The 144179-nt window shown below is 37.7% G+C and overlaps 3 protein-coding genes across 3 annotated transcripts; all 3 read right to left on the bottom strand.

Annotated features, from left to right (window-relative positions):
* Positions 1-46800: 46800 nt before the first annotated feature.
* On the bottom strand, positions 46801-48403 carry LOC139728545 (cytochrome P450 2D15-like). Its single transcript, XM_071639485.1, has 2 exons — positions 48142-48403; positions 46801-46973 (listed from the first exon to the last, which is right to left on the bottom strand). Exons 1-2 carry the CDS (start codon positions 48401-48403, stop codon positions 46801-46803), a joined length of 435 nt encoding a protein of 144 aa, XP_071495586.1.
* Positions 48404-50587: 2184 nt separating this feature from the next.
* On the bottom strand, positions 50588-61024 carry LOC139728536 (cytochrome P450 2H2-like). The gene is made up of 4 exons (XM_071639473.1): positions 60810-61024; positions 59982-60136; positions 52570-53061; positions 50588-50601 (listed from the first exon to the last, which is right to left on the bottom strand). The coding sequence occupies exons 1-4, from the start codon at positions 61022-61024 to the stop codon at positions 50588-50590; spliced, it is 876 nt and encodes a 291-aa protein (XP_071495574.1).
* Positions 61025-74388: 13364 nt separating this feature from the next.
* LOC139728524 (cytochrome P450 2J6-like) lies at positions 74389-142652 on the bottom strand. Its single transcript, XM_071639464.1, has 4 exons — positions 142442-142652; positions 80845-81455; positions 75206-75530; positions 74389-74444 (listed from the first exon to the last, which is right to left on the bottom strand). Exons 1-4 carry the CDS (start codon positions 142650-142652, stop codon positions 74389-74391), a joined length of 1203 nt encoding a protein of 400 aa, XP_071495565.1.
* Between the last annotated feature and the right edge of the window lie 1527 nt (positions 142653-144179).

Raw genomic sequence — 144179 nt, 5'->3', positions numbered from 1 at the left:
CGTATGATGAGGATTCAACAAACAGAATTTTTTATGCGTGGTTTCCTTCTTTTCGTTATACATTGCATATTATATTTGTTCGGTTACAACGAAATTTCGTTAAAACAAAAAAAAAACTGCCGGTCCTGAGCATTTCGTTTTCACGGGAGTGCACTGCACATGAACACACACGAGATAAATCCCTTGTAATGAGAGAAAGAGGAAAGGTGAGTTATGAATGACAGGAATAGACTACCTTCACGGTGGACAGAGAAAAGCGAGAGGGAAGAGGAAGATGATGGGTCAAAACCAGGGCACGTGAAGCATGAGATATAAGCTCCTCAAAATAAAGAAGTGTTACATGGAGTTGTGGTAAACGATAGACAATTGTGGTTAAAAAAATATTGCAAAAAGTTTAACTCATTCTGAAGAGTAACATTTCTTCAAAATGTCTTTAGTTCAATGGTAAAGGCATTCAAACTTAAAACTTCTTTTATACTATACTATCAAGAGAAATCCGAAATTTTGGAACAGTAAAAGAAAATACAGATTTAGCGAAAATAGTTTGGTTAAAGGCATTGACATTTACTGGATTACCGGGTAAGATATGAAGGGACAGCTTCGTTTTTTTATGAACATAGAGTCAAAATACAGAGGGAGAAATTAAGCTTTTACATAACTTGTCCTAAGTGCAAACGATACAAATCGTAAATCTTTAAGATGTTGTTTTCATAAAATGATGTCCTGGGGGTAATTTTCGTCTTGATAGTTATAGGGGAGGGGGAGTTGTAGGCTTGCTTATCCGGGGTAATCATCCATGGGAAGTTATCGGAGGGTGTAGTTATCGGGTGGAAGTTCTCTGCGGTCTAGTTATCGGAGGAGGGGGTAATTAACCTGGGGATAATTATCCTAGTGGTAATTATCGGGGGGGGGTAGTTATCCGGAGGGTAATTATCCGGGGGGGGGGGGGTGATTATCCGGGGGGTAATTATCCGGGGGGTAATTATCCGAGGGGTAATTATCCGGGGGGTAGTTATCCGGGGGGTAGTTATCCTGGGGGTAGTTACCCAGGGGGTAGTTCTCCGGGGGGTAGTTACCCAGGGGGTAGTTCTCCGGGGGGTAGTTATCCAGGGGGTAGTTCTCCGGGGGGTAGTTACCCAGGGGGTAGTTTTCCGGGGGGTAGTTATCCAGGGGGTAGTTATCCGAGGGGGTAGTTATCCAGGGGTAGTTATCCGAGGGGTAGTTATCCAGGGGGTAATTTTCCTAAGGGGGAATTGCCCTGGGGGGTGATTGCCCTAGGAGGGTAGTTGTCCGGGGGGTAGTTGTCCTAGGGGGTAATTACCCTGGAGGGTAATTGCCCTTGGAGGGTAGTTGTCCGGGGGGGTAGTTGCCCTAGGGGGGAATTGTCCTGGGGGGTAATTATCCGGGTGGTAGTTATCCGGAGGGTGGTTTTCCAGGGGGTACTGTTCCTAGAACCGCCGTCATAAAATGCCTTGTATAATCTGCATACCGTGTAAAATTTCGAATATTCATTAATATCAGATTAACTTCGACGCTTTATATTTTCATGTCTGGGTTTTGTGTGTAGTGCCGGTAGATAGCAATTAAGGCCATGAGATCTACGCAAACGTTATCTACTCCATGTCTGAAGTTTGTGCCTACGTGTTCCTAGAACCATCTGTGGGTGTAGTATTGATTGCATAAATGATTGATGAGTGAGACATATTAAACTCCAGAAGATTCATTACAAAACATTTCGCGATTATTGTCATTTTGAAATGCCTTGCCCAACTACTTTGTTACGTTTCAAATCAATCAATGTCTCGTTTACGTCGACGCTTTATACTTTCTTGTCTGGGTTTTGTGCTTGTGTTCCGGTAAGATTAATTTGTGAGTGTAATATTTGTGTACTGAGTAATGCTGCAGATATTCCACTCATCAAGCATGTGCCTAGTAAATTACATAAGGGCTTTTTACACTTGTAAAATTTTGCTTAGCCCCGGACCAACGGTGGGGCTAAGGGGGGGGGGGGGCCTTAGCCCCACCGTTGGTACGGGACTATCCTTAGCCCACTTTCTGTTTACACTCGTTTTTGCCAAAGTGGGCTAGCCCCACCGATAGTACGGTACTATCTGGCCCTGCAAAATAGCAGGGGTTAGCACCGCAATTGCGGTGCCAAGCAAGTGAGTGTAAACAGAACGAAAAAATAATCCTGGGCTAAGCGACGGAGACGAAGTCCGACCCTCACTGACCAATCAGAAACGAGGTAATCAAGTGCTGCCGGTGCGTGCGTGTACGTGTACAGTACACAGCGTAATTATGAATATTCATGTGGTTTGGAAAGTCCGGGGCTAAGAAATACGAGTGTAAAAAGGTCAGTTTTCTCCTTAGCCCCGGACAAGAGATAGTACGGGACTAATTGGCGAGTGTAAAAAGCTGAAAAAAATTGGTACGGGACTAACGATAGTCCTGGGTCAGAGAAAGTCCGGGGTTAAGAAACACAAGTGTAAAAAGCCCTATAGGTATTTCGCATTTATTGTCATCAAATGCTTTGCCTACCAGGTAAAAGTTCAATTTAGATGATTGTCATATTTACGTCGATGCTTTCTACTTTCGTGCCTGCTCTTTGTGCTTGTGCATCGGTAGATACATTTGTTTTTGGTATTAGTATCTATGTAGTGTGTGATGCTTTAGACGCATCAGGCTGATTCCAGCCCAGTAACATCCTATCTACAGGTTTTGTCCATACAAGATATAATAATTGAAAACAAATCTCCCTATGTAGCCATAGTTTCCGTTTCAGCCAAAGTTTAGATTTGGTTCCGACATCAAATCACATCAAGACAGTGTAAAGTATCAGCAGCAAATTATCAAAATATGAGACAATCGCTAAACAAAATTTGCACAAAAAGAAAGAAATTAAGAAATAGATAAATAATTTCCACAGAAACAGAAGGGATAGGTATTTCACACGTGTCACCTAATCATGACTTACTGCAGTCACAAAGCTATATACAGGCCTGTTTAAAACACAGTCAAACATATTTATAGCGGTCATCCAAGGGAAATGAAAAGAGAGATCGTTATAGACAGGTGGTCGCCACAGACAGGAGGTCCCTAAGGCAGGTTTGACTGTACATTCCTGCGCTATTACAAGTCCGTAACTTTTCTGCAATATAGAAATGTCCCTTCTCCACCCTATCCATGCTACCCCTCCGTCATAAGCAGCCCCTTCCTGTACTATTGCGTATATGTAATATTACTGGTGTGAAATGCATTTCTGTAAAGGCAAACTCCGACGTTATATCGATATACCAAGGGTATAGATAAACATACATTAGCTGAAAGTTAATGTGAATAGTTAACGGATAAGAGAAATGTACATTTATTCATAGATTCATAGATGATTGTACTACTTATAAAAGCATTCATGTATGTAAAACCCGTTGAGTGGAAACAAAACATTTCTTGAGGGTGATAGCTAGCTGCATTTCACCTGTAAAATTCCTTTTACAAAATTAATAGTCAATTGAAATGAAATGTAAAAACTGTCCCATGCCTGCCTTAAGACCCATGGATAGATGATGTGTCAAATGAAATAATTGCAGAATATAGTAAAAGATTGATTGATAGCCACGTATGCACAGATAGAGCGATTGAGTTATCTCCTATAGTACCTTTGGTATGGTCCATGATGTTTTTGAAGATCGGAAGCTTTGGGCGACCGGAAGTCAGGTTTGCTTGCTTGACCAGTACTTCGTCGACTAGAGATGGGCTTGAGACGAACACGAGTCTCTGACCTCCTTCATGCAGGAAAGCGATGTCTCCGTACCTTGTAAATTGGATTGATAAGAAGCAGCCACATCATGGTCAGTGAAGCGTCCCGCATGTCGAATAACTCGGTTTATCGGCAAATTTAATAATCTTTGCTTTCGGCGATAAACTAAGTTTATAGGTCGATAAATCGAGTTTGTCGATAAATCGAGTTTTTCGATTTATGGGACACTTGGCCTGTCATAGACATATTAAACCTTATAGGATCGAGTTCTATTCGCATTCAATGTAATGCGTCATAGAAATAAAAGAAAGAAAATGATCTATGCCAACTTTTACGCTAATTTAATACCCTGTACTTACTTTTTTTGACTTTTCATTTGGGCACGAGTGTTATTTGTCTCATGCTGTGACCGAAGACACAGTCGCCATGATTTCGCTCATGGCTGCTTAAAGCAATAATGTGTTCGTATATCCATCTTCTATAGCACTGTACGTCTGCTCGTTCCTGAATATTAAAAAAATTACTCAAAGGCTTGTGTATTCATATGAGTGTGCGTTGTGTGCGTACATGTGTATGTATAAAGCAACGTCGTGTATGTGTCTTTTTTTAAAAGTTCTAGATTATGTTAATGTACTCAATCTACTTTACATAATTGCCATTTCTTTTATGAAGGAATAAAGGTTTGGGATTTAAGAAAAAAAAAGATATCAGTGAAGCGTAAAAACTTACTCTTTGTTAATACTCATGATCCGTTGCAGGAAATTTTGAAAGGAGAAAAGTCGGCCGATAAAGTGGAAAGGGGACGGCTTTCTGCAGGGCCCTGGCGGGAGTTTGTCGGTAACATGGACCCAGAATGTTCGTATGTACCACGTGATTGCTAGAGCAGCAACCGCTGCCAGGAGGGCGCCCTCCTTGAAAGATGATAAGATATCGGGAAGCGCCATTTTCCGTTGATGACGATGTGCCGTGTGCTGACCTGGATTTCAGCAGGGCAGAGATAATGTCGTGTTGTTTTATTGGACATTTTCTTTTCTTCATTAATACAACCAAATCATCTATGCTGAGCAGTGAAACGAAATGAAATTCATGCTGTTGAAAACATTTCAAGTAGTGATTGAAAATAGATGAAACGTGAAATGGGTCAATATCTGCTGAAGAAAAAGAAAATTAGAGAAAGAATAAAATATAAGCCTACAAAAAGCTGAACCCTTTCATTTGTTTGAGAGTAACAACTCTACAAACCATTATCCCAACCTATTCAGAATGGTGTTTGCTGACAATGCCATGGATACGCATGGCGGTCAGTGCATTATCTACTAATTTAGTCTGGCGGGCATTCTAAAACCTTCAGCTATCATCACCAATTATACGACAAATGAAACTTATAATTGCGTGTTATTGAATATGAACAATGTCCGTACAGTGATACGTTATATTTACTTGTACTTAAAAACAACTTCTGTTTACGATATGCTTAAGATCAAAGTATCATATGCATACATATGCATATATACATTGTATATGTATGTATACATATAATTATGTATGTATATTATAGATAATAGATATATATTTGATTATATACATGTATATATATATAAAATATGTATATATATATTCAATAATATATAATTATATATAATATATGCATATATATAATTTTCAAATACTGTAAGGGTACGTGTTGTATCACCCCTAAATGTAATATCAACGCTTAATGTAATATCGACCCTAAATGTAATAACAACCCTAAATGTAATACATGTCAACCCTAAATGTAATATCGACCCTAAATGTAATACATGTCAACCCTAAATGTAATATCGACCCTAAATGTAATACTTTTTAACCCTAAATGTAATATCGACCCTAAATGTAATACATGTCAACCCTAAATGTAATATCGACCCTAAATGTAATACTTTTTAACCCTAAATGTAATATCGACCCTAAATGTAATACACCTTAACCCTAAATGTAATAACAACCCTAAATGTAACACATTTTAACGCTAAATGTAATAATCGAGTCAACCCTAAATGTAATACATTTCAACCCTAAATGTAATAACCGGAGACAACCCTAAATGTAATATCGACCCTAAATGTAATACATGTCAACCCTAAATGTAATATCGACCCTAAATGTAATACTTTTTAACACTAAATGTAATATCGACCCTAAATGTAATACACCTTAACCCTAAATGTAATAACAGAGAGTGTAACCAACGCAGAATATCGGGCAAAAGGTCAGGGGTATATGAAGGGGATATGACGCAACTTTTTACAGCACTCTTGAAAGAACAGCAATAGTTGCTTAGATTTGTTTTTGTTGTTTACCCAGGTAAAGATCACATAGTCTTATTAATTCCTTTGTTTGCTGCAAAGTTAATTAGGTACATTTGACATAGTTTTTCTTTTTAATCTATACCTTTATCATACAATCACATAAACATTTTGTATTCCAATCTTCATTCAGTGTTCATGTTAGTTTAAAGTTTTGATGAAAAAGAAAAACAAATGGGCAAAATTCTCTGCAAGGAAATTCTGAATATAAATAATATTGCAAGAAAAAGAAATATACCTACTCATGAAACGGGATGATAGAGCGAGTAGATTGAGAAAATTAGAAATTAGAAAGATTTAGAAAGATTTCGCAAATTCTTTACGAACCATCATTATCTGATATGTAATGTTTCAATGACGAAATAGCTGTCACACATTGACATGGCAGCAAATCACTGTCCGAAATATTAGCCTCATGACATTGTTCACCGGTACTCCTGGTAATCAGTACTATACTTAGTGACACGAAACTGGGACAATTGGTCGTGGGGAGGGTACACGAAATGAATTTTAAAATGCCAGTAAAGCAAAAAGAAATAGATGGTTTTTTTTTATCATCTTTGAGTCACCATTTGTATATTGACTTTTCTATGATATGTAAATGTATGAGTAAGGCAAACTGACTTAACTTTTGCCCATTTTTTTCTTTTTCAACAAAACCCTAAGCAATAATGAACACTGAATAAAGATTGGAATACAAAATGTTTATGTGATAGTATGATATTTAAGAACTATGTCACATGGACCTAATTAACTTTGCAGCAAACAATAGATTTAATATGACTGTGTGATTTTTACCTGGGTAAACAACAAAAACAAGTCTAAGCAACTATTGCCCTTCTTTCAAGAGTGCGAGAGAAAATTGCGTCATAATTATCTCCTTCGTATACCCCCTGACATTTCGCCCGATATTCTGTGTTGCTTACCCTCTCTATAATCAGGTGTATTGCATTTAAGGTCGTAATTACATTAAGCGTTGAATGTATTATATTTAATAGGGTTGATATGAATTACATTAAGTATTTTTATTACATTTAGCGTTAAAACGTATTACATTTAGGGTTGTTATTACATTTAGCGTTAAGATGTATTACATTTAGGGTCGATGTTACATTTAGCGTTGACATGTATTACATTTAGGGTCGATATTACATTTAGGGTTGAAATGTATTACATTTAGGGTTGTTATTACATTTAGGGTTAAGGTGTATTACATTTAGGGTCGATATTACATTTAGGGTTAAGATGTATTACATTTAGGGTCGATATTACATTTAGGGTTAAAAAGTATTACATTTAGGGTTAAAAAGTATTACATTTAGGGTCGATATTACATTTAGGGTTAAAGAATATTACATTTAGAGTCGATATTACATTTAGGGTTAAAAAGTATTACATTTAGGGTCGATATTACATTTAGGGTTGACATGTATTACATTTAGAGTCGATATTACATTTAGGGTTGACATGTATTACATTTAGGGTTGTCTCCGGTTATTACATTTAGGGTTAAAATGTATTACATTTAGGGTTGACTCGATTATTACATTTAGCGTTAAAATGTATTACATTTAGGGTTGTTATTACATTTAGGGTTAAGGTGTATTACATTTAGGGTCGATATTACATTTAGCGTTGATATTACATTTAGGGGTGATACACGTGTTTAGATTAATTTTGGGTGTATATGTTCTTAGCATATTGTGGGGTTGTTTGTTTTTTTTCTATTCGAGTATCAACGTTTTACTTAGCTTCGCTTCCCATTATATCACTCCTTTCCATCGTTTTATTTATTCATCGTTTCAATTGCAAAGTGCTTATTGCTTTCCCGTTTTATCCTTACATATATTATCCATACATGTATCATATCTTAAGACTTTCTTTTTTTCAAATTGCTCAACAATATTTGAATTAACAAATGCGTACTTCGTATCATGCATTACTTTTTTTGTTTGACGGGAAAAAAATATTGAATTGAATGTACTGTTACTGATTCAAAACAACTCGCAAGCACACTGGAATGTCTTTTATGAGTTAACAATAAAATGTGACCATGCTCATTACAATAAATAAAGAAGTCTCCGTGCAGGTATTTCAGTGGCGAAGGAGAGCAACAGTTTCAATATAATGTTATGCATCTACTCAAAATTGGATATTTGAAATACATGATTGAATATGAGGCATGTGTGGATGACAATAATCTAGTTGTACTAAGTCACTCTTAACTGTGTGCTTATAGTGCAAATGAAAACTTATTGGTAATCATTGCCAAGGAAATTTCTAACTTTATAAAATCTATTGAAAACCAAAGGATTCTAAAGTAGGAGCTTTGTAGTTCAACCAAACAAAAACAAACAAAACGGCCCCCACACACACACAAACAATAACAAAAACCCTCCGATCATTTTTTTTCACTATAGAGATATGAGGAGACAAGGTGGTCCGTTTTACACCACCACTTTCCCCTTATACCTGCCAAGTTTGGTAAAAATCTTTCATGGGGTTTAAGGAAAAGGCTGAAAATGTAAAACGGATGACGCACGATGCACGACGGACGCCGACCGATAGCAATGGCTAACTTGAGCCTTCGGCTTAGGTGAGCTAAAAAGCGAGAAAAGTTATGGCACCTTACCGTGGGATGTTATTTCTCTGTAGACAGAGCATGTGTGTGATACAGCTTTTGGTAGTGCTTTAAATTAGATGGTATAAACATTCGAATAGTTTACAGCGTGACGGTGGTAAATTCGATAACATTTTTTTTTAATACAAGTATGACATCAAGGTGAAGTGCGAGGAGGAGGAAAAGAGAAAGAAAATATCTAGTTGCAAGACACTGTTTAATTTATACGCACATAATTATCCAATTTGGAAATGTCAACAAATAAACACGGCAAATACAGGCTTGTTGCCCAAGGAAAACTAAGAAAAATATCTGAAATACTTACAAATTGTTCTCCAAGGACTACGGAGCTGCCACCTGCTAAACTGCGGCTACCTTTCAGCAGTTCTGACTTTAATAGCAAATGATGCACAAATCTACTGGGTAGAGGCGTACGTTCAAACCCCCAGTGCACCCTGTCCAGTGGTATTGCATACTGTGAGAAAATTAATCAGCTATGATTTTGCTGCGGTTGATTTGTTCACATCATTTAATGATAGGGATAGTGTCAGGGTCACCGTATGGTACCTTGGCAGATCATCATTGTTCACCCACTTAAATATAGGACTCAAAGAGAGTGACTGTGGCTCACAAGGTACACGGCAATTGAAGTTTACTCATAAGAATCAACATACACACACACACACACACACACACACACACACTTTTGTTTTTGTTTTTCAACAATGTTTATTCTGTTCCATTCAAAGTAATAGAAAAAAATAACAATTTTCATTTGCTACAATTGAAATGACGAAAATATACATTTGTGATCATAATAGCAAATTTGCTATTGCTGTACATAATGACATAACAAAAATTACATTTTCATGAACAATTATCAATTTACATACAGTCACTTCCCCTATGCTCTCAAAAAAAAAATGCTTAAATTTAACAGTGATAATTCAATTCTTCTAGCATCAATCTTAATAATCATCCAAATGAATTATGCAGCAAAATTATACAGTAATGAATAATGGAACCATATTATTTATCAACCAATACCCGCCCACCTACTAACTCATATCCCTTCCTGAGTCCCTATGACCACCCCCACCAGTTCCCTCCCTTCCTGTTTCCTCCCCCACCCCTATCTGTACACATGCAACACACAAACACACACAAACACACCCATACACACACACACACATACACATGCACCTAATTTGGTTAACTGCTCTTGCCTCAGTACACATCACAATATAGTAAATATAGTTATATAATCAGCCCGCCAACAGGCTGACAGGAACGCATGGGAAACATGCACACACACACACACACACACACACACAAACACGCATGCGCAAGTACACACACATGTGCACGATTTTGATACGAGGGTGTCTAAAAGTGTTGGTGTGAAAAGGTCAATACAAGTATTGCATTGTGGGTCTCTTTTAAAGGGTGTTACGAAATGCTTTATACGGTCCGGTATTCTGAAGGTTCGTTAATCCGAAAATGAAATAAAGGTCTGTTATTCCGAAGGCTCGTTTATTGGAAAATTATAAAAGATTCGTCATTCCGACAGTTCGTTAATCAGAAACTGAAATAAGGTTCGTAAGTCCGAAGACTCGGTAGTACGCAACTTCTTTTCATTTTCGGATAAACGAACCTTATTTCATATTTCGGATTAACGATCATTTTAGGTACACCACGTAGGAAATTATTGTTTTCAGATTAACGCACCTTCGGAATAACGAAATTTATTTTATTTTCAGATTAACTCACCTTCGGAATAACGAAACTTATTTCATTTTCAGATTAACGAACCTTCGGAATAGCGAATCTCACCCTACGAGGTTCTCGGGTTGCCCTATATTGAATAGGTATCACAGGAATCCCGCCTCTGTCATGTCTGTTTAGTGAAGGTATGTCAGCCAGGGAAACTCTCGATTCCCCGGAAGAGGCCGTTATCTTGAAAGTATATGGAGATAGAGCGTGGCTTTACGTAATCGCCGAGAATTCCCATGCTGGGCGAGACTGTACAAAGTGAATAATGATAATGATAATGAATAACATCTAAATAGCGCTTAATACTGATGTTTCTAAGCGCATCAATCCGGGAAAAAATTATGTCATAAAAGTAAAATACAGTATTATGTACATATTATAATATAACGACAGTAACAACAACAACAACAGAATTAAGGTTGAGTAAACAGATAAGTTTTCAACAGTAATTTGAACCTATCAACATTTTTAGCATTACGATAATAAAGAGGGAGTTTATTCCAAAGAAATTGGGAAATAAGAGAAACAACAGAATGGCGATGACTTTCCCATCTCTGACATATAAATGGAAAAGAAATTCTATAAAGAAGTCAACATGGAGGCGCATTTTTATACGCACATACATGAAAGAAAATAAAATTTCTCGTCTATACTCGACGAAAGAAAATGCGCTGCCATGTTGGCTTCGTGCTATTCATGAAAGAAGATACATTAGTTTTCAAATGTGACCCTGCACCACAAAACAGACAAAAAGTCGCCAGACATGAATTTTTAGTTAAGACCATATTCTAAAAGAGGAGACTTTAAGCTTTAAAATGATATCTAACTCAAATCAAATGGACTCTCCTAACTTATCTAAATATTGGAAAGAAAGCACAAACTTAGGAAAAGTGTGATCTGAGAAAAGAGGCTCTGAAGTACAGTGTCTATTCATGCGCTTAATCTTCACCAAACCGTGCTGGCTGTGCGATGAATTGGACAAAAAACAGGAAATAAACCACCAGAGTAACAACAATAAAGGGATTATCAGATTAAACTGAAATTAGGCATGCCTCATTAACACATTCTCTCCATAATCAAAGCCAACTTTCAAAGCAGTAGCACAATCATTTCAAAAGTTATTAGAGTTGAAATTGAAGAGTGTATACAAGGTTTTTCAGAAATGAAAAAGGGACTCTAAAGACACACCTAATCACACTATTCTACCAAAAATGTTCGAGATAAACTAAAAAAAAAACACACACTTATCCGCCCTTTTTATGACCTCAAATTTTAGCATAATGTAAAAGAAGACTTGCTCTTTCAGAAAATATGAAAAAGTCAAGATCGGCTCGGTTGACCCATTTCACTTATTTTCAGTCCTCACGCAAAATCAGTGTGTGCGACCTTTTTGTTCGTTTTGTGATGCACGGTCACAAATAATAGCAAGGTTAGCCTTCCTCTCGGAAAGTCGAGTTTCCCTAACGGCATATTGCAAACTTTTTCATACATTTTGAAATCAAGCATTACGCTCAGACATCATATCTCTTTCTATCTATTAAAACACTACGTTCTAAATGAGTATCTTTTACAGGAGAGCAAATATACAAAAGACGACGTATAAATTATGTGTAAGACCTGTTTTCCCAGGTATGACGATCGAACAACCGAGGTCTTATTTGGAAAAGAAATTATTCTCTTTCTGTCCACGTTTATTAGTACTTAGTAAGTAATATAATATAGTGTACTGTGGTATTGATTACCTGACATCTTTTTCAAACTCATACACTGCCATTCAGAAACATTGGTCATCATTACTTAACTCTCTACATACCACAGTAATTCCTTGTCCTTACGTATGTGTTAATTTGAAATTTGTGCACATTAGACTCGTTGGCAGAGAAAGGGTTAAAGGAAAAGTACAGTATTCCAATAATTATACCTATTTTGTGTGGCGTGTTCAAATCCAAGGTGTATAAGCCCGGGAAAACTCATGGTTGTATAGCATCCGAGGTTGGAATTAAAATGTCCATATCATTATAGAAGGATGTGAAAATGGCAATAGGAAGGTAACAGTATCCTGGTATAGGAAAATTCTGCGGGCAACTGTCACATCTGGGAGTCATTTCATGAAGCGTTTTGGTCGGATATTTTTCTGACAAACTGTTATAAGATAGCGAAATATAAGTGCATTTGATTGGCTGAATTCAAATTAAGTATTTTGTCCGACAAGCTTGTCGGATAAAACGCTTCATGAAATGCCCCGTGGTGTAGTGTAGTTGTCACCCCATCTTCCCTCCCCATTGTAGACATGCGACATGAGACATGTTATTCGGAGGCAAAGCTTTAGGAAGAATAGTCAAGCCAGGATTCTTTGCTCTTGCGTCTCAGTATGAGGAAGAGTACCTTCTTTACGGTCTCAGGCAAATTGGAATACTTTTGAATCATTTTTTTTAGTGGAAAAATGAGCAAAGAAAATGGGACTACAACGGGATTCGAACCCCAGATATTGAGATGCTTGCCCGGTGCTCTACCTGCTGAGCTATTGAAAGCCCTAGCACAGAGCCCGTCCCAGAAACCCTTAATTCTCAACGCGCGTGTGGTCAGAAGCTATAGCAGTGTGTGGTACGCACATACTTAAAGGCATAATTTACCATTTGCAGATGAAACAAAAATCCAACTTTAGTGCTTCAAAATAGTTCTGAAATGTGCGTTAGGGATAGAAACAACCAATGTTAAGATTTGAATCAGTATAATTAGTGTTAAGTATTGTTAAATATACAAAATGTGAACAATAGTTATAATAAAATTGTTTCTAGACTAAACCGTCTACAGTTATGGTTTAAAGTGATAGTACAGTATTGGTAGAGATGAGAATTGGGCTTTTAACTTTTTGCGAGATACCAAGAAAACACTTATGATATAGTACAGAGCATACCATTTTAAGAGGAATTCAAAGTTTATTTGATGAAAATCGGGTTTGGAATGACTGAAACATCCAAAAACAAAGTAAAACAAAGCGATCGCAATGAAGTGTGGGTCCCACACTTTATTTGAATCGCTCTTTTTTTGATATCTCAGCCATTTCAAAACCAATTTTCATCAAATAAACTTTGAATTCCTTATAGAATTACATGCTCTTTCATATTTCATATGAGGTTTATCATTATCTCACCAAAAAAAGTTAGAAACCTGAAATTAGGTCTCATCCAAAACTGTACGATCCCTTTAATAAGAAACACAGTGGTATCTCCCTATCTTTCAGGTTTTATCTGACCTACATATATGCATCAAATGTAATAACTCAGAAACTTTTAAAATCACTGTTCCCAAAGGTAAACTGTGCCTTTAAACCTGACATAAACCCGAAGGATAATTCAACTTGGGGATAACTGTGAGCGATCACCAAAGTGATGCAGCTTTTTGAGTATGTAACAAACGCAAACAGAGGGAAACTGACCAGAAATGAATATAGTTCATTAGTGGAAAAATGAGCAAAGAAAATGGTATTCTTTGTGTGTGTGTGTGTGTGTGTGTGTGCGGACTTGGTAGCATATTTGGTGTAGATGATGTCCCCTCAAGTTTTTTAGACACGAGTTTAATGTTGGTTCACGCAAAATCATTACCAAAGGTGGACGGATTATGGTGATTGGTACACTTCGCCCCCCCCCCCCACATACATTCATTTTCTGCATATGGATTTCATTCACCACTGAAAATAATGCCAATTTCTTATGTGCGAATCTGATGGCTGCTATATTGTTCCTTTATTGCAGATCACATAAGCGTTGTTATTTATAGCATCAATACACAATTTGAAAAAAAAAAGTTTCTTTGTGTTATAAAATTTCTTATAATGACATGAACAACTGACCCACCCCCCCCCCATGAAAAACGCAGTATCTGTGATGTAACTACATTGCAGATACTGCGTTTTTCCGGAGGGGGGGGGGGGCTGTTTGCCTGCAGTATCAATGATACACACATACACACAAACACTATACACAAACATTGAATAACATACAGTTGTTGCATGTTTATGTGTGTGAGTTATTAACAAATATGCATACTGTTACAGTATACATTTTTACAGTTATATGCGTGTAAGTGTGTGTGAGTGTGAGTGTGTTTACGCACGTGTGTAAATTTGCACCCATTGTGCTTACATGTCAAAATAGAAAAGCAATGCAACACAATACGATGCGTCTCGACAACAGAACACCGTTGTTGGTAGACAGCGCCCTTAAACTCAATATGCTCGGTTACATTGTGTGAAATTACAGCGCGAGACTGCAGGATAGTGCACCCATTATTTATTTTTTCTGCTTCTCCTTTTTCTTCTTCCTCTACTTCTTCTTTTTCTTGTTCTCCTCCTCCTCCTTCATTTTTTTTTCATGAAAGTAGCACGCAGACGGAGAAATCTTCCCTTCAATGAATTTTATCAAATTAAAGCGTAAATCCATAGCATAAATTAAAGCGTAAATCCTCCCACAAGCGTCTGCTTCTATGTAGGTTCCCTCCACACACAATTTTATTTATCCGTCATGAATGTACCCTTGAGAATTATTTCAATTGATTTTGTGCTATGTAAATGCTTTTTGTATATACTGAACTTAAAACTAATAATTCATGTGCTACTTCACATTGTCATGGATGGATGTTGTGAACACAACACTATGATTTGTGTGGAAATGAATTGAAACTTAGAGAAGAGAATCTATATCTGCCCCCTCATGTCAGGGCAGTCAGTATCAGAGGAAACTCACACATACACACGTGCTTTTTTTTCAGCAACATTTATTTTTGATTCCATATCATATGAATGGAATTTACCAAATCACTTTGTGATGTGTTAACAAATTTAACAAAACAATATATTTCTTTTTTAATACGAATAAACTAGTGTCGATTCAAAAAAGAAACCCAAAATCCTGAAAATATTTCACATCATTTTGATACTAAGTTATCGTGATCAAATGATAACGTATAATCAAACAGAGTAAACATATAACATTACTTTCATTGATAAAAGAGCCTTTCTCTGCTAACCTGTACCAAAAGTATCACACCTATATAATTATAGGCGTACCTTTTCCCACTAGTCCCACAAATGTTCCTGTATATAATAATCATTATTACTTGCCTGAATATTATCATTGACAAAATACTCACCAATACTGCCAATTCTTCTCCTTACCTACATCATAAATCTCATATACTTCAAACATCCTCTATATGGAGTCGATACCGTCATCATTTGTCACTACAACCCTCCTCCTGTTTCTACTGGTTCCGTCCTCCTGCGTTTAACCAATGTCACAATATATATATATATATATATATATATATATATATATATATATTATATTTTATATATATATATAAAGATACTCAAATATGTATGTATGTACACTCACATACATATTGTAACGGTATTTGATCGTGACCATGTACCAATGTGGGGTGGCGATCTTAAAAGATTTGTCCTATCTGCCACCAAACAGTAACAAGGCTAGATCTCCGTAACGGTAGCTCAATCAATCAAATCTCAGCAACTATCACTCATTCGAAGGTAATGCTGCCTCCAGGTTTGTTCAGGTAAACCACGCCTTGCCAACAACATAACTTTCTTATTGTCAGCAGAACTACAGAGAGAGAGAGAGAGAGAATACTAGTAACTAGATTATATTCATAACAAACACTGACCAATCGGAAAGCTCCTTTTATAAGTGCCTAATCGACTCTGAATGCCACTATCACACCGTATGTGCTATTGGTTGAAAGTGCGTACATGCAAATGAGATAACTGACTTGACTGCCAAACAGTCCTACGAAGCCATTGCTACAGGCACTTCAATACAGTGAGTCTCGTGATTTTGCACTAAAATCTCCTGTTTCAACAAGACTTCTTTGCCAAGTTTCTAACGATCTCATCATTCAGGCATTCAGCATAATATAGGTGAGTTGATAATTCGATATTTAGTGTCTCTGTGCGTAATCGTGACTGTTAGAGTAGCTAGTGTGGATATTTAAATACCCCGAGTCAGCTGTGCTCGTTTCAGTCATTGCACCACAACACATACACTACTCCATATCCACACGTGTTTCCAGCACACACACAGAGTCAGACTGGCATGCCAAACATTCTCAACCACTCTCGAGCATAAGTTCAGCAGGCCTAACTGTCGTGTAGATTTCACTTGTAAATTGCGGCACACACATTCTGGCATTTCTACAGTACATTCTAACTACTAGTAATCCCTTCTCTCTCAGTAACAAAGTTCTCATCAAACTGATTACTTAAACTGGCTCGAGCGTCGATGACGGCTTCGTTTGTCCACAGTATATGGACGCGGTCGTGGGATGATGGTCTTGTTCTACACTGCTAAACTACTCTTACTTAGATTATTTCTCACATCACAACTGCATCCATAGATCACTAAGCAGACTTTCAGTCAATCATCACACAACGCTTGACTTTCTTCTAAACTTAGTCTGTACAAGCAGGAATTGAATTCACAACAACACAGAACATTTAATTCCAAACTTCTATGTACATTGTTGCAAGCGTGGTTACATGTGTACACTCTGAATGGTCTGTACACTTTACAATATTGTGCAGTTCAAACATTTACACACAGATGGTTTCCATTTTAAAATCTGACATTGATACTTATACTCTGTGCCCCAATTCTTATGTTTAATATTACCCATTGGAGAAGTATGAGTGCGTTCTTACTTACATACTAACTTATTAAACCACCTTAAGTATTACTAATGCTACACTCAGTGTGAACTTAAATTTTATCAACTTTTAATTAAAGTGTCTTTTACTTAAATTGAATTACCGGTCCTCCATTCTAGATGTTACTAAGCTCGGTTCCTGGCATTTGTCTCCAAAGCTAGACTGCAAGCAGTCTTCCTTGGTTTTCTCCTTTATAAAGCACGGCTCAATAAATTACGCAAACAACAAGAATAAATAACACGCGTCTTTCTGCTAGTCTCATGACACTATCCGGATCTCACCCCGCCGGGATTTTAACCAGCACACACTCCACAGATACATATCTAGGCCCTGTCAACAGTTCCTTGCAAGTTCTGCACTCACTCTGTCGGTGTCAGACCCTGCAACCTAGGTATCTCACTGCCCGGTACTCGGTGATAGCATAGACATCAAGTGGGTCACACTCCTACCTATCACTGGTGGGACACAAACACCGCTGTCAAATAACCACCTTCTGACACTAAATTCAGCACCTCGACCGTTACTGTGCACTAGTCAGGCCTGCCCTAGGCACACTCGATTTTGACACTTGTTAAATTTACTGCAAGTAATGAGTGAAAGGACAGAAACACAGGAGGGAAAGGGGGGTGGGGGAAAGAGGAAAGAACAGCAGTTTGCCATGACCACATCATACTAGGACATCAATCGCCAGATTGCAGCAAAGCCTTTGTAGTTTCAGCATCAGTGAGACTCAACCTTCAGCTAAGCATCAAACTTGTCTTTCATCTCAAACCCAGTCTCTGATACTGCAAACATCACAACTTCTGGTTTGGCACGGTAACACGTCACTCATCAAGCTGTTGAATCTGCCGTCAGTCTTTCACCTCATCAGGGAATAAAAGGGAAGGGGGGGGGGGAGGGGAGAAAGGGGAAGGGGAAGGGAATCTGCCCAACACTCGTCACAACCTACACTTATATCTATAACCTATTCGGTCTTCAAATGCAAAAAAAAAAAAAAGCACTACTATGGTGCCACCTCATGTCTTCATAAGATGTTGAACTACAATCCACTGCACATCACATTATGATCATAAAATATTCTAAGTTCACACTGCTGCAAAAATGTCTAAGTGCTATCACCATAGAATATTCTAAGTTGCCACACTTCTAAAAATGCCTAAGTGCCATTGTCATAGAATAGTCTAAGTTCACACTTCCCCAAAAATGTCAAAGTGCTATCACCTCAAAATATTCTGAGTAAACATAAGATTGTTTCCAATTTGCCTAACTAGGAAGACCATCACAAATATTTTTTAAGTATTTGTTTATATCCTCATATCTCAGTTTATAAGTTCTAACAATACTGACAACAATTTAGGAACTTAGAGAATTTCAGACTTACAATTGCTCTAACTTTGCCTCAAGACTGTATCAGATCACTATTGTAGCATCAACAAAACATCAAGGATGTACAGAGTCAAGATCTTCATCAAATTTCTCAGCCAGGGAAAAATTTCAAGCTTCCCGGGCCCCTTTTATACCCCTTGACCCTGAGCCCTAAAGTGCAGACAATACGCCTCTGAACGCTGATTGGCTAAAAGTTTTTACGTCACGCACATCGGTAAATTCGATTGGGAAGTACACTGCAGCGACCATTGCTCGCCGGGGAATTAACCTGGATACAACAAAAATTACACTTTCATCTTTGGACATTACACTTCCAGATCAAATTCTGGCTATTCACCAACTTATTTCTCTTCAGTATAAAAGGTAAGCAATGAGATTACACATTTCTTAATGCCATTTCTCGTACGTGAATACACTCGATCTTACCTCAGTCCCACATGTGCTATTCTATGTTTTCTGACTGAGCTATAATTAGCACGCAGAATTCGCCGTTGCCGATTAATTTTAGACATGCCAGTAAAACCACATAGTCTCATTTTATACTTGTGAAAACATTCAAATGACTTAAGTTTCTTCAAAAATTCGATCTTGTATACCAAAAAGATCTACAAGAGCCAAAATCTATGTCATAAATTCTGAATACGTCTGTTAACATTCTATGATACGGTAACTACAACATACGCTGTGCAATTGTCTATGTAGCCTAGCTAGCGTCTACACATTGTCATTTACGTGTGCATCCTGCTAGTCTTCTATCATCACTGTTCATTGTTTATTACACATATTCTTCAATAAAATCTTCTTTACTATAATATTCAATTTGTGTAAAATGCCTCAATTTTGTTGTTTTGTATTTCTCAGAATTTTATTCACATTCCAATGTTCAACGTTAGCAATTTAAAAATAATTACCAACACATTGCCTGTATCCAAAGACAGTATCAACATTGCTGCTCTCATTATGTACTACATGTATTGTATTGTATTGTTGTTGTTGTTGTTGTTTTTTTTTATTTTTTTTGGGGGGGGAATAACAGCATTTTCCTCACAATATGTATATATGAACATGTTGAGAATTCACGTATTGGCTGCACGAGGAAATGAAGAAATAAACTGGTAATGCATATTTTGGGCAATAAAGAATGAGTTCATTCGACTCGAATTTTCAGCGGCCTCCGCCTTCTTTTGTCAAGACTCCTGAAGAAGGCGGAAGCCGCTGAAAATTTGAGTCGAATGAGCTCATTCTTTATTGGCCAAATATGCATTACCAGTTTATTTCTTCATTTATATACATTATATAATATATATGACCCTGCATCACAAAACGCACAGAAAGTCGCCAGACACGAAATTTTAGTTAAGAGCATATTCTAAAAGAGCAGACTTTAAGCTTTAAAATAATGTATAACTCAATTCAAACGGACTCTCCTAACCTATCTAAATATTGGAAAGAAAACACACATAGCACTCAGGAAAAGTGTGAACTGAGAAAAGAGGCTCTGAAGTGCAGTGTCTATTCAAGCGCTAAATCTGTACCAAGCCGTGCTGGCTGTGCAACGAATGGGACAAAAAAAACAGGATGTAAACCACCGGATTAACAACAATGAAGGGATTATCAAATTAAACTGAAATTAAGAGTGCCGTATCAACAAATTCTGTTCATAATTGATGCCAACTTTCATAGCAGTAACATCATTCTTTTAAAAGTAATTTGAGTTTAAAGTGAAGAGTATGTTCAAGGTTTCTAAGAAATGAAAAGGTGACTCTAGAAAGACGCCTAATCACACTATTTTACCAAAAAAGTTCAAGATAAACTGCTCAAAAACACACTTTCCTGCCCATTTTATGATCCCAAATTTTAACATAATGTAGAAGAAGATTTGCTCCTTCAGAAAATATAAAAAAGTCAAGATCGGTTAGGTTGACCCATTTCACCTATTTTCAGTCTCCACACAAAATCAGTGTGTGCGACTTTTTGTTCGTTTTGTGGTGCACGGTCACATATATATATATATATATATATAAGACAGAGAGATGACGAAGATCTGAGGTCAAAAGCTTCTACCAACAGCCGGCATCGTGCGACATCTATACTGTCTTCTTTGTCTCAATTTTATATATAATGGCCTTATCATAGCAATAACTTGATATAGTATCGTTAATTATAAACAATAGAGCAACTAAAACTCAACTGCTATATATCAACAGCATCTCACTTATCGGGTAAGGGGACCGTAATGCAGCAACAGACAATCTTGAGATTCATTTCAAACGGACTCGCATCATATATTCAAGAAAAGATCAAAACTCAATAGGAACATTTTTCCAAATTCTGACATATGATTTCAGCTGTGAGCGTGTTCCTTAATATCCACACTTTTTCAGCGAACCACAAAGAAATAACTGATACTGGAGGGAAATGGCATACATGTCTATAAGGGTACAAGCTATTAGCGACTGAACAGTAATACTGTGTACTGGAATTTGTTTTTTTTTTTTTTTTGTCTAAATATAAGTTGTGGCAAAGAAATGGTAATAATTTTCGTACATTGGACGTTAACTTTGTTTTTACTTATACAAATGAGATGTTGAATATAACTGGATTAGCAAGGTGTATTTACAAATTTTGATGCAACTCTTGAGTAAGCGAGCGCCACTGTTTATGAACTGAAGTAAGAGAATGGATTGTCTTATGTGGGTTTTGAAATTACATACACTACGGAAAATGAATTATTTGGCTTTAGTGTTATCAGCCATTCGGCATTGAATGAATTGTATTCCACGGTTGTAAGAAAGGAAATTAATGACTGTAAATTAAGAAGAAGAAGAAGAATACCTAGTTGTTATTTTTTCATGTAAAGATAACATAACATACAAAATTGTTATAAGGCATGTTATGTTCAGAGGCCGTTATCCAAGTCAAGCGTTTTGCTTATTGATAACGGTCTCCTCCACCTGTACACTTAAAGATCTGAAATGATATCTATGTACAAATTCACATGATTATATGTTTGTAATGCGACATTTTGTTTATATTTTCATGACTTGTGAATAATATGTTCGATATTGTTACACTTATCTTTTGTTACGTACAGGTTGAGAAACAGAGCTCACTGAAACTGAAAGTGAAACACTCGGGAATATCGTAATAATGGACGTTTTTGCAAGAAATAGTCAAAAGCTATAAGTGTTTCAGAAAAATTGTGTCTGTTTGGACACCTGCTTTCTTATGTAATGTTCTGAAGTTTTGAGTCACGACAGTCCATTGCCTGTTTTACGAAGTGTTTTAATAGAAGAATTACGATGTATTATGTACTTTAATGAATATTGTACGTAGGTATGAAATAGAATAGTAAATATCCCTGGGTGGGGGGAGGGACTTTAAAAATGGGTTTGTTTTGTTTCTTTCTTTGTTTGTTCATCTGTAAAAATGGCTTGAAAGCCCTAGGTGCAAACGTGTGTACAAGCGTTCTTGTCTCCACGTTGCGTGGTAGTCAGATGAGGACTTAGCGAGGTTTTGCAATGATTTCGTACGGTTTCGGCAAAAGAGTCGTGACGCGATGTCCGTAATCGTAGTTTGGTTCGATTCCGTCGGGCATGCAGAAGGAAAAATGTTTCACTAAAGGGTCACCACGAAGATGAAGAACTCCATCTTGGCCAGTTGTTCGCCTACACACACTCGACGGCCTTCAATGAGAAAAGTCCACTATAAAATTACGAAAAAAATAATAATAACAAATTATGATCTATACCAAATAGGCCTATATATGCACGAGGAGTGCATGGCTGCATCAATATTAGTAGAACACACAAGTGAGGTTTGAGGAAAGTTTGACAATCCATTCAAAAGTAACTAATAAGGATTTATAAAGGTTTGGTGCCACCAGTCTTGCATGAGAAGTCTACAACAGTTCGCGACAAATCTGCAGGACAACGATGAAAAAAAGAAATGTAAAGAAATTATATAAAAAAGATAAACATTTCATTTCTTTCAAATGAAAAGTAAGCATTCCCTCGACTTATTACTGACACATTCTGAGAGTAACATTATTCCCCCTGCTTTTGAAAGGGGTAAGTGCTCTTTCATTATGCTTAAAAAGAGAAAGTATGTTGAATTCTCTGTATGGAGAGGAGGGTGGGTTAGTGAAACGCTGACGCTCTGAGCAAGAGGGATCAGTTCAACTTGGGATGTTGTGTAGTAACCCACTGTCTTGTGAAAACACGGGAACCTTTGAAAATTCTTCAACTTTCCTGTCTTCAGTCCACTTCGTAAATAAATCTTGGACCCTTTTTCTTGTTTCCTCTTCATTATCTTACATGTGAGTTTGACAAAACAGACAGATTGCACATCAAATGTTGCACACATCTTGGTGAAAGATATAGCGTTCAGTCGTTACCTCTCACGTAAGTTTCTATCACAAAGATGTAAATTCAAGCAATTCTGTGATTACAACTTATTCAATTTATCAGGTGTTACCTTTTAATTGACACCAGATGTGAAGGCATCAGACTACCTACGGCCAACATTACGAATAGACAAACGCGCGCATCAAGGCCGTGTCACACCGCTCCGGGCAAGCTACGCGGGCTTGTGGCGAGGAGGTAGTTTCCAGCACGTAGAAGATTTTCAGCGGGCGAAGAAGAATGTTTACAATTTTCATTCATGCCTTGTCAAACCGTATCTGGGGGAGTTTTGCGGCTTGACTTACGGGGAAACAAATTTACTCCCCGGAGCTCTCCGCAGTTTGTCCGCACCTGACAGTATCTTGCACGTATCTCGCCTGTAGTTGCCCGGAGGTGCTCACGCAAGTCCGATTCAACCGCAGCCAAGTTTTGAGCATGACCAAAACTTTTTCCGGGTGAGTCGCGGGAATGCCCGGAGAGGTCCACGCAGAACGCCAGTAGGAGGCCCTTAGCGGCAGCACTTCCCAGGCAACTCCCACGCAGGTACTTCGCAGTCCCGTATGCAGCCAAGATAATGAAATTCTGTGGGATTTCAGCCATTCCATCAGAGGAATTCCTTCACTGAGTTGTCAGCCCTCATGCCACTGGTACAAAAGTCACACAGTATACTCGCAAGTATAATTTAAGTAGAACGCGTCCAGCAAGTAAGACACATGCGCTGACTCGCTCAAATCCTTTTCCGCCCTCAGGAATGTCCGGTATGCTAGAAAATCCCTACACGTAACAAGCCCGAGTAGCTTGCCCGGAAAGGTGTGACAGGGCCTAAACACGGTTGCGGGTTAAAAAAAAAAAAATATGCGTGCGCACCTCCGGGTGACTACGGTTGAGATACGTGCAAAAGATGGCGCTCAGAATCGTTTTTAACCTTCATATCCGAGCACATACTGACAAGCTTTTCCTTGAGCACAAAATTCTGAAAATAAAAGAGTTGTATTTGTTTCAACTTGGTCAATTTATGTTTAATTACAACTGCAATCATCTACCCAAAATATTTTATTCTTTATTTCACCGTAACAGCCACGTACATAATTATCCCACTAGACAATCTAAAGAATTTCATCTTCCCTTAGTTAGAACTGTACACACTCAAAATACATTTGTTTATACCGGACCCAGATTTTGGAATAGCTTAGATAATGATCTAAAAGAATCTGTGAAGTTAATTACATTTAAGTATAAACTCAAAAAATATTTGTTTTCTAAATATACCAGTTAATTCTGTTCAATGAAAAAACCCGTCATGTTTCACTTTTCCTTGAGATTTTGTAGCGTGTCCACAGACCTTTTCCATCCCTCTCCTTTTCCTTCTCTATTCTTCCCTGCTCCTTTTTCCTCGTTCTTCGTTGTCCAGTATCTGTCTGAGTGCATTTCCTCAAATTCTGTTATTTCTGTGTATTGTGTTATTGTTGTTGTTGTCGTCGTTATGTTTTTTGTGGCCGATTGCATATCTTCCTTTCCGTTCAATTTTCCTGGCACACCTGGCCCCATAGTGTCTGTGCCACAAAATATATGTGATATGTTATATAGTTTATACGTTTGCATCCTAAAATCCTAGTAAGTATTGTTCATAGTATCAACATCATTATATCAATGAGTAAAATGTACAATAGTATATAGAAGAATTTAAAATGAATATGTGTTATTGGTATAACAAATTGGTGCTGTTGTTGTTTTGTTCCAGTGTTCCACGTTTTACAAGCGTGGCTTTTTTAGTGGAACACTGTTTTCCATCATTGTGATTATTTACTCTTTTTGTTGCCATGACAAAGTGCATTGTTTCTTTTTTACGACATCATTCGTGTATAATATACTTTATATTGTATTGAAAAATCCTTTATCGGACGAGTGTAAGAGAAATGAAAAAAAATTGTATCACTTTGGATTATGTCAACTTTTTCTTTTCTTTTCTTTGTGATGATGGAAATAAATAAACTATTGAATTGAATTGAATAGGTACTGTCATGTGCGGATCATCTACGGGGACCTCCGGGTAGTCAAAATTGTTCTTTGCAAGTCGCACGCAAGGCTTGCCCGGAAAGGTGTGACACGGCCTTAAGCAATAAAGGTGATTTCACGGAGCACGCGAACGATTTGCGAAGGACGCGAATGGCAATATCCAGCATTCGTATTTTAGTCTGCAAAAGATCGTCAAACGAACGTGGGGGTTCGGAAACGTCGTCAATTGGTCGCGAATGTCGTTTTTACTTCGGCGAGAATTTCAAAAAATGTTGAGATTTTTTGCGAACCTTTTCCGCACACTTGGTCGTGATTTGCTCGTGATTTGTTCTCGAAAGTGTTTTTAAAGCCTCGTCATATGCGCAAGACCTTCGCAAGACACGCGCGATGTTCGCAAAATGATCGTGAAACCCCAGACAGACCCCGAAACTTTTAATGTCTCGTGTATGTTTCGTGAAATCTGCGAAGTTTTTCCGATCATTTTACGACGCAACTGCAAACTGTTCGCGTACCTTTCGAGACATTCTCACGAACGTCTAGCGCATATTTCGGGGATGTATGACATACGTTTTCTACAAATCAAAATGGTAGCATACATCTAAGTATCAAACAATTATTAACAACTATAATATAGTAAGAAAAAAGAAATTAAAGACTGACAAAGAGAAAGAAATGTTTGATGTACAAAAAAAAAAATCGCAGAATACACTTAAAATTAATCCAAAGTATGCCAAAATTACATTTGAAACTAGAGATTATGTGTTGGAGAAACTGCAAAAAAAAAGTGCTTTACTAGTGGACATAGGTCCTAAGAAAAAACTCTAGGCACGCACACAATAGAGAAATGAGAGAAAAAGAAATGAAAAATACAGGAAAGAAAAAAAAAACTTCAACTCAAGACAGCTCCCACCCCTCCTTGAGTACATTTTCTCCCATGATTATTGAAACATTTGCGTTGTTCGCATTTCCGTCGCGTGTTCTTCGTGTACGTAACATGCTATACTTTAGCAATGATACACATGACATTCGCACATACGTCGTGGGAACTTTGCACAAACTGCGCAAGAATGGTTTTCGGCTTCATTGTCGGTACACAATTTGGAGAAAAACTTTTCCGAATGTTGGAGCTTGTCATTCGCGTCCTTCGCAAATCGTTCGCGTGCTCCGTGAAATCACACCTTTAAGCGTATTTTTGTCGACAGAGCCCCTTAGCTGCGTTGCTACAATATTGCGCCGTGAAAAACTAAAGTGCCGTCATTCGATATTTACTTAACTCGTCTCTTTATATCTCGTGAGGCATTTTTATTTTGTCTGAGCCCCGTTTGTATGTATATTATGTATATAATATAATATATATACACACACATACATATAAATATTTACAAGCATCGATTTTGGCTATGAGACAATGCAATAGTAGTTTCCTCCTTCTAAAACCACATTCCATAATGATTATCAGAAATCAGCAATATCATTTCGTTATATGTTTATAAATATAACTTCTAATTAAATACTGTCTAAGAACTATTATGCAGATTAATTAAAGTGATTGCTTTGTATTCTGCTTTCTTTTCCTTTTTTGTGTCTAGCATGTCCAGTGAGTTACATATATTGATTAGCAAAATATCCTGTCACTCCAGAATATATCATGCTTACCCGCCCCAAAAGGCATATATGCTTTGTTCTTCACGAACTCAGTCCCGTCGGCATTCAGAAACCTCTCAGGTCGAAACACTTCCGGATCACCCCAGATTTGGGGGTCACTGTGTATGGCGAGAATGTTCATCATGATTGTAGTTCCCCGCGGGATGACGTAGTCCCGTACACTGACATCTTCTGTGGTTACGTGAGGCACCCCAAGTGGTCCGACTGGACGAAAGCGAAGAATCTCGGTGACAAAAGCGAGAGTGTACGGCATCTTTTGATGATTAGTACCAACTATACCCTCAGAATCTTCTAAGGTCTGAATTTCGAGCAAGATCTGTGAAAATTGTAAGGTGACATCAATCTAAATGCAGTATTTACGTTCTTCTATGATGGAAAGTGGATTTCGGTTTTCCTTAAACGTCTAAAACTAAAAGGACAGAGAACTAAAAGAACTAAACAATCAGAATTTGAAGCAAAATCAATCATTCGGACAACAGGAAGGCAACACTCTGTTGTTATGTTGTGATTGATATGCCAGTTTTGTATTAAATATCATTTCAATCAGAACATGACTATTTGCGTATATCTTATAACGATGCCTTCGGTGGAAAAGTCTTAGATTTTGAGTCCTGGTTTAAAGCTTTTTGATTATCATCATCTCTTCAAAATTGTTTGGGAAATAGCTAAGAAGTTAAAAATAAGATTTAAAAAAAAACACTGGAACTTAAGTTTGATTCTTGCGAGATAATCATATGTGCCGCCAGAGATCTAGAGTATGGCTTTTTGTTTTCTGCCAAATTATTTAAACCTTCTAGGTATCTAACTAAACAATGAAACAGAGGTTATGGATTTCCTTCACACAAAAGGGAATACAAGTAATGAAAATTATCAGTTGTTGCACTGTTGTGTAAATTACGTTTGTTAAGATTAATTTCCAATCAGATTTGGCAATCAGTACTAACCTTTTCTTGACAGCTCGGTAAACCAGCCAAGAAAAGAATTGCCCATGTTATCGACATCGAGGTTGTGTCGGTACCGGCCACAAAAACGTCAAAAAGCGGTTTCCAAATGTGTTCCTTACTGGGAAGGGTCTGCTTCTTGCTGTCCGTTGTTTGTCTTCTCTCGTCGGCAAGAAACATATCGACCAAATCTCGCAACTCATCTCCATCGAATGTCTTTTCATGTTGTTTAATCTCTGCGTTGAGGAAATCTCGGATGTGCGTAACGGCACTGCGCTCTTTCTTCAATAAGAGGAGTGGCGCATCGGGAACCAATACAATGTCACTTCCGAGTATGGTGTTGATGCTGGAGATGACGTCTCCTACTTTATTGTCGGAATCCTCGAATCTACGCCCAACAGTGATTCGGGCGATGACATTGCAGACAGCACGGTTAACCAATCTTGCGGGGTTAAAGGATAGACGATCTTTTGCAGCAAACTCTTGGACGAGCAGCGTCGCCTCTTTTTTGATTTCATGGGAAAAGGTCTCTTTTCCCATCCCGAAGTTACGTAGAGCCTTGAGAACAAAGCGGCGAGAAGCAGACCAGACGTCACCCTCAGAAAATAATACGCCACCTACGACAAAGGAAGGAGACCGCCGTAAGTTCCTTCCGTGTTATCAAAAGTTAAAGGGGCGTAAGTTCCTTCCGTGTTATTAAAAGTTAAAGGGGTGGTATAGTAATGGTGGAGATGAGGATTGGTCTTGGAACTTTTTGTGAGATACCAAGAAATCACTTATAAAATAATACAGAGCATACCATTCAAAGAAGACTTCAAAGTTGATAAGATGAGTATCAGTTTTGGAATGGCTGAGACACTCCAAAAAACAAAAATCCAAGAAACCTGAAGTGACGACGCTGCACGACCTGTTATACAAGCCCGTCAGACCGAAAATGGCTTAAAAACGTGATTTTGTGTTATAAAGTCTATGCAAATGGATTTTCTCACCTTATTTATAAAGATATGATTATTTTCACTTTCATAGGCTGAAATAAACTAATTTTAGCATAATTATGCTTGAAAAAGGTTCTGTTATAAATTTTGAGAAAAAAATATAAAACAAAAGGTCGAAAAACAAAGAAATACATAATAAATTCATAAAACAATGAAATACATAAGAAATTAAGTTTGATACCAGATTGTTTTTCAAGTACATTGTTAGGAATGCTACAAAGAAAGTTATCACCAAAAATTAGGATTCTAGGAGCTTTACTTTCTGATTTAGAGTAATAATTTAGAGCATAATTAATTAATATAATGAAAATTTCCATTTCGTAGTCTTTTTGTATAATGTGGTAGGTAATGCTTGTGCCAATTTCCATGGCGATTGCGCGATCGACTTTTATCCATAAAGTTGCTCATGCTATAGATGATGTCTCCCACACTATTGGAGTTTTTCTTGATTTTTCGAAGGCCTTCGACACAATTGACCACGATATTTTGATTTACAAGCTACGACATTATGGTATACGTGGGAAGGCTTTGGACTGGTTTCGAGATTATTTATCAAACAGAAAACAATTTGTGAGTATAAATGGCCGTGATTCTCAATTAAAGTTAATTTCATGTGGTGTTCCACAGGGCTCCTTACTAGGCCCACTTTTGTTCATTTTGTACATTAACGATCTTCCTAGTTCCTCGCCAATTCTTTCCTTTATATGTTTTGCTGACGACTCCAATCTGTTTTTTACACACAGAGATCCTTATACTCTTGTTAACACAGTGAATAAAGAACTTAAATCTGTGCAATCTTGGATATACGACAACAAATTGTCACTTAATATTGATAAAACTCATTGTATGCTTTTTAGCAATAGTCTTAAAACCCTTCCTTTTCATCTTAAGTTTAATGAAACTGAATTAAATCAAGTCAGTAGTATAAAATTTTTAGGGCTTTTTATTGATAGTGATTTATCTTGGAAATCCCACGTTAGTTATTTAAGTAATATTCTTTCTAAAAATACGGGTGTTTTTAATAAACTTAAGAGTGTTTTTCCAAGTCAAATTCTGCTTAATCTTTATTCTACTTTGATTACTCCGTACCTTAATTATGGTATTCTTGTGTGGGGGAATGCAACTAGAAATCTTCTTGATATACTGTTCCGTATTCAAAAACGTGCCATCAGAAATATCAACCATGTCGGATATTTGTCCCACACGAATGATTTATGTTTGAAAAATAAAATACTGAAAATATCAGATCTGTTCAGTTACAACGTCGGCACATTTATGTACAAATTTTCTGCCAACGAGTTACCGGATGTTTTTACTAGCATGTTCAGAAAAAAACTATTTGATTCATAATTATCCTACCCGCCAAAGTGACGCATTTCACCTTCCACGTACTCGAACAATTTTCGCTAAAAAAACGATAATGTATACGGGCCCTAGATACTGGAATGACCTCTCCCCCGAAATAACAAGCTGCTCGTCTTTATATTCCTTTAAACGTAAATTAAAAGAGTTTTTATTGAGTGCATATTTTGCAGACACTGAACAGTCGTAATGTCTTATGTAATACTGTGGTATGTTATTGTCCAATCAAACATTTTGTCCACACGTTGCAGATTCCATTTAGGGTCTTGCCATCGGGCTCTCTGAATTCATCATTAGCAATTCCACATTCTACTTCGTTTCCCTCTCTTCCTCTTTCCCTCTGCCCCTCTCTAACCTTCTATGCAGAGCTTGACGGCAGGCACCAAATGGCTTAATAGTTGTACATGTTACTTTTTGTGTCTTACTGATCATATCCTGGTGAAAGTTTTAATGCAACAATAGTTTATAGTATATATACCAAAATAGGCTGTATAATAATGATGGCTCGGTCACAGTAAGTTCATATTAATGTATAGTTTGTTTGTTTTTCTTCTTCTTCTTTTTCTTCTTCTTTTTTATTACATAAAATTTGGCAACCTTACATCATCATTCTGGTCTTATCTTCTATCCGTTCTCCGTTTCTTTTTCACAAACACTGATTACTCGGGGCTTACAGCCAAACAAGCTAGCTTTCATGTAGGTCCCGTCATACTTCTCTTTGATCAACCCCATTTCGATTTCGATTTTGACCAGTTATCATTACATGTAATTACTGTGTTATCACCATGTATATTGTTTGTTTTCTGCACATTGTTCACAAGGTAAAAGAACTTGTCTGGTTTCTGTTGTAATGTTCATAAATGAGAAGTATGAAAATAAAATGAATTGAATGAATAGCTGCATTTCACCTGGTAAAATTCCTTTCTTTACAAAATAAATAACCAATTGAAATGAAATGTAAAAACTGTCCCATGCCTGCCTTAAGACCCATGGATAGATGATGTGTCAAATGAAATAATTGCAGAATATAATAAAAGATTTATTGATAGCCACGTACACTGCAAAAAGTCCGGTGTTAAATAGTGAACACCGAGCTGGTGTTAAATTTTCGGTGCTCATTTATGGTGTTAAATTAACACCTCCGGGTGTCATTTCCAAATTTCAAACTTTTTTTTGAAGAGTTTCTTAGTAACTGCACTTCTTGTTGATTTTCAATTTAAACAAGACGATCAAGAATTTTACATTAAAATACTAGATTTTTGAAAAAATGTGAAAATAAATTTACACCAAAGTAACACCAGCTGGTGTGGTCTCTTATTGAAGCTGGACGGGTGTTAAACCATTGATATTAACACCAACAAATATCAAATCAACACCATGTGGTGTCATTTTTGAATTAACACCAGTACAGTGTCAAAATAACACCAGGTACAGTGTCAAATTAACACCACGAAGTGTCAGGTGAACACTTTTCAACACCATCACAGTGCATTTTTAACACCTGTGGGTGTGGTCCTTTATTGAAGTTTGATCGGTGTTAGACTTAACACCCGTGGTGTTAAATCTAACACCGATGTTTTTACAGTGTATGCACAGATAGAGCGGTTGAGTTATCTCCTATAGTACCTTTGGTATGGTCCATGATATTTTTGAAGAGCGGGAGCTTTGGGCGACCGGAAGTCAGGTTTGCTTGCTTGACCATTACTTCGTCGACTAGAGTTGGGCTTGAGATAAACACGAGTCTCTGACCTCCTTCATGCAGGAAAGCAATGTCTCCGTACCTTGTAAATTGGATTGATAAGAAGCAGCCACATTATGGCCAGCCAAGTATCCCGAATGTCGAAAAAGTCAGGTGTTTTTTTCTTGTTGTAAATTTAACAAACGTTGCTTTCGTTTATAGGTCAATATATCGAGTTTTCTATTAATGGGACATTTGGCTTGCCATTGACACATCACACCTTATAGGATTGAGTTCTATTCACATTCTATAAATGCTTCATTCATAGAAAAAAGTGAAGAAAATCATCTATGTCAACCTTTACGGAGCTAATTTGATGCTTATTTTTAAGATTCTTCTCGTGGAAATGAGTGTCATTTGTCTTATGCTGTGACGGAAGACAACATCCCCATGCTTTTTCTTATGGTTTGGCTGCTAAAAACAATAATGTGTTCGTATATCCATCTTCTATGGCACTGTATACGTCTGCTCGTTCCTAAATATTCAAAAATTATTCAAACGTTAGTGCATTCGTAATTATGAGTGTGCGCTGTGTGCGTACATGTGTATGTATAAAACAACGTTGTGTGTGTCTTTTTTTTAAAGTTCTAGATTATGTTAAAGGACAAGTTCACCTTCATATACATGTTGGTTGAGTGAAGGCAACAATATTAGTAGAACACATCAGTGAAAGTTTGGGGAAAGTCCGACGATCAGTTCAAAAGTTATGAATTTTTAACATATCTGTGCAAATACTGCTGGAGGAGAAGACTACTACAGTGTTTGATGTCACATGCGTACAACGACACAAGGAAAATAAAAAGAGAATTTCACAAAACTTGACTTTTTGAATAAAGTGCACATTTCTTCGACTTGATACTGACTTATGTTAGGGGTAATATTATTCCCCCTGACTTCTGAAAGAGAGAAGTCAAGTGTTCTTTTATTATGCGAGAAAAGTGAGAATATCTTGAATTTTCTTTATACTTTCTTTATGTAGTTGTACTCATATGACATCACAAGCTATAGTAGTCTTCTCATCCAGCCGTGACTGAGCAGATACTTCAAAAATCATAACTTTTGAACGGATTGTCCGATTTTCCTCAAACTCTCATTGAAGTGTTCTACTAATATTGCTGCATTCACTCAACCCACATGTCTATGAAGGTGAACTTGTCCTTTAATGTACTCAATCTGCATTACATATTTGCTATTTCTTTTATGAAGGAATAAAGGTTTGGGATTTAAAAAAATATATCAGTGAAGCGTAAATACTTACTCTTTGTTAATACTCATGATCCGTTGCAGGAAATTTTGAAAGAAGAAAAGTCGGCAGATGAAGTGGAAAGGAGACGGCTTTCTGCAGGGCCCTGGCGGCAGCTTGTCGGTAACATGGACCCAGAATGTTCGTATGTACCACGTGATAGCTAGAGCAGCAACCGCTGCCAGGAGGGCGCTCTCCTTGAAAGATGATAAGATATCAGGAAGCTCCATTTCCGTTGAGGAAGATGTGCTGTGTGTTGATCTGGATGTCTGCAGGGCAGAGATAATGTCGTGTTGTTTTATTGGACATTTTCTTTTCTTCATTGATACAACCAAATCATCTATGCTGAGCAGTGAATCGAAATGAAATTCATGCTGTTGAAAATATTTCAAGTAGTGATTGAAAATAGATGAAACGTGAAGTGGGTCATTATCTGCTGAAGAAAAAGAAAATTAGAGAAAGAATAAAATATAAGCCTACAAAAAGCTGAACCCTTTCATTTGTTTGAGAGTAACAACTCTACAAACCATTATCCCAACCTATTCAGAATGGTGTTTGCTGACAATGCCATGGATACGCATGGCGGTCAGTGCATTATCTACTAATTTAGTCTGGCGGGCATTCTAAAACCTTCAGCTATCATCACCAATTATACGACAGATGAAACTTATAATTGCGTGTTATTGAATGTGAACAATGTCCGTACAGTGATACGTTATATTTACTTGTACTTAAAACAACTTCTGTTTACGATATGCTTAAGATCAAAGTATCATATGCATTTATATACATTGCATATGTATGTATATATATAAAATCATGTATGTATATATATATAATATATGTATATATTTGATTATATACATATATAAAATATGTATATATATTCAATTATATACATGTATATATATATGTATATATATACTATATATATATATATATATATATATATATATATATATATATAATTTTCATATACTGTAAGGGTACTTGTTTAGATTAATTTTGGGTGTATATGTTCTTAGCATATTGTGTTTTTTTTTTCGAGTATCAACGTTTTACTTAACTTCGCTTCCCATTATATCACTCCTTTCCATCGCTTTATTCATTCATCGTTTCAATTGCAAAGTGTTTATTGCTTTCCCGTTTTATCCTTACATATATCATCCGTACATGTATCATATCTTAAGACTTTCTTTTTTCAAATTGCTCAACAATATTTCAATTAACAAATGCGTGCTTCGTATCATGCATTACTTTTTTGTTTGACGGGAAAAAAATATTGAATTGAATGTACTGTTACTGATTCAAAACAACTCGCAAGCACACTGGAATCTCTTTTATGAGTTAACTATAAAATGTGACCATGCTCATTACAATAAATAAAGAAGTCTCCGTGCAGGCATTTCAGTGGCGAAGGAGAGCAACAGTTTCAAAATAATGTTATGCATCTACTCAAAATTGGATATTTGAAATACCATGATTGAATATGAGGCATGTGTGAATGACAATAATCTAGTTGTACTAAGTCACTCTTAACTGTGTGCTTATAGTGCAAATGAAAACTTATTGGTAATCATTGCCAAGGAAGTTTCTAACTTTATAAAATCTATTGAAAACCAAAGGATTCTAAAGTAGGAGCTTTGTAGTTCAACCAAACAAAAACAAATAAAACGCCCCCCCCCACACACACACAAACAATAACAAAAACCCTCCGATCATTTTTTTTCATCATATACAATGAGGAGACAAGGTGGTCCGTTTTACACCACCACTTTCCCCTTATACCTGCCAAGTTTGGTAAAAATCTTTCATGGGGTTTAAAGGTCGTGTTTACCTTTGGGAGCAGTGATTTAAGAATGTTCAAGATATCACATTTGATGCATATGCGTAGGTCTGTTGTTACGCAAAACATCCTACCATATAAAATGTATGCAATAAAGCCTAAAATATAGGGAGATATCAGCATTTTTCTCGATAAACCATAACTGTAGACGGTTTAGTCTGTAAGCATTTTTATTATAACTATTGCTCCCAATTTGTATATTTATCAATACTTGGCATCGATTTTATTGATTCAAATTTTTACAGTAGTTGTTTTTATCCCTAACTCATATTTTAGAACTATTTTAAAGCACTAATGCTTGGTTTTTGTTTTATCTGCAAATGGTAAATTATGCCTTTAAGGAAAAGGCTGAAAATGTAAAACGGATGACGCACGATGCACGACGGACGCCGACCGATAGCATTGGCTAACTTGAGCCTTCAGCTTAGGTGAGCTAAAAAGCGAGAAAAGTTAGGGCACCTTACCGTGGGATGTTATTTCTCTGTAGACAGAGCATGTGTGTGATACAGCTTTTGGTAGTGCTTTAAATTAGATGGTATAAACATTCGAATAGTATACAGCGTGACGGTGGTAAATTCGATAACATTTCTTTTTAATACAAGTATATATCAAGGTGAAGTGCGAGGAGGATGAAAAGAGAAGAAAATATCTAGTTGCAAGACATCGTTAGATTTATACGTATATAAAGCCAATTTGGAATTGTCAGCAAATCAACACGGCAAATACAGGCTTGTTGCCAAAGGAAAAATAAGAAAAATATCCGAAATACTTACCAATTGTTCTCCAAGGACTACGGAGCTGCCACCTGCTATACTGCGACTATACCTTTCAGCACTTCTGACTTAAATAACAAATGATGGACAAATCTACTGGGTATAGGCGTACGTTCAAGCCCCCAGTGCACCCTGTCCAGTGGTATTGCATACTGTGAGAAGATTAATCAGCTATGATTTTGCTGCGGTTGATTTGTTCACATCATTGAATGATAGGGATAGTGTCAGGGTCACCGTATGGTACCTTGGCAGATCATCATTGTTCACCCACTTATATAGGACTCAAACAGAGTGACTGTGGCTTACAAGGTACACGGCAATTGAAGTAATATAATAATCAACACACACACACACACACACACACACACACACACGCACACACACACACACACACACAAACACGCATGCGCAAGTACACACACATGTGCACGATTTTGATACGAGGGTGTCTAAAAGTGTTGGTGTGAAAAGGTCAATACAAGTATTGCATCGTGGGTCTCTTTGAAAGGGTGTTACGAAATGCTTTACGGTCCGGTATTCAGAAGGTTCGTTAATCCGAATATGAAATAAAGGTCTGTTATTCCGAAGGCTCGTTTATTGGAAAATGATGAAAGATTCGTCATTCCGACGGTTCGTTAATCAGAAACCGAAATAAGGTTCGTAAGTCCGAAGACTCGTCAGTACGCAACTTCTTTTCATTTTCGGATAAACGAACCTTATTTCATATTTCGGATTAACGAACATTTTAGGTACACTACGTAGGAAATTATTGTTTTCAGATTAACGCACCTTCGGAATAAAGAAATTTATTCTATTTTCAGATTAACTCACCTTCGGAATAACGAAACTTATTTTATTTTTATATTAACGCACCTTCGGAATAACGAAACTTATTTCATTTTCAGATTAACGAACCTTCGGAATAGCGAATCTCACCCTACGAGGTTCTCGGGTTGCCCTATATTGAATAGGTATCCCAGGAATCCCGCCTCTGTCATGTCTGTTTAGTGAAGGTATGTCAGTCAGGGAAACTCTCGATTACCCGGAAGAGGCCGTTATCTTGAAAGTATATAGAGATAGAGCGTGGCTTTACGTAATCGCCGAGAATTCCCATGCTGGGCGAGACTGTACAAAGTGAATAATGACAATGATAATGAATAACATTTAAATAGCGCTTAATACTGATGTTTCTAAGCGCATCAATCCGGGAAAAAAATTATGCCATAAAAATAAAATACAGTATTATGTACATATTATAGTATAACGACAGTAACGACAGCAACAACAGAATTAAGGTTGAGTAAACAGATAAGTTTTCAACAGTAACTTGAACCTATCAACATTTTCAGCATTACGATAATAAAGAGGGAGTTTATTCCAAAGAAATGGGGAAATAACAGAAACAACAAAATGGCGATGACTTTCCCATCTCTGACATATAACTGGAAAAGAAATTCTATAAAGAAGTCAACATGGAGGCGCATTTTTATACGCACATACATGAAAGAAAATAAAATTTCTCGTCTATACTCGACGAAAGAAAATGCGCTGCCATGTTAGCTTCTTGCTATTCAGGAAAGAAGACACATTAGTTTTCAAATGTGACCCTGCACCACAAAACAGACAAAAAGGTCGCCAGACATGAATTTTTAGTTCAGACCATATTCTAAAAGAGGAGACTTTAAGCTTTAAAATAATATCTAACTCAAATCAAATGGACTCTCCTAACTTATCTAAATATTGGAAAGAAAGCACAAACTTAGAAAAGTGTGAACTGAGAAAAGAGGCTCTGAAGTACAGTGTCTATTCAAGCGCTTAATCTTCACCAAACCGTGCTGCTATCATTTCAAAAGTTATTAGAGTTGAAATTGAAGAGTGTATACAAGGTTTTTCAGAAATGAAAAAGGGACTCTAAAGACACACCTAATCACACTATTCTACCGAAAATGTTCGAGATAAACTCCTAAAAAACACACTTATCCGCTCTTTTTATGACCCCAAATTTTAGCATAATGTAAGAGAAGACTTGCTCTTTCAGAAAATATGAAAAAGTCAAGATCGGCTCGGTTGATCCATTTCACTTATTTTCAGTCCTCACGCAAAATCAGTGTGTGCGGCCTTTTTGTTCGTTTTGTGATGCACGGTCACAAATAATAGCAAGGTTAGCCTTCCTCTCGGAAAGTCGACAGTTTCCCTGACGGCATATTGCAAACTTTTTCATACATTTTGAAATCAAGCATTACGCTCAGACATCATATCTCTATCTATTATTCGACACTACGTTCTAAATGAGTATCTTTTACAGTCCTCCCCCTCGAGAGCAAATAGAGAGCTTTAGATTTTAGACGCGCGGACGTTCAAAGGGGAAAAAAAAAAACATGATCTGAGCGTGCGCAGAAGCGCGGGTCAAGTTGACGCACGCTACTGCGCACGCTCAGATCATGTTTTTTTTTTTCCCTCTGAACGTCCGCGCGTCTAAAATCTAAAGCTCCCTAATATACAAAACACGACAGTATGTGAAAGACCTGTTTCCCCAAGTATGACGATCGAACAACCGAGGTCTTTGGAAAAGAATTACTCTCTTTCTGTCCAAGTTTATTAGTATTTGATAAGTAATATAGTGTACTGTGGTATTGATTACCTGGCATCTTTTCAAACTCATCTTTGCTGCCATTCAGAAACATTGGTCATCATTACTTAACGCTCTTTATAAAATGGGTTCAAGAATGTAGCCAATAGGAAGCGCTGACATGAGTCACATGTACTTTGGTTACTCAGTCCCATCGCACTGCGTGTTAAATCCTATTGCCGATCGTTTGTGCTCGCGGCGGCTCCTTTGAATTCTCGCTATCGCCAATGACGTAAAAAGTACCCGGATGTGGCTTTTTCGTCAAGATTTAGTGCCCTTGGTAGCAAGAGCACTTCCGGCGCGGGGCATAATTTGCACAACGCTAGCGTGCGCGTACGTGTACCTTACCTATAGCGCAGCGCCGACCACGGATACCCAGTAGTAGTAGTACAGTAGTACAGTAGGCGCGCCCGAGCCAGCGAGTGGCCAGGGGGGTGTTTCATAAAGCTCTTCGTAAAGTTACGAACGACTTACGAGCGACTGGCGATCAGTTCTTGTGCTGAATTATGGAAATTCTGATAAGTATAGCACATCAGAACTGATCACCAGTCGCTCGTAAGTAATTGTTCGTAACTTTAGGAGCAGCTTTATGAAACAGGGCCCCCAGGCCTGTCATACTCGTACACTGTAGTCCCCGCCGCCGGCGGCCGGCCTTGCATTAGTATGCACCACTGCACGCAGCGCATAAGCTAACACATACCGGTACGGCGTTCTGCTTGATCATGCGATCGATGTGCACATCACAGATCAGTCATCTCTGCATACGCTGAAAATATGCAGGAAAATATTCACCCACCTGGATATACAGTATATCGTCATGGAATGCCCATCTTTTTTTTTAAATTTGTTCTCTGTCGAAATGTCGCGAACACAATCGGGAACGAACAGTGATCTCGAACTTATCCTGTCTCCGAAGCATTTACTTCCAAGTAAGTACGTACAATGTACGTAGGCACTAGGCCTACTACCTAGTGCTACAGTACTATAATACTACCACTACTAGTAAGTCGCGCGTGCACGTACTGCGCTGTGGAGTCACCCGCAAACTTCACCCACGCGGCCACGTCACGTCTCGCATGCCAGTAAGGGTCCTATTTCTGCAGATTTTTTTCATTTATTGTCGTGCGAACAACACATGGCAGCTTCGCAGCAACAACCAATAGTCGTATTAACAGCAATTTCTTAAGAATGGAGAAATTTCAAATCATATTAAAGTTGTAATTCAAGTCGAGAAAACCGGAAGTACACGTAGAATACAGTCGGTTGTGTGTGTAAATAGCATTTGTCACGTATCACGCGCGTACGAACGGACGTGACTTTGCTACCGGACTATCCCATAATGCACCGTAAATGACGCTTAAATCAACATCCGGGTACTTTTTACGTCATTGGCGATAGCGAGAATTGCATGCATACGCGCTGTCAATCCTGTAAACAACTTCTAGTTCGGGCTGCCGGCCGGCCGGCCTTTCTTCCCTTGTGCATAACATGTGTGGCGTTACGTATCATGTACGCACAGTGTACAGTAGACCAAGCGTTGTGGGACCGGACGCGTACATGGAGTCACTTTGAAGGGCAAATCCAACGATTTAGCAGGTTAATTCTCACGCCGTTTTCAGAGTGTGTTGTCTAGTAGGCCTATGGAGGAGTCTATATCAAGTCTTTAAGGTAAAGGGTGCATATTCTATGTAAAATAAGTAAGTTTTCATGCGGGAACTTATGTGTCCGGAAACCCAACCCCCCATCATACTTAATGTGCGGGAGTTCCGAGTGCGACGTGCGTAAATGTTTGGGACGAACATCTTCGGACGTCTTGACCCACAAAGGTACGTGAAAAACGCTGAAAAATGCTGTTATTTTTCGAATTTTCGACCCATTTTATAAAACAAATGATGCACAGGATTATTTCGTGGCGTTAGTGTAGGCGTATAGTGCACTCGAGGGTATTTACAATTGTGAAACATGCACGAGGTCTGTGCATCATTTGTATAACATACCACAGTAATTCCTTGTCCTTAGGTATGTATTTGAAATTTGTGCACATTACACTCGTTGGCAGAGAAAGGGTTAAAGAAAAAGTACAGTATTCCAGTAATTATACCTATTTGTGTGGCGTGTTCAAATCCAAGGTGTATAAGCCCGGGAAAACTCATGGGTGTATAGCATCCGAGGTTGGAATTAAAATGTCCATAGCATTATAGAAGGATGTGAAAATGGCAATAGGAAGGTAACAGTATCCTGGTATAGGAAAATTCTGCTGGCAACTGTCACATCTGGGAGTCATTTCATGAAGCATTTTGGTCGGATATTTTTCTGACAAACTGTTATAAGCTACCGAAATATAAGTGCATTTGATTGGCTGAATTCAAATTAAGTATTTTGTCCGACAAGCTTGTCGGATAAAACGCTTCATGAAATGCCCCTTGGTGTACATAGTGTAGGTGTCACCCCATCCTCCCTCCCCATTGTAGACATGCGACATTAGACATGTTATTCGGAGGCAAAGCTTTAGGAAGAGTAGTCAAGCCAGGATTCTTTGCTCTTGCGTCTCAGTATGAGGAAGAATACCTTCTTTACGGTCTCAGGCAAATTGGAATACTTTTGAATCATTTTTTTTTTTTTAGTGGAAAAATGAGCAAAGAAAATGGGACTACAACGGGATTCGAACCCCAGATATCGAGATGCTTGCCCGGTGCTCTACCTACTGAGCTATTGAAAGCCCTAGCACAGAGCTCGTCCAGAAACCCTTAATTCTCAACGCGCGTGTGGTCAGAAGCTATAGCAGTGTGTGGTACGCACATATACTTAAAGGCATAATTTACCGTTTGCAGATGAAACAAAAATCCAACTTTAGTGCTTCAAAATAGTTCTGAAATGTGCGTTAGGGATAGAAACAACCAATGTTAAAATTTGAATCAGTATAATTAGTGTTAAGTATTGTTAAATGTACAAAATGTGAACAATAGTAAAATAGTTTCCAGACTAAACCGTCTACAGTTATGGTTTAATGAGAAACACAATGGTATCTCCCTATCTTTCAGGTTTTAACTGACCTACATATATGCATCAAATGTAATAACTCAGAAACTTTTAAAATCACTGCTCCAAAAGATAAGCTGTGCCTTTTTAAAAACCTGACATAAACCCGAAGGATAATTCAACTTGGGGATAACTGTGAGCAATATTGTTAAATACCGGTATACAAAATGTGAACAATAATAAAATTGTTTCTAGACTAAACCGTCTACAGTTATGGTTTAATGAGAAACACAATGGTATCTCCCTATCTTTCAGGTTTTAACTGACCTACATATATGCATCAAATGTAATATCTCAGAAACTTTTAAAATCACTGCTCCCAAAGGTAAACTGTGCCTTTAAACCTGACATAAACCCGAAGGATAATTCAACTTGGGGATAACTGTGAGCAATCACCAAATTGATGCAGCTTTTTGAGTATATGTAACAAACGTAAACAGAGGGAAACTGACCAGAAATGAATATAGTTCATTAGTGGAAAAATGAGCAAAGAAAATGGTATTCTTTGTGTGTGTGTGTGTGTGTGTGTGTGTGTGTGTGTGTGTGTGTATGAGTGGACTTGGTAGCATATTTGGTGTAGATGATGTCCCCTCAAATTTTCTAGACACGAGTTTAATGTTGGTTCACGCAAAATCATTACCAAAGGTGGACGGATTATGGTGATTGGTACACTTCGCCCCCCCCCCCCCCATATACATTCATTTTCTGCATATGGATTTCATTCACCACTGAAAATAATGCCAATTTCTTATGTGCGAATTTGATGGCTGATATATTGTTCCTTTATTGCAGATCACATAAGCGTTGTTATTTATAGCATCAATACACAATTTGAAAAAAAAAATTTCTTTGTGTTATAAAATTTCTTATAATGGCATGTACAACTGACACCCCCCCCCCCATGCGCAGTATCTGTAACATAGTTGTTGCATGTTTATTTGTGTGAGTTATTAACAAATATGCATACTGTGTACACATTTTTACAGTTATATGCGTGTACGTGTGTGTGAGTGTGCGTGTGTGTACGCACGTGTGTAAATTTGCACCTACAGTGCTTATCATAAAGGAAATTACAGTGTATGTCAAAATAGAAAAGCATTGCAACACAATGCGATGCGTCTCGACAACAGAACACGGTCGTCGGTAGATGGCGGCCTTACACTCAAAATGCTCAGCTACATTGTGTGTGCGAGACTGTATAGTGCGCCCAGTCGATTTTACAGGGACTTTTTTTCTTTGACTTTTTTTTCTTCTCATTATTCTTCTTCTACTTCTTCTTCTTTTTCTTCTTCTTCTTCTCCTCCTCCTTTTTCATTTTTCTTTTCATGAAAGTACCACTCAGACGGAGATATCTTCACTTCAATGAATTTTATCAAATTAAAGCGTAAATCCTCCCACAAGCATAGGATCTACTTCTATGTGGTATACCTCCACACACAATTTTATTTATCCGTCATGAATGTACCCTTGAGAATGAGTTCAATTGATTTTGTGCTATGTAAATGTTTTTTGTATATACTGAACTTAAAACTAATAATTTATGTGCTAGTTCACATTGTCATGGATGGATGTTGTGAACACAACACTGCATGATTTGTGTGGAAACTTGATAAATGAAATAAAAAGAAACTTAGAAAACAGAATGTATATCTGCTTTCCTGTCAGTCCAGTCAGTATCAGAACACTCACACATACACACGTGCTTTTTTCAGTAACATTTATTTTTGATTTCACATGATATAAATGGAACTTGCCAAATCACTTCGAATGTGTTAAAGGGTGTGTGCAGTTCTGGTCGAGGTGAGGATTTAGCTTTTAACGTTTTGCGAGATATTCAGAAACCACTCTATGAGATGTCAAAGAGCATGCAATTCTAAGTAGTATTAAAAGTTCATTTGATGAAAATCGGTTTTGAAATGGCTGAGATATCAAAAAACAAGGTGAAACAAAGAGATCCTAATAAAAGGCGTGGCCTGTCGCCTTTTATTATCATCACTTTTTTTAATATCTCAGCCACTGAAAACCAATTGAGTATATGAATATAAGAACGACCCAAGTCCAATTTTTGGCCAAATTTAGTTTGACATGGGAAATTGTAGCTTATGCATGGACTCATCTTGTGTGTAAATGATAAATCCTAATTACCCCCGGAAGTGCCTGAAATGAATGAGTTAAATCTTATATTAATGTAAGAATGAAGGACTTGGGTCATTCTTACATTCATATAATAGCGCCCTCTCTCATCCTTCTCCCATCTCTATAGCAGAATATCATGTATATGAATCAAAGAACGACCCAAGTCCACCACACAAAATGGCCTCTCCACAATTAATGTAAATGTTAATTGTCGTATTATAATATATGTTCTAATTTGTATATACAATGTTGCCTTCCCATCACAGTTAAATAAAATATTATTGGACAAATAAAAAAGATATGAAGTTTTTTTTTAGTTTACTCGAAATGATCTTCCATGGACTTGGGTCGTTCTTATATTCATATACTCAATTTTCATCAAATAAACATTGAATCCTTCTTAAAATTACATGCTCTTTCATATTTCAAAAGATGTTTCTCATTATCTCACTTATTAATGTTCAAAACATGAATCCCCACCTTCACCAGTACTGTACAGCCCCTTTAACAAATTTAAAAAAACAATAGATTTCTTTTTTGATACAAATAAATTAATGCCGATTCCAAAAACCAACCCAAAACCCTGTTATCGTGATCAAATGATAACGTATAATCAAACAGAGTAAACATACAACATTACTTTCATTGATAAAAGAGCACCTCTCTGCCAACCTGTACCAAAAGTATCACACCTATATAATTATAGGCGTACCTTTTCCTACTAGTCCCACAAATGTTCCTGTATATAATAATCATAATCACTTGCCTGAATATTATCATTGACAAAATACTCACCAATACTGCCAATTCTTCTCCTTACCTACATCATAAATCTCATATACTTCAAACATCCTCTATATATGGAGTCGATACCGTCATCAAATGTCACTACAACCCTCCTCCTGTTTCTACTGGTTCCGTCCTCCTGCGTTTAACCAATGTCGCAATATATATATATATATATATATATATATATATATATACATATATATATATTATATATGAAGAGCTTGCTTCCAAAAGGCGCTAAATCCATCAATTTTCAATGGATTTAGCGCCTTTTGGAAGCAATCTGTTCATATATAAAGATACACACATAAAATGGTTATGTATATGTATGTACACTCACATACATATCTATATGAACATGTTGAGAATTCACGTATTGGCTGCACGAGGAAATGAAGAAATAAACTGGTAATGCATATTTTGGGCAATAAAGAATGAGTTCATTCGACTCGAATTTTCAGCGGCCTCCGCCTTCTTTTGTCAAGACTCCTGAAGAAGGCGGAAGCCGCTGAAAATTTGAGTCGAATGAGCTCATTCTTTATTGGCCAAATATGCATTACCAGTTTATTTCTTCATTTATATACATTATATATATATGACCCTGCATCACAATACGCACAGAAAGTCGCCAGACACGAAATTTTAGTTAAGACCATATTCTAAAAGAGCAGACTTTAAGCTTTAAAATAATGTATAACTCAATTCAAACGGACTCTCCTAACCTATCTAAATATTGGAAAGAAAACACACACTCAGGAAAAGTGTGAACTGAGAAAAGAGGCTCTGAAGTGCAGTGTCTGTTCAAGCGCTAAATCTGTACCAAGCCGTGCTGGCTGTGCAACGAATGGGACAAAAAAAAAACAGGATGTAAACCACCGGATTAACAACAATGAAGGGATTGTCAAATTAAACTGAAATTAAGAGTGCCGTATCAACAAATTCTGTTCATAATTGATGACAACTTTCAAAGCAGTAACATCATTCTTTTAAAAGTAATTTGAGTTTAAAGTGAAGAGTATGTTCAAGGTTTCTAAGAAATGAAAAGGTGACTCTAGAAAGACGCCTAATCACACTATTTTACCAAAAAAGTTCAAGATAAACTGCTCAAAAACACACTTTCCTGCCCATTTTATGATCCCAAATTTTAACATAATGTAGAAGAAGATTTGCTCCTTCAGAAAATATAAAAAAGTCAAGATCGGTTAGGTTGACCCATTTCACCTATTTTCAGTCTCCACACAAAATTAGTGTGTGCGACTTTTTGTTCGTTTTGTGGTGCACGGTCACAATATATATATATATATACATATATATAAGACAGAGATAGATAGATGACGAAGATCTGAGGTCAAAAGCTTCTACCAACAGCCGGCATCGTGCGACATCTATACTGTCTTCTTTGTCTCAATTCTATATATTATGGGCCTATCATAGCAATAACTTGATATAGTATCGTTAATAATGAACAATAGAGCACCGAAAACTCAACTGCTATATCAACAGCATCTCACGTATCGGGTAAGGGGACCGTAATGCAGCAACAGACAATCTTGAGATTCATTTCAAACGGACTCACATCCTGTATTCAAGAAAAGATCAAAACTCAATGGGAACATTTTTCCAAATTCTGACATATGATTTCAGCTGTGAGCGTGTTCCTTAATATCCACACTTTTTCAGCGAACCACAAAGAAATAACTGATACTGGAGGGAAATGGCATACATGTCTATAAGGGTACAGGCTATTAGCGACTGAACAGTAATACTATGTACTGGAATTTGGTTATTTTTTTTTTTGTCTATATATTAGTTGTGGCAAAGAAATGGTAATAATTTTCGTTTTCCCCTCCGAATAAGAGTACATCGGACGTTAACTTTGTTTTTATATATAATTATACAAATGAGATGTTGAATATAACTGGATTAATTGAAAGAAAATATTGTTCGTCTTTGCAAGGTGTATTTACAAACTTTGATGCAACTCTTGAGTAAGCGAACGTCAATATGCTGTTTATGGACTGAAGAGAATGGATTGTCTTATGTGGGTTCAGAAATTACATACACTACGGAAAATGAATTATTTGGCTTTATTGTTACCAGCAATTCGGTATTGAATTGTATTCCACGGTTGTAAGAAAGGAAATTAATGACTGTAAATTAAGAAGAAGAAGAAGAAGAAGAAGAAGAAGAAGAAGAAGAAGAAGAATACCTAGGTTTTTTTCCATGTAAAGATAAAATTAGGGAATATCGTAATAATTGACTTTTTTTGCAAGAAATAATTAAATGCTATAACTGCTTCAGAAAAATCGTGTCTTTTGGACACCTGTTTTCTTATATGTGATGTTCTGAAGTTCTGAGTCACGACAGTGCATTGCCTCTTTTTCTAAGTGTTAGAAGTATTTCGATGTATTATGTACTTCGATTGATATTGTCGTAGGTATGGAATATAATAGTAAAAATCTCTGTGGGGAAAAAACTTTAAAAGTGAATTTGTTTTGTTTGTTTGCTTGTTTGTTTGTTTGTTTGTTCATCTGTCAAGATGGCTTGATAGCCCTAGGTGCAAGCATGTGTGTACAAGCGTTCTTGTCTCCACGTTGCGTGGTAGTCAGATGAGGATTTAGCGAGGTTTTGCAATGATTTCGTACGGTGTCGGCAAAAGAGTCGTGACGCGATGTCCGTAGTTTGGTTCGATTCCGTCGGGGATACAGAAGGACAAGTGTTTCACTAGGGTCACCACGAAGATGAAGAACTCCATCCTGGCCAGTTGTTCGCCTACACACACTCGACGGCCTTCAATGAGATGAGTAAACAATAAAAGCACCAAAATTAGTAATAACAAATCATGATATATTGTAATAGAAAAAAAGCTAGATATGTTTTAACTGTCAGATTCAAATTATACTGTGCTTAATTATTTCATTTAATCGTCTTTGTGTTTTATTTGTGTAGCAAAATAAATTTAGAAATAAAATAACTTAAATCAATCAATCAATCAATCAATCGATCAATCAATCAATCAAATAGGCCTATATGTATGAGGAGTGAATGACTGCATCTATATTAGTAGAACACACTAGTAAAGTTTGAGGAAAGTTTGACAATCCATTCAAAAGTAACTAATAAGGATTTATAAAGTTTAGGTGCCACCAGTCCTGCGTGAGAAGTCTACGACAGTTCGCGACAAAACTGCAGGACAACGATGAAAAAAAGAAATGTAAAGAAAGTATATAAAAAGATAAACATTTCATTTCTTTCAAATGAAAAAAAACATTTCCTGACTTATTACTGACAGATTCTGAGAGCAACATTATTCCCCTTGCTTTTTGAAAGGGATAAGTGCTCTTTCATTAAGCTTGAAAAGACAAAATATGTTGAATTCTTTGTATGTAATGGAGAGGAGGGTAGGCTTGTGAAATACTGACGCTATGATGCGGGCAGCAAGAGGGATCAGTTAAATTTGGGATGTTGTGTAGTAACCCACTGTCTTGTGAAAACACGAGAACCTTTGAAAATTCTTCAACTTTCTTATCTTCAGACCACTTCGAAAAGAAATCTTGCACCCTTCTTCTTGTTTCCTCTTCATTATCTTACAAGTGAGTTTGGCAAAACAGACAAATTGCACGTTGAATGTTGCACATATCTTGTTGAAAGATTGACAGACCGTTCGGTCGTTACCTCTCACATAAGTTTCTATCATAAAAAGATGTAAATTCAGAGAAAGCTTCATGCAATTCTGCAAATACAACATTATCAGAAATCAGCAACATCATTTCATTTTATGTGTTTGTTTATGTCTATTCTGTCAATTACTGTCTAAGAACTGTTCTGCAGGTTAATTAAACTGATTAATTTGTATTCTGTTCTCTTAATCTCTTCTATTTGTTCTTTTGTCTTTTGTCTAGCGAGTTTACATTTTGATTGGCAATCATCGTGTCGCTCCAGAATATATCATGCTTACCGGCCCCAAAAGGCATATATGCTTTGTTCTTCACGAACTCGGTCCCGTCGGCATTCAGAAACCTCTCGGGTCGGAACACTTCCGGGTCACCCCAGATTTTGGGGTCACTGTGTATGGCGAGTATGTTCATCATGATTGTGGATCCCCGCGGGATGACGTAGTCCCGAACCCTGACATCTTCCGTGGTTACGTGAGGCACCCCAAGCGGTAGGATCGGACGAAAGCGAAGAACCTCGGTGGTAAAAGCGAGAGTGTACGGCATCTTTTGAAGATTAGTACCAATTACTATTCCCTCAGAATCTTCTATCTTCTGAATTTCGAGCAAGATCTGTGAATGTTGAAAGGTGTTAGACTAAATGCAGTGTTTATACGATGTTTATACGATTGCATTATACACTGAAAGGAGCCATCAGAATATGTAGCAATCAAAATCAATCACTCGATGACAGCATTTATACCAATAAAGGCGATAGACTATGATATATGCCAGTGTTAGATATCAGTCAGATCGTGTCTATTTGCCTACAATGATAACGATTGATGATCGGGAAAACTTGTTAATTTTAAGACTTGGTTTGTCTCAACCTGCTAGAACTTGTTTGTCATAATCTCTTCGAATTGTGAATTTTCTTCAGTTTTGTCTCCCTGTACAATTAAAATTTGTAAGATCGCAATTGCTGATCTGTAGTTTAATAAATATGTCGGATCTTACAAATTTCATTTGTAGAGGGAGACAAAACTGAAGAACATTCACACCTAAACCTTTCCCTCTGCGTACAGTGTATTCTCTTTACTTCAAAGTGATTTCAGAAATATGATAGAAAAAAAAAACTTAAACCAAAGATTGATAAATATATGCGAGGAATCATTTATGCCGCCAGAGATAGATTAGTGTATAATTTTCTTATTCTTCCTTTTTGTCTCGCCCATCGGAGGTGAAGGCGAGACTAAGGGATCCGAATGGCGTCCGTCCGTCGTCCGTCCGTCGTCCGTCACAAATGTCAAAGTTGACCTGCAAGACTCTCTTATGATGCATAACTTGGCAACTGTTACAGCAATGGCAGCCACACTTGGGTGATAGAAGCACTAGGGGTATCTTCATGTTATGGTGTTGTCGGAGGTCATTGTGATAATGTCAACGATCATTTGAGGTCATATAAAAAGGGTGTGTACAGTTCTGGTTGAGGTGAGGATTTAGCTCTCAATGTTTTGCAAAAGATTCAGAAGCCACTCTATGAGATGTCAAAGAGCATGCAATTCCATGGGGTATCAAAAGTTTATTTGATGAAAATCGGTTTTGAAATGGCTGAGATATCGAAAAACAAGGTGAAACAAAGAGATCCTAATAAAGTTGTGGCATGTCGCCTTTTGTTATTATCACTTTTTTCGATATCTTAACCATTTGAAATCAATTTTCATCAAATAAACGTTGAACCCTTCATAAAATTACAGGCTCTTTCATATTTCATGAGAGGTTTCTCATTATCTCACTTAGGAATGTGCAAAACATGAATCCCCACCTCAACCAGTACTGTACAGTCCCTTTAAAGAGTATGTGCAAGACTCTCTTTTCTATGTTAAAGTTTACCTGCAAGACTCTCTTTTGACAAAAGTTGCTTGAATTGCAACCTAACTTGGGTCATAGATGCACTGGGGAAACCTTCATGTTATGGTGCCGTTGGAGGTCACGCAGGATAAGGTCCGTAAGAGGTCACATGATAAGGTCAAAGGTAATTTGAGGTCATACGTCAAAGTTTACTTGCAAGACTGTCACAGACAGGGGTCAACGAACTTTTAGGGCCCAAAGTTAAGTTTTTATGGCGCGTTTTGATTATGGCTGATAACTTTTGATCCCTTTGTCCCTTTGTGACCAAACTTGGATGGTAGATGTCCCTTGGGGAGATGAAGGTCGTCACAAGGTCAAAGGTCACAGACAGGGGTCAACAAATTTTTAGGGCCCAATGTTAAGTTTTTTAAGGGCGCGTTTCAATTGTGGTTCAGAACTTTTGCTCCCTATGTCCGTTTGTGACCAAACTTGGACGGTGGATGTCCCTTGAGGAATTAAAGGTCATCGAAAGGTCAAAGGTCACAGAAAGGGGTCAACAAATTTTTAGGGCCCATTGTTAAGTTTTTCTGGCGCAGTATAATTTTCTGCGGGAGGACAAGGATTTGGGCAAGTTTCGCGTGCGTCTTAACTGCTGGACGTGTGCTACTTACGTTCAATTCACATTCTAGTCACGGGCAGGTTGCGTGAGAGTTGCCTGCGAGGTGCTACCGCTACGGCCCTTCTACTCATAACCTCAAGGTCCAGTCACACCTTTTCGGGCAAGCCTTGCTTGTGACATGAGGGAACAATTTTTTGCTACCTGGAGGTCCCCGCAAATATGGCCTGCACAAGGACAGTACCTTACACGTAGTAGCCCGTAGTCGCCCTCCCAAGTCCGATTTACAAGTTATGGCCTGCACAATGACAAGTGACAGGGTTACAGGGTGAGTCATGGAGACTGCCAGCAGAGGTCCACGCAGACGACATTCTACAAGCATAATACGGGTGTGTTACTGGCAAGGAACGGTGTTGATAATTAGAACATCTGTGTACCTGGTCAGTTCTGCAGGCGTGGAGCGAGATGTATGAGCAAATTGCGTGCATGTTGAGGGTCAGTTACTGCCATACTGCTCGTTAGGTGAGAGTTGGCTGCGGCCAGTATAATTCTCTAGGACATTCTATGGGACCCTCTGCCAAATAAATAGTCCTTTAGAGGAATTCCTTGAATTGACTAATTGTCAGCCCCCACGCGCCTTGTACGCCTGTCACACAGAATACCCGCAAGTACAACTTAAGTAGCACGCGTCCAGTAGGTAAAACGCATGCACGACTCGCCCAAATCCTTGTCTGCCCTCAGAAATTGTCCTGTATCCTGGAAAATCCCCACATGCAACAAGCCCGCGTAGCTTGCCCGGAAAGGGTGTGACAGAGCCTTGAAATATGCACAGTACGATCATAGATATCAGTCATCGATCACTGAGCAGATGCCGGGTGGGGAAACGAATGCGCAATAGTTCATAGTGCAAAAATGTAGAAAGTTTGTGTGTAAACTAAGCGTTTCCACAAGAAGTGGATGTGAATTTGATGCTTACTATTGTAAACAGATCTTAAGAGCCTGACAAAAACATTCCAGTAAAACCCAATGCCAACTGTGCGACCTGAGCCTGCTGTATGGAGCGCCAAGTGTCGCATGGCCTATTTCGCTACGAAATCAGTCATTTCGTGTCGACGAAATGACTGATTTCGTAGCGAAATAGGCCATGCGACACTTGGCGCTTCATACAGCTCGCACCAGCTCGCAGGCTCAGGTCGCAAAGCGGGCATTGGGCTTAACATTCCAAGAAGTGACTTCATAAGCGGCACAATACAAGTCACTTGGTTTAGTTCGTCTTTAGGAGAGTTATATGCGAACATCCGCAGGAAAAGTATTCAATAGCAGCCTAGGGCAGAGGAATGCTTTGTTTTGTGTTGCTATGGCTTTTTATGTGGGGGAGGGGGATAGGTGTCAGCTAGGGGTAGTGCTCGTGGTTCGGTCAAGTATCAATTCACCCTTCATCCTCCCTGAAGAATCTCAAGACGAACTTATCCTCGGAAAGTCGGGGTCATCCCATAAGATCGATACCCACGAGTCATAGAACCCACGAGTTCGACATTACAACATGGGGTTTAATTTGTCGATCTCGTGGGCCTTGTTTGCTTAATTGTCGAACTCACGGGCTGTATGACTCGTGGGCTGCATGACTTGTGGGAGTCAAACTTGCGATGTGCACCCGGAAAGTCACTTCTTTTCTCCCCCCCCCCCCATTTTTATCGATTCCTCTCTCTCTCTCTCTATTTTAAAGAGGCAATAGTGTATGTGTGTGTGTGTGTATGTGTGTGTGTGTGTGTGTGTGTATGTGTGAGTGTAGGGGGGGGGCGCAGGTGCAATATTCCCCACACCCAGAAAGTCAGGTTTTCCTCCTTTTCTTTTAAGTGCCGAGTGCGGGTGAGTGTGTGTGTGGGACGTGCCCCCGAACCACCCCCACCGTCCCGTGACCCATGGGCAGGGATAGACTTAACAGACTTACGTACATCATGATGGCAGGATATATCTTGATATTTTTGTGGTTAGACCAGATCAAGTGAGGTAACAATTTTTGAACATTTTCCCCACATTTCTTATTCTCTTTGTGAAATGTGTCTCATCATGTTCAAACTGACATCCAATCAGTAAAAGACAATTTGCACATTATTATCTAATTTCCTTTGACAACCAGTACTAACCTTTTCTTGACAGCTCGGTAAACCAGCCAAGAAAAGAATTGCCCATGTTATCGACATCGATGTTGTGTCGGTACCGGCCAAAAAAACGTCAAAAAGCGGCTTCCAAATGTGTTCCTTACTGGGAAGGGTCTTCTTGCTGTCCGCTGTTTGTTTTTTCTCCTCGGCAAGAAACATATCGACCAAATCTCGCAGGTAATCTCCATCGAATGTTTCTTCATGTTGCTTAATCTCCGTGTTGAGGAAATCTCGGACGTGCGTAACGGCACAGCGCTCTTTCTTCAATAAGAAGAGTGGCGCATCGGGGACCAATGCAATGTCACTTCCGAATATGGTGTTGATGCTGGAAATGACGTTTCCTACTTTTTCGTCGGAATACGCGAATCTACGTCCAACAGTGATTCGGGCGATGACATTGCAGACAGCACGGTTAACTAACCTTGCGGGGTTAAAGGAAAGACGATCTTTTGCTGCAAACTCTTGAACGAGCAGCGTCGCCTCTCCCTTGGTTTCATTGGCAATTACCTTTTTTCCCATCCCGAAGTGACGCAGAGCCGTCAGAACAAAGCGGCGAGTGTCAAACCAGACGTCGCCCTCGCAGAAAACTACGCCACCTACGACAAAGGAAGGAGACCGCCGTAAGTTTCTTCCGACTTGGGTGATTATTCGACATATGCGCGGTCGACTTACTCGGAGTTGACTGTACTTTATTGACAACAGATTCATGTCTATCCTCTCTACCTCATTAAGCCCCTTTCACACAATCATGACAATAGCGACTTGGATGGATGTTTAGTAATCCGCCATATTGCACCGATGATCGTAATTGCCGTCATACGTATCCGGGCACTTACCCCCTGGGCAACTACCCTCCGGATAACTACCACCCGGATAATTACCCCCCAGGTCTATTCCCCCTTAGGGCAACTACCCCCCGGACAACTACCCTCCTAGGGCAATCACCCTCCAGGGCCATTACCCCCTAGGACAACTACCACCCGGTCATCTACCCTCCTAGGGCAACTACCCCCAAGGGCAATTACCCCTAGGACATCTACCCCCCGGATAACTACCCCCTGGGTAACTACCCCCTGGATGACTACCCCCCGGATAACTACCCCCCAGATAACTACCACCCGGATAACTACCCCCTGGATAACTACCCCCCGGATAACTACCCCCTGGATAACTACCCCCCGGAGAACTACCCCCTGGGTAACTACCCCCCGGAGAACTACCCCCTGGGTAACTACCCCCCGGAGATCTACCCCCCGGATAACTACCCCCCGGATAACTACCCCCAGGATAACTACCACCCGGATAATTACTCCCCGGATAACTACCCCCAGGATAACTACCACCCGGATTACTACCCCCCCCCCCCCCTTTAACCATACCCCGAACCCCCCCCCCCCCCGCCCCCTCCTGATACTTACCTACTGGACAACCCTCCCTCCCCGCCCCCCGAAAGTTACCACCCGTCGTATATTTTCCATAAGTTCATAACACCATATCAGAAGATGCACCTTTCTCTTACACTGTCATCACTCTTTTGGCTTGTCGTTTATTTTCTACCGTTATAACACATGATAGACGATAAACATAAGAAAAGGAGAGTTGATTTCACTGCAATTCATATTCCCTTAACATTAGCGAGGGACTCTTCGATATAAAGCCATAATTTTTGATAGGATCCGGGCACGGTTTTATGAAAGTTATCAGTCCTGACAAGCTGTCAGTTCCACACAATTACCAATCGTTGTAGGTCGATCAAAGCAGGTCCATGGTAACAAGTCAGTGACTCGAGCTTATCAATCAAGCAGAACCCATGGTTTTATTGAAATTATTAGAGACTAACAAGATATCATAACTGGCAACTTTTATCAAAAGGTGCCCTAATCTGTCCTGAGAGTAAGATTACAGCTTGTTTTACATACAAGTAGAATTGTGCTAGTTTTCAAATTAAATGTTCTCGACACTTTAAGAGGAAATCCAGTTTAAATATAAGTTAGTCTCATTAGAAAGAGTAAAATATTACGAGTTTAACGGTATTTCTTTTTTTTTTTTTTTTTACAAAACACCCCTAGTTGTTAACGAAGTCTTTTGTCCTGCACCCTCTTTTTGAATAGATCTAGGGAGAGTTGTAGTTGACAGAATCCTTTTTACATTATAGGGCTGCTCTGTTTTATCCCGGCCATTTCAAGAGTATTTTTTTTTTCAAAAAATTGAATCCTTCTTGGAATAACATGCTCTTTAATATTTCGTAAGGGGTTTCTAATTATCTCACCCAAAAGATGTTTAAAACCTGAAGTTAGGTCTCGACCAAAACCAGACGATTATGAAAAAATGTTGTTTTTTTTCCAATTCAAATAGCAAACGTGTTCGAAAATAACAATGAGAGACGTAATTTTCTGGGGGAGAGTTATTGTAAGAGGGGTGATTGTTTGGAGCCTAATTTTAATAAGGAGTAATTGTCAAGGGAGGTAATGCTCTGCAGTGATCATACCAAGGAGGTGACAATCTCTTCCCACATCCTTGATATACTAGTTGTTAATATGCCCAATAATGCAGTAGGGCAATTCTGAAATGAGCGTTAACGGTATAACAGTAAAATAGTTACAAAATTGATGAAACAATGCAAAGAAAGCAAATTAAGACAGAGACGAAGTACACAAATAAAGATACAGTGCACTCCCGTTACAACGAACACGGTTATAACGAAATTTCGTTATAACGAAGCAAAACTTCTGGTCCCAAAATTATCGCCATTAAAGTCTATGGTACAAAATTCGCTTATAACGAAGACGGTTATAACAAAATTTTCGTTATCACGAAGTCTTTTCTGAGCGCCACTGACAAAGAAAAACAAAAGAAATGCGCTCCGTTATAACGAAATGCGGATCGCATTCGAAAATGCGTAGCGGAACAAGCATTATTAAAGCGTCTCTGCATGAGCGAACGCATCATTGAATGTTCACTCCGTGTATCACGCAAAGTTTCCGAGGGGAACTTGCGTTGTTGTAATAAAATAATTTGAATTCAGATAAGGTTTGTTTCATTGTTCCGAAGTCCTTTAATACAAAACACACAGATTCTGATACAACTAAATGTCCGTTAGTTCGGAAATGAAAGAGGGTTTGTTATTAAGCACATTTTGGCGTTATTCCAAAGGTTCGTTAATTCGATAATAAAATATGGTCCTTATTCTTATTGTTATACGGTTCGTTAGTCCGAAAATGATAGGAATTCAAAACGTTCGTTAATCGGAACATTACAAAAAGTATCGTTAATCCATGGTAGAAAAAGGAGAGTACACTAACAAAACTTAAGAATTGCAATCTTTATAATCGTCTTAAGATAAATAAATCTTCGAAATAACTAACCTTTCTCATTTTTTTTTTTCATTAACAAAATTTCTTCGGAATAACGAACCTTATTTCATTTTCGGATGAAAAAGCCTTCGGAACAACGGACTTTCTGACTATAGTGAACCTTTTTCTTTTTTTGATTTATAAACATTCAGAATGACGAACCTCATTTCATTTTCAGATCAACGAACCTTCGGAAAATGAACAATATATTATTTTGATCTAAATTATGAACTTTCGGAATAATGATTCTGCGGAAATGCGAACCTTCACATAAACAAACCATCGGAATCCCGGGAATGGCGAAACTTCGGAATAAGGAGTCTTCGGAGTAACGTACTTTAGTAAGAAAATAACCTTTGGAATAGCGAACTGTAACCAAATCCTACACCGTCATTTTCTACACATGTGTGACAACACAAACAAGTTTATGCTCTTTTTAAAATGTAATATTTAAACGAAATTAAAAAGGTATTCTCCCATTTCACATAGCTTTCCAGCGTATGATGAGGATTCAACAAACAGAATTTTTTATGCGTGGTTTCCTTCTTTTCGTTATACATTGCATATTATATTTGTTCGGTTACAACGAAATTTCGTTAAAACAAAAAAAAAAAACTGCCGGTCCTGAGCATTTCGTTTTAACGGGAGTGCACTGCACATGAACACACACGAGATAAATCCCTTGTAATGAGAGAAAGAGGAAAGGTGAGTTATGAATGACAGGAATAGACTACCTTCACGGTGGACAGAGAAAAGCGAGAGGGAAGAGGAAGATGATGGGTCAAAACCAGGGCACGTGAAGCATGAGATATAAGCTCCTCAAAATAAAGAAGTGTTACATGGAGTTGTGGTAAACGATAGACAATTGTGGTTAAAAAAATATTGCAAAAAGTTTAACTCATTCTGAAGAGTAACATTTCTTCAAAATGTCTTTAGTTCAATGGTAAAGGCATTCAAACTTAAAACTTCTTTTATACTATACTATCAAGAGAAATCCGAAATTTTGGAACAGTAAAAGAAAATACAGATTTAGCGAAAATAGTTTGGTTAAAGGCATTGACATTTACTGGATTACCGGGTAGGATATGAAGGGACAGCTTCGTTTTTTTATGAACATAGAGTCAAAATACAGAGGGAGAAATTAAGCTTTTACATAACTTGTCCTAAGTGCAAACGATACAAATCGTAAATCTTTAAGATGTTGTTTTCATAAAATGATGTCCTGGGGGTAATTTTCGTCTTGATAGTTATAGGGGAGGGGGAGTTGTAGGCTTGCTTATCCGGGGTAATCATCCATGGGAAGTTATCGGAGGGTGTAGTTATCGGGTGGAAGTTCTCTGGGGTCTAGTTATCGGAGGAGGGGGTAATTAACCTGGGGATAATTATCCTAGTGGTAATTATCGGGGGGGGGGGGGGTAGTTATCCGGAGGGTAATTATCCGGGGGGGGGGGGGGGGTGATTATCCGGGGGGTAATTATCCGGGGGGTAATTATCCGAGGGGTAATTATCCGGGGGGTAGTTATCCGGGGGGTAGTTATCCTGGGGGTAGTTACCCAGGGGGTAGTTCTCCGGGGGGTAGTTACCCAGGGGGTAGTTCTCCGGGGGGTAGTTATCCAGGGGGTAGTTCTCCGGGGGGTAGTTACCCAGGGGGTAGTTTTCCGGGGGGTAGTTATCCAGGGGGTAGTTATCCGAGGGGGTAGTTATCCAGGGGTAGTTATCCGAGGGGTAGTTATCCAGGGGGTAATTTTCCTAAGGGGGAATTGCCCTGGGGGGTGATTGCCCTAGGAGGGTAGTTGTCCGGGGGGTAGTTGTCCTAGGGGGTAATTACCCTGGAGGGTAATTGCCCTTGGAGGGTAGTTGTCCGGGGGGTAGTTGCCCTAGGGGGGAATTGTCCTGGGGGGTAATTATCCGGGTGGTAGTTATCCGGAGGGTGGTTTTCCAGGGGGTACTGTTCCTAGAACCGCCGTCATAAAATGCCTTGTATAATCTGCATACCGTGTAAAATTTCGAATATTCATTAATATCAGATTAACTTCGACGCTTTATATTTTCATGTCTGGGTTTTGTGTGTAGTGCCGGTAGATAGCAATTAAGGCCATGAGATCTACGCAAACGTTATCTACTCCATGTCTGAAGTTTGTGCCTACGTGTTCCTAGAACCATCTGTGGGTGTAGTATTGATTGCATAAATGATTGATGAGTGAGACATATTAAACTCCAGAAGATTCATTACAAAACATTTCGCGATTATTGTCATTTTGAAATGCCTTGCCCAACTACTTTGTTACGTTTCAAATCAATCAATGTCTCGTTTACGTCGACGCTTTATACTTTCTTGTCTGGGTTTTGTGCTTGTGTTCCGGTAAGATTAATTTGTGAGTGTAATATTTGTGTACTGAGTAATGCTGCAGATATTCCACTCATCAAGCATGTGCCTAGTAAATTACATAAGGGCTTTTTACACTTGTAAAATTTTGCTTAGCCCCGGACCAACGGTGGGGCTAAGGGGGGGGGGGGGGGGCTTAGCCCCACCGTTGGTACGGGACTATCCTTAGCCCACTTTCTGTTTACACTCGTTTTTGCCAAAGTGGGCTAGCCCCACCGATAGTACGGTACTATCTGGCCCTGCAAAATAGCAGGGGTTAGCACCGCAATTGCGGTGCCAAGCAAGTGAGTGTAAACAGAACGAAAAAATAATCCTGGGCTAAGCGACGGAGACGAAGTCCGACCCTCACTGACCAATCAGAAACGAGGTAATCAAGTGCTGCCGGTGCGTGCGTGTACGTGTACAGTACACAGCGTAATTATGAATATTCATGTGGTTTGGAAAGTCCGGGGCTAAGAAATACGAGTGTAAAAAGGTCAGTTTTCTCCTTAGCCCCGGACAAGAGATAGTACGGGACTAATTGGCGAGTGTAAAAAGCTGAAAAAATTGGTACGGGACTAACGATAGTCCTGGGTCAGAGAAAGTCCGGGGTTAAGAAACACAAGTGTAAAAAGCCCTATAGGTATTTCGCATTTATTGTCATCAAATGCTTTGCCTACCAGGTAAAAGTTCAATTTAGATGATTGTCATATTTACGTCGATGCTTTCTACTTTCGTGCCTGCTCTTTGTGCTTGTGCGTCGGTAGATACATTTGTTTTTGGTATTAGTATCTATGTAGTGTGTGATGCTTTAGACGCATCAGGCTGATTCCAGCCCAGTAACATCCTATCTACAGGTTTTGTCCATACAAGATATAATAATTGAAAACAAATCTCCCTATGTAGCCATAGTTTCCGTTTCAGCCAAAGTTTAGATTTGGTTCCGACATCAAATCACATCAAGACAGTGTAAAGTATCAGCAGCAAATTATCAAAATATGAGACAATCGCTAAACAAAATTTGCACAAAAAGAAAGAAATTAAGAAATAGATAAATAATTTCCACAGAAACAGAAGGGATAGGTATTTCACACGTGTCACCTAATCATGACTTACTGCAGTCACAAAGCTATATACAGGCCTGTTTAAAACACAGTCAAACATATTTATAGCGGTCATCCAAGGGAAATGAAAAGAGAGATCGTTATAGACAGGTGGTCGCCACAGACAGGAGGTCCCTAAGGCAGGTTTGACTGTACATTCCTGCGCTATTACAAGTCCGTAACTTTTCTGCAATATAGAAATGTCCCTTCTCCACCCTATCCATGCTACCCCTCCGTCATAAGCAGCCCCTTCCTGTACTATTGCGTATATGTAATATTACTGGTGTGAAATGCATTTCTGTAAAGGCAAACTCCGACGTTATATCGATATACCAAGGGTATAGATAAACATACATTAGCTGAAAGTTAATGTGAATAGTTAACGGATAAGAGAAATGTACATTTATTCATAGATTCATAGATGATTGTACTACTTATAAAAGCATTCATGTATGTAAAACCCGTTGAGTGGAAACAAAACATTTCTTGAGGGTGATAGCTAGCTGCATTTCACCTGTAAAATTCCTTTTACAAAATTAATAGTCAATTGAAATGAAATGTAAAAACTGTCCCATGCCTGCCTTAAGACCCATGGATAGATGATGTGTCAAATGAAATAATTGCAGAATATAGTAAAAGATTGATTGATAGCCACGTATGCACAGATAGAGCGATTGAGTTATCTCCTATAGTACCTTTGGTATGGTCCATGATGTTTTTGAAGATCGGAAGCTTTGGGCGACCGGAAGTCAGGTTTGCTTGCTTGACCAGTACTTCGTCGACTAGAGATGGGCTTGAGACGAACACGAGTCTCTGACCTCCTTCATGCAGGAAAGCGATGTCTCCGTACCTTGTAAATTGGATTGATAAGAAGCAGCCACATCATGGTCAGTGAAGCGTCCCGCATGTCGAATAACTCGGTTTATCGGCAAATTTAATAATCTTTGCTTTCGGCGATAAACTAAGTTTATAGGTCGATAAATCGAGTTTGTCGATAAATCGAGTTTTTCGATTTATGGGACACTTGGCCTGTCATAGACATATTAAACCTTATAGGATCGAGTTCTATTCGCATTCAATGTAATGCGTCATAGAAATAAAAGAAAGAAAATGATCTATGCCAACTTTTACGCTAATTTAATACCCTGTACTTACTTTTTTTGACTTTTCATTTGGGCACGAGTGTTATTTGTCTCATGCTGTGACCGAAGACACAGTCGCCATGATTTCGCTCATGGCTGCTTAAAGCAATAATGTGTTCGTATATCCATCTTCTATAGCACTGTACGTCTGCTCGTTCCTGAATATTAAAAAATTACTCAAAGGCTTGTGTATTCATATGAGTGTGCGTTGTGTGCGTACATGTGTATGTATAAAGCAACGTCGTGTATGTGTCTTTTTTTTTAAGTTCTAGATTATGTTAATGTACTCAATCTACTTTACATAATTGCCATTTCTTTTATGAAGGAATAAAGGTTTGGGATTTAAGAAAAAAAAGATATCAGTGAAGCGTAAAAACTTACTCTTTGTTAATACTCATGATCCGTTGCAGGAAATTTTGAAAGGAGAAAAGTCGGCCGATAAAGTGGAAAGGGGACGGCTTTCTGCAGGGCCCTGGCGGGAGTTTGTCGGTAACATGGACCCAGAATGTTCGTATGTACCACGTGATTGCTAGAGCAGCAACCGCTGCCAGGAGGGCGCCCTCCTTGAAAGATGATAAGATATCGGGAAGCGCCATTTTCCGTTGATGACGATGTGCCGTGTGCTGACCTGGATTTCTGCAGGGCAGAGATAATGTCGTGTTGTTTTATTGGACATTTTCTTTTCTTCATTAATACAACCAAATCATCTATGCTGAGCAGTGAAACGAAATGAAATTCATGCTGTTGAAAACATTTCAAGTAGTGATTGAAAATAGATGAAACGTGAAATGGGTCAATATCTGCTGAAGAAAAAGAAAATTAGAGAAAGAATAAAATATAAGCCTACAAAAAGCTGAACCCTTTCATTTGTTTGAGAGTAACAACTCTACAAACCATTATCCCAACCTATTCAGAATGGTGTTTGCTGACAATGCCATGGATACGCATGGCGGTCAGTGCATTATCTACTAATTTAGTCTGGCGGGCATTCTAAAACCTTCAGCTATCATCACCAATTATACGACAAATGAAACTTATAATTGCGTGTTATTGAATATGAACAATGTCCGTACAGTGATACGTTATATTTACTTGTACTTAAAAACAACTTCTGTTTACGATATGCTTAAGATCAAAGTATCATATGCATACATATGCATATATACATTGTATATGTATGTATACATATAATTATGTATGTATATTATAGATAATAGATATATATTTGATTATATACATGTATATATATATAAAATATGTATATATATATTCAATAATATATAATTATATATAATATATGCATATATATAATTTTCAAATACTGTAAGGGTACGTGTTGTATCACCCCTAAATGTAATATCAACGCTTAATGTAATATCGACCCTAAATGTAATAACAACCCTAAATGTAATACATGTCAACCCTAAATGTAATATCGACCCTAAATGTAATACATGTCAACCCTAAATGTAATATCGACCCTAAATGTAATACTTTTTAACCCTAAATGTAATATCGACCCTAAATGTAATACATGTCAACCCTAAATGTAATATCGACCCTAAATGTAATACTTTTTAACCCTAAATGTAATATCGACCCTAAATGTAATACATCTTAACCCTAAATGTAATATCGACCCTAAATGTAATACACCTTAACCCTAAATGTAATAACAACCCTAAATGTAACACATTTTAACGCTAAATGTAATAATCGAGTCAACCCTAAATGTAATACATTTTAACCCTAAATGTAATAACCGGAGACAACCCTAAATGTAATATCGACCCTAAATGTAATACATGTCAACCCTGTCAACCCTAAATGTAATATCGACCCTAAATGTAATACTTTTTAACACTAAATGTAATATCGACCCTAAATGTAATACACCTTAACCCTAAATGTAATAACAACCCTAAATGTAATACATGTCAACCCTAAATGTAATATCGACCCTATAAAATGCATTACATGTCAACGCTAAATGTAACATCGACCCTAAATGTAATACATCTTAACGCTAAATGTAATAACAACCCTAAATGTAATACATTTTAACGCTAAATGTAATAACAATCCTAAATGTAATTCATGTCAACCCTATAAATGTGATACATCTTGACGCTTAATGTAATTACCACCCTAAATGTAAAAACCTCATTATAGAGAGTGTAACCAACGCAGAATATCGGGCAAAAGGTCAGGGGTATATGAAGGGGATATGACGCAACTTTTTACAGCACTCTTGAAAGAACAGCAATAGTTGCTTAGATTTGTTTTTGTTGTTTACCCAGGTAAAGATCACATAGTCTTATTAATTCCTTTGTTTGCTGCAAAGTTAATTAGGTACATTTGACATAGTTTTTCTTTTTAATCTATACCTTTATCATACAATCACATAAACATTTTGTATTCCAATCTTCATTCAGTGTTCATGTTAGTTTAAAGTTTTGATGAAAAAGAAAAACAAATGGGCAAAATTCTCTGCAAGGAAATTCTGAATATAAATAATATTGCAAGAAAAAGAAATATACCTACTCATGAAACGGGATGATAGAGCGAGTAGATTGAGAAAATTAGAAATTAGAAAGATTTAGAAAGATTTCGCAAATTCTTTACGAACCATCATTATCTGATATGTAATGTTTCAATGACGAAATAGCTGTCACACATTGACATGGCAGCAAATCACTGTCCGAAATATTAGCCTCATGACATTGTTCACCGGTACTCCTGGTAATCAGTACTATACTTAGTGACACGAAACTGGGACAATTGGTCGTGGGGAGGGTACACGAAATGAATTTAAAAATGCCAGTAAAGCAAAAAGAAATAGATGGTTTTTTTATCATCTTTGAGTCACCATTTGTATATTGACTTTTCTATGATATGTAAATGTATGAGTAAGGCAAACTGACTTAACTTTTGCCCATTTTTTTCTTTTTCAACAAAACCCTAAGCAATAATGAACACTGAATAAAGATTGGAATACAAAATGTTTATGTGATAGTATGATATTTAAGAACTATGTCACATGGACCTAATTAACTTTGCAGCAAACAATAGATTTAATATGACTGTGTGATTTTTACCTGGGTAAACAACAAAAACAAGTCTAAGCAACTATTGCCCTTCTTTCAAGAGTGCGAGAGAAAATTGCGTCATAATTATCTCCTTCGTATACCCCCTGACATTTCGCCCGATATTCTGTGTTGCTTACCCTCTCTATAATCAGGTGTATTGCATTTAAGGTCGTAATTACATTAAGCGTTGAATGTATTATATTTAATAGGGTTGATATGAATTACATTAAGTATTTTTATTACATTTAGCGTTAAAACGTATTACATTTAGGGTTGTTATTACATTTAGCGTTAAGATGTATTACATTTAGGGTCGATGTTACATTTAGCGTTGACATGTATTACATTTAGGGTCGATATTACATTTAGGGTTGAAATGTATTACATTTAGGGTTGTTATTACATTTAGGGTTAAGGTGTATTACATTTAGGGTCGATATTACATTTAGGGTTAAGATGTATTACATTTAGGGTCGATATTACATTTAGGGTTAAAAAGTATTACATTTAGGGTCGATATTACATTTAGGGTTAAAGAATATTACATTTAGAGTCGATATTACATTTAGGGTTAAAAAGTATTACATTTAGGGTCGATATTACATTTAGGGTTGACATGTATTACATTTAGAGTCGATATTACATTTAGGGTTGACATGTATTACATTTAGGGTTGTCTCCGGTTATTACATTTAGGGTTAAAATGTATTACATTTAGGGTTGACTCGATTATTACATTTAGCGTTAAAATGTATTACATTTAGGGTTGTTATTACATTTAGGGTTAAGGTGTATTACATTTAGGGTCGATATTACATTTAGCGTTGATATTACATTTAGGGGTGATACACGTGTTTAGATTAATTTTGGGTGTATATGTTCTTAGCATATTGTGGGGTTGTTTTTTTTTTCTATTCGAGTATCAACGTTTTACTTAGCTTCGCTTCCCATTATATCACTCCTTTCCATCGTTTTATTTATTCATCGTTTCAATTGCAAAGTGCTTATTGCTTTCCCGTTTTATCCTTACATATATTATCCATACATGTATCATATCTTAAGACTTTCTTTTTTTCAAATTGCTCAACAATATTTGAATTAACAAATGCGTACTTCGTATCATGCATTACTTTTTTTGTTTGATGGGAAAAAAATATTGAATTGAATGTACTGTTACTGATTCAAAACAACTCGCAAGCACACTGGAATGTCTTTTATGAGTTAACAATAAAATGTGACCATGCTCATTACAATAAATAAAGAAGTCTCCGTGCAGGTATTTCAGTGGCGAAGGAGAGCAACAGTTTCAATATAATGTTATGCATCTACTCAAAATTGGATATTTGAAATACATGATTGAATATGAGGCATGTGTGGATGACAATAATCTAGTTGTACTAAGTCACTCTTAACTGTGTGCTTATAGTGCAAATGAAAACTTATTGGTAATCATTGCCAAGGAAATTTCTAACTTTATAAAATCTATTGAAAACCAAAGGATTCTAAAGTAGGAGCTTTGTAGTTCAACCAAACAAAAACAAACAAAACGGCCCCCACACACACACAAACAATAACAAAAACCCTCCGATCATTTTTTTTTTCACTATAGAGATATGAGGAGACAAGGTGGTCCGTTTTACACCACCACTTTCCCCTTATACCTGCCAAGTTTGGTAAAAATCTTTCATGGGGTTTAAGGAAAAGGCTGAAAATGTAAAACGGATGACGCACGATGCACGACGGACGCCGACCGATAGCAATGGCTAACTTGAGCCTTCGGCTTAGGTGAGCTAAAAAGCGAGAAAAGTTATGGCACCTTACCGTGGGATGTTATTTCTCTGTAGACAGAGCATGTGTGTGATACAGCTTTTGGTAGTGCTTTAAATTAGATGGTATAAACATTCGAATAGTTTACAGCGTGACGGTGGTAAATTCGATAACATTTTTTTTTAATACAAGTATGACATCAAGGTGAAGTGCGAGGAGGAGGAAAAGAGAAAGAAAATATCTAGTTGCAAGACACTGTTTAATTTATACGCACATAATTATCCAATTTGGAAATGTCAACAAATAAACACGGCAAATACAGGCTTGTTGCCCAAGGAAAACTAAGAAAAATATCTGAAATACTTACAAATTGTTCTCCAAGGACTACGGAGCTGCCACCTGCTAAACTGCGGCTACCTTTCAGCAGTTCTGACTTTAATAGCAAATGATGCACAAATCTACTGGGTAGAGGCGTACGTTCAAACCCCCAGTGCACCCTGTCCAGTGGTATTGCATACTGTGAGAAAATTAATCAGCTATGATTTTGCTGCGGTTGATTTGTTCACATCATTGAATGATAGGGATAGTGTCAGGGTCACCGTATGGTACCTTGGCAGATCATCATTGCTCACCCACTTAAATATAGGACTCAAACAGAGTGACTGTGGCTCACAAGGTACACGGCAATTGAAGTTTACTCATAATAATCAACATACACACACACACACACACACACACACACACACTTTTGTTTTTGTTTTTCAACAATGTTTATTCTGTTCCATTCAAAGTAATAGAAAAAAATAACAATTTTCATTTGCTACAATTGAAATGACGAAAATATACATTTGTGATCATAATAGCAAATTTGCTATTGCTGTACATAATGACATAACAAAAATTACATTTTCATGAACAATTATCAATTTACATACAGTCACTTCCCCTATGCTCTCAAAAAAAAAATGCTTAAATTTAACAGTGATAATTCAATTCTTCTAGCATCAATCTTAATAATCATCCAAATGAATTATGCAGCAAAATTATACAGTAATGAATAATGGAACCATATTATTTATCAACCAATACCCGCCCACCTACTAACTCATATCCCTTCCTGAGTCCCTATGACCACCCCCACCAGTTCCCTCCCTTCCTGTTTCCTCCCCCACCCCTATCTGTACACATGCAACACACAAACACACACAAACACACCCATACACACACACACACATACACATGCACCTAATTTGGTTAACTGCTCTTGCCTCAGTACACATCACAATATAGTAAATATAGTTATATAATCAGCCCGCCAACAGGCTGACAGGAACGCATGGGAAACATGCACACACACACACACACACACACACACAAACACGCATGCGCAAGTACACACACATGTGCACGATTTTGATACGAGGGTGTCTAAAAGTGTTGGTGTGAAAAGGTCAATACAAGTATTGCATTGTGGGTCTCTTTTAAAGGGTGTTACGAAATGCTTTATACGGTCCGGTATTCTGAAGGTTCGTTAATCCGAAAATGAAATAAAGGTCTGTTATTCCGAAGGCTCGTTTATTGGAAAATTATAAAAGATTCGTCATTCCGACAGTTCGTTAATCAGAAACTGAAATAAGGTTCGTAAGTCCGAAGACTCGGTAGTACGCAACTTCTTTTCATTTTCGGATAAACGAACCTTATTTCATATTTCGGATTAACGATCATTTTAGGTACACCACGTAGGAAATTATTGTTTTCAGATTAACGCACCTTCGGAATAACGAAATTTATTTTATTTTCAGATTAACTCACCTTCGGAATAACGAAACTTATTTCATTTTCAGATTAACGAACCTTCGGAATAGCGAATCTCACCCTACGAGGTTCTCGGGTTGCCCTATATTGAATAGGTATCACAGGAATCCCGCCTCTGTCATGTCTGTTTAGTGAAGGTATGTCAGCCAGGGAAACTCTCGATTCCCCGGAAGAGGCCGTTATCTTGAAAGTATATGGAGATAGAGCGTGGCTTTACGTAATCGCCGAGAATTCCCATGCTGGGCGAGACTGTACAAAGTGAATAATGATAATGATAATGAATAACATCTAAATAGCGCTTAATACTGATGTTTCTAAGCGCATCAATCCGGGAAAAAAATTATGTCATAAAAGTAAAATACAGTATTATGTACATATTATAATATAACGACAGTAACAACAACAACAACAGAATTAAGGTTGAGTAAACAGATAAGTTTTCAACAGTAATTTGAACCTATCAACATTTTTAGCATTACGATAATAAAGAGGGAGTTTATTCCAAAGAAATTGGGAAATAAGAGAAACAACAGAATGGCGATGACTTTCCCATCTCTGACATATAAATGGAAAAGAAATTCTATAAAGAAGTCAACATGGAGGCGCATTTTTATACGCACATACATGAAAGAAAATAAAATTTCTCGTCTATACTCGACGAAAGAAAATGCGCTGCCATGTTGGCTTCGTGCTATTCATGAAAGAAGATACATTAGTTTTCAAATGTGACCCTGCACCACAAAACAGACAAAAAGTCGCCAGACATGAATTTTTAGTTAAGACCATATTCTAAAAGAGGAGACTTTAAGCTTTAAAATGATATCTAACTCAAATCAAATGGACTCTCCTAACTTATCTAAATATTGGAAAGAAAGCACAAACTTAGGAAAAGTGTGATCTGAGAAAAGAGGCTCTGAAGTACAGTGTCTATTCATGCGCTTAATCTTCACCAAACCGTGCTGGCTGTGCGATGAATTGGACAAAAAACAGGAAATAAACCACCCGAGTAACAACAATAAAGGGATTATCAGATTAAACTGAAATTAGGCATGCCTCATTAACACATTCTCTCCATAATCAAAGCCAACTTTCAAAGCAGTAGCACAATCATTTCAAAAGTTATTAGAGTTGAAATTGAAGAGTGTATACAAGGTTTTTCAGAAATGAAAAAGGGACTCTAAAGACACACCTAATCACACTATTCTACCAAAAATGTTCGAGATAAACTAAAAAAAAAACACACACTTATCCGCCCTTTTTATGACCTCAAATTTTAGCATAATGTAAAAGAAGACTTGCTCTTTCAGAAAATATGAAAAAGTCAAGATCGGCTCGGTTGACCCATTTCACTTATTTTCAGTCCTCACGCAAAATCAGTGTGTGCGACCTTTTTGTTCGTTTTGTGATGCACGGTCACAAATAATAGCAAGGTTAGCCTTCCTCTCGGAAAGTCGAGTTTCCCTGACGGCACATTGCAAACTTTTTCATACATTTTGAAATCAAGCATTACGCTCAGACATCATATCTCTCCTATCTATTAAAACACTACGTTCTAAATGAGTATCTTTTACAGGAGACATCTTTTTCAAACTCATACACTGCCATTCAGAAACATTGGTCATCATTACTTAACTCTCTACATACCACAGTAATTCCTTGTCCTTACGTATGTGTTAATTTGAAATTTGTGCACATTAGACTCGTTGGCAGAGAAAGGGTTAAAGAAAAAGTACAGTATTCCAATAATTATACCTATTTTGTGTGGCGTGTTCAAATCCAAGGTGTATAAGCCCGGGAAAACTCATGGTTGTATAGCATCCGAGGTTGGAATTAAAATGTCCATATCATTATAGAAGGATGTGAAAATGGCAATAGGAAGGTAACAGTATCCTGGTATAGGAAAATTCTGCGGGCAACTGTCACATCTGGGAGTCATTTCATGAAGCGTTTTGGTCGGATATTTTTCTGACAAACTGTTATAAGATAGCGAAATATAAGTGCATTTGATTGGCTGAATTCAAATTAAGTATTTTGTCCGACAAGCTTGTCGGATAAAACGCTTCATGAAATGCCCCGTGGTGTAGTGTAGTTGTCACCCCATCTTCCCTCCCCATTGTAGACATGCGACATGAGACATGTTATTCGGAGGCAAAGCTTTAGGAAGAATAGTCAAGCCAGGATTCTTTGCTCTTGCGTCTCAGTATGAGGAAGAGTACCTTCTTTACGGTCTCAGGCAAATTGGAATACTTTTGAATCATTTTTTTAGTGGAAAAATGAGCAAAGAAAATGGGACTACAACGGGATTCGAACCCCAGATATTGAGATGCTTGCCCGGTGCTCTACCTGCTGAGCTATTGAAAGCCCTAGCACAGAGCCCGTCCCAGAAACCCTTAATTCTCAACGCGCGTGTGGTCAGAAGCTATAGCAGTGTGTGGTACGCACATACTTAAAGGCATAATTTACCATTTGCAGATGAAACAAAAATCCAACTTTAGTGCTTCAAAATAGTTCTGAAATGTGCGTTAGGGATAGAAACAACCAATGTTAAGATTTGAATCAGTATAATTAGTGTTAAGTATTGTTAAATATACAAAATGTGAACAATAGTTATAATAAAATTGTTTCTAGACTAAACCGTCTACAGTTATGGTTTAAAGTGATAGTACAGTATTGGTAGAGATGAGAATTGGGCTTTTAACTTTTTGCGAGATACCAAGAAAACACTTATGATATAGTACAGAGCATACCATTTTAAGAGGAATTCAAAGTTTATTTGATGAAAATCGGGTTTGGAATGACTGAAACATCCAAAAACAAAGTAAAACAAAGCGATCGCAATGAAGTGTGGGTCCCACACTTTATTTGAATCGCTCTTTTTTTTATATCTCAGCCATTTCAAAACCAATTTTCATCAAATAAACTTTGAATTCCTTATAGAATTACATGCTCTTTCATATTTCATATGAGGTTTATCATTATCTCACCAAAAAAAGTTAGAAACCTGAAATTAGGTCTCATCCAAAACTGTACGATCCCTTTAATGAGAAACACAGTGGTATCTCCCTATCTTTCAGGTTTTATCTGACCTACATATATGCATCAAATGTAATAACTCAGAAACTTTTAAAATCACTGTTCCCAAAGGTAATCTGTGCCTTTAAACCTGACATAAACCCGAAGGATAATTCAACTTGGGGATAACTGTGAGCGATCACCAAAGTGATGCAGCTTTTTGAGTATGTAACAAACGCAAACAGAGGGAAACTGACCAGAAATGAATATAGTTCATTAGTGGAAAAATGAGCAAAGAAAATGGTATTCTTTGTGTGTGTGTGTGTGTGTGTGTGTGTGTGCGGACTTGGTAGCATATTTGGTGTAGATGATGTCCCCTCAAGTTTTTTAGACACGAGTTTAATGTTGGTTCACGCAAAATCATTACCAAAGGTGGACGGATTATGGTGATTGGTACACTTCGCCCCCCCCCCCCCACATACATTCATTTTCTGCATATGGATTTCATTCACCACTGAAAATAATGCCAATTTCTTATGTGCGAATCTGATGGCTGCTATATTGTTCCTTTATTGCAGATCACATAAGCGTTGTTATTTATAGCATCAATACACAATTTGAAAAAAAAAAGTTTCTTTGTGTTATAAAATTTCTTATAATGACATGAACAACTGACCCACCCCCCCCCCCCCATGAAAAACGCAGTATCTGTGATGTAACTACATTGCAGATACTGCGTTTTTCCGGAGGGGGGGGGGGGGGGCTGTTTGCCTGCAGTATCAATGATACACACATACACACAAACACTATACACAAACATTGAATAACATACAGTTGTTGCATGTTTATGTGTGTGAGTTATTAACAAATATGCATACTGTTACAGTATACATTTTTACAGTTATATGCGTGTAAGTGTGTGTGAGTGTGAGTGTGTTTACGCACGTGTGTAAATTTGCACCCATTGTGCTTACTGGTCATGTCAAAATAGAAAAGCAATGCAACACAATACGATGCGTCTCGACAACAGAACACCGTTGTCGGTAGACAGCGCCCTTAAACTCAATATGCTCGGTTACATTGTGTGAAATTACAGCGCGAGACTGCAGGATAGTGCACCCATTATTTATTTTTTCTGCTTCTCCTTTTTCTTCTTCCTCTACTTCTTCTTTTTCTTCTTCTCCTCCTCCTCCTTCATTTTTTTTTCATGAAAGTAGCACGCAGACGGAGAAATCTTCCCTTCAATGAATTTTATCAAATTAAAGCGTAAATCCATAGCATAAATTAAAGCGTAAATCCTCCCACAAGCGTCTGCTTCTATGTAGGTTCCCTCCACACACAATTTTATTTATCCGTCATGAATGTACCCTTGAGAATTATTTCAATTGATTTTGTGCTATGTAAATGCTATTTGTATATACTGAACTTAAAACTAATAATTTATGTGCTACTTCACATTGTCATGGATGGATGTTGTGAACACAACACTATGATTTGTGTGGAAATGAATTGAAACTTAGAGAAGAGAATCTATATCTGCCCCCTCATGTCAGGCCAGTCAGTATTAGAGGAAACTCACACATACACACGTGCTTTTTTTTCAGCAACATTTATTTCTGATTCCATATCATATGAATGGAATTTACCAAATCACTTTGTGATGTATTAACAAATTTAACAAAACAATATATTTCTTTTTTTTTAATACGAATAAACTACTGCCGATTTACAAAAGAAACCCCAAATCCTGAAAAATATTTCACATCATTTTGATAGTAAGTTATCGTGATCAAATGATAACATTATAATCAAACAGAGTAAACATATAACATTACTTTCATTGATAAAAGAGCACCTCTCTGCATGCCAACCTGTACCAAAAATATCACACCTATATAGGCATACCTTTTCCCACTAGTCCCACATATGTTCCTGTATATAATAATAATCATAATTACTTGCCTGAATATCATCATTGACAAAATACTCACCAATATTGCCAATTCTTCTCCTTACCTATATCATAAATCTCATAAAAACTATACTTCAAACATCCTATATGGAGTCGATACCATCATCAATTGCCACTACTGACAACCCTCCTCCTGTTTCTATTGGTTCCGTCCTCCTGCGTTTAACCAATGTCACAATATATATATATAATATATTATATATATGGGTATATATGTATGTATATATATATATATATATATTATATAATATTATATATATAAATATATATATATATATATATATATATATATATATATATATACATAGAGAGAGAGAGAGAGGGGGGGGGGGGAGATGACGAAGACCTGAGGTCAAAAGCTTCTACCAATAGCCGGCATCGTGCGACATATACTGTCTTCTTTGTCTCAATTTTATATACAATAGGCATACCAGAGCAACATTTGATATAGTATCGTTAATGATAAACAATAGAGCAACGAAAACTCAACTACTATGTATCAACAGCATCTCACGTATCGGGTAAGGGGACCGTGATGCAGCAACAGACAATCTTGAGATTCATTTCAAACGGACTCGCATCATGTATTCAAGAAAAGATCAAAACTCAATAGGAACATTTTTCCCAATTCTGACATAATACTCCAACTTTTATAGATTGACCACTATGTGTATATGTTTACAGTATTCTATATATGTCTCCCAGCTGGATATCATGTATTAAATTTTGTTACATTTGATGTATTTCTTATTCATTGAGAAATATGAAATCAAATGAAATGAAATGAAATGAAATAACTAAATTGATTTAAGCTGTGAGCGTGTTCCTTTATATCCACACTTTTTCAGCGAACCACAAAAAAATAACTGATACTGGAGGGAAACGGCATATAGACATGTCTATAAGGGTACAAGCTATTAGCGACTGAACAGTAATACTGTGTACTGGAATTTGGTTATTTTTTTTTTTGCCTATATATTAGTTGTTGCAAAGAAATGGTAATAATTTTCGTTTCCCCCCGCATAAGAGTATATCGGACGTTAACTTTGTTTTTATATATAATTATACAAATGAGATGTTGAATATAACTGGATTAATTGAAAGAAAATATTGTTCCTCTTTGCAAGGTGTATTTACAAACTTTGATGCAACTCTTGAGTAAGCGAACGCCAATATGCTGTTTATGGACTGAATTAAGAGAAAGGATTGTCTTATGTGGATTCAAAAATTACATACACTACGGAAAATGAATTATTTGATATTGAATTGTATTCCACGGTTGTAAGAAAGGAAATTAATGACTGTAAATTAAGAAGAAGAAGAATACCAAGTTTTTTTTTTCCATGTAAAGATAAAATTCGGGAATGTCGTAATAATTGACTTTTTTTTTTTGCAAGAAATGATTAGATGCTATAAGTGCTTCAGAAAAAAAAAATGTGTCTTTTGGACACCTGTTTTCTTATATGTAATGTTCTGAAGTTCTGAGTCACGACAGTGCATTGCCTGTTTTTCTAAGTGTTAGAAGTATTACGATGTATCATGTACTTTGATTGATATTGTACGTATATAGGTATGGAATATAATAATAAAAATCCCTGTGGGGAAAAACTTTAAAAGTTAATTTGTTTTGTTTGTTTGCTTGTTTGTTTGTTTGTTTGTTTGTTTGTTTTTTTGTTCATCTGTCAAGATGGCTTGACAGCCCTCGGTGCAAACATGTGTGTGCAAGCGTTCGTGTCTCCACGTCGCGTGGCCACTCCGACGAGTATTTAGCGAAGTTTTGCAATGATTTCGTACGGTTTCGGCAAAAGAGTCGAGACGCGATGTCCGTAATCGTAGTTTGGTTCGATTCCGTCGGGCATGTAGAAGGAAAAATGTTTCACCAGGGTCACCACGAAGATGAAGAACTCCATCCTGGCCAATTGTTCGCCTACACACACTCGACGGCCTTCATTGAGATGAGTAAACAATAAAAGCACCAAAAATAGTAACAACAAATTATGATCTATTGTAATAGAAAAAAAAAGTTGATTATTTGAATTAATCATTTATTTGTTTTAACTGTCAGATTCAAATTACTTAGTATACTGTGCTTGATCAGTTCATTCAATCGTCTTTGTGTTTTATTTGTGTAGCAAAATAAATTTAGAAATAAAATAACTTAAATCAATCAATCAATCAATCAATCAATTAATCAACTAGGCCTATATGTATGAGGAGTGAATGACTGCATCTATATTAGTAGAACACACCAGTGAAGTTTGAGGAAAGTTTGACAATCCATTCAAGAGTAACTAATAAGGATTTATTAAGGTTTGGTGCCACCAGTCCTGCGTGAGAAGTCTACGACATTTCGCGACAAATCTGCAGGACAACGATGAAAAAAAGAAATGTAAAGAAAGTATATACAAAAAAGATAGACATTTCATTTCTTTCAAATGAAAAGTAAACATTCCCTCGGCTTATTACTGACACATCCTGGAGTAACATTATTCCCCTCGCTTTTTGAAAGGGGTAAGTGCTCTTTCATTAAGCTTGAAAAGAGAAAGTATGTTGAATTCTCTGTATGGAGAGGAGGGTGTGTTTGTGAAACGCTGACGCTATGAGCAAGAGGGATCAGTTAAACTTTGGACGTTGTGTAGTAACCCACTGTCTTGTGAAAACACGGGAACCTTTGAAAATTCTCAACTTTCTTATTTTCAGTCCACTTCGAAAATAAATCTTGCACCATTCTTCTCGTTTCCTCTTCATTATCTTACAAGTGAGTTTGGCAAAACAGACAAATTGCACGTTATATGTTGCACACATCTTGTTGAAAGATTGACAGACCGTTCAGTCGTTACCTCTCACATAAGTTTCTATCACAAAGATGTACGTTTAGAGAAAGCTTCATGCAATTCTGCAAATGCAACATTATCAGAAATCAGCAATATCATTTCACTTTATGTGTTTGTTTATGTCTATTCTGTCAATTACTGTCTAAGAACTGTTCTGCAGGTTAATTAAATTGATTGATTTGTATTCTGTTCTCTTAATCTCTTCTATTTGTTCTTTTGTCTTTTGTCTAGCGAGTTATACATTTTGATTACCAATTATCGTGTCACTCTAGAATATATCATGCTTACCGGCCCCAAAAGGCATATATGCTTTGTTCTTCACGAACTCGGTCCCGTCGACATTCAGAAACCTCTCGGGTCGAAACACTTCCGGGTCACCCCAGATTTTGGGGTCACTGTGTATTGCGAGTATGTTCATCATGATTGCGGATCCCCGCGGGATGACGTAGTCCCGAACCCTGACATCTTCCGTGGTTACGTGAGGCAACCCAAGCGGTAGGACCGGACGAAAGCGAAGAACCTCGGTGGTAAAAGCGAGAGTGTACGGCATCTTTTGAAGATTAGTACCAACTGTTCCCTCAGAATCTTCTATTGTCTGAATTTCGAGCAAGATCTGTGAATGTTGAAAGGTGTTAGACTAAATGCAGTGTTTATACGATGTTCGCTTAAACGATTGCATTATACACTGAAAGGAGCCATCAGAATATGTAGCAATTAAAATCAATCACTCGATGACAGCATTTATATCAATAAAGGCAACAGACTATGATATATGCCAGTGTTAGATATCAGTCAGATCGTGTCTATTTGCCTACAATGATAACGATGGATGATCGGGAAAACTTGTTAATTCTAAGACTTGGTTTGTCTCAACCTGCTAGAACTTGTTTGTCATAATCTCTTCAAATTGTGAATTTTCTTCAATTTTGTCTCCCTGTACAATTAAAATTTGTAAGATCGCAATTGAGTATATGAATATAAGAACGACCCAAGTCCATGGAAGATCATTTCGAGTAAACTAAAAAAAACTTCATATCTTTTTTATTTGTCCAATAATGTTCTATTTAATTGTGATGGGAAGGCAACATTGTATATACAAATTAGAACATATATCATTATGACAATTAACATTTACATTAATTGTGGAGAGGCCATTTTGTGTGGTGGACTTGGGTCGTTCTTTGATTCGTATGGACTTGGGTCGTTCTTTGATTCATATACATGATATTCTGCTATAGAGATGGGAGAAGGATGAGAGAGGGCGCTATTATATGAATGTAAGAATGACCCAAGTCCTTCATTCTTACATTAATATAAGATTTAACTCATTCATTTCAGGCACTTCCGGGGGTAATTAGGATTTATCATTTACACACAAGATGAGTCCATGCATAAGCTACAATTTCCCATGTCAAACTAAATTTGGCCAAAAATTGGACTTGGGTCGTTCTTATATTCATATACTCAATTGCTGATCTGTAGTTTAATAAATATGTCGGATCTTACAAATTTCATTTGTAGAGGGAGACAAAACTGAAGAACATTCACACCTAAACCTTTCCCTCTGCGTACAGTGTATTCTCTTTACTTCAAAGTGATTTCAGAAATATGATAGAAAAAAAAAACTTAAACCAAAGATTGATAAATATATGCGAGGAATCATTTATGCCGCCAGATATAGATTAGTGTATAATTTTCTTATTCTTCCTTCTTGTCTCGCCCATCGGAGGTGAAGGCGAGACTAAGGGATCCGAATGGCGTCCGTCCGTCGTCCGTCCGTCGTCCGTCACAAATGTTAAAGTTTACCTGCAAGACTCTCTTATGATGCATAACTTGGCAACTGTTACAGCAATGGCAGCCACACTTGGGTGATAGAAGCACCAAGGGTATCTTCATGTTATGGTGTTGTCGGAGGTCGTGTGATGATGTCAAAGGTCATTTGAGGTCATATATTAAAGGGTGTATACAGTTCTGGTTGAGGTGAGGATTTAGCTCTCAATGTTTTGCAAGATATTCAGAAACCACTCTATGAGATGTCAAAGAGCATGCAATTCCATGGGGTATCAAAAGTTTATTTGATGAAAATCGGTTTTGAAATGGCTGAGATATCGAAAAACAAGGTGAAACAAAGAGATCCTAATAAAGTTGTGGCATGTCGCCTTTTATTACTGTATTATCACTTTTTTGGATATCTTAGCCATTTGAAATCTATTTTCATCAAATAAACGTTGAACCCTTCTTAAAATTACAGGCTCTTTCATATTTCATGAGAGGTTTCTCATTATCTCACTTAGGAATGTGCAAAACATGAATCCCCACCTCAACCAGTACTGTACAGTCCCTTTAAAGAGTATGTGCAAGACTCTCTTTTCTATGTTAAAGTTTACCTGCAAGACTCTCTTTTGACAAATAACTTCACATAAGTTGCTTGTTTACTTGCAAGACTGTCACAGACAGGGGTCAACAAACTTTTAGGGCCCAAAGTTAAGTTTTTATGGCGCCTTTTGATTATGGCTCATAACTTTTGATCCGTCTGTTTGTGACCAAACTTGGATGATAGACGTCCCTTGGGGAGGTAAAGGTCATCACAAGGTCAAAGGTCACATACAGGGGTCAACGAACTTTTAGGGCCCAATGTTAAGTTTTTATGGCGTGTTTTGATTATGGCTCATAACTTTTGATCCCTTTGTCTGTTTGTGACCAAACTTGGATGGTAGATGTCCCTTGGGGAAGTTAGGGTCATCACAAGGTCAAAGGTCACAGACAGGGGTCAACAAATTTTTAGGGCCTAATGTTAAGTTTTTTTAAGGGCGCGTTTCCAATTGTGGTTCAGAACTTTTGCTCCCTATGTCCGTTTGTGACCAAACTTGGACGGTAGATGTCCCTTGGGGAATTAAAGGTCATCGAAAGGTCAAAGGTCACAGAAAGGGGTCAACAAATTTTTAGGGCCCATTGTTCAGTTTTTCTGGCGCGTTTTGATTATGGCTCATAACTTTTGATCCCTTTGTCTTTTGTGACCAAACTTGGATGGTAAATGTCCCTTGGGAAGTTGAAGGTCACCACAAGGTCAAAGGTCATAGGTGGGTCAATGAACTTCTGGGAGTTAGAAAAATATCAATTTCTTGTACGCGAATGGGCGAGACACAATTTTGCACTAGCCTTGTTTTGAAGTCCAAGTAATTTCAATCTTTCTGGGATGACCGAATTACACAATAAAACAGAGGTTATGAATTTTCTTCAGTCAACGGTGGAATATTGGCAGTAATGCCTGCTGTTGTGCTATTGCGTCATCTTTTTTTATTAATTTGATTTGATCTGATCTGATTTAAATTGATTTTATATCTGCATTCCTTTCCATACAAGATATAACAGAAGGCAATTGAACAAAGTTATTGAGTAACATTTAACATTTGAACAGTGGAAATAAATGCAAACCGGTGTATAATTGACTTAAATATACAGCATCACTTTTCTTAACAGTACAAAGTATATACGAGCATGCAGGTATTATTTACTTATTAATAAAAACAGATTTCACATACCTGCTGTTTGACAAATTAAGCAACTCTAGGTGTAATAAAAACAAAAAATGCAGGAGATCATCGTCATATATTATCAAGCAGATGTTTGACAAGGACAAAGGCCTCAGAAATACACATTAAAGGCCCAGTCACGCTTTTCCGGGCAAGCTACGTTGGCTTGTTGCGTGAATTAATTTCAGCACGCAGTATAATTTTCTGCGGGCGGACAAGGATTTGGGCAAGTTTCGCGTGCGTCTTACCTGCTGGACGTGTGCTACTTACGTTCAATTCACGTTCTAGTCACGGGCAAGTTGCGTGAGAGTTGCCTGCGAGGTACTACCGCTACCGCCCTTCTACTAGTTTTCTGCGTGAGCGTCTGTGGGCAACCTCAAGGTCCAGTCACACCTTTTCGGGCAAGCCTTGCTTGTGACATGAGGGAACAATTTTTTGCAACCTGGAGGTCCCCGCAAATATGGCCTGCACAATGACAGTACCTTACACGTAGTAGCCCGTAGTTGCCCTCCCAAGTCCGATTTACAAGTTATGGCCTGCACAATGACAAGTGACAGGGTTACAGGGTGAGTCAAAGTGACTGCTAGCAGAGGTCCACGCAGACGACATTCTACAAGCATAATACGGGTGTGTTAACGGTGTTGATAATTAGAACATCTGTGTACCTGGTCAGTTCTGTAGGCGTGGAACAAGATGTATGAGCAAATTGCGTGCATGTTGAGGGTCGTTTACTGTCATACTGCTCGTTAGTTGAGAGTTGGCTGCGGCCAGGATAATCCCTAGGACATTCTCTGGGACCCTCTGCCAAATAAATAGTCCTTCAGAGGAATTCCTTGAATTGACTAATTGTCAGCCCCCACGCGCCTTGTACGCCTGTCACACGGAATACCCGCAAGTACAACTTAAGTAGCACGCGTCCAGTAGGTAAAACGCATGCACGACTCGCCCAAATCCTTGTATGCCCTCAGAAATTGTCCTGTATCCTGGAAAATCCCCACATGCAACAAGCCCACGTAGCTTGCCCGGAAAGGATGTGACAGAGCCTTAAAATATGCACAGTACGAGAATAGATATCAGTCATCGATCACTGAGCAGATGCCGGGTGGGGGAAACCAATGCGGAATAGTGCATAGTGCAAAAATGTAGAAAGTTTGTGTGTAAACTTAGCGTTTCCACAAGAAGTGGATGTGAATTTGATGCTTACTATTGTAAACATTCTTAACAGCCTGACAAAAACAATCAAGTAAAACCCAATGCAAACTGTGCGACTTGAGCCTGCTGTATGGAGCGCCAAGTGTCGCATGGCCTATTTCGTTACGGAATCACTCATTTCGTAACGAAAGGTTGTCATTTCGTCGACGAAATGACTGATTTCCATACAGCTCGCACCAGCTAGCAGGCTCAGGTTGCAAAGCGGGCATTGGGCTTAACATTCCAAGAAGTGACTTCATAAGCGGCACAATACAAGTCACTTGGTTTAGTTCGTCTTTAGGAGAGTTATATGCTAACATCCGCAGGAAAAGTATTCAATAGCAGCCTAGGGCAGAGGAATGCTTTGTTTTGTTTTGCTATGGCTTTTTATGTGGGGGAGGGGGATAGGTGTCAGCTAGGGGTAGTGCTCGTGGTTCGGTCAAGTATCAATTCACCCTTCATCCTCCCCAAAGAATCTCAAGACGAACTTATCCTCGGAAAGTCGGGGTCATCCCATAAGATCGATACCCACGAGTCATAGAACCCACGAGTTCGACATTACAACATGGGGTTTAATTTGTCGATCTCGTGGGCCTTGTTTACTTAATTCTTGAACTCACGGGCTGTATGACTCGTGGGCTGTATGACTTGTGGGAGTCAAACTTGCGATGTGCACCCGGAAAGTCACTTCTTTTCTCCCCCCCCCCCCATTTTTATTGATTCCTCTCTCTCTCTCTCTCTCTATCTCTCTCTATTTTAAAGAGGCAATAGTGTGTGTGCGTGTGTGTGTGTGTGTATGTGTGTGTGCGTGTGTGTGTGTGTGTGTGTATGTGTGAGTGTAGGGGGGGGGCGCAGGTGCAATATTCCCCACACCAGAAAGTCAGGTTTTCCTCCTTTTCTTTAAGTGCCGAGTGCGGGTGAGTGTGTGTGTGGGACGTGCCCCCGAACCACCCCCACCGTCCCGTGACCCATGGGCAGGGATAGACTTAACAGACTTACGTACACCATGATGGCAGGATATATCTTGATATTTTTGTGGTTAGACCAGATCAAGTGAGGTAACAATTTTTGAACATTTTCCCCACATTTCTTATTCTCTTTGTGAAATGTGTCTCACCATGTTCAAACTGACATCCAATCAGTAAAAGACAATTTGCACATTATTATCTAATTTCCTTTGACAACCAGTAAATTTCTACTAACCTTTTCTTGACAGCTCGGTAAACCAGCCAAGAAAAGAATTGCCCATGTTATCGACATCGATGTTGTGTCGGTACCGGCCACAAAAACGTCAAAAAGCGGCTTCCAAATGTGTTCCTTACTGGGAAGGGTCTTCTTGCTGTCCGCTGTTTGTTTTTTCTCCTCTGCAAGAAACATATCGACCAAATCTCGCAGGTAATCTCCATCGAATGTTTCTTTATGTTGCTTAATCTCCGTGTTGAGGAAATCTCGGACGTGCGTAACGGCACAGCGCTCTTTCTTCAATAAGAAGAGTGGCGCATCGGGGAGCAATACAATGTCACTTCCGAATATGGTGTTGATGCTGGAAATGACGTTTCCTACTTTATCGTCGGAATCCTCGAATCTTCGCCCAACAGTGATTCGGGCGATGACGTTGCAGACAGCACGATTAACTAACCTTGCGGGGTTAAAGGAAAGACGATCTTTAGCAGCAAACTCTTGGACGAGCAGCGTCGCCTCTCCCTTGGTTTCATTGGCAATGACCTTTTTTCCCATCCCGAAGTGACGCAGAGTCGTCAGAACAAAGCGGCGAGTGTCAGACCAGACGTCGCCCTCGCTGAAAACTACGCCACCTACGTCAATGGAAGGAGATTAAATACAACTCTGTATTCATTATTGGTCCATGCAAAGAATAACATGGGTCTAGGGCAATTACCCTATTTAATGGTGGCAATGATAACAATGATGATGATAATGATGATGACGATGATAATAACAATAATTTATTTATTTATTTATTTATTCCGTCATATTTAAACAGGGTAGTCCCCTCAGTTTCACAACTGCTTTCCAGGGGAGCCCTGTGTACATAAACATGATAAAAACATTGGATTACAATAGACTTCATAAAAAAAATATACAAGAGTAACACATATACACAAAACAATACAAACTTTAAGAGATACTTTAGACCATGGAGACTGACTTAAAATGTATTCTGAATTCGGCATAAACAAAATGTATTATTAAAAAAAAAAAAATCTGTGTAATAGAAATTACTGTAATGACACACCAAAAATATAAAACTGAGTTTAAAATACCATAATAGGGGTTAATGAAACCAAAGAAGAAAAATCATTAAAGAAAACCCAATACAAACAGTTAAAAAAAAAATAAAAAATAAAATAAATACAAAATTGCTAAAACATTCAATAAATAACCATTATACCATAATCAATATTTATTTAAAACGTGTAACTCAATTGACGGCATAACTTTCTAAATCTTTCAAAAGAGGGGCAAGTTTGTAAGAATACTGGTAAGGTGTTGAATATTGCACTTCCCTGGTAAGAAAAAGATGTTCGCATGTATTCTGTCCGTGGTGTAGGCACAAAGAGGGGGTTGTTGACTGCGTATCTTGTGAGGTAATACACTGGTCTAATGGCAATTAGTGGTTTTAGATAAGCCGGCACTCTGTCATTTAAAATCTTGTAAGCCATTATACATTGTTGGTATTTAAGTCTTTGTTCGATTGATTGCCACCGAAGCGTTTTCAAAAGAGGAGAAGAAGAGGAAAAATTGTCGGCATTTAAGGCCAGCCGAGCAAACTTATTCTGGCATCTCTGCAATCTTTGCGTACATGTTTTAGTCTTGTTGCCCCAGACCGTACAGCAATAATCCAGATAAGGAACAACTAAAGAAAAATACAAATCAATTAATATTTTCTGGTTAACATAGGGCTTAATTTTAAGGAAACATGCATATGTTTTAGATACTTTTTTTACAATGTTATCCACGTGACTAGACCAACTTAGATAAGGGTCTAAAATTACACCTAAATACTTCATCGTTACCACTCTTTCCAGACTCTCATTTTCACAAATAATATTAAATTGTTTATTTCTTACTTTATTTCTCGCCCCAAACAGCATAACCTTTGTTTTACCAACATTAATAAACATATCATTAGCATACATCCAGTTAACAATGCGATTAAATTGGCTTTGTAACGAAGATTCTATTTCTTGTAATGACTTTCCCCTGTTGAACATAACCGTCATCAGCATACAGTGATAGTTTGGTGGATGAAGAAAATTGGACATGACAAAGATCATTGATGAACATTGTGAACAACAAAGGTCCTAAGGTAGATCCCTGTGGTACACCTGACTTCATTGTCAGGAAATCACTAATTTTGCCGTCTATTGAAACACACTGTTTTCTTTCTGTTATATATGAGTGAAACCACAAATACTCTTTTCCGGTTATGCCAAATCGTTTAAGTTTCTCCAAAAGTTTATCATGTGGAATAACATCGAATGCCTTGCGAAGGTCTAGAAATATGGCACCTGTCATGTAACCTGAACTCATATTCGCCAGTAAATACTCGGTAACATCAAGAAGACTTGTGTGCGTAGAGTGCAGTGGTCGAAAACCTGACTGACTTTGTGCTAGCAAATTGTGTTCTTTCAAATGATTATAAAGCTGGCTGTGGATTCCTTTTTCAAATACCTTGCTTACAGTAGACAAGACCGAAATGGGCCGATAATTAACAGGATCTGTTTTTGTACCGTTTTTATGTACAGGGATAATCTTAGCTATTTTAAAATCAGCTGGTAATTTTCCGATTTGCAAAGAGTAGTTAAACATAAAAGCTAAAGGTTTAGCAATCACTTTAGCGGCTGCTTTGAGCAGTCTGGGGTGCATTCCATCAATACCATAGCTTTTATTGTGCTCAAGTGATTCAAGTTCCCTCTGTACAAAATTTTCAGCAATTTCTTTAAATTCAAACACCTGTTTCGTTACTTCCAGCGGAACCACAATTCTATCATTCATCACAACCTTATCTTTTTCCCGCAGTTTATCACAAATACAATTAAAATATGAGTTAAAAACATTGCTTACTTCATATCTATCTTCTATCATTTCACCATCAATTTCTAATTTCAGTATATTACTTTCTTTCTTACGGGGTAATAACTCTTTCACCTTTTTCCATTTGGCTTTAAAATCATTCCTTCCAAATTTTTGAAAAACATTACTATAATATTCTCTCTTTAATTTCTTATTCAAATTATTAACTTTATTACGTAACTTTTTATATTCATTCCATAATGTTTCTAATCTAATCTTATTAAATTTTGATTTAACATAATCACGTTGACGCGCAATCAATAAATACTCATCATTTATCCAAGGAGCCGGGTTTGAGTGTCTTACACTTATATAAGGTGCATGTTTGTCACAAATAGACAAAAACATTTCTTTAAACTTTCCCCATAAACTTTCAATATCCGTTTCAGACTCCAAAAGGTGCCATTGTTCATTTTCTATATCAGTAAAGAAATCTTCCTCTTTATATAGACGGAATGACCTCATATATGAAATTTTCGGAACTGACTTAGGCGTACACTCTTTCAATATCACATAAATCAAAGAATGGTCAGATATGGCCATGGAGTATACATCTGAAAAAAGATCACCTAATGTTTCAGATACCAAAATCAAATCTATCAATGTTTCACTATATCGAGTTATCCTCGTTGGCTTGGATACAATCTGTGACATATGGAGAGTATTGCATATTTGCACAATTTTACGTGAAAAATTATTTTCAGTTAACATATTACAATTCATATCTCCAATCACTACGATCTTATCACTGAAATTACGTACATTTTCAAGATTTTCCTCAAGATTTTCAAAAAATGTTACATCCGTGCTCGGTGGGCGATATACTATTCCCACAAAATATGACTTACTGTTTGGTATTTTGATTTCCAACCACATTAGTTCTAATGAATCTTTTTCCAAATCTGTCCTTCTTTTATATGTGATGGCGGCACTTATGAAAACACCAACTCCGCCTCCTGTTCTTTCTACACGGTCATATCTTTCCAGATGGTATCCGTCAACAACAAGGGAAGCAGAGGGATAATCTGCTTTCAACCATGTCTCCGACATCGTGAATATATCATATGGATTGTTTTTCAGGAAAATGCGTAATTCGTCAAACTTGTTACGAATACTACGCACATTAAGATGGGTTATTTTTAACCCCTTTTGTTTAGGGAAGTGAACAGTTGCTGATTTATCCTCGGCTATTTCAGTTTGTGAACTTATGCACACATTGTCATCAAACTCATCAATATTTACTGATTCTTCGGAGTGAAATGGTAGTTCAGATATTATACATTTCCAGCAAATCCAGTTAACGTTTGAATAAAAGATATCATCAGAAACTTCACCACATTTAACATGCGCCCATTTATCACAGTTAGTACATAGTATAAATTTTTGATTCCTCTTAACAGATTTTGCACAATATATGCATGGGTATTTATAGTTCATAATTATTGAAACAGTATAACATATCAAACTACTGCTATTTAGTTCTTAGTCAAATTTTTCAATGTCTCTTTCACTGTTTCACTGTTAATGTGTACCTTCTAACTAATAATGTACCTTCTTCTAATGATAATAATGATAATAATAATGATAATGATAATAATAATAATGATAATGATAGACTCTCCTAAAGCGCTCATCATACCTGAAAAGATATCATGGCGCTGTGGAAATGTTGAATTTGTGAATTTTGAGTTTGTGAATGAACGAGCAAATTTCGCGAAGTGTTTTTGAGTGTAAACGTCAAGAAATTTTGTACTAGTGTGACAGCGGCTATTGATTACTTTTTTTCAGTAAAGTTCGACTTGGGGTACGAATTTAATGACTTTTTATTGAAACTGTCATCGGAATTTGATCGAATAAGCGATAAGTCGACTAACAAAAATCGACTTGTACAAAATAATAACACGTGAGGCTTTGAATGTGAAAGTGAGGGTTAATTCTCATCGACTTAGGTGATTATTCGACTTATGCGCAGTCGACTTACTTGGAGCTGACTGTACTTTATTGCCGTCAGATTCATGTCAACCCTCTCTACGGCATCAATCCCCTTGGAAACAGACTTTGGTGGCTGCTTGGCACTCCGCGTGTTGCATCGATCAACGTAATAATTGTCAGCATGAAATGCCTCGTATAATGTGTATACCACGTAAAATTTCAAATATTCAGTAATATCAGATTAACTTCGAAGCTTTATATTTTCATGTCTGGCTTTCGTTTGTGCGGTTGTATTTATTATTTTAAGTGAGTGAAGATTAAAACATTGAACATATCAAAAATGGAAGAAAAATATTAACGGAAATATTTTGTATTTATAGTCATCAAATGCCTTGCCTACCATGTAAAAAGTGAAGTATCAATTAAGTCATCAGATCATCAGATCTATACGCGAGCGTTCTATGCTTCATGTCTGAAGTTTGTTCCTGCGTCGGTTCCTAAAACCATCTGTGGGTGTAATCATGTTGATTGCATAAATGAGTGATGAGTGAGACTTCGCTTTCATTGTCATTTTGAAGTGTCTTGCCTACCTTGCAAATTTTCAAATATCCATTAATGTCTAGTTTAGGTCGACGCTCTTTCTTGTCTGGGTTTTGTGCTTGTGTGCCAGTAATTAATTGTGTATGTAATATTTGTGTACTGAGTAATGATGCAGACATTCCACGCATCAAGCATGCACTTTGTAAATTGCAAAGATATTTCGCATTTATTGTCATCAAATGCTTTCCATACCACTTGTACCATGTAAAAGTTTAATTTAAATGAATGTCAGATTTACGTCGACGCTTTCTGCTTTTGTGCCTAATTTTTGTGTTTGTGTGTCGGTAGAACATTAGTGGGTATAGTATCTGTGATGCTTTAGACGCTTTAGGATTCCAGATCAGTTAATGCCAGTAGCCTATCCTGCGCACGATTATCTACAGGTTTTGTCCATACGCAATATATAATTGAAAACGAATCTCCCTATAAATTATAGCGTCAGTGTTCTTTTCAGCCAAACGTTAGATTTGGTTCCGTCATCCAATCATATAAGACAGCGCAAAGTATCAGCCACAAATTGAGTATATGAATATAAGAACGACCCAAGTCCATGGAAGACCATTTCGAGTAAACTAAAAAAAAACTTCATATCTTTTTTGTTTTTCCAATAATATTCTATTTAACTGTGATGGGAAGGCAACATTGTATATACAAATTAGAACATATATTATTATGACAATTAACATTAACATTAATTGTGGAGAGGCCATTTTATGTGATGGACTTGGGTCGTTCTTTGATTCATATACATGATATTCTGCTATAGAGATGAGAGAAGGACGAGAGAGGGCGCTATAATATGAATGTAAGAATGACCCAAGTCCTTCATTCTTACATTCATATAAGATTTAACTCATTTATTTCAGGCACTTCCGGGGGTAATTAGGATTTATCATTTATACACAAGATGAGTCCATGTATAAGCTACAATTTCCCATGTCAAACTGAATTTGGCCAAAAATTGGACTTGGGTCGTTCTTATATTCATATACTCAATTGTCAAATTATGAGGTAATCGATACTCAAAGTTCGCACAAAAGACAGAATAAAATGATGGACACCCAAAGAGATTAAGATTTCCCACAGAAGCAGAAGGGATAGTTATCTCACACGGGTCACCTAATTATGTCTGACCGCAGTCACAGGCAATATACAGGCATGTTTAAAATACAGTCAAACATATTTATTGAGGTCATCCAAGGGAAATGAAAAGAGAGGTCGTTATAGACAGATGGGTCGTCACAGAGAGGAGATCCCCAAGGCAAGTTTGACTGTACATTCCTACGCTATTACAAGTCCGTATAACTTTTCTGCAATATAGAAATGTCCCTTCTTCACCCTATCCATGCTATCCCTCCGTCATAAACAGCCCCAAGCCTTCCTGTACTATTGCCGTGATTGCGTATATGTAATACTGCTGGTGTGAAATGCATTTCTGTAAAGGCAAACTCTGACGTTATATCGATATACCATTGAACCGTGGAAAGTTTACCAACAGCTGAACAAGATGAATACAAAGAAAGCATCTGGTCCAGATGGAATAACGGCGAAATTCATCAGAACTTTTTCGTACGAGCTAGCAAAACCGCTCACGCATCTACTCAATACATCGTATAAACAACAAAGTGTTCCCCTGAAATGGGAAAGAGCGATTATCGCACCGCTACCCAAATCGTCACCGCCATCAATCGAGAATTTACGCCCAATCGCTTTAACAGATCACTTTTCAAAAGTGGCAGAACATTTCATTGCGCAACACACCTTGGCAGCAATGATGCCAAACGTGGACAGAGTCCAATTCGGCAATATGAAAGGGACCTCGACAACGCATTGCTTAATAGATATTCTTCATACCCTGCATTCAAACGCTGATCGCCCTAAACAAGCCTCATCAGTTTTGATCACCGATTTCTCCAAAGCGTTTGACCATGTCGACCACACGATCGCAGTCAAACACTTAAGGCCCGGTCACACCGCAAGAACTTTGATGGAGCGTTCCTGGAGCGATAAAAAAATCATCACCGCTCGTAACCGTTCACCACCGTTTAACAGAAGTTGGCCCCCGTTAAGGCAACGCCGTATACGCTCGGCCACCGCTGATGGTCCCTCCTACCGCTCCGAAAATTTTGAGCTGCACAAAATATTGCGAGCGGTGAGGAGCGGGCAATTTTCCGCTCCGGCAAAGTTCACAACCGCTCCAACAACGCCCAGTCAAAGTTTGGCACCGCTAGACGCAAGTTCGTGGACACTTGGGTCCGCTGGGCCAACGCAGAAATCTTGAACGCTGGACCAACGCTGCTTCGCCAGCTTTGCTCGGGCGGTGATTAAACCTTGCACAAACTTTGGTGGAGCGGTTGTAAGCGTTTTACGAGCGGACACGGGATTGCTGTTGTGTCAGACGTTGAAGCGTTGGTATGGAGGTGTCGGAGCGGGACCAGAATTTGGCTATAAATACGGGGAGAAATGGACCAGGAGCCCATTTGGAATCGAGCTGCCGTTGAGTGCAGACCTCATTACATATCGAATTTGCACAAAGTTACAGTAAAACTGTACTACCATGGATGCTGAGAGACTTGCTGTGATTGGTGCACTAGTCCAGCAGCAGAATCAGAACCTCCTCAGATTGCAACAAGTTGTTGACAGAAGGAGAAGAGAGAGAAGAAGCTGCCTGCTCAGTAATGATCTTCTTGGAGGCTGCTGCCTTTCCTTCTCCAGCCTTCCTCTTCTTTTGTTCACGTGGCATGATGAACTTCAACTATCGACTTCTATCAAAAATCTATCAGAACTTCTATCAAAGCGATCCGTTCAGCTCCGTAGTCAAAAGCGGTATGCCGCTAAACCAACTTTAAACCACCGCCGAGACAACGTCCGCATGCGCAGAACGCTGCTCTATCAACGCTCACGTCACTGCTAAACCAACGCTAGCTACCGCTCGCTACCGTTAAACCAACGCTAAAGCAACGCCGGCTTCAGCGGTGCACCGCTAAGGCAACGCCCGTGTTTTCGATTTTTTTTCCCCATTTTGTGCGCGGTGACGAGGGTTGTCGAAATTCGGCCCCCTCTCCCTACCGTTCAAGGAACGCTCCAACAAAGTTCGGGCGGTGTGACCGGGCCCTTACCTGAAATGGGAATCCCTTCGTGTTATGTGTCATGGATCAGAGACTTCATCCTTCTTCTCTCTCTCTTTCTCTTCAAGTTTGCTATCTTGTTTTTGGTTTTTTTTTGTCTCTTATTATACTGGCCAGGTCTAAAGTCGCGTACTTGAATGTGTTTGTCCATCTTTTAAGGTATAACCCTGTGAATGTATATAATAATGCGTGTGTGAACACTAGCGTATGCTTTTACGCATGCGTGCGAGCGTGTGTCAAGCCCCTAGTATGTGTGTTCATGTGCACTAGTCCACATCATAATACACTGCAAAAAGCCCGGTGTTAAATAGTGAACACCGAGCTGGTGTTAAATTTTCGGTGCTCATTTATGGTGTTAAATTAACACCTACGGGTGTCATTTCCAAATATAAAACTGTTTTTTGAAGAGTTTCTTAGTAACTGCACTTCTTGTTGATTTTTAATTTAAACAAGACGATCAAGAATTTTACATTAAAATACTAGATTTTTGAAAAAATGTGAAAATAAATTTACACCACAGTGACACCAGCTGGTGTGGTCTCTTATTGAAGCTGGACGGGTATTAAACCATTGGTATTAACACCAACAAATATCAAATTAACACCATGTGGTGTCATTTTTTAATTAACACCAGTACAGTGTCAAGATAACACCAGGTACAGTGTCAAATTAACACCACGAAGTGTCAGGTGAACACTTTTCAACACCATCACAGTGCATTCTCAACACCTGTGGGTGTGGTCCTTTATTGAAGTTTGATCGGTGTTAGATTTAACACCCATGGTGTTAAATCTAACACCGATGTTTTTACAGTGTACATGTATGAGTATAGACACACTCTAAAAGAGCGAAAAAAAGGAAGGTACAAGCATGCATTGTCAGCTTGAGTGTAGATGCAAGTGTGTCCATAACGCCGGTATTCGTTTACGTATAAATTACATAATTACCCTTTCGTTAAATATTTGGGTTACGATATGCAACGCGGAGTAATGTGTATGCTTGCGCGGGTGTATGAAAATATGTGATGCATGTACCAAAGTTTTTGCCAAAGGGAGGTATACGCTGCATGTGAGTGGTGAAATGTCGAGTGTGTTTAAGAGTGAAATTGTATCCGTTTTTATTGGTATCACAATATCATGAACGTTTTAATGTCTGACTGTTTTTAATGTTATATCTGTGTTTTAGAAATTGAGTTGTGAAATGAATAAGCAATGCTATAATGTCATTATATGATTATATCTGTTCTGTAATTTATGTTTTTTTTTTATCAGCAATGTGTATGTTGTATTACTGTGTAAACTACCTCAATTCGGCCTTGTTAGGCTGCCATGGTAGTTGTTTTTCAAACCATGAATAAATTATATGAAATACCAAGAGTATAGATAAACATGCATTAGCTGAAAATAATGTGAAAAGTTAACGGGTAAGAGAAATATACATTTATTTATAAATTCATAAATGATTGTACTACTTATAAAAACATTCATGTTTGTAAATCCGTTAAATGGAAACAAAACATTTCTTGACCGTGATAGCCACATTTCTCTTACAAAATTCCTATCTTTGCAAAACTAATGGCCAAATAAATGAAATGTAAAAACTGTCCCAAGCCTGCCTTAACCATGGATAGATGATGTGTCAAATGAAATAACTGCAGAATGTAATAAAAGATCGATTTATTGATAGCCACGTATGCACAGATAGAGCAATTGAGCTATCTCGACCTTTGGTATGGTCCATGATGTTTTTGAAGAGCGGAAGCTTTGGGCGACCGGAAGTCAGGTTTGCTTGCTTGACCAGTACTTCGTCGACTAGAGATGGGCTTGAGATAAACACGAGTCTCTGACCTCCTTCATGCAGGAAAGCAATGTCTCCGTACCTTGTAAATTGGATTGAAAGAAGCAGCCACATTATGGCCAGCCAAGTATCCCGTATGTCTAAAAAGTCATTTTTGGGGTAAATTTGATAAACGTTGCATTCGTTTATAGGGCGATAAATCGAGTTTTCTATTAATGGGACATTTGGCTTGCCATTGACACATCACACCTTATAGGATCGAGTTCTAGTCACATTCCATAAATGCTTCGTTCATAGCAAAAAAAAGTGAAGAAAATCATCCATGTCAACCTTTACGGCGCTAATTTGATGCTTATTTTTAAGATTCTTCTCGTGGAAATGAGTGTCATTTGTCTTATGCTGTGACGGAAGACAAAATCCCCATGCTTTTTCTTATGGTTTGGCTGCTAAAAGCAATAATGTGTTCCATCTTCTATGGCACTGTACGTCTGCTCGTTCCTAAATATTCAAAAATTATTCAAGTTTTTGTATTCATAATAATGAGTGTGCGTTGTATGCGTACATGTGTATGTATAAAACAACGTCGTGTGTGTGTCTTTTTTTAAGTTCTAGATTATGTTAATGTACTCAATCTGCATAACATATTTGCCATTTCTTTTATGAAGGAATAAAGGTTTGGGATTTGATATATATATATATATATATATATATATATATATATATATCAGTGAAGCGTAATTACTTACTCTTTGTTAATACTCATGATCCGTTGCAGGAAATTTTGAAAGGAGAAAAGTCGGCCGATGAAGTGGAAAGGGGACGGCTTTCTGCAGGGCCCTGGCGGCAGCTTGTCGGTAACATGGACCCAGAATGTTCGTATGTACCACGTGATTGCTAGAGCAGCAACCGCTGCCAGGAGGGCGCTGTCCTTGAAAGATGATAAGATATCGGGAAGCGCCATTTTCCGTTGAGGACGATGTGCTGTGTGCTGATCTGGATGTCTGCAGGGCAGAGATAATGTCGTGTTGTTTTATTGGACATTTTCTTTTCTTCATTGATACAACCAAATCATCTATGCTGAGCAGTGAAACGAAATGAAATTCGTGCTTTTAAAAATATTTCAGGTAGTGATTGAAAATAGATGAAACGCGAAATGGGTCAAGATCTGCTAAAGAAAAAGAAAATTAGAGGAAGAATAAAATCTAAGCCTACAAAAAGCTGAATCCTTTTATTTGTTTGAAAGCAACAACTCTACAAACCATCATCCCAAACTATTGAGAATTGTGTTTGCTGACAATGCCCTGGATACACATGGCGGTCATTATCATCTACTAAATTTTATTCTGGCTAACATCACCAATTTTACGACAGATGAAACTTATAATTCCGTGTTATTGAATATGAACAATGTCCGTACAGTAATTATATTATATTGGATGGCTATGAATGGGATACAAGGGAATATTGCACGAGTTAGGGCCAATATTGCACGAATCGAAGATGAGTGCAATATTGACCCTAACGAGTGCAATATTCCCTGGTATTCCATGAATCAAGGCCATCCAATATGATTATTATCATCTATACAATCAAGTAGAGCAACCATGAACTGCACAAAATTACCCGGCTTCTACTCGTCTTTGAAGTTGACTCGGCAGTCCCATCCCAGCGCTGAAAAGGGGAAGCCCCTAAAACTGCGTATGAAACGAACAACTAGCAAGATGTTTGCGCGCTTGTGAAATGTAACAAAATGACGCGCACTATATGCAAGCGTTTGCGCATTCAGCAAGCGCTCGCGCAATAAACGAAACAGAATTGAATATTTATATAATATTGGATGGCCTTGAGATTAATACAAGGAAATATTGGACGAGCTATGCACAAATATTGGACGAGTCGAAGACGAGTCCAATATTTTGCTTAGCGAGTCCAATATTTCCTTGTATTAATCGAAAATACCACATTCAATATCATCGTTATTATCCTACAGAGGATTTTAGCGAAGAATGTTTTCACTTAGGCCTACCCTTTCTGTCTCCGACTCCGAGTGCTGTGTGGTCTCCTACTGTGTAGTGATCCTGACATGGGGTATGGTATGTTGATGTAGGCCTACACTCTTCAGTGCAAGTTAATCCACTTCAGTCTCTGATAAAACAGTGATCTATGTATCCAAGGTAGCCGTCATGTTACTGTTAGACCGAGATCTAGCTAATTTTGACCAGAATTAGATGTATTTGTATCCGAGATCTGAGAAACAATTCACGTCACATCTACCGTAGATCGTGAAAGATCGAATTAGGCTACTACAATTAGTAGTCCTACTGTATAGTGTATACGTACACGTCGCGGTACAGTATCGATTATGCATTATCGCGCATGCAAATGCAAGCGGCGGCCGGCTACATGTATTTGTATATCGCAAGCGGGCTATCTAGCAGTATAGCGCTGAGCATGCAGAGCTGCAGATCATTCGTCGCCTTGCGCCTGCATGCACAAAAAAGGCAACTTATTTTCATCAAACCTAAATTTAACTTCCTGTTATGAAAGTGATATTTTGAAAAATTGTGTAAAAAACAATTTCAACTGATTGATATATGAAATTTGTTTGCATGAACACAGAATTTTAGAAGAAATGATATTCTAGTTAATTCGTGATTGACCAATCACAGACGTTTTTACTTCATATTTCAGGTTATCTCGTATATATCTCAACCAATCACGGTGCAGTTTATAAAAACTTTGGGGAATCCCCCTCTTGCCGTCCAATATTTTAAATATTGGTCGCCTCGGCAAAAAATATTGGTCGAGTTCAACAAACTTTTTAAGTGGGTTGGAGGTTATGAGGTGCGTCGACAAAATAACACTTGTATTTGGGCTCTAAAAATCCTCTGTATGGATAATAATACGTTATATTTACTTGTATTAAAATAACTTCTGTCTACGATATGCTATACACAAACACATCCATATATATATTATATATATATATATATTTCTAATTATATATAATGTATATATATGTAAGTATGTATATATATATATATATATATATATATATATAGATATGTAGATAGATATATATAAATATATAGTCGAGACAATGTAATAATGACAAAAGATGTTGCAGGAAGCCAGCTGGTGGGAAGCTTTCGACCTTCGGTCTTCTTCAACTTTATTCATGTTATTGTCTGCTAAGCAGACGTGTCTGCTTAGTGTTGATTAAGTGTTGATTAAAGTGTTGATCAAGTGTTGATCAACACTTGAGAAAGAGCGAGTCGCTCGAAAATTTGTGTGCAGAAATAAACCGTTGGTGAATACAGCATGAACTTTGTTCCAGTTTTGTTTTTTATCTCATATATTCGTATATATATATATATATATATATATAGTTTTCAAATACTTTAATGGTACATGTTTAGATTAAATTCGGGTGTATTATGTTCTTAGCGTATTGGTTTTTTTTTTATTCGAATAGAAATAGCAAGGAATGCTACCTGCCAAGTTAGGTAAAAATCCGTCATGGGGGTTTAAGGAAAAGGCTGAAAATGTAAAACGGATGACGCACCATGCACGACGGACGCCGACCGATGAATTATAGCAATACCTAACTTGAGCATTAGGCTTCGATGAGCTAAAAGCGAGAAAAGCTAGGGCACCTTAACCGTGGGATGTTATTTTTTCTGTAAGACAGAGCATATTGTGTGTGATATAGCTTTTGACAGTGCTGTAAAATTAGGCGGTACAAATATTCGAACAGTTTACAGCGTGACGGTGGTGATTTTGATAATATTTCTTTTTAATGCAAATATGACATTAAGGCGAAGAACGAGGAGAAGGGGAAAAAACTAAATGGAATACAATGATTTTATACGTATGAAGCCAATTAGGAATTGTCAACAAATAAACTTTGCAAATTCAGGCTTAATGCCAAAGGAAAAATACGAAAAATAGTCGAAATACTCACCGATTATTCTCAAAGGACCATCACCTGCTAAACTGCGGCTACCTTTCAACACTTCTGACTTTAATAGCAAATGATGCACAAATCTACTGGCAGAGGCGTACGTTTAAGCTCCTAGTACACCGGTGGTATTGCATACTGTGAGAAGATTCATCAGCTATGATATTTGCTGCGGTTGATTTGTTCCCATCACTGGATGATAAGGATAAAGTCAGAGTCGCCGTATGGTACCTGGGCCCCGTTGCTAGAAACTTTGCGTTTATTGCAACTGATTGTCACTGGCCAATCAAAATCGTTGTTGCATGCATGTCTTCTTAATAGGGCAGACCCTGAACCAATCAGAATGGTTGTTTCAAAATTAGCAATTATTTGCAATTGATTGCAACTTTCTTGCAGATAGCAATGTTCATCCTCACAAGGTACACGGCAATTAAGGTTTACTCATATCAATTAATACTCACACGCACACACAAACGCGCGCACACATGCGCATGTACACACGTGCACGAGTATTGCAAACGCTGTTAATACGGGAGCACGTCACGAGACCGACACCCACGAGTCATACTGCCCACGAGTTATACAGCTCACGAGTCATACAGCCCATTAGTTCGACACTAAGCTAACAAGGCCCACAAGACTGACATATTAAGCCCCGCGTTGTATCTGTCGAACTCGTTTACCTATAGTGTCGAACTCATGGGCTTTATTTGCCTAGTGTCGAACTCATGAGCTGTATGACTCGTGAGCTGTACGACTCATGGACCTGTTTTAAGTGTCAAACTCGTGGGCTGTATGACTCGTGGGTGTCGGTCTAGTGGCCTGACCCCGTTAATACGAGGGTGTCAAAAAGTGTTGGTGTGAAAAGGTCAATGCTAGTATTGCATTTTGGGTCTTTTTTAAAGGGTGTTACCAAACGGTTAACAGTCTGGTATTCTGAAAGTTCGTTAATTCAAAAATGAAATAAGGTCTGTAATTTCGAAGGTTCGTTGATTGGAAAATGACAAATGATTCATTAATCCGACGGTTCGTTAATCAGAAAATGAAATAAGGTTACTAATTCCAAAGACTCGTTATAGTACGCACCTTCGTTTCATTTTCGGATAAACGAACCTTATCTTATTTTCGAATAAACGAACATTTTAGGTATACTGTATAGGGAGTTTATGCTTTCAGATTAACGTATAGATGCAGCTTGATGCCGTCTCCCTCGAGCAGCTGCAAGGCGTTTGCGGCGGTTATCTTCAAAGGCACTTACAGCCTTCCTTGTTAAGGTTCGCCATCGATATCTGTCTACAACAGCAGCTGTCTCAAGTTCACGGGGTTGTAAATGCGCCCCATTTGAGGTTGGCCTTGAGATTGTCTTTATAACGTTTCTTGGGACGGCCTTGATTGCGATTGCCATGCGACAGCTCGCTATAGAAGAGCTGACGAGGGATCCTCGACTCTTCCATGCGAATGACATGACCGGACTATCGAAGTTGAGCTTGGAGGATTTTGGCTTCAATGCTTGATGTCCTGGCTCTGTCCAAGACCTCTTGGTTTGTAGTGCGATCTTGCCATCGAATATGCATGGTGGACCGTAGAGAGCGCATGGGGAACTGTTCCAGCTTTTTGGTATGCCTGCGGTACAGGGTCCATGTTCGCAGCCGAAGAGCAGTTATGACAGAACAACTGCGTTGTACACCTTGAGTTTGGTTGAAAGGCGAACGTTTTTGTGTTGTAGGACTTTCGTGCGAAGTCTTCTAAGTGCCGAAGCAAGTACGATGCTGGCAATGTTCACACGATGGCATCTGAACCACACAGATATAGGGCTGTACAAGACATAGTGATTGTGCATTTTTAAAAGTGAATTCAAAAGTTGTGGATTCAAAAGTTCATCCGAAGAACATCCGAAGGACACACAATGGCCACACGATGGCTACACGACGTTGAGTACGATGACTATACGGTGGGCAAAAAATGGACCTTCGCAAGGTCTTCGAGCAATCTGTTGGTATGGCTGGCGTCACACTGTCCCGAAGTTGACAAAAGATGGCAATACGAGTATGGAATTTTCAAGCTGGCCCCGAACTTGATCAAACGTGAATAAACAGCTTAATTAAGCAGGTACGATCTTTTGTTATCAGTCTGCAAGCACCACTGGCGGTCATAATTATTACGATGGCTTTAAGACGCCCTCACGAATGACCCGATGTTCATGCGATCGGAGTCGAATTTGAAAATTTCCTTTTTTTGTGTCCATCTTTGCTCAATTTCGGGAGAGTGTGACGCCTGCATAAAGGCCTAAAGGGACTTTACCCTTTATTCCGTTCTAGACCTATTCATGGCTGACACTGTATGTTCTTTGGATCAGTGTTTGACATTGCGATTGGAGGCCTCAATGTGTGACGTCACAGAGAATCGAAGCGTGACAACATACAAGGAAATCGTGTCCTAGATAATGGTTAGGTATTAGATTGGAAGCTTGCCCAAATAATCAGCTTATTTTATGTTGACGAAACAACGAAGGAAAGCTAATACGCTCAGTGAAAAAAAAAGAAACTATTTCGTAAATCTTTGATTATCATATGTACACCCTGGCTAGACGACAACTCTACAAAGGGAAAAAATAAAATGGTACGATAGTAAACGATATAGAGTGACAAATCTTCATATCCTTTTAATGCATGGAAAGTGCATAGTCTCTTGTGACACCGAGATACGAAAATATATATCATTACAATCTAACATTACATGTCATCTGTAGGACCTAGGTCATGAGCTATTTTGATGTTGCAGAAAAGCGATACATTTTGTTATTTTTGTGGATGAAATTTCCATTTATAAGGCGTCAGACTTACGCTCACTAAAATCACAACATTCCTCTTGGTCAGTACACCTCAATCAATCATTTAAAGAGCGATTCAATCTTCCTGGCCTGTGCAGTCGTTAGGAAAGATTCGTTTATACGAACGAAGAATCAATGTACGGCCTGCTATTTCAGGCAGAAGATGCTCGAAGTACAGTGGGATATCCTACGACATGCGCCTGCGTACTGTAAAATGGACAAACCATGAAAATTTTCGGTTAAAGTGCAGACATGGTCTACTCGAACATTTAAGGTCACGTCTGGCCTCTTTCGTGAAACATGACACTGAAGTCTACGAAATGTTTGGTTATGTGACCCAACAATTTGTTGATATACTATACTTCTCGGATCCACGACAACTCACTTAACATTGACGCTGGCGTAAACAAACAAACAAACAAATAAACAAAGGCAAATTGTCATCGAGAAAAGACTATAAATCAAAAATTAATCTAAAAAAAAAGCAAACAGCTTGGTTCAATTCATATGTCACGTTTAACTTTATGGCTCGTTCAGGGCACCGCACGCGTACGCATTTATGTCCTATATACTGATTCAATAGACTGCAACGTAACTTAGTGGAGGACAGGTATGTAGGGGATGAATCAAATCCTGATACTGCTACTGATGGTATGAGTGATGCTATTACAGTGTATGACAAAACGAAAGATGCAAGACCCGAATTTTTCGATCTCGAGCTTTGAGCATACTTTCTTCATATACCTCAAACCTACAATGAGCCGGGGTTGTCTATTAAAGATGCCGAGCCAGACAGAGGGCGTATCGAGCAGTGTGCTGAATTAAGCAGAAAACAAAAATTCAATCAATGCCATTACTATATAATTTTTTTAACGGGGAGGGAGTCTCCAAAGCACATAAAGAGGTTTTGGCAACCCACAGATAGGGAATGCTTCCAAAGGGAGGGAACGATCGAGCATAGCCGTATAAATAGTGACATAGAGGGGGGGGGGGGGTGATGATGGCACCAGCTGAACTTATACACATCATCGTTTTATAAATGAACGCATGCAAACACAGTGACAATGGTGAGTTACACACTCCTATTTAAAGCGCAAATACAAACTCAGACATACACAGAAACATAAAGGAAAAGTCTTGGTCATCATGGCCCTCGCTTATCAAAGTCACGCTCAAAATTTTTTTATTGTTTGCAAAGGGGGTGGAACCAGAATCAAAATTTGACGAAGCACCGAAAATATAACCTCCTACCTTGGCGGAGGACAAAAAAAAATAATGTATTCAATACAGCACAATGAACAAGTTTAATGATAAATTGCATGCTGGGCAAACTCATACAATATATGGCTTTGAATGAGTGAAGTGCCTATAACCAATTGAGAAAAATGAAAGGTCATTTGTATATACCCATGTGCACATGAGCTATCTCTGAACTGGCTTATACTGCAACATCTGTCGGACATCAGTGACACGAATGGAATATTCTATTTCAGCGAAGGGTTCTTTTACATTGCGGTAACACGCTCGTGCTAACGAAGCTGGTTGACTCTCCCAGTCAAGGACGCGGGTTTCCAACTTTGAATATTGCTGTCTCTACAGCACTGTCGTTATGATATTTCTCGAAACGGAAGAATGGAAACTCTTGCTGCTATCATGAAGACTCCATTTTATCGATCATCACTAAACTGGCTTTTCGTGGCATTGACTCTTGTGGCCGGTATGAGTATTAGTGTCTTCATAGCAATGGAGGATCGCTTTATGACGATTACCGTTAAAGTTGAAGGTTCGTATACGCATTTCTCGTCTTCGTAGCAGACACTATACTTAGTTCATTGTGTATCGTGTTACGAGACAGCCAGGTACATAGGCCTCTATGTACAGCGTAAATAGATAAAGCAATAAAACATTTTACACTAGCACAATATTTCTTGTCCCAATGTTATTGGAGCAAATCAGAAACCCACTTTTTCTTGTCGTTTGACAACTCAATCATTTGCAAATGATAGCAAAGAAAAAATATGGTGAAACGATTACTCATGTCTATAGTTCAGCATAATATACTAGTAGGCGTTTATCAAACGCTTGTTTTGTTGTCCGAAGACCATAGATTTATTATCATTATCTAATTATGTTCAGGATGACTATAATTCGTACATTGATGAGCATCAATTGAATTTCACACATATTTTACTAGATTTCCTGTATTTACAGGAAGGAAAAAAAGACCAAAAATCTTACATCCTTCCCATCAAAGTTTTGCAGTCGTGGCAAAAGGTAGTAGCCCACAATATGAGACCCTTTTTATGGGTAGGGTTATTGTTGTTGCTGAAATATTCACGAAAATCATAATCTTTATGATAAATTTGTGCGTGATCGCTGGAAAGAATTGTGTGTACATGACATCATAATCTCAGTCAATTGGCAAGTTAATGCGGTTGCGACCAATGTCATTATATGTGACGAAAACATGTGAGATTCTCAAATTCCCCATTTTTCTTATTCCAAGTGAAATTGAGATGAAACTTCTATCATTCCTATGATTCCCATTCCTTTCAATCGTATCGCCCTCCGTTTAATCATGTCACGTTGTGTCTCTGTTGTTTGTTCCATTCTGTCTTCCATTCAGCATTTTTGTGTTATGTATAATTACAGTCAGTATCTTTGAAGAAACTCTTGAGTGGTTCACAATCTACAAGCATTGCTTTTTAGTGGACCTCTCATTTCTCTTTTCCCCCTCTAAACATAACTTCTAATGTATACATACTTATGATATAATTCCTGATTTACTCTATGTTTTGTTTTTTTGGGAGAAAAGTGAGAGTGAAATGAATGAATCATCTCTTCTGCCTGACTTAACTAGAGTTTTGTAGGTCAACTTGAATATTACGTAAAATTAAACGTTCCATGAACATGCCTTAGGCCACAACAAAATAGAACATGAAATATACATGTAATTCGAAAACTATCAACTCGTAAATCGTCATGTCGGTCGCAGGAAACATGTAGCATTCAGAAGAATTGAATAATATAGCTTCTTTGCACTTAAAGAAAATGCGATGAAAGGCGACTATTGCCCTGTCGTTTTTTGTTTTCTTTTTCACATTTCAGAGTCCCTTCAGCGTCACGTGGAATGTTCGTGGGTAAACGTCAATGAATCTAAAAAAATCTGGTAATTATGATCATGAGGATATCAGTTTAGATTCTTTACATCAAAATACACACATCGAAACACACAAACACACACACACACACACACACACATATATACATATATATATTTTTTTATTGAATGTATATATGACTTCTGACTTTCTGTGGTGTGTGTGTGTGTGTGTGTGTGTGTGTGTGTGTGTATGTGTGTGATGTATAGGTGTTTATGTTATGGCACTGGTCACACAATAGGCACACAAGCATGCCTGCGCACATAAAGATACGGTTTTATAGATATACAAATTGATTTTTTCTACGTTGGGAGAGAGAGAGAGAGATGAAAGAAAGTCGAAATGTAAACATACTATATATATATATATATATACATATATATATATATACATATATTCATATATATATATATATTCATATATATATATACATATATATTCACACATATATATATATATATATATATATATATATATATATTCATATATATATATATATATATATATATATATATATATATATCTGTATACATGTATATGTATATCATTCACTCCTACGTATAACCCTGGTCACACGTATACCCGCACAGGCGTGCCAGCGCAAATAAACGTACAATGCAATACAATAATTATATTTGCATAAAGCTCTTACAAAATCTGGTATTCAAATGGATTATTTCTGGGCAAGGCTGAGCTCATCGACTGCTGGTCACTGGGTGATGTGCTGTCTGCAATAATTCTATGGTATCGGCGAATATTCTGTCAAAGTTTCAAAATAAAGTAAAGGGTTTGAATATTCATACCTGTACAATTTCCGTACATTTATCTGAATTCTTTTTTCAGTAGTTCAGTATACGACAGACTGTCTACAAAGTTGATATTTTCATATCCAATGAAACAATATTAAGAAAACTGGAAATGATAATAATAATGTGCTTTCGAAATGTTGCCGTGACGTTGCTCCTTTGAAGCAATACTGCCTTCCACGTGTCCATCGGAGTCCCAGCTAGAAGTGTCGAACGTATATATGCAATAGAATTGACTGAATTTTCAGATTCCGTAATTTTTGCTGTTGTTGTTGTTGTTGTTGTTGTTTAATTTAAAGGCGTGTGTCATTCATTTACGAATCTTTACGCCTAATACCAACTAAATTGTACACCAATATCGGTTTTTATTCTTTAAGGAACACAAATTCAAATTAATTTCGCTGCATTATTGCCGCAATTTTGGAGATTCTAAAACAGACTGTCATCACCCATTATGGTCCGTTCATCTAATCATCACCAGCTGTCTCCACGTCCGTTTCTTTACAAATGCTAATGTGCTACAGGAAGGAGTGTCATCGTAAATACGACAAACAATGTCGTGATTCCAGTCTGTGCGGTATCCATGGCTACAACACCACTGCTTGCAGTGATTTTGGCGGCATAAGGAATGCGGTTGACGTGATGGCTAATGTGAAGCTTGGGGCCGATAAGGAGCATTTTATTTGACTTGAACTCTCTAAATTCCTTAGATTTAGATGAGGGACAAATCCAAAATTAGATTGAAAATCTCAATCTGATAGATTTCGAAGTTAATCTAATCACCAATCCTTAAGTCTAATTTTGGATTTGTCCCTAACCACAGTCTCATATAACTAGATTGATTTAATCTAAGGAATTTGGAGAGAAAGCGGCTTCACGGCAACCGCAATGTTTGTAGAAATTATGGAAAATTATGGGCTCTGATATCTGACTTTTGTACGTAGACATGATTTATTTGATATCCTTGTTCAATATTTGACTCATGGCTTTGGTTCATTTTTTTTTTGCACGCATGAACAATATTGTGCCTGTTCCTAACTTGCTCTTGATTTGTTCCCAAAAATAGAGTGGGTAAGATGGGGTAAGACGCTTAACCCGTTAAGGACGGACTGATTTTGCTATAACACGCATTCCCCCTTAGACACCTAACCTGATACGCTCCTTTGCAGGCAACCAATGAAGACTCTTTAGGATTATAGGGCTGATGTGACTGCGTTTGCTTGACACAGAAACGATACGCGCAGCGGCGTTTTGTAGTTGTTGTAATTGGGCAATTTGTGAGTTGATAGAAATGTACATACTATGTATACCGTCAATGCAGACCTCAACGTCACAAACAATATCTTCCTCTTCAGTCCCAATCACTTGGCGTTGCGTAGGTTGCGAGATGATGTTCAAAAAAGCACAAACAACTTGATAACAACTGTAAAAATAATTCCTGTTAACTACTAGGCGTACTTTCCTTTAGATTTAATTGCACTTGTTTATGTAATTGTATAGTGAAGCATGCGATTGACTGGGAAAATAATGATAAGGAAACATAAATAGTCTTATTAAGGTGTCTTCTTTAAGGTCAATACATCATAAGACCGGCGAGTAGTGATGAAGAATAAAAAATGACATCGAACGACGGACTAAACAGCTCCTGATCTCTCTCCAGTGCGCAAACAATGAAAATGTAAATACCCATATTTTACCTGTGAGGTATCAGTCAGGTTTAAGCAGGCCGCAATATTGTGTGTTATTTGTTCAAATTTGAATCACCTTAAAGAGCCTATGAAATGCAAATGCATGTTAATACACTCAACATCGCTTGTTTGACAAAAGGAATATCTAGATACATTCCCTATATTTCATCATAATTTTTACTATTTTTCTTCAGATTGCTTGTGTACGGACACAAAAAAAAAACCCTTTCCACATCAATATTCTGCTCATGACCTCATCAGCCCATCATTGCTTAAAGGTACTAGCCCACATTTGTAAACCTGCAGCAATTGGTCTCATAGTTAGCATGGAGTTTGGGTATGATTGCAGTAACACCTGTGCAAAATTTCGTTCCAATTAGTCCATTACTTTCATAAAAATAGATGAAAATGCACCGTATGCATGCGTATAACGCTCGCTATAGCTCCGGTCCACGTATGTATGGTAGGTGTCCAACCTACCGACCGGGTCCATAACGACCGGCCGCGCATTATAATGGCATTGCGCGTACAGAAAGAAAATGTACGCATGGGACTACGCGCAACGGTGTTCGATTATTCACTTGGCTACGCTACCGAGTAAAATGTGGCGAAAACAACTAAGTATTCCCTCTAAATTACCGAAATTTAGCAAAATCGAATAAGGTTTATCGTGTAACTAACGTTACATATATTATAACTAGGCCTACCTTTGCTGACACGTTGTTAGATGTAGAGTATCCTTCCGTAATAAATTTGACGATTTTGACCGCAAAATTGTCACCGCCGCTTGTACGATCGAGCACACACGTTACACATATGTACATACACATGACATAAACATTTTGTCGCCCGCTACGACCGTACGAGTTGATGCAGAAACGAGAAATGAATGTGAAAAAACAAACCGACTCATCTAATTTATTTCAATTACGATGAAAAGTTTCCTTATGAAAATCAATTCAAATTCATCAAACGGTCCTTCAAAAGTAATATCGAAGGATTCAAAATATATTCAAATATTATTGGGAAAAAAATGACGGCTAGAAAAAAACAGCGGCCTGTCGAAAAAACGCATTTAAGTGCCCTTTATACGTATTCTCAGGGTGGTCGGTGGAAATGAGCAGGGCAACTGAGTGCGGAAAAAATGACACCCCACGCGTTCGAAGCCGCCATCTAAGAGCGCGTACCTCAGATCGCATTTTCAGTGCGCGCTTGTGAATCCGGAGTATTTTCTCCACACGTGAGTAAAATTTCAGGCCAATTGTGAGATTTTTCACGTTTCTATTGATAGAAAAACGTTAGGTGTCCGGTATTATGGACACCCAACCATACTACTTGCATGCGATACATGTGTAAGTTACATGTACGTACTAGTAGCTAGCCCCGGAGACCGCGCCGCAAGGCGCGGTCCTGGCGGCTACCTCGCAGCTGAGCGGGAGCAAAAATCACTGCCACATTCACGGCGACTTCACAAATAAAGCACGGCTAAATTTCTATCATAAACACAGTGACAATTAATACATTACCTTTTCGACTTGGTTTTCTCACCCATTTATCTAGAAACTGCAAAATTTTCTACATTTTTTTTAGGAGTAATAAGCGGCCTGCCCTAGTGCAACAGTGGAGAGACTTGCTGCTATATCCATTAGTACGCATTACGCATGCTCTCATAAAATGCACTGCACTGCATGCATGCTGTGCCCCTGTGCAAGTGATTGTGAGTTTCAGTGAGCATCGGTGAGCTGAAGATATTCGCGTTATAAGACAACATTTTCTGCATCATAAGCAATGAAATGCATCAAACAGTCGCCGAAATTAATCATTTAGGTTTAATCGACCCATGTAAGTATTCCTAGTAGTTTTTGTTGAAAAATTAAGGAAATATAGCGCCGAAACGGCACCCGTTTTGTACAACTCCTCGATCTGAATGCGAAAACGGCACAGCCCCAACGCTGCACGTTGGGGCTGGTTGCAGTTAGTACGTAGCTAGCCCGCGCTCGTAATTCGATTTTGGGTCGGGTTGACCCGGTTTGAAAATTGATTTTAAAACGATGATTTTCTCTCTTTTATCGAATGGTATAGACAAAGAGCAACAGGTGAGGTATGTTACTGTTATACCTTGTACTTGAAGTCATATTGGACCTGTTTTATGCAGTTTTGATTTTCGTGGGTTTGCAAATGTGGGCTAGTACCTTTAAGTACTGACATGTTTAAGACAAGGCATCGAAATGCACCTTCCTCTCGACTGGGTATAATAAACTTGCATGTTTCCATGTTACTAATATGACTAACAAAAGACATCTTAGGGGAACATGCAAGTTGCGCTCGATCTGGGGGAACGTGCCTTCCGGTATCTTTGTTAATCATACCAGGCCCCATTTCATAAAAGGCGATAGGATAGCAACTCTTGCTGGAATGACAACTTACCACAGCAACAGCCAATCAGGAAGCTGGATTCTTGTCGTTACCATGACAATTGCCATTCCAGCAAGAGTTGCTAGCGTATCATTTTTTTTTTTTAAAGAAACGGGGCACAGTATAGTTTAGCAGTGATTGACAGATTAGTTCACAAGCAGGATATTGGTTTAGAAGGTTGGTTTTGTTTTTGCGTATCTAAGTTATCTGAAAAAAAAGAAGAAAAATATAAAATAATATAAAATAATCTATGGAACGTGTTCACTTAGCTACGCTACATGAATGGTGTTGAGGGTATCATGAATCAAGTCAAATCAACATGCATTTTTCACAACATAGGTCATTTAACCTACTGCATGCAGCAACAGTTACCTGTCCATAGATTTGCATGACAAATTTGTGCACATTTGACTCACTGACAGAGAAGTGGTATGATTACACACAACATTGCTCAGTGGGACCCGGGAATCGAACCGGGGTCCTTTGGATCGTGCACGGGGCAGACGAGCTACCGACTGAGCTAACTCACCGCCCTTTATTCACGAGCCATGATTATTGTTGACAGACAAATAATGTTAGAGAAAATTGATGTATCAAACAGTGAAAGCATTAATCTATAAAGGAGAAAGGAAATGTGACGCTCTAAACACAGATAGAACCTCTCGTGTGAAGCATTTGTGTGAAATAATGGAAATGTTTGATTTTCATCAACTTATCACTTCCCCCAACCGGGTTACCGTTGATGCTTCGTCAGCAATACACTTAATTTGGACTCATAAGCGAGAAAAAAGGACATGCAAATGTTAGTGAGATATCTTTTACTGATCATTATCTCGTTTACTTTACCACAGGTAAAAGGCAGCTATGCATAAAGAAAATAAATGTAAGCACAACATTGGGAGAAATATCAAAAAAGTAAAATTAATGTTGAAAAAACGTATGGAAGATGCTGCTGCCGTATCGTTGAGATGGAAGAATTACAATTGTACAACTATGAGCAGTGTAACCGATGTCTGTGATTCTTTTGAAAGTACACTTTCATGTATTCCTAACAGACATGCACTTGTATGATTAAAGCAGAAAACATCGTATTAGGAAAAAAGAATCGCCTTTGATCAACAATGGTATCTCGTTACTGATCTGACAAAGGAACGAAAAAGAGAGCAAAACGACGCTGATGACTGGAGATGCTATAGAAATAAATGGTGATACATTCGTCAAGCCAAGAAATATCACATTACCCCGTAAAATGGAAGTAGTGATATTAGGTGAAATTTGGAAATCATTGAAGTATGTATAAATGGCAGAAAAATGATATGATTCTGTGAAAATATCTAAAATTGAAAATGATAATGTTGATATCATCGATAAACCTGGAATTGCTGATTGTGTAAATTCTCATTCTACAGAAATAGGATGTGAAGTTCAAAAGTAGTATTGCGCCCCCTGTTGGTCGAAATGAAAAATTGATAAGACGCCCATCAAGTTTCGTTTTGATCAAGTTCGTTAACACCAAGTTCTCAAGGTTTATAGGTATAAATGATTTAGAAGAAAAGAAAGCCTGCAGACCTGCTATGATAACACACCTGCTATGTTCTGCAAAATAATTGCGAATCAAATTGTTTAACCTCTTGAAACTATTATAAACTTTTTGGAGCAAGGAGTCGTCCCTTTGCAATGGAAAAAGTCTCGTGTTATTCCAGTATCTAAATCAGGCAAAAAAGTGTGATATTAGTAAACATAATATAGACCAACATTCATCCTTTCAGTGACAGCTACAATTATTGTTGAAAACTTAGTGTTGAATTAACTTTACACTTATCTGAATCAGGAAAATATCTCAACATGTTATAAACCCGGCTTCAGATTGAAACATTCTTCCATGACATCGCTATCACGGAAGATGGCTGGATAGGGTGATCTAATTTAGTTGGAGTGGCGACACTCGACCTGAAGAAAGCCTTTGACACAGTCGATCATTCCATTCATTTGAATGGTAAAGCTAAGGCTTGCTGGACAGGACAGTTCGATCCTACAATGTACCGTGGTTCTGCAGCTATTTAGCTAACCGGATCCACTAATACTTATGTAAACGGGATTCAGTCCAGCTCACAAATGATGCTTTGCGGAATACCTCTGAGGTCTACAAACAAAAACTTTGGTCCACTGTTATCTGTATTGAAAACGACATACCTTCGTGTTTAAACTCATGTAAAACATCATTTACGCCTATGACATTTGTCTTTATCATGCCAGCGCGAATCCCTAGACACTGACTGATTCATACAATGAGTGTTTGTCATCTATTGATTCATGGTTGAAAATGAACAGACTCGCATTGAATGTGGAAAAAAAATTAATGTGAATTCCTTTTGATTTGAACAAAGAAACGTATCAGGCCGATTCCAAATTTTGTATTCGGAATGTTTCACTAAAAACGCGGTACTCACTGGAGTTGATACCGATGACAATTTGAATTGGGATAAGCATATCGATTATTGAAAAGACTAAGACCGTATGTTACACAAGAAACTGCCATAACATGCTATAAATCTGTAATAAAAACAGGTATGACTGCTGTAGCATGATATGGTGGAATGATGGTAAAGGATGTTTAGAAAAATTACAATTTTTATAGGGCATCAAGGGTGATCCTCAATTGAAAGTCGAAAGGAGATTTCCTAGTCGCAAAGTATAAGAGTGTTTAAAGATTGATAAACTGTCAGTCCGGAGAGATAAGTATGTTTTATATACCATGTATAAGATGATGCCTGGTGAGTTTATAAAATATTTTGTATTCAGACAATTTTATTGTGGTTTAGGAAAACATAAGAATTCAGAACTACCAAAACTTCGTGCAAACTTCAAAAAAACGGCGCCGATATCCAACAGGGGAATTAGGCAATGGAATCAGCTTCCTGTGAACTCGAAAAAGAAGTCATTCGCAGGATTAAAGATATTTGTTTAGGTGTCGGACTGAAATGGCGTCCAATTCACTGTTCATTAAACATATTTGATAGATAGGAAATAAATACAGATATATGAATATTCTAATTTGCAATAAATGGACGGGGGAGGGTAAGATTTGTTAGTTTTCTTTGTATTGTTATCAATGTATTATATTCTTGGCTTTGTTGTATGTCTTATTTCTCTTGTTATTGCAGAATGTTCTTGCATGTAGGGCCTATTGATGTATGCGGGTTTTTTGTTTTTGTTTTTTATCGGCACGGACCAGCTGAAGAACAGCCATTGGCTGAAGCAGGTCCCATATGAAAATGAAATAAACTGAAACTTGACTGAATTTAGTAATGTTTCCTTAAAGCTGGATCCATGGTTCATGACCATAACAGTCTTTTGGGATCTTTCTGTATATTCATTTTGTATTTTAATTCAACTTTTGTCTTCTTTGTCAATGTGTTTATTTCTTGATTTCCTTAACTGTAGGGGCAGGGTTTCGTCGTTGACGTCAGCAAACCGAGTAGGCCTAATTCAGGTGTTCCAACCCGACACGCCGCCCCTTAAAATGAAAACATCGCAGAAAATGTCAGTCATTGTTGAAAACAACCAAACAAGGCCAGTTCCAAAAGTGAGAACATGTTCTATCGTCGGCAATGCTGGTATCCTTGACGACAGCGTTTGTGGTGACGTCATAGATGAAGCGGACATGGTCATTCGTCTGAACCTTGCGTACTTTGGCGGGAAATATGGTCGAGACGTTGGGTCAAAGGTTAACATAATGACGCTGAATATGAATCTGTACAAGGCAGCAACACGGTGTTTCAGGAAACATCCCGTCCATTTAACTTACGAAAAATACACAGAAAAGTGTCGGGATTTATATGACAGACTTTTAGCAGTCAACGGCAGCATTTTGTGGCATTTCAAGCCACTAGGACATTTCAAGGAATTCCAGCAAACCTTGACGTCTCTGCACAAGATCGGCATCCGCGTCTCTTTTGCATACAGCCCCAAAAGGCCAATGTCGGTTGCACGAAGGTATGAATTACATTCCCATCGTATTTGATTTGGTGTTGGTTTTGTTTACTATTTTCATGACATCTTCATCTGTACCTATCACTCTTTCGTTTGTGTGCATGTACACGATGTAATGTTGAGCAACTAGCGCTGGTTGTTGCGCCCTCTTTTCTCTTCTTTCTTTCTTTCTATCTTTTTTTTTTGTTCAAACTCCCTATTCTAATTACACACTAATCTATATATATATATATATATATATAAATAAAATATATACATATATAAATGAAATAAAAATGAAATGAATATTATGTATACATATATATATATATATATAAGTATTGGAACAAGTTCACTCGGTTGACAGCAGGTTCATCCGTATTTTATTGCTACTCGGAGTTTCATGCCACCTTCATTTAGGGGCAATCATCAGGCGATTGATGTAGCATGATGTAAATAATATATATGTAATGATGTATGTAATAATATATATGTAATAATATATTTGTAATAATTGATGTAACATGATGTAGGTCTCATTTTCATGCCCCTAAATGAAGGTGGCATGAAACTCCGAGTAGCAATAAAATACGGATGAACCTGCTGTCAACCGAGTGAACTTGTTCCAATACTTCTGTCTAGAGCTCTTCCTTCGAGGATATCGAGCACTCTTCATAGAAGGATAGAATCACCAAGTGTATATATATATATATATATATATATACACATGTATATATATATATATATATATATATATATATATATATATATACATATAATTAAAATTTACGAATTGCTGCTGACTTTGCCCGGACTTCTCAAAAGCAAGAAGATTGGTGGGTATTAATGGCGGAAAAAAGTAAGAAAAGCGAAGTGTAAGTGAAAAGACATGAATTGTTCTACAAAGTGGCGTTGAAAATAAAAAGAATCATGGATCAACTTACAGTTTTGAAAGCTGCTCAGATGTGGACAGGAAATGTTTGTAACATGATGTAGGTCTCGCACTTATAGATGATCATTAGAATAAACAAAAAGTTGAAAAAAAAAACAGATGTTACGTGTTCCTGGGAGTTTAATCAATGTATATCGATGTTTCATGCATGAAAAGCAACTTGTTTTACACTGGTCCTGAGATTTGGGAGGGGCGGATGGTACGTAATCTTCTCAAACTAGCTACACTAAAGAGGCCTTGAAAAGATTGTCCTCTGAAACCCAATGAGGAGATATACGAAAGAACGCTTCCAACGTTCAAATACAGAACACTGATAGCAGGGGAGTTCACGGTAGCACAGCTTTTATATTCACCTATCTCTCGAAGTAGAACCAGTTAGGGGGTTCGAGACGTTCGAGACTCGAACCGGCAACTCCCTTCGTTCTATCAAGTTGGTATTGTATACATTCGAAGATTTCAGTGATATAGCAGTATTTATTATATTATTCATTATTAGACAGCAGAAGGACTCGTGTTTGTTATCTTATGTATGTATCTGTAATTGTATGTGAAGTATCTTTGAAGAAACTCTTGAGTGCTTCACAATCTACAAGCACTGCTTTTTAGTGGACCTCTCAGTTCTCTTTTTTTTTCTCCTCAAAATATAACTTTGTATTTTCCCGTATGTATACATGATCCATCTCTATTAGTTTGTTGTATATCGTTTATCCTTTGCACTCTGTCCTGTATATATGCTTATGATGGATTTTCTGATTTACCTTGTGTTATGTTTTTTTGGAAAAAAATGAGAATGAAATAGAATAAATGAAGGAATGAAATCTCTAATCAAAAGTGTGACACATAGGAAGGGGGATCGGAGACGGATGTGTCCCTCTCAATTTTGAAAGCTTCATTTTTTTTTCTTTCATTTTGACATCATTTTTAAAGATTATGACCTGAAACGTTAATGTGATAAATGCATCACATAAAAACCACGGTATCTTATGAGAAAGTTGATCATATCAGTCTATTTCTAGGTCTGACACCACCATTCAGGGTAAACTAGTGACATAAACAGGAGAGAGAGAGGGCGAGAGATTAATGATGGTAATTCAAATTCAAATTCAAATGATTCTGTTTCAATATAAAGTAGTACAAAGTTATATACGTAACGCTCACATGAGTGCAGAATATGTTAAAGGGATGGTACCGTTTTGGTGGAGATGAGAATTTGGCTCTTAACTTTTTGCGAGATACCAAGAAAACACTTATGATATAGTACAGAACATACCATTTTAAGAGGAATTCAAAGTTTATTTGACGAAAATCGGGTTTTGAATGACTGAAACATCCAAAAACAAAGTAAAACAAAGCGATCGTAATAAAGTGTGGGTCCCACACTTTATTAGAATCGCTGTTTTTTGATATCTCGGCCATTTCAAAACCAATTTTCATCAAATAAACGTTTAATTCCTCATAGAACTACATGCTCTTTCACATTTTATAAGAGGTTTGTCATTATCTCACAAAAAAATATTAGAAACCTGAAATTAGGTCTCAACCATAACTGTACGATCCCTTTAAGGAATTTTGAATCACACAAGCTTCAACAAAGCATTGGTAATTGCAATGGTAATTTTAGCCAACATGAAAATCATAGGATTGGTGACACTTAACGCCCTTATTTTTCTCAACCGACAAAAACATGATCTTTTAGCAAGACTGTTAAGTAAATACGGCAGGGAGAAAAGGTACACATGCCTGGGAAAAGAAGAAAAAAAATTCTCACAAGGAAAATCAGATACCAGTCAACCATTGCGACAATTATTATGGGTGGGATATAATGATCGTTATTGTCCCACTGTTGAATAGACACACAGCGTGCTTTCGAAAATGAACTCAATATAGCTTGCCATGCGGCTTTAATCGTTATTCATATTTTAAACAGTGGAGCTAGACAGTCGTCACGACGTTTAAATAGTACGACAAATCGTTTACTCCGACATTTATATTCATCATTTTTGCATTCCTCGCTCTCTCGACCTATTCGGGTCTCAGAGTGTGTCAAGCTGTGAGATCTTCTCGACTTTTCGTGTCCGACAAGGTAAAAAGACGATCTGTCGGGTTTCATCTGCATGTTTCTCGGACCCGATATATAACGTTGACCCCATTGTGAAAAGTTCAGAAGGGAGGTGTATGGTCAATTCCCACCTCCCTGGTTCAAAAGGGAGGTCATGTTGATTGCTGCTTTCATAGGTTTTTTGTCCAGTCTATGGTCGCCTCGTAAACCACGAAAAATGTGAAAAAGGGTGTATTCAGGAAACCAACTGACCGTGTTTGGAATTCATAACAACAGAGCCAACATAGCAGTGGCGGATCCAGGCGGGGGCTCACCAGGCGCCCCCCCCCCTTTTTTTTTAGTTAGAACAAAGAAATAAGAAAAAAATGAGGGGGCGGCGCCCCCCTTAAATTTTGTAAACGTGCCTCCTCTTTAGGGAATTCCCTGATCCGCCCCTGCTTACTATGAAAAGTTCACAAGAGAGGTCATGTCGATTGTTTTGTCCAGTCTGTAAGTTCGCCTCATAAAGCACGAAAAATGTGAACAAAGGGTGTATTCAGGAAACCAACTGACCCCATTAGGAATTCATAACAGGAAAGCAAAAACTGACCGTGTCAGGAATTCATAACAGGAGAGCCAACATAGGTAAAGGTTTTTAGCTGCTGGTTAGGGACCTCAGTATTACATCATGAGGGATCCGACAGAGATGTAATGATGCCAGGCACGAAAAATGAAGAGAAGAAAACAACACTGGGGATGGTCACATGAAAGAAAAATTAAAACAATAGATGTATGAACTAAATTTCTGAATCTGCAGAACAAATCAAAGGCAAAAAGATGTAATTCAGCCTCTGGCTGCGATCAATGATTTGTTGAATAAAGATACCATTAATAATAATGATAATAATAATAATAATAATAATAATAATAATAATAATGAATTAATAAGTTGTGGCATGATTATCATAGGCACAGCCATCACTGAAATGACTTTCGGGATGATTCAGATAAACATGTTGATTTAGCGGATGATATAATTATCTGTATTGGTTATTGGTTTAGATGTATAAAAAACAGACATTAACCGCAATCACGCATACAATGGCTTCTTTGCTCGGCTCCGATAGCAAGCGATGAAACGTCCCCGAGGGTTCTTGGTTCATGAGCTGATGAGGATAGATTGAAGATAGCATGTACGTGAGGTTTAAGGGGGGGGGGGGATCACTTAAAGGGGAAGGCTAGTAACTGATCAGTGGGAATCAGTGGAAATGCTGGGAGATGATTGTTCCAATCCTTATGGGATTCATTCAAGAGTTCATTGTATATCTATTATTGTGTGAAAATGATTTGCTTCAAAACGGTCTCATATTCAAGTAATGTGCAGATTAATGCTCCGTCACTGACCAGGGACGCTAACCTGGAAGCATTAAACTGCACATTACTTGAATATGAGACCATTCTGAAGCAAATCATTTTCACACAACAATAGATATACAATGAACTCTTGAATGAATCCCATAAGGATTGGAACAATCATCTCCCAGCATTTCCACTGATTCCCACTGATCAGTTACTAGCCTTCCCCTTTAATCCCATCCTCCTATTTGCCCCAGGTTCTCCTGCTTTCAGAATTTCAAATTCGTTGTACTAAGTACTTTCGCTGGCTTCATGATATAGGGCGCTGTTGCTTATATAATCCAGTAATTATTATATCGATGATTTATATGCGTGTCAGAGTTGTACGTACAAGTATGTGTTCACAGTACAACCATGTTGTGCCTACAAATATGTACGTGTTAGCATCCTGTGATTTCATTCATGTTTGTATTTTTGTCCCTTACTAACCCTAACCTTCCCAACATCTATGTTTTGTTTTGTTTTTTTGATACCTCGTATTTCTCATCCTGGAATCATCCTTTGTTTTTGTTTGCTTATTTGTCTAATTTTTATTTTTACACTGGACAGGGTCTTCAAACTACCGTCTCCGTCCACTGGTATTGCCATTTTTACCGCGGCTACCCAGTTTTGCAGTGAGATCCGCCTCTTCGGTTTCTATCCGTTTTACCAAGATCCGACAAACCGAACTCTGAGGTACCACTATTACGATGAGATGCAGTTGAACTACACGAAAAACAGGCATAAAATGCCACACGAGTTTGAACTGCTCATGAATATGGAAAAGAGAGGCGTTATCCGTGTCATCAACGATTGTGCGGGAAAGTGGGATAACCGGATATTACGATGTCAACAGCAAATTTTTTAGACTAATTCTTGCACTTAAGTGCAACAGTGCTTTGAATGAATAACGTGACGAGTTTACATGTGCCTTCCGTTATTATAAGTCAAATTAATATCATTGACTGTTTGTTCTCCTGATCATTGAAGTTAAAACTCCCTGTTCCCTTGAAAAGAATATAAACAGAGTAAAAAAAAAATGGAATTTTCTAAAGGCCCAACAAAATGATGAAACAATAGCATATTGGAACTTTTGCTTTCACATGTCTTTGTGAAGGAGTGATTATGCAAACTGGATGATGTGTTGGTAATGATAGAGCCTCACGTTTTTTGTATTCACTGGAACACAAATCTTCATAACTTTCTTATCATCTTAAAGAATGAAAAACAAAACGTGTCTTGCATCCTTATCATCAAATCATTGTAATGCACCTGTGATTGTGGATCTATTCTGGGGACTGTTTGATACTATACATGATATCGAAATAACATTTTTATGTTATACGTCATTGTATGATATATTTTTTGTATACTTAAAACAAAGAAAAACTTGTATCGTAATAATATAGTTTAATTTCTTGTTGCAAACACAATCACTGGTCTATAAGAAACTTTAAGATTCCATATTAGTTCACAAGCTTCCGTCGTAATACAAAACTATACCATTCTATACGTTGATTAAAGGGGATGGCTAGTAACTGATCAGTGGGAATCAGTGGGAATGCTGGGGACGATTGTTCCCATTCTTGTGGAATTGACATTGTAAGAGTACATTATATATCTATTGTTGTGTGAAAATTATTTGCTTCAGAATGGTCTCATATTCAAGTAATGTGCAATTTAATGTTTCCAGGGTAGCATGCCTGTACAGTGACGGGGCATTAAACTGCACATTACTTGAATATGAGACCATTCTGAAGCAAATAATTTTCACACAACAATAGATATTATAATGTACTCTTAAATGAATCCCACAAGGATGCGAACAATCATTTCCCAGCATTCCCACTGTTTCCAACTGATTAGTATACTAGCCATCCCCTTTTAAGTAAAAAAAAAATACTTGCGAATATAGAGGAATGTAGTCCTATAAGATGGACTAATTGGGGCTTAGTATCAAAGACTGTGTGATGATGATAATGATGATGATGATGATGATGTGTGTGTGTGTGTATGTGTGTGTGTGTATGTATGTGTGTGTATGTGTGTGTGATAATACGACACGGGAAACTGGGGAAGGAATCTTACGGTGAAATAAATGTCGCTTCCTCTTACCTTTAACTGTCAGTAAATTAGGTTCAAGACAAACAAACAAATACGCGGTCAACGTTTTCAATTACTATGCAAAATATTTATTTCTTTTTATGTTCCCTGCATTTTTTTAATGTCATAGGATAGTAACATGAAAACAGGCAAGTTATGCTCAGTCAAGGAAAAGTGCATTTCCATATCTTTTGCTCATTTTATACATGAATAGTACTGCAGCAATTATGCTTCACATAATATGACGTCACTTGCAGAACATCGGTTTGGATGTCGTTTTTGTGGGCGTATCCAAGTAATCTTGAAAAAATAAATCTATTTAGCAAAAAAGAATATTCCAAAAATATATATGATGTTCGTATTTAGATATTCATTCGACCCCACGAGTGATGTTGAGGGTATAATATTATAATGAATCAATACGAATCGACATACATTTGCAATAATATCATGGTTACCCTAAAGTAATCATGTCTGTATTTACTTCCCATTCTGTCTCTGTACCCTATGTTACCTTTTGTGTCATCTGTTATCCCTTAACCAATTAAAGATCATGATTATGAGGAGATACGTGAATTCTGCGCTTTTACCTGTTGTACAACGCCAATGATCAATATATTATGATATAATATTATGCATTTTTACATATCTTAGTTTCTTCCATATTTTACCTGTCCATTCATTAAGAGTATCATCACTAAAATAATGTAGTCATTGCTAGATCAAAACAGATAAGAGTCTAAAATTGCATATCATTAATAAGGCAATAAGTGAACGACTGTTACGTCCGTTAGCAACCCTCTTTCTTCGTCACGACCATATAATATATATATATATATATAATAATTATAATAATAAAAGGTACAAAAATGAAATAAATGACTTGTTCATTGATGTGTGCAATTTTTACTAAAAATTGCATACATTTACCAATATAGATATTGGTATAGGGGGTGGGAAAAGGGGAATGGTTATGACGAAATCTATATATACACTGACATGGATACACAGACACAACTCGATGTATACTCATACACAATTGTCGGTTATACACTCCCGACACGCAAATACAAACACATATATTGGCCCCCCCCCCAAAAAAAAAAAAGATACGCAGAGAAAAACACACGCATAAACTGGATATGATGATGATTATTATAGCAAAATATTTTTTCTTCATTGCCTTTACACAATGTACAGCAGAAACGTATCAGCAATACAACCGTACAATGAATGCAGCCCTCGTACATAATACACATAGAAAAAATAGGAGGGGGGGGTGACTTGCGCAGAGATAGGATAGTAGAAATGAGAAAGGGAAAGCAGAGGTGTGTCTGCTTTCACTGAAGGTTTACACAAAGTAAGTTCACCTGAATCACTGATGGCATGACAAGGCATGACAAAATATTTCTCACCGAGGTAAAGGTTAAAGGAGACCTCCGGATGATTTTTAGACTTTTACATTTGAACAACTATAAATTAGTCAAACTGAGTGCAGAGTTTCAGAATTTATAGTGACTGGGATAAGTAATGAGAATATTTTCAAAATTTATTATGAATTTAAATGAACAAGGATGATGACATGACGGCCTCACCATAAGAATGTTTGAGTTGGGGCTCAAGGAAGCAGAACAAAAGAAGAAGGTATGCATGGATTTTTCACAGGTGAACTTGTTGAGCAAGCGGTATTGTAATGGAATTACACTGCTACATTTCTGAAATATATGAGGCTCTGATGTCATCATCACTGTTCAGTGTAATTTGTTTAAGATTTTCAATATATTGGTTTCTCTGCTCAAGGACCACAATAAATTCCCCGGATCTATACATGGAGCTGTTGATTTATGTACTACATGATGTGAAATTATGAAAATCGTCCGGAATGCCCCTTTAACTGTTACAGTTCGTGGCTGGTTACGTGATTACATAATAGATGAAATGCGGCGATACTTCTACGAAGGAATTTCGTGTATTATACACTGACAATTACAACGAAATTACTGATATCGAAAAAGTAACATTGTTTTCACAGCTTTCCTAAAAGGATACAAGAACTTCAAACTTCGAATTTTAGAAGGAAGAGCGTTCCAAACATTGGGTCCGGTGTGTCTGATAGATTTCAGAGCCATCACTGTTTTAGGATTATATACATGAAATTTATCAGATTGTCTCGTAGGATAAGAATGTATGTCCTTCTTTAACTGAAATAGTGAGAATAAAGAAGATGGCAATGGACCACTATGTAAGCGAAACATATACATGTAGAGTAAATTTTGCAAGAAATTGATGTCATTTACCTTGAGTGTTTTTAATTCTGGGAATAAAGGATCTAAACATGGTCTCGATAACATGAGTTGGTGCATATACGTACAGCTTTCTTTTGTAGAAGTAACATATTATCAATGTGACTTTTTGAAGTTGCCCATACAATGTTGCAATATGAAATGTACAAAAATATCAGTGAGTATTATAACATGAATAAAATATTCTTAGGGACATAACACTTACGAAGTATACCAACGTTACGAGACACTTTACCAGAGATGTATTGCACATGAGTGTTCCATTTCATATTTTCATTTATTTAAATTCCGAGAAATTTGATACTTTCTTTTTGTTCCAATTGTATACCATCTTACATAATATTCAAATGTTGCATTTCACTTTATGCTTCTTATTATGAAAATAAATGAACTTTGTCTTTTTTAAGTTGAGTGATAATCTATTACTCTTAAACCATGTGGATAATTTCGGTAATTCAGTATTAAGAGTTCTTAGGAGGGAATGAAAATCATAATTCGAACAGAATACGTTGGTGACATCGGCAGACATAATATATCGCAGTGACATGAGTTTGAAATATGATTTATATTTATATACGCTAGAAATAATAGCGGTCCCAATATGGATCCTTGTGGGACGCCACATTGTATAGGTAATACTTCAGAGTTAACAGATTCATAGTACGCATATTGATAAGTAATCTTTGAACCATTCTAGTGGAATGCCAATTATTATCATGACCCTCCATTTCAAGTCCTGCTCTCGAGCTATCTCGGTGGTCAAGGGGGTAGAACAAAGAATAAGATCTGAGGAAGCAAATAACTTTCAATTACGAGGATCAAGGTCAAAGAAAACAATTATAGCCTTTATTATCAATGTACACTTTGTGACAGCGAGGTGGGGTACAGAGAAGGAGCGCAGAGTGTCATTGAATTTAAAGCTTCAGCTCATTCTGAATGTGTTTAAGGATCACAAAAACCATACACATTTTCATTTCATGAAGAAATTGTCCCAGAGGAAATTTGCCCTAACCTTCACCTTGTAACAAGTAGACTCTACATGTGATTAAACTGCTGTACCGCTGCATTCAATAATTTTGATGACTGAGTAGTATTTCTTTCTTTTTTTTTCTTTATAGTGTGTATAACATACAATATATCTACCTATCCATCTACATATCTATCTATCTATCTATCTATTTTTCTATCTATCTATCATTCTATCTATCTATCTATCATCTATCTATCTCTATCTATCTATCTACCTGTCTATGTATACATATACCTACATATCTTACTATCTATCTATCTATCTATCTATGTCAATCTATCTTTCTTTCTATCGATCTATAAAATGTACCTATTTATCTGTTTGTCTATCTATCTATCTATCTATCTATCTATCTATCTATCTGTATCAGGCTCGACACATAAGCGGTCGTGACGGCTCGGGAACACCAAGAACTGACGCCGCACCACTTTTTAGGAATAGAAGAAAGCTGTGTTGACGGCTCGATCTTGCCGCCAATTTTCATTTTCAATTTTCACCAAAAGTGGAACCCTCCATTTCCATTCCTATCCTTGTATTATGCATAATTGTACGTATGTACCTTTAAAATGCAATTATGTTGTTACTCATGATCACATGTATCTTTTTTTTTAAATTTACGTTTCCGCCAACATTACAAATATGTTCTGTTAATGCATTGTATATAATTTTCACCGTTTATTCAATGGAAATGAAAACAAGGTTGAATTGAATTGAACTGAATTGAATTGAAAAATTAAAAAAAAGTTAGTGTCGGGCTGTTACAGATACCAGGGAGGTGAGACAAAACACCTCCCTGCAGATACATAGGTCATACATACATAAATACGTCTGGGTTGTGATGTGAGGCTTTCTCCATAAAAAACACACTTCCTACATTTCAGATGCATTAACACCACTTATCACAGAAGCATTATTATCATATAATGCATTGTGCACGTGAATAATTATTACCACACTGAACGCAGTTGTAGATCAAGCTCTAAACCAAAATCACAGATGATGCTGTGTACTTGATGATTTAGAAGACAACGTAAATTGCTGTGTATCGTCTTTTTTAATATCTAACACAACTGTTATTAATGAACTTGATTTTTTCATTTTTCACATACTGGATGTTCGTTTACAGCATGTACGATGCACGCTGTACACCAAGAATAAGTTTACCAAAGACATTGCCATCTTGTTCACCATGGGGAAAACAAACCAATTTTCAAATTGAAACCACATTGTAAATTTTCAAATGATGACGACGTACACTTTGCATACTACTAACCTGTGATATCATGAAAGAGTAATTTGTTACATCTCCAAAATCAGAAATGATTAGCAATATCTAGGCAGTTTGATTTTAGGAGGATCTGCAATGAAAGAAAGGCTAATGGAGACGATAATTTATTTTAGAAGACTCGGGTAAGTAGACAAGAAACAACAACAAAATTATAAAAAAAAACAACATGGCCAACGTGCTGAGCTACATTTATACAGTTATATCATAGTAGGGCCTACATGTAGGCCCTACTATATTTATATATATATTTTTAACATTTCTCTATTTCTATAGATAGTAGGCCCTACACACCGCGTGCAACGAAAGCAATGAGTTTAGTCAAAATGGCAGGAACCACGTTGAAAATCACAGATTTCTTCACTAGCAAACAGAAGAGTCGACCGGGGGGGGGGGGGGGGGGTGGTGAGGGGGGACATATCACCCCCCAATAATTCCAGAGATGTGGAAATTTTTCTGCTTTTTTGATAGAAAACTGTCAATGTATTTTACCCAAAGTGTGCACCCGATTGTTGAATTTCAATGATGAAATGCTAAATTTCCCTCACGTTTGAGGGGGGTAACCCCTCCCATACCCTCCCCTCCTTTTCATACACGTAACAGGTTACCTACATTTGGAGAATGACAAATTTCAGAATATCTCATCAAAAAGTGTGCACCAGATCTGTCACTGAATTCCAATAAATTCAAACTGTCCCTCATCCTCTTCCCCGCTCATTTCCCTATCCATACACATCTGAACGCCGCACAATTTGGGGATGAATAATTTTTATAATATTCTACAAAATGTGTATGAGATTGTTCTATTTCAATTCTAAAAATGCAAAATTCTCCCAAAAGTCAACTTCCAGTTAAGTACACAGTGATGTAGGACATGCCAAACAAGAGCTGAGATACCGCGATTTAGTCATTCACATTATCTGTTAATGTTAATTCAAAAAAATCCAAAAAAAAATGTCACCGAAAGTGTGCACCAGATCGCTGAATTTCAGGTCTGAAGGTGCAAAATGTCTATCGTGTGGGAGGGGGATTCCTTCCCCTACAGTAAAACGGAGCTAACAAAAGGTACTTTATGCAAAAATCAACAGTAAATTAACATATCACTGTAATTCTGTAATTCGAATAAATTGTAATATAAAAAAAATCAACCTCGGTTTTTTATTTCATTAAAATTCATTTCAACTATACTTCATTTTCATCTATATACATTTGGCAAATTGCTTTGTATAATAATTTACAAGAAGTACAAGTCAGGGGCGGATTCAGGAATCCCGTAAAGGGGGGGGGGGTGCAAAAAATATATATTTCTGGTGCCACTTCCAGGTTCCGTAATCGGCTGACAAGCAAAAAAAAAAAAAAAAAAAAACAGGGGTGGGACTTCAGCACAATTTTCTGGTGCCACTACAATTGAAAATCAAACTTTCATTTTTTCTTATTATTTCTTTTATTTCAAGAAAGGGTGCACCCGGCGTGCCTCCCCTCCGGATCTGCCACTGCAAGTCATAAAGTATAATACGAAATGTTTGTACGAATACATTGGAATAAATAATGAGGAAAGCAATATACACTTTTCAGAAATTTTGATTTGATTTGATTTGATTTATTGGTTTCTGTATCATCATTGTACATATACACATTCATGTACAAACACAAATATCACAATATATATAAGTATTTTCTTGTTCATTGCCTGTGTACAATGTACAGCAAAAGTACAACAAAACATACTACAATGAATAATACAGAGGGGCTACAGCATAAGCGTAGCTTGATTTGCGTGCAGCCCCCGTAGCATAACATAATATATAATGTACATCGGAAGGAGAATAGGAGGGAGGGATGACTTGCATAGAGATAGGATAGTTGAAAGGAGAAAGGGAAGGGAGAGGCTTGTCTGCTTTCACTAAAGGTTTATACAAAATAAAATCACCTGTATCACTGATTAGCAAGACATGACAAAATATTTCTTCAACGAGGTACAGGTGGACAGTTGATACAGGTCATGGTCGGTCACATAATCATTATTACATAATATATCAATTATGTCGATATTGGTACGAAAGAATTTCGTGTATATAGCAATGACAATGGAATTACTGATATTCAGATAACAACATCGTTTTTACAGCCTTCCTAAAAGAACACGTGGACTTTAAACTTCGAATTTGAGAAGGAAGAGAATTCCAAACATCGGGTCCGGTGTGTCTGACAGATTTCAGAGCCATCACTGTTTTGGGATTGTGCAAGTGAAACTTATCAGATTGTCTTGTTGGATAAGAATGTATTTCCTTATTTAATTGAAATAATGAGTAAAAAGAAGATGGCAACTGACCATTATGTAAGCGAAACATAAAGAGTGAGTTTTGCAAAAAATTAATGTCATTTATCTTAAGTGTTCTTAATTCTGCGAATAAAGGATCTGAATGGTCTCGATAACCTGAGTTGGTGCATATACGTATTGCTTTCTTTTGCAAAAGTAATACACTATCAATGTGGCTTTTTGATGTTGCCCATACAATGTTGCAATAAGAAATGTGCGATAATATCAATGAATTATATAACATAAATAAAATATTCTGAGGGACATAATACTTTAACTTTTGAAGTATACCAACATTACGTGATACTTTATCAGAGATATATTGTACATGAACATTCCATTTCATATTTTCATTTATATATATTCCGAGGAATTTAATACTCTGTTTTTGTTCCAATAATACACCATCCACTATAATATTTAAATGTTGCATTTCATTGTTGTGCTTCTTGTTATAGAAATACATAAAATTTGTCTTTTTCAGATTAAGTGATAATCTATTACTCTTAAACCACATAGATAATTTCGGTAATTCAGTGTTAAGAGTTCTTAGGAGCGAATGAAAATCAGAATTGGAACAAAATACATTGGTGTCATCAGCAAACATAATATATTGCAGTGACTTAGATGAGTTTGAAATATCATTTACATACACTAGAAATAATAACGGTCCCAATATGGATCCTTGTGGGACTCCACATTGTATAGGTAATACTTTAGAGTTAACAGATTCATAGTACACATATTGCTTTCTATTTAACAAGTAGTCTTTAAACCATTCAAGTGGAATGCCACGAACACCATAAGCCTGCAATTTACGTATGAGGATAGTGTGGTCAAGAGTGTCGAATGCCTTGCTTAGGTCCATGAAAACACCGATGACATGTTTTTGTTCAGCTAAGGCAGTCGACACTCTATCGTATAATTGGGCTAGTGCCATATTTGTTGAATGAAGTTTCCTGAAACCATACTGGTCTTGGTTAAATATATCATATTGTGTCAAAAAATCATACAATCTGTTATATACAAGCCTTTCTATTACCTTAGACATACTAGGAAGAATAGAAATAGGACGGTAATTTGATACAAAAGAAGAGTTATCTTTTTTATATATTGGAATGACTTTAGCAATTTTACATGCATTCGGAAATATACCAGTTGAGAGTGACAAATTACAAATGTACACTAAGGGTGTCAGTATACTACCAATAATCTGTTTCAAAAAATACGATGGAAATAGTGAGGCCTGGAACCCACACACGGCAACAATGATAAACTCTCTCGAGCAGGTGCGGAAAACTGCTGCTCGCTTTGTACATGGAAAATACATGTATTCAATATCTTCTTCAATGCTGTCTCAGCTCTTGGTTGGGATAGTCTCTACACACGACGCCTCCTTGCACAGTGCACCCTCTTTTATGAGATACACTATACTGTCAACTTCTACGTTTACGACATGTGATTTTCCCAGCTACCTACGTAGGAAGGCATGACCATAAGCTCAAGTATCGTAATCCCAACCGCGACCATAGATGTGTTCAAATTTTCCTTTTTTCCCCCCGAGCTGTTAGAACCTGGAACCATCTGCCAGGACCTATGGTCGCGATTACCAACCCATTAAAGGTCGTGTTTACCTTTGGTAGCAGAGATGTAAAAAATATTCAAGATATTGCATTTGATGCATATGAGTAGGTCAGTTGTATCACAAAACATATTACCATATAACATTTTTGCAATTAACCCTAAAATACAAGGAGATATCACTATTTTTCTCATTAAACCATAACTAGACGGTTTAGTCTGAAAACATATTATAGGTTTTCCCGGTCAATGTCATACTTTTGTCATTCAAGTTCCTATTCCGAGCATTCGATTTCACGCATTCCACGCTCGCAGCACTGAATCAGCAATCAAATTCAAAATCCGGTCATTCGAATTCACTATCCGAGCATTCAAATTCACTGTCGGAGCATTCAAATTCACTATCGGAGCATTCAAATTCACTATCGGAACATTCAAATTCACTATCGGAGCATTCAAATTTAAGAGAGGAGCACGCATTTCATCAATGAGCAGTCAAATTCATGTCAAGCTGGCGACGGAATCTCGTCGGTCATTCAAATTCGTGAATAGGCAACCATGTTCCAAATAACTGCATTCAATTTAAAAGAAGTCCTGAATTTAGTAGGTTTGGGGTCGTGTAATGCATGTGTTTCTCATTTGGCTTTGAATATATTGGGATTTACGATGATTATTTATTTTGCAGCAGAGGTCCACCTGTTCATTGACAATTTTGAACTCGCGCTTAGCAAATAGGAATATACAGGCACATGTCCCTCGGATTGGACCTAAAATGGAGGTCCCATGTGTAAGAGAGTCACAACTCATGCACGTAAAAGATCCCACTTCATTTATTCATCGCAAAGAGTAGAACATCAAACTGGACCCCATATTATGGAAGACCAGCTTTTTCAGCTGAATATTGGTTTATATCCAGCCATCTTCTTTGATGGAAAACGAAACAAACAAGCAAAAGGCACTGTATAGGCCTACAGACGAGCATAATACGGAGGGTTGGTTGACACTTTCGAGGAAAAAAAAAAACAATTTCGACTATATTGAAACTGATACTTAAACATTTTATACGTGTTGTTTGTTGTGTATTGCTGTCTTATTGATTTACTTTTGCGGGACTATGTGAGATCATTGTGTGTCAGTTTGTCTTTAAATTTATGAATTGTCGTTATCATGATTATGTGATTGGTGTTGGGACGTTATCAGCATGCAGTATCACCAAGAAATATGATTACTAGTCGTTGTGTTGCTTGGATGCACTGCTGATTGGACATTGCAATTTGAAATTTATTGAGATGAAAAACAAAGAATACATGAACAGAGAACAATGTAGAACCTGTAAGTAACCATAATTACACTATATGCAAGCCTTTATTGGTTGTGTTGGCCCTTTTCCCTTTTTTAAAAGTCTACTCCATTTTCCTCGTTAAGTTGATTGCACGAAGTAGGAACTTGATCGCCTAAAACTGAATTTGAACGCTCATTGGGACTATCATGTGACTATCGCATGAATTTGAATGCACGAGTAGGAAAGTCGGTGCTCGCATTTTGAAATTGAATGCCCAATCGTGAATTTGATTTCACGAAAACGAAATAGAACGCACATGAATGAAATTGATCGCTCGGATTCTGAATTTGAATGCCCGAATATTTTCGCGTGCGTGCGCTACGTGAATTTGAATGCACATTAATGAATTTGAGTGACAAAAGTATGAAATTGACCGGGAAAACCTATTTCATAACTTTTGTTCAATATCTAACATCGATTGTACTGGTTCAAAATTGTACATTGGTTGTTTCTATCCCTAACTCACATTTTAGAACTATTGAAGTGCTCACTAATGCTGGTTTTTTGTTTCATCTGCAAATGGTAAATTATGCCTTTAACATTCAGAGAGGCTGCTCTTCCAATCATCCGAGTGATGCAGCCTCCTGTTGGGGCACACATGCTCTACAGCAAAGAGGCATGTGTTTTTACTTGCACCATGCATAGTCATTATTTTATTGTACATTAGTGACATTAAAAAAAATCATCCTGTTCACCATGTCACCTCTCACTGACTCACTACACTTCTACCATCCCGGGATTGTTCCAAGGAGCTGCAGAAAGGGATTAGTACTTCAAGGTTCAAGGTACTGAAAAGCAAAGCTATTGGATGTTCCGCATCACTTCTTGGCCACTGGCTTAATCACCGATTTCAATGTGGCTCATGTGTTTTGATGAACCATTTTTTTTTTTTTTTTGTTGGGGGGGGGAGGGGGGGGGGTATCCAGTGGACATAATCATGACATCCTAGAGGACATAATCATGACGCACGTCTGCACTTTGTGTGTGTGTGTGTGTGTGTGTGTGTGTGTGTGTGTACGAAAGTGATTTCTTTCATTTCCTGGGATTTTTCACGGGTAGTCTAAGAATTTCACATTTGGCATCTTAATATTCGGTTATCCCACTTTCCCGCACAATCGTTGATGACACGGATAACGCCTCTCTCTTCCATATTCATGAGTAGTTCAAACTCGTGGGGCATTTTATGACCATTTTCCGTATAGTTCATTGGCATGTCATCGTAGTAGTGGTACTTCAGATTCCGGTTTGTCGGATCTTGGTAAAACGGATAGAATCCAAAGAGGCGGATCTCACTGCAGAACTGGGTAGCCGCGGTGTAAATGGCAACGCCAGTGGAAGGAAACGTTAGGTTGAAGACACTGTCCAGTGTATAAACAAAGGATATTCACACGATGAGTAATGCAAGAGATTCAAAGAAACATGATTTGAAAGGGAAACACATGTCTCTTATACACATTCGCATACCTAAATTTCAATGAAGAATGTGCCACAACGTGTAAATTCTTTATCTACTCAATGGTACTCAATTCCGAAAATTGATTTGTTTTGGGTTTGTTTTTTTCTTTCGTGCGTCCATGGGACTATTCGAAGTTCCATCTTCTTCCCCCTCCCCTATCTGTAATCTTTTATTAGACTGCAAAAAAGAAAAAAAAATCTAGGTTAGATTTAACACCACGGGTGTTAAATCTAACACCGATCAAGTGTCAATAGAGGACCACACCCACAGGTGTAGAAAGTATGCTGTAATGGTATTGAAAAATGTTCACCTGGCACTTCATGGTGTTAATTTGACACTGTAGCTGGTGATATTTTAGACATGTTAGACACTGCGCTGGTGTTAATTCAATAATGACACCGCATGGCGTTGATTTGGTATTGCTGGTGTTAATGTCAATGGTATAACTGCCTTCCAGCTTCAATAGGAGACCACACCAACTGGTGTTACTGTGATGTAAATGTGTTTACACTTTTTTTTCTTCAAAATCAAGTAGGCCCTACTTTATCGGAAAATCTTAATCGTCTTGTTGAAGTTCAGAATCAACAAGAAGTGCAGTGACTAAGAAACTCTTCAAAAAACAATTTTGTATTTTGAAATGACTCCCGGGTGTTAATCTAACACCATAAATGAGCACCGGAAATTTAACACCAGCTCGATGTTTCATATTTAACACCGGACTTTTTGCAGTGTATATCTGTCGGATCTCACTCCAGCAGCCAATATTCTTTACCTACTTGGTTCTTCTCCAGCTCTTATGTCATCAGAACTTAATAGATGTCCTGATTACATACTATACACACTTTCTTCACATTTTTCAGGTTTCACGTGACGAACATATGCTGCACTAAACACCCATTAATTCTATCGCCTCCCTTGTTTCTTTGCTTTTTGTTAATTTATTTTATTCCTTAACGAATATAAGAATGCTTTTAACTGCTAATTTGTTGCCAGCAAGACCAGAGACATTTATAACAAAGAGAATATTTACAAACAATTTTGCCATGAATTAGAAGTAATCAATACGTGCATATAGGCCTACGCACAGAAATAACTAACATGGAAATGTTATAATTTACAAATGAATTTAGATAAGAACTGCAGAAAATTATCACATACAGGAATAAGAAGCCAGAATGTATTGGATAATGTACTGGTATTAAGATGCAAATAAGAGTTAAACAAACTTTGAGCGATGAACGAATGTTGAGCGGGACACGGGTTAGGACAAAATAGAAATGGATCAACTTGCTGTGAACAAATATGAGTATACAAAACCGACTTTTAGATGTAAGTTGCAATGGTTTGTTTTATTTCTGTAAGTAAAAAAAAAATATCAACACATTTTTTACCGTATGATTAATGTTTAACATATAAAGGGCATGGAAAGAAAAATATACGGAGGGGAGCCCATTTTCAGTAGTGACAAGGATTGTCACTACTGGTCTTCCATGGGGTCCTGTTTTACAAGGAAGTATTTCACACAAAAATCAAAATCATATCGTGTGCATGCATGAAAAGGAAAGAGTTAAACAGACGAAGATGACATGAAAAGAGAAAGCAAGACCCAAACCTCAGGTGAGAGACGATGGGAATGATACCTTTTTGCAAGCGTCATCGGTGCACTGGGACTATATGCAAAAGAAACGTGAATCCCAGCGTTGCGTAGAAACGTTAGTGCATCTTGGAAGTCCGTAAATCGTCCCAGTCCTTTGAAATGCCACAAAATGCTGCCATTTACAGCTCGAAGTCTGTCAAAAATGTCTCGGCATTGGTCCGTGAATTTTTCGTATCTTAAATTCACAGGCTTTCTAGTGAAACACTTTATTACTATCCTGTACTGGTACAAATTCAGCGTCATGAGGTGAAGTTTTGAGCCAACGTCTCGACCATACTTTCCGCCAAAGTACGCAAGGTTCAGACGAATGACCATGTCCGCTTCATCTATGACGTCACCACAAACGCTGTCGTCAAGAATACCAGCATTGCCGACGATAGAACAGGTTTTCACTTTTGGAAGTGGCCTGGTTTGCTTGTTTTTGACGACGACTGTTTTTTTCTTCGATTTTTTCTTCGATTTTTTCATTTTAAAGGGTGTCGTGTCGGGCTTGAACACTTGAATAGCTGGGCTGGCTGACGTCAACGACGAAATCCTGCTCCTGTAGACATGGAAATACACGAAGTTTGTGGAGTCTATTATTTAATCAATTAATTTGAAGGGGAAACTTTACAGTGACGATGCCATTTTCAATGAGGATAAGTGCCAAATACAGAAGAGTCCTGTTGTAACGAAGTCCACGGTACTGGCAGCTTTCTTTCGTTATATCGAAATTTCGTTATAACCGAACAAACAGACAATAAAAGCGTAGAGCAGATGACCTTGCGGCCTGAATTATCTCTTCGTTATAACCGTATTCGATATCATGGAGTGTACTGTATTGTCATGTAACGAGTTTTCCCAATGGTTGATTTAGAGAATGATATAACTTTTCTTGGGTACAGCACGCCAATGACAACAATGGACAATGAAGTCGACTGCTACAGTGAATGCCTTCAAAAATGCAAATGGGATGTTTGCATCCTGGGCGGATGAATCTATATGACGGTGAGCCTTTACAGTCCCAGGAAAAACGGGTTTACTAGATCTTCACTGCTTATTTTATGATAACAGAAGTACATAGTTTCTTTGAACATCTGGAATGCATTAGGCATAATACACACACACACATATATATATATATATATATACATATACATATATACATAATTTATATGAATTAATGTGTTTGTGTGTATTCATGCATATATGCCTACTTGTTATTAGCTAACTGATGAAGACTGTTTTCGATCTGAATGATTCGCACGAATGTATCGGCGGCTGATCGATACCTCGCCTATTCGAGTGTAAGTGTTTTGATGCACAAAAATGATTCATACAATTATGTAGACACTTTGTCAATTGAAGTCATAGTGTATTCAAAAATATAATGCAGAATTAAACTGAACTTAACCGAATTCGATGAAGTGACGAAAACAGGCACAAGGTGTGTGAGGTTCGATATAAAGAAACTAATTGATATCATCATAATCATAATATAATTACCCCATTTTTTGAGCTTCACTGATGTTTACCCACGAACAATCCAGACGACGCAGAAAGGACCCTGAAATGTTACGAAGAAAAACACAACATGATAATATCTTAATAATCACCTCTTATGGATAATTGCATCTTCATTTTGTTTGTACCAATGTTCGTTTCCTCCCGGTGCTAAATGTTTCCTGCGACTATTTTGCAGCTTCATTGTTTTCGAACAATATTTCATGTCCTTTTTTTTTCGGTGTCGTAGGGCTTATTCATTAAAATTTCAATTCCATGTCATATTCAAGTTGACTTTATACAAAACTGAATTCAGAAGAAAGAAATAATAGACTCTATATCTACACTTGGAATAAGAAAGTTAAGCAAATTGAGAATTTCGCATATCTACATGTTCATAAAATCATGTTTTCGTCCTTACTTCAGCAACTTCCACCCTAACACATGCACACTTACAAATCAGTACCTTCTTGCAAACACACACACACACACACACACACACACTTTTCGTTTTTTATGATTTCTTCATTTGAATTTCATTCGATATCAGGTCCATGTTAACAATGGAATTGATATGAACCAAAATAAGAAGTATTCTTCTCTCTTGTGCTGCTAAATCATTTTTGTTCAACATCAGTACAATACAAAGTGCTTTTTGTTTCTTTTCTTTTTAGAAAATCAAGAAAAGTCCGACAAGGAAGACACACACACACACACACACACACACCCTCACTGCTGGCTAATTTCAATACTGCAATACTTGCCAAAAAATGGATGCAGGCACTTGCAACCACACACACACACACACACACACACACACACACACACACACACACATACAGATATACTAACAAACAGGCACACACACACGCACATGCAGACACTCTCCACAACCCTACTAAACCCCACCTCATGCTCTAATAATTAACCCCATCACTAGCCTCACAACCTCGTTGAGCTGCCCTCCTAGCCCACACACAACACCTCAACAGGCCTAACTTCAACCACCACCACAGTAAGTAACAATCAGCACTTTCAATTCACTAAGTATTATGATAAGAACAACCCATAATGTTCTGAACATTCAGTGTTGTCACTATGTTTAGTTGTCCACTAGCCCACCCCCGTTTTTATGTTTTTCTCCAATACCACCAGAATGTTCCGGTTCCCCACAACCGGCTGCAAATTGACTGCTGGCATGTAACCGGACCAAATGTGAAGTGTGCACCTCACATCGTACGTATTTATAGATCCTGTAACCCTGAATGCTGTTAAACACATTATTATACACTCATTCCCGGTTAAGAACGCTACTTATGTGCTCTTTTTGTGTGTACCTATGTTCCGCTTATTCATACGTACACTCCTTGATCTAATTACTATTATGATTTCAGTAATTTCCGTTATTGTTTATATGGTTGCCTGCTTTGATATACGCAAGGAGTTTCACATGTGTGTTTGTGCGCACACATCCGTATCCATTGTGTGTGTGCAGATGTTTAGTCATACGTACACTGTATTTGTAAATGCTTATATTTTGTATGCTTGTTTGTGATTGTATATCTGCATGTTATATTATGCAAGATTGATGCATATATACACTCCCACCTGTGTAATTATTCCCTGTCGTCTCTGCCTCTTTCACTGTAGTTATCAGTTCCGCTATTGTTTTGATCATCATTATTATTTTCTATTTGTGTATATGATATCCATGTTTTGTATCTTGTCCCCAGTCTTGACAAAGGGCAGGAAGCCCGAAAGCTTGAGTAAACTCACTTGTGAGGATTAAGCAACGTCTACCGCCTCACATTGCGAGAAGATGAAGCGTTAACGGACGTAGCTAGTTCAACGTGATTTATTGCCAAGCTTTCGGTCTTTTCTTTAGACCTTTATTTGGGCTTGTTGGTGGCGGATGAAAGCTAGCTAGAGAAAAGTCCTGAAAGGAATGACCGGTCTCAAGAAAATACCAAAAGCTTGGCAATAAATCAGGTTGAACTAGCTACGTCCGTCGAACGCTTCATCTTCTCGCATTGAATGAATAATGAAGGAGCTACACCGGTTTTGTAAACGATCGGGACCACTCTCTCTCTCTCTCTCATGGTGTTACAAAAAACATTTCCCACTTTTGATCCTTAATAGTTTAAAATCAATATATCAGAGAACACTGACATTGATATGAGAAATATCTGAATAGTGTACAATTTCCAAGATTTCGTTGGAAGTTATTGAAAAATGAAAGCATAAATCGGTTTCAATAATGTCAAAAGTTATTTCTAAGTTATTGACGTTTCAGATTTTGCTCCATTTTCAACACTCTGTACAAAACTGTAATTTTGCACAGGGGTCATTGGTGTGTATGGGAGTGTATGGTTAACACCCAGACAATGGTCCTGAACAATGGCCAGGGTTTGAATGCTCTATTAGATATTCATTAGAAATTCCACTATCACAGCTAGTCTTTATTCATTCAGACTAGCAGTGCCCAGGGCAATTCATCATGAACTATTAATAAAGCATTAATGTGCATTGGAGCAAGAGTCCAGAAGCCTAGTCAGCAGAGCTCTGAAAATTGTGGTATTCTTGGTATTCATGCCTTTTGTTCAGGGTTACTGTAAACACACGCACATATACACATCATTTGTACCTGTTTAAATTTCAAATTTGACTAAAATCTGCAACTTAGCTACAGAATTAATCATGGATTTAATGAAACTGATTCATGCTCTCATATTCAAAACACCTCCAACTAAACTAAATTGTGCACTATTCTGCTATTACTCATATCAATGACAGTGTTACCTTATGTATAGTTTTCGAACTATTAAGGATCAAAAGTGGGATTTTTTTGTAACACCTATATATATATATATATATATATATATATATATATATATATATATATATATATATATATTATGGACCTTGCATCACAAAATCAGCAAAAAGTCGCCAGGCATGATTCTTTTATTTAAGAGTAGATTCTGAAAGAACAGACTGAAAGCTTGACAATGATGCATAACTCCTTTGAAATGGACTCTCCTAACTTGTCTAAATATTGGAAAGAAAGCACGCAAGCTGGTAAAGTGTGTACTGAGAAAGAAGCTCTGAACTATAGCTAGGGTCTATTCAAGCGCTTATTCTTTTAATACCTTTGTGCAATGAATGGGACAAAAATAGAATATAAAACTTCATTGCAACAACAATGGAGGAATTCTTATATTAAAGGAATGGTACAGTATTGGTGGAGGTGAGAATTGGGCTTTAACTTTTTACGAGATACCAAGAAAACACTTATGAAATTGTACAGAGCATTCCATTTTAAGAGGAATTCAAAGTTTATTCGATGAAAATCGGGTTTGGAATGACTGAAACATCCAAAAACAAAGTAAAACAAAGCCTTCGTAATAAAGTGTGGGTCCCACACTTATTGGAATCGCTCTGTTTTGGATATCTCAGCCATTTCAAAAACAATTTTCATCAAATAAACGTTGAATTCCTCATGGAATTACATGCTCTTTCATATTTCATAAGAAGTTTCTCATTATCTCACAAAATATGTTAGAAACCTGAAATTAGGTCTCAACCAAAACTATACGATCCCTTTAAGGTAGAAGTGAGCCATTTATGACTAGTACCAACTTACAAAGCAGTAGCATCATGTTTTCAAAAGTTATTAGAGTTGAAAATGAAGAGTGTGAGGTTTTTTTTTTTTAAGAAATAAAAAGGGGTATATGAGACAAACCTAATACAAACACAGTTGTCCATTCGCTTTATGAACACAGACTATAGTGTAGAAGAATAAAAAAAGCTCTTTCAGAAAATATGATAAACTCAAGGTTGACTAAGTTGACTCGGAATAATGAAATCAGGGGGCGCGACGTTTTGTTGGTTTTGTGACGCACGGTCATATTGTACAGTCAGCCTCACTGATACCTTGAATCAGTGGAACACTTCAACTCAATGAAACGCTTGAATGTTCTTGAATGAGCTATATAAATGCCGTTCATCAGCATCATCAAATGAACTTCGACGAGATCGGCGCATGTAAAATTTGCTTCGACCTGTTCCACGTTGTATTTTGTGATTGATGTTCACAATGACGAGTGTAATGAAGACGCTTGTCAAAGTTGTAAATTAATCAGAATGTGAACAAAATCAATGGACAGGAAATGGACCGTCTTTCGTTTACTGTAAAACTAAGAATTGAATATCATATATTGAATATATATATATATATATATATATATATATATATATATTTTCTTTTTCTCCCTACCTCTGATTTTTTTTTTTTGCTCCTTACTGTTTGAGTTCTTTGCCTTATACACACGTACCTCGCGTATACTGTTATTTGTTTACTGTTTCAGCTATAAAATTGCGTATTTCTTGTAAAATCATTTCTTTTCGTTTGTTGTTGTTTTTTTACTACTCTCCCCTACTTAATGTTTTGTGTATTGTTATGTTGTTTTTACTTTGGTTGGACCCCTTCGAAAAACAGCAATTTGCTGAAAGGGCTATCCATCCCACAAGTAGTAAATAAATAAATACAAAATACAAATATATATATATATTTTTTTTTTCTGGTGAAAGACTTGAATTCATTTAACAATCAACAGGAAATCAGAAGAAAATGAATGCTAGAATTGCAAGATATGCATGCTGAACTGACTATATGCATGTGTGTGCAGTGGAATGTCGGGTATATTATATTGTTCTTCTAATGCTTCGTGCAGAGCATATCGTACTCTCAGTCATGGGCAAAGCCTGCTTTGTGCGTAAATGTGTTATATTGTTATAATGTTATATTATGTAGGACTAGCATGACGAGTGGGGTGTACATTTCGAATGCAAGTTTGTTCTGATCTCAGGAACCTTTCCAGTTTACCATCAAGTGTGAAACGATTTCCATTCGAGTGGAACTCATTGTTAATGTTGTTGACTGTGAGAGAGGCTTTTGATAGCATGGATAGGAGCGTCCTCGGGAATCTCATGAATTATTTGTTCATGAGCAACGGCGTAGCCAGGATTTCATCTTAGGGGGGGGCGGTTAGTCTGCGAGGGAGCGGAGCGAGCGAGGGGGGGGGGGGGGGAGGGTGTGGGAGGGGGGTGTCCCCCCTCCCACGGTAAGAACTTTTTGCATTTTGATGTTGTAAATGGTGCAATTTGATGCATGTTTTTGCGCGTTATATCGACGTGAAACAGTCCCACTTGTTTAAGGTAGCAGTTTATTTTGATGTAGATTATTATTGAACAATTTGCCTATAAAATGCTATCAGTTAAATACACTTCTTGTATTAACTCTTTTCACTGAATATCATGAACGCGACTGAACCCGAGAGAGCGGAGCGAGTGAAGGGGGAGGGGAGGGTGTGGGAGGGGGGGGGGGGGTCCCCCTCCCACGGTGAGAACCTTTTGCATTTTGATGTTGCAAATGGTGCAATTTGATGCATGTTTTTGCGTGTTTTAACGAGTTGAAACAGTCCCACTTGTTTAAGGTTGCAGTATATTTTGATGTAGATTATCATTGAACAATTTGCCTATATGGTATAATTTAAATACACTCCTTGTATTACTTCTTTTCACTGAATATCATGAACGCGACTGAACCCGAGCGAGCGTAGCGAGCGAGGGGGGAGGGGAGGGTGTGGGAGGGGGTGTCCCCCTCCCACGGTAAGAACTTTTTGCATTTTGATGTTGCAAATGGTGCAATTAGATGCATGTTTTTGCGCGTTTTATCGACGTGAAACAGTCCCACTTGTTTAAGGTAGCATTATATTTTAGTGTAGATTATTATTGAACAATATGCCTATAAAATGGTATACGTTAAATACACTTCTTGTATTAATTCTTTTCACTGAATATCATGAACGCGACTGAACCCGAGCGAGTGGAGCGAGTGAAGGGGGAGGGGAGGGTGTGGGAGGGGGGTGTCCCCCCTCCCACGGTGAGAACTTTTCGCATTTTGATGTTGCAAATGGTGCAATTTGATGCATGTTTTTGCGTGTTTTAACGAGTTGAAACAGTCCCACTTGTTTAAGGTTGCAGTATATTTTGATGTATATTATTATTGAACAATTTGCCTATATAATGGTATAATTTAAATACACTTCTTGTATCAATTCTTTTCACTGAATATCATGAACGCGACTGAACCCGAGCGAGCAGAGCGAGCGAGGGGGGAGGGGAGGGGTGTCCCCCCTCCCACGGTGAGAACTTTTTGCATTTCAATGTTGCAAATGGTGCAATTTGATGCATGTTTTTGCGCGTTTTATCGACGTGAAACAGTCCCACTTGTTTAAGGTTGCAGTATATTTTGATGTAGATTATCATTGAACAATATGCCTATAAAATGCTATCATTTAAATACGCTTCTTGTGTTACTTCTTTTTCACTGAATATCATGAACGCGACTGAACCCGAGAGAGCGGAGAGAGCGAGGGGGGAGGGGAGGGGGTGTCCCCCCTCCCATGGTGAGAACTTTTTGCATTTTGATGTTGCAAATGGTGCAATTTGATGCATGTTTTTGCGTGTTTTAACGTGATGAAACAGTCCCACTTGTTGAAAGTTGCAGTATAATTTAGTGTATATTATTATTGAACAATTTGCCTATAAAATGGTATCATTTAGATAATCTTCTTGTATTAATATTCTTACAATGAATATCATGAATACCGTCTGTTCAGCAGTCAAACAGAAAAAGCATGCACACGAGGGTGTAGATAGGGGCATATCCCCTCCCACACGAAGTTTTTGCGTTTTCAGACCTGAAATTCAGCGATCTGTTGCAAATTTTTGGTGAAATACTTTTTCATCGAAGTGATAAAATCACGGAATTTAGCTCTTATTCCGAATGTGCACCATCTGTGTGTATGTATAAAGTCTAGTGAGGTATATAGAGGAAGGGGGATTCCTCCTCCCGCTCGTGGAGCTTTTGCGTTTTTAGAATTGAAATAAAGCGATCTGGGTATAGCCACAGTCTATACTTCTATGCATGGTGGAAGGGGGGGGGGCGGGGGAGCAGGGAGAAGGCGTGGGCGAGTGTTAAAACTGATTGGGGGGAGGGGCTGAGGGAGGAAAGGGTCGATTAAAAGGGGAAATTCCCCTTATACAGTCATGACAGGAACCTTGAGTTTTCGGAATGTAAGTGATAAGTCTTGTGCACTCAGAATTATTCATAATTTTTTGTAAATCTAAAAAGTGTACTAAGCTAGGGAAAGGGGCACAGAGGGGGAGGGTTTGGGAGGGGGTATCCCCCTCCCAAGCACGAGAGATTTTGCATATTTTGAATTGAAATTCAACGATCTGGTGCACACTTTGAGTGAAATATTCAAAAAATATCTTTTGATGAAAGGTTGCAAAGGAGACCCGCTTCATGTGCATGCATATACAGTATACACGCATTTTTTTTTTCCGCCTCCCAAATCCCCGGTCCAAATCTTAGGGGGGGCGATCGCCCCCATCGCCCCCCCCCCCCCCCCCCCCCTGGCTACGCCAGTGTTCATGAGGGATATCTTCACGACTGGGACTAGTGATAGACAAGGATGTTAGCTGTCGCCTTTCCCTGTTTCCTCTTGCTATCGACTGGATGAGGGGTCATCCCTAAAGACCGACATCCATGAGTCCTACAGCCCGCGAGTCCCACAGCCCATGAGTTCGACACTAAGCAAATAAAGCCCACTAGACCAACTCTAGGTAAAAACAGCACACGAGTTCGACAGATACAGCACGTGGTTTAATGTGTCGGTCTCATGGGTCTTGTTTGCTCAGTGTCGAACTTATGGGCTGTTTGATTCGTGGGCTGTATAACTCGTAGGCTGTATGACTCTTGGGCTGTATAACTAGCAGGCTGTATGACTCATGGGTGTCGGTCTCGTGACGTGCACACCTGAATGAAAGCATCTACAAGAAATGGTATTCATTGGTCTTCCGGTGCTGTTCTGCGACATTGCCGCCTCCCCACACACACACAAATGTTGGTGCTACTTATAAAATTCTACTTTCTCTGCTGAGTTAAAACCTGTGTAACTCCAGAAGTGCATTTTCTCCTCCTTCATTTCACGTCCGATTTCAATGAAAGATTTACAGTTTTCTTTGACTTTGCTCCGAATGATTAAATCATGATGTTTATTTAAAATGGTTTGATTTTTCTCTCTGTATTTCAAATTTATGTTATGATAATTATGGCAATAGTTCTTTATCAATTCACAAAGCACAAAACGTATGCATATTATTTTGCATCTTCTGCATGTGTTCTGAAGGTGGAAAAGAGAAGTACCATTGGCGGATTACCACACTACATCGCTGTAATCAAAATGAGGTAAAAGAATAGAATAATACAATCATGTAAATCAATTTCAATTCAGTCATATAGCAAATTGCCTCAACCGACTCATACAACTAATTATTTTACTTTATTTTATACACAATAATTATTTAATGTGAACAGCAGACAACAATTTATTAACTACAATAACTCCCAGATGTTTAAACTGTTCACCTGAAGTAATTGTTTTCCTCTAAGTTCAACATCCATGTGTTGTTGCCTTTCAAGCATATTGCTTGTGCCAAGAAATATACATAATATCATAACTGATTAATAAGTTCTTGTCAAGCTTCCGTGTTTCCAGATGTTAGAAATCCGTATGCAAAACATAACAGCCTTCGGATTTCTATGTGAGATGACCTTGGCGTATTATGAGCCCTGCAATCATAAAAAAACCCACAAAATTTATGTCATTGATAAATTTAGACAACAAAGGTCCTAACAAGGGTCCTTGTGGCATTCCTCTGGTATGTAATCTTTCTTCAAAGAATCTATTGTTAACGGAAGTTTTGGAGAGATAGCTCTAAAACCATTCTAATGTTGTACCAGTGGCATTCATGTTTACATGTTGGGATAACAGGTTGGTGATCCACCATGTCGAAGGTTTTTTGCAAATCGACAAATATCACGGTATCCACCGTTATCAATAGAGCGGTGCCAGTCATCCGTCACTGTAGAATGCCATGTGCAGGAACAGTGGAGAACCGGACTGATTTCGGCTAAGCATAGAATGCATTTTAACTGCTGCGGAACAATGAAATTTCCACACTTAGATGCACAGGACAATTATGAAATGGGCCTGTGATTTTAGGATCCAGGTTAGCTTGTTTGTGTGTGTGTGTGTGTGTGTGTGTGTGTGTGTGTGTATGTGTGTGTGTGCGTGTGTGTGTGTGTGTGTATGTGTGTGTGGTAATGTGTGTGTGTGTGTGTGTGTGTACCGGTGCATTTTTTTTTGCTACTTTCCATATATCAGGCACTGTGTACCCCTTCAGCTAAAGATTTAAGCAAAAGGCTGTAATTTCAAATGGATTTTTTTTTCAATAATTATATTATGTATATACATATTCCATTTAATCCACAAGAATTCTTTGCTTTCATTGACTCAACATAATTCAAAACGTCTGATTGAGATATGAATAAGAAAAAAAATGAATTGTTTATAAAAAAAAATCCCTACTATAATATTTCAAAAGAAAATTTGTCTTCTCATGAACATCCTCACTAATGTCCAAGCTGCTTACCACATTTAAAAAAAAAAAAAGATGATTAAAATTATTTGCAATAATCTCTGAATTTTCTAAAGGGGAAATGCCATTAATATATTTTCATTTTTCGAATACCCACTAATGATCTAAGTGGGTTTTTTTTTTCAGGATTCATTTCTGCTTGTTTCATTTGAGAATTTATGGCAAACATGTATATATTCAAGTTTGATATTTCTTATTTATTTTGTTACTCTATTTTTTAGACGTTTAAAAAGATGCCATTAATGGTCATCATGTATGAGTTTGGCCTCTGACTTAATTTAATCTCTCTGTTTATTAATAATATGCTGATACTATTCATCCACGGCGAGTGAGTTTTCGGCACTCAACGTGTCTTAACAGGCACAGGACTTGGGACCAACCGCCATCAACATGCTTTCCCATATAGCAATTGAATCATTTATATTACAAAATTATTCTACTTCTTTCCAGTTTTGTTTACATACGTCGGGTCTGAAAGCTTATATGTAAACGATTCTTGATTTTCTGAGATAACATGCGTCCCATCTTGACACGTATGTTTGCATTTCCATAACCAAAGTCAAATAGCGATCACTCATGCCAATGTAAATTATACTACGGAGCTTATATATACAAATAGTTTGTAGCTCCATGATTATTCCATATCATTTTACTTTGTCTTTGTATTTCGTTAGCATGCGATCGACGTGTTCTAAATCTTTTGGTCACCCCGGTGTAACACTTCATTATTAACTTAATTGTTCTAAAGAGTATACACTATCAATTTTATTATAAACTTAAAGATTTATCTCCGGTTATTTTTTTTTCATATCACAATTTGTGTCACTCATAATAACGAGTCGGTCACCACAGCTACTCGCAAATTTTAAGAAGTCTTCAAAAGGATTGAAAGAGTCATTTATTTAAATTTGTTAAGTCGTCTATTCCACTTTAAAAATACTATTGGTTTGGAGGGTTTTTTTCAGACAGATCTTGATACTCAGTGCTTCTAGGTTGACAAGTGAATCATGGATAATCAAACCGAAGATAATACAAATGTAGTTTAATTTCACATATAGATTGCGACATCGGCTCCATTTCTGTCTCTGTCTCTCCAAATTAAAGAGTAATGGGAAATACCCTTTTCACTGTCTGAAATAAAGCATTCAAGTCTAGTTTCATTCAGAGCAAAAGCATGCTTTTCCCTCTCAGTCATGATTTGTTCGATTTCCTGGTAACATTTCACGAGACAATTAGTTAATATTCAAAATAAATAAACAAACAAACAAACAAACAAACCTAATTCCTTTCTCATGAAATTGTTCGTATCTATGAGATTCACCTCATTTTGAAGACTTATCAAATAAACCATTAACCGCAGTTTCTGAGTTTGGTGCAATGTAATTAGCAATTAAAAGATGTTGCAATGAACATATTTTACGATTGCAAGTGTTCACTAAGCTCATTGTATCTACTCTCGGAGATTCCTGTACATGATATGTGTACCCATTTTTGACATGAATTATATCGGAGTGCTTTCTGGTTATTTTGATCACCTCTTGTGCAAAAAACACAATGGAAATGATTGTGCCATCAAACAACATACACAAAAATATACGCGCAATACCAAACTCTAGAACTATCTCCATCCTATTGATCTTGACAAAAAGCACATTATAAGTAGGTGGGATAACAAGTGTATTTGCACACGTAGATCCTCGTATTCAGATCCAGAAAAGAGTAAAAGTAACAAATTCGCGCTAATCAATCGTACCTATGGCTTTCATCGTGCCGACACTATAATTCGCTTGTTTTAATCCGAGGATTCTAACTTGACGATGTGGGACTTCGTCGAAGTGAAATCTTCCGTTGGTTAGCACACGTTATGCTGTCATCTAGGGTCCAAATGCTTTTACGTTTACTTCTGAACTTTGACTTGATTTCTCTGAAAGAGTCCAATCTCGACCTAGTCAGACTTTCCTGAACGTAGATGAGATCTCGTTGTAGATCTCTCAGGAACTTCCCAGCGTAGAACACACAGTCCCTGACGACATAGCTGGTGAACCGCACAATGATTCCACGTGACCTACCCTTTTTTGGCGCCGAGGAGATGCGTTCCATCAATGTCGCCATTTTAAAGCTTCACTTTTAATTTTCTTCCCAAACTTGTGTGTACACCCTCAGAATCACTGACAACATGAAATACAAAACAATTTCTCCGAGAGTTCTGTTCCCCTCCTAATGCTACTCTTTCATCTGCCCAATCTTCTCCAATCTTGCTATTGTATCATTTCTCCACGCCACTTCAAAATCAAAACTCTCTTTCAAACATAATTTTCACCAAATTTCTGTGAGATAATCGTGGTGAGTTCTTCAACTAGAATAGTTTTAATTTTACTCACAAGAATACCGATGACATCGCTGTCCTCAAGAACTTTCTGAATTTCTTTACGTACATGGAGGTTGTCTCTAACAAGCTCATCAGCACCACGTTCACTCTTCGACATACTGAGTTTCGGTTTGGCAACGGTAATCATCATACAAAAATCAAGCAAAATCTCTCGAAATGCATACAATTCTGGCTGGCGACATAGCAAGAGGTGTGCACAAGTCCACACGGTTACTTGTAATTTAAGAAACTGAGATGAATGAAGTACATTTTTGGCTGTTTTAACACACAGAAGCCGGTGGTGAATGGAGCAAAATAAGATACTACCGTTCATGGCGACGATTGTAAAGATTATCTATTATACGTGCATGAGTTGTGACTCTCACATACAGGACTTCCATTTTATGTCCTATCCGAGGGATAGAGTTTTTTTGTTTCGTTTCCATCTGAGAAGACGACTGGATAGCCCATATTCAGCTACAATAGCTGGTCTTCCATGGGGTCCAGTTGGATGTAAGGCGGGACCACTTCACCGGGTTAAACATTCTGCTTTTGCGATGAATAAATGAAGCGGGATCTTTTGCGTGCGTGAGTTGTGACTCTCACACACACGGGACCTCCATATTATGTCCTATCCGAGGGACAGAGTGTTTTACCTCTTACTAGAGGGGACGGTATGATTATACGCAACATTGCTCATAGTACTCGGGATTCGAACCCTGGTCCTATGAAGCTGGAGACATGCAGACGCGCTACAAACCACTCAAATCACATCCTTTAGTCATATTAGTCGGCCTACCCGAATTGCCTATCTTTACGTGAGTTATTTGCTCCTTCCTTTGAGGTGGCATAGATTCGATTCAATTTTTATTTTCCACTTATGGGGTGGAACACCCTTGTCAGCCAAAGGTTGGTTTTCAGAGAGGTCCACACATGCAGGTTAAAAATACAAACATTGTACATACAGCGTATACTACAAACATATACATAACATAATTAAATTATGCAAAGAACAGAAAAAAGTAAATGTTAAGTTTCCCTCAATATTATTCACTCATTAGCAAATATCATAGGCTTTATAACTTGTGCTTTTTGCCCTGATAAAGGAGTACCATAAGATTTGAATAGCAGAAGGATGATGAAGTAACAGTGAGTAACGCAGTAATGATTAATGATAATGTTATGAAACATAATTTTAGGGCAATAATTCAAGAGACACAAAAAAAGCGCGAAAGCACATTTTACGTATCAAATTATACATTTTTGATCCG

This window comes from Diadema antillarum, unplaced genomic scaffold (genome assembly GCF_040938485.1).
Source record: "Diadema antillarum isolate AM-2024a unplaced genomic scaffold, OU_Dant_1.0 scf00000019, whole genome shotgun sequence".
Lineage (NCBI taxonomy): Eukaryota > Metazoa > Echinodermata > Echinoidea > Diadematoida > Diadematidae > Diadema > Diadema antillarum.
This window is presented reverse-complemented; position numbering and strand designations above follow the sequence as displayed.

Coding starts and splice junctions, on each gene's coding strand:
- LOC139728536 (XM_071639473.1), bottom strand. CDS start 61,024: ATGGCGCTTCCCGATATCTTATCATCTTTCAAGGAGGGCGCCCTCCTG. Junction 60,137..60,809: donor ATCATGAGTATTAACAAAGA/GTAAGTTTTTAC, acceptor CCAATTTACAAG/GTACGGAGACATCGCTTTCC. Junction 53,062..59,981: donor CATCATGGACCATACCAAAG/GTACTATAGGAG, acceptor CCTTTGTCGTAG/GTGGCGTAGTTTTCTGCGAG.
- LOC139728545 (XM_071639485.1), bottom strand. CDS start 48,403: ATGCCGTACACTCTCGCTTTTACCACCGAGGTTCTTCGCTTTCGTCCG. Junction 46,974..48,141: donor ATATATGCCTTTTGGGGCCG/GTAAGCATGATA, acceptor ATCTCATTGAAG/GCCGTCGAGTGTGTGTAGGC.
- LOC139728524 (XM_071639464.1), bottom strand. CDS start 142,652: ATGGCGACATTGATGGAACGCATCTCCTCGGCGCCAAAAAAGGGTAGG. Junction 75,531..80,844: donor TACCGAGCTGTCAAGAAAAG/GTTAGTAGAAAT, acceptor CAACATTCACAG/ATCTTGCTCGAAATTCAGAC. Junction 74,445..75,205: donor ATATATGCCTTTTGGGGCCG/GTAAGCATGATA, acceptor GTTGTCCTGCAG/ATTTGTCGCGAAATGTCGTA.